General features: G+C 39.4%; 1 protein-coding gene and 1 long non-coding RNA gene across 3 annotated transcripts; both read left to right on the top strand.

Moving 5' to 3' along the window:
• Positions 1-49,382: 49,382 nt before the first annotated feature.
• Positions 49,383-64,032, top strand: LOC124780431. Its single transcript, XR_007015941.1, has 3 exons — positions 49,383-49,501; positions 49,576-49,682; positions 63,936-64,032. It is a non-coding gene; the product is annotated as an uncharacterized LOC124780431 (long non-coding RNA).
• Positions 64,033-65,287: 1,255 nt separating this feature from the next.
• LOC124716494 (serine protease nudel-like) lies at positions 65,288-135,946 on the top strand. Of its 2 annotated transcripts, none has more exons than XM_047243178.1 (10): positions 65,288-67,373; positions 68,355-68,558; positions 93,844-94,011; positions 94,210-94,345; positions 97,713-97,829; positions 104,228-104,338; positions 106,220-106,369; positions 133,499-133,785; positions 134,832-135,001; positions 135,097-135,946. In XM_047243178.1, exons 1-10 carry the CDS (start codon positions 65,360-65,362, stop codon positions 135,361-135,363), a joined length of 3,624 nt encoding a protein of 1,207 aa, XP_047099134.1. In that variant the 5' UTR covers positions 65,288-65,359; the 3' UTR covers positions 135,364-135,946. The 2 variants fall into 2 exon arrangements, with proteins under 2 accessions (XP_047099134.1, XP_047099135.1); XM_047243179.1 differs by having other exon boundaries at positions 65,289-67,373; positions 106,235-106,369.
• The last annotated feature ends 8,233 nt before the right edge of the window (positions 135,947-144,179 follow it).

The following is a 144,179-nucleotide window of genomic DNA, read 5'->3' as shown; positions in this document are numbered from 1 at the left end:
TCTGTTTTTCATATGCAACCAACTTCTAAGAATTTTGTACGCCATTCACAAATTTGGTTTGTCAGAGGCTTCTTGCTGAAACGACGGCGGAATGCACGTCACACTTGAACAATGGATTGACTTCACGCGTCTTCAAACGCACAAAATTATTTCTCTTGTGGTGTAGCTACCATGTTGCTACAAACAAAACTGTGTCAAAGCTTCGAACATTCCTCCATCCGGTGACTCGCGCAATGTGTTTGTGTATTTTATTGTTGGTCTATAATTTCAAAAAAGTCTGTTCTTTTATTTTGAATCTCGCTGTAAATGTATTTCGATCCGGTTACTGACTTTCATTTGTGACCAAAACTACTTCAGGTTTTTGGTCAGATCAAGTAGGCGAAATTTCTCTTTCGTATTCATTGAACACTTGACGTGTTGCTGTCCTTACACTCATTTTGCTTCGTCCAGTTTACGTTTGTCAACTTAGACTTCTAATTCCCTTAACTATGTGACGAATGGTAACATTGAGCACAGGTCTGCAGATTACGGCTATAAGAGAGTGTAAACGAGCTTTGTGGGCTGTTTATTTCACTCACTCTCGTCTGCGTTCAGGAAGTCCATCATCGTCTTATGTTTGTTTCTTTATAGGAGTGTCTTCCGCTTTCTCTTCTGCTTCATTCAACTTCCTGTGGTCTGTCGGTTCTACCTTTGGATCCAAGAACCGCGTCGGATATGTCGTCAGTATCAAGTAACGTCAGCCTCTGAATGGGCGTCGTTACCCGGCTGAAATGTTCCTTGCAGGCGGGTAGGTGGCAAGACCACCCATTTGCGATAAAAACTGAAAAGTATTTTGTTCTACATACCTTGTAATTTTCTAGAATTCCTTGAAATTTTCTAGGTTAGTTTTCGTACTACTATACTCCCCGAAGGTTACTTGAGAACTTGAGAAATTTGAAAATTGATATATGTAAAAACAAAAAGCCTTTACTACAATGTTTTTTTGTGTGTGTATATGGAGGCGGGGGGGGGGGGGGGAAGGGGGGGAGAGAGAGAGAGAGAGAGAGAGAGAGAGAGAGAGAGAGAGAGAGAGAGAGAGAGAGAGAGAGGAGGAGGAGGGAGGAAGAGGGATGTTCGAAACATCCACTCCCCATTTCATCCGCACCTGGTAAACTACGCTGTAAAATGCTCACGAAGTTTCTAAACTAATTGGGTGAGGGGAGTACAGCCATTCGTATTGCTCCCGTAGCGAGTTATGAGACACCAAAAGGAAAACACGCGAACGGCAATAGCGAACGAGAACACTCAATGGTGTAAACGCTAGGCGCACGTGAAGACACAGCATTCAGTCGTGTTTGTTTGCATTCAGTTTTTTTTTTGTCCGTGTTCTGCTGGTTGTTGGTTCTTCAGCGAACCATCGAAGGAGGTTTGCGTACTCTTCGCTTTGGAGCTAGCAGTACAAAACGCGTATCGTCTACTGTCTTTACTTTTTTAGTTGTTGATGTGAACTGCGTAAGCGATAAACTGCTCCGAAGACACTGTAATGCTGCTGATAAGATTATACAGGGTGATCTATATAAAACTGAACTACTTCAATGGGTCATAATTTACTTTAACTCTGAAAGCCCGTGGAGACGTGAAAGTCATTTTAATGATCTGTTAGCTCTGGGAAGAACAGAAGTACCACCGTTGTTGAAAAACTAATTGTTGTTTCTGCGCATGAGGTTCTTCGTCCGGTATAATGCTGCGCGTGCTTGGCTCTTGTTAGTTCGTAACCTGTGTGTGAGAGTGTGGTAGGAAAGGCGAATGGTCGACTTTTGTTTATTGGGAGACTTCTAGTAAAGTGTCGCTCCTTCTTGAGTACTGGAGGTTCGAGTCCTCCCTTGGGCGTGTGTGTGTGTGTGTGTGTGTGTGTGTGTTGTTCTTAGCGTAAGTCAGTTTAAGTTAGATTAAGTAGTGTGTAAGCATAGGGACCGATGACCTCATCAGTTTGGTCCCATAGAACTTACCACGAATTTCCAAATTTGAGTACTGCTCGAGTGTTCGTGCGAGGTCGGATTAGAGGACGACTTCCAAGCAATTCACAGGTGGGCTGTTATATTTGTTACCGGTAGGTTCGAACAACACGCAAATGTTGCGGAGATACTTCGGGAAATCAAATGCGAGTCCCTGGATAGAAGGTGACATTATTTTTTTTCCGGGAAGCACTATTGAGAAAATTTAGAGAACCGGCATTTTAAGCTGACTGCAGAATGATTGTTACCTGCTCGTGAGGACCACAAATATAAGGTACGATAAATTAGCGCCCATACGGAGGCATATAGATGGATGTTTTCCCTCGTTCTACAGGTGTTTGAGAGTGGAACGGGAGACAAAATTGCTAGTAGTGGTACGGGGTACGCTCCGCCACGTGCCGTAAGATGGATTGCGTAGGATCGATGTAGCTGTAGATGCAGATGTACTGTAGTTTCGGCCGCATAACAAAAAGAGGAAATTAGTGATTCTTTCGCAGTCTTTAGCTGGCAGCAACATGCACTACACACTTCGAGAGTGGGTTTTTAGAGTGAAAACATATTGGAAGACAGACTCAATGGCTACAACACAACGGGCATTTCGGAGAGAGTTCGTTGTGTGCGCAATGTTCCAACAAAGGCAACATTTTTTTTTTTTTTTCGATTGTAAGGAAGCTCGAGGTAACTGGTGTACTAAATAGTGACGATGGTAAACATTGACCATCATTGAGTACAGAGCTTATTGATAATGTTCAAAGCGGCTTGGAGAACTCTCCAAGGAAATCGTTGTCGACTGAGCCAGTAGACAAGCATTTTATATGCCACACATCAGAGAGCCGCGAAGAAATCGACATGGCGACCATACAGAGTGCACATGATGCAAGACTTCCAAAAAACAGATGAGAAAAGTATGCGTTACTCTCAATAGAGTCAGGGGTTTCTTACTCAACGTCCAGACATTCTCTCCATAGCTTAGTTTACAGATGAGATATGGTTCCATCTGCCAGATTATATCAGCACACAAAACAGCAGACGCATGATGAAAAGGTTGGAGTGTGGTACGTGGTGTCAGTTTCCAGGATTGTTGGCACCATTTTCTTTGAACGACCCTAGACACTGCAGCTTATACAGGCATCTTCCATACATTTGTGGAGCAGCTGAATGACGTCGAACTTGCAGCGGGTTATTTCCGACAAGATGGAGCAACGTGTATAGCGCTTCCATACAACTTGTAACCAGTTTCTTTGGTGACCGAATAATCTCAAGGAAAAAAAGTGGCCGTCCCGATCATCTGACCTAAGCATACTCGCTTTAGTCTTACTACATCTTCTGTTGGTGCCAGGTCAAGATTTAGACAGGAAACAGGAAGCTCTTACTGTAAGCGAGGTCAGGTCTCACTACATGCATCAGGTACATTAGTGCTCCAAGTTCTTGATGATAGGGAAGTTGCACTTCTCTTCATTCTTACTTCCTGCTTCCAATGTATCCTTCAAAATTGTTGTTGAGACAGGTTTGCACTCTTGAAACTTGAAACGCTCCAGAAACTTCTTTGCCTAGGCTTGCTGACTTATTTTGGTTGCACCAGGAAATGCGATGCTGGTTTAACGTTGTTCTTGAATTCAGCCTTCAAATCTTCAACCAACTTGCTGTCATCGTCACCTTAACTAACACATCGTCTACGTTGAGCGACTAACAGTTTCTTGTCACTTCCATTTCTCGTATGTAAGCAAAGATCTGCATTACTTAGCTTGAAACCAGCTGATAAAAGAAACGCTCCGAAACGTTTACTCCAACATCCCGGGGCTTGCTTCAGTCCATACAAACTTCGCTTTATTTGTAAACACTGTACCGTCATTGTACACTTCTGGCTGTTGCATATATGTTAGTTCTTCTATTTCCACATAGAGGAATGCAGTAGATACATCAAACTGTATGAGATGCATCTTCCCAGCTGCAGCAACACTTAGCATTCAACAAATTGTTCTCGGCTTAGCTACTAGACTAAAAGTTTCACAGTAGTTTAAACCATAGCGTTGATTAAGCCCTTTGATGACAAGTCTTGCTCCATATTTCTCACCTACCTTAGCGCCCACTGCTTCGATTACGTAGACTGTATGGTCTGCAGAGATTTTTTGTTTTTATTTGATTTAATTTTTATGTTGTTCACAAATTGCAACACCTTCTGAGCTCTTCACGTTGATTAAGGGCATATAAGCATAGTATTTCCCAAACGTACTTCCGACAAAAGAGCGATTCTTGTAGGTGGAGTCCAAAGTTTTTATTAATCATGCCTTTTACGTTCTTGTGGAGGTATTTCTCTAGCAAGTTTCATCCCCTAACAAATATTTCTTTATATATAGCTGAGAAGTGAAATACCAATTTTAATAAATTAATCTTTAAAAATTTTTATAATGTAATATTTTCTTAAAAGTCTACGTCCTCTATTGCACCCCCTTAGGGGTTGAATATGGAGAAACCGTGAAACACTTTTTTTTTCATCTATAACCTCCCCCCATGGACCTTGCCGTTGGTGGGGAGGCTTGCGTGCCTCAACTATACAGATAGCCGTACCGTAGGTGCAACCACAACGGAGGGGTATCTGTTGAGAGGCCAGACAAACGTGTGGTTCCTGAAGAGGGGCAGCAGTCTTTTCAGTAGTTGCCGGGGCAACAGTCTGGATGATTGATTGATCTGGCCTTGTAACATTAACCAAAACGGCCTTGCTGTGCTGGTACTGCGAACGGCTGAAAGCAAGGGGAAACTACAGCCGTAATTTTTCCCGAGGGCATGCAGCTTTACTGTATGGTTAAATGATGATGGCGTCCTCTTGGGTAAAATATTCCGGAGATAAAATAGTCCCCCATTTGGATCTCCGGGCGGGGACTACTCAAGAGGACGTCGTTATCAGGAGAAAGAAAACTGGCATTCTAGGGATCGGAGCGTGGAGTGTCAGATCCCTTAAATCGGGCAGGTAGGGTAGAAAATTTAAAAAGGGAAATGGATAGGTTAAAGTTAGATTTGGTGGGAATTAGTGAAGTTCGGTGGCAGGAGGAACAAGACTTCTGGTCAGGTGAATACAGGGTTATAAATACAAAATCAAATAGGGGTAATGCAGGAATAGGTTTACTAATGAATAAAAAAATAGCAGTGCGGGTAAGCTACTACAAACAGCATTGTGGACGCATTATTGTGGCCAAGATAGACACGAAGCCCACGCCTACTACAGTAATACAGGTTTATATGCCAACTAGCTCTGAAGATGATGAAGAAATTGAAGAAATGTACGATGAGATAAAAGAAATTATTCAGGTAGTGAAGGGAGACGAAAATTTAATAGTCATGGGTGACTGGAATTCGTCAGTAGGAAAAGGGAGAGAGGGAAACATAGTAGGTGAATATGGATTGGGGCTAAGAAATGAAAGAGGAAGCAGTCTGGTAGAGTTTTTCCACAGAGCATAACTTAATCATAGCTAACACTTGGTTCAAGAATCATAAAAGAAGGTTGTATACATGGAAGAATCCTGGAGATACTAGTAGGTATCAGACAGACTATATAATGGTAAGAGAGAGATTTAGCAACCAGGTTTTAAATTGTAAGACATTTCCATGGGCAGATGTGGACTCTGACCACAATCTATTGGTTATGAACTGTAGATTAAAACTGAAAAAATTGCAAAAAGGTGGGAATTTAAGGAGATGGGACGTGGATAAACTAACTAAACCAGAGGTTGTACAGAGTTTCAGGGACAGCATAAGGGAACAATTGACAGGAATGGGGGAAAGCAATACAGTAGAAGAAGAATGGGTAGCTCTGAGGGATGAAGTAGTGAAGGCAGCAGAGGATCAAGTAGGTAAAAACACGAGGGCTAATAGAAATCCTTGGGTAACAGAAGAAATACTGAATTTAATTGATGAAAGGAGAAAATATAAAAATGCAGTAAATGAAGCAGGCAAAAAGAAATACAAACGTCTCAAAAATGAGATCGACAGGAAGTGCAAAATGGCTAAGCAGGGATCGCTAGAGGACAAACGTAAGGATGTAGAGGCTTATCTCACTAGGGGTAAGATAGATACAGCCTACAGGAAAATTAAAGAGACCTTTGGAGAAAAAAGAGGCACTTGTATGAATATCAAGAGCTCAGATGGAAACCCAGTTCTAAGCAAAGAGGGGAAAGCAGGAAGGTGGAAGGAGTATATAGAGGGTCTATACAAGGGCGATGTACTTGAGTACAAATTATGGAAATGGAAGAGGATGTAGATGAAGATGAAATGGGAGATACGATACTGCGTGAAGAGTTTGACAGAGAACTGAAAGACCTGAGTCGAAACAAGGCCCCGGGAGTAGACAACATTCCATTAGAACTACTGACGGCCTTGGGAGAGCCAGTCCTAACAAAACTCTACCATCTGGTGATCAAGATGTACGAGACAGGCGAAATACCCTCAGACTTCAAGAAGAGTATAATAATTCCAATCCCAAAGAAAGCAGGTGTTGACAGATGTGAAAATTACCGAACAATCAGTTTAATAAGTCACAGCTGCAAAATACTAACGCGAATTATTACAGACGAATGGGAAAATTGGTAGAAGCCGACCTCGGGGAAGATCAGTTTGGATTCCGTACAAATTTGGAACACGTGACGCAATACTGACCTTACGACTTATCTTAGAAGAAAGATTAAGGAAAGGCAAACCTACGTTTCTAGCATTTGTAGACTTAGAGAAAGCTTTTGACAATGTTGACTGGAATACTCTCTTTCAAATTGTAAAGGTGGCAGGGTTAAAATACAGGGAGCGAAAGGCTATTTACAACTTGTACAGAAACCAGATGGCAGTTATAAAAGTTGAGGGACATGAAAGGGAAGCAGTGGTTGGGAAGGGAGTAAGACAGGGTTGTAGCCTCTCCCCGATGTTATTCAATCTCTATATTGAGCAAGCAGTAAAGGAAACAAAAGAAAAATTTGGAGTAGGTATTAAAATCCATGGAGAAGAAATAGAAACTTTGAGGTTCGCCGATGACATTGTAATTCTGGCAGAGACAGCAAAGGACTTGGAAGAGCAGTTGAAATGAATGGATGGTGTCTTGAAGAAAGGATATAAGATGAACATCAACAAAAGCAAAACGAGGATAATGGAATGTAGTCGAATTAAGTCGGGTGATGCTGAGGGAATTAGATCAGGAAATGAGACACTTAAAGTAGTAAAGGAGTTTTGCTATTTGGGGAGCAAAATAACTGATGATGGTCGAAGAAGAGAGGATATGAAATGTAGACTGGTAATAGCAAGGAAAGCGTTTCTGAAGAAGAGAAATTTATTAACATCGAGTATAGATTTAAGTGTCAGGAAGTCGTTTATGAAAATATTTGTATGGAGTGTAGCCATGTATGGAAGTGAAACGTGTATGATAAATAGTTTGGACATGAAGAGAATAGAAGCTTTCAAAATTTGGTGCTACAGAAGAATGCTGAAGATCAGATGGGTAGATCACATAACTAATGAGGAGGTATTGAATGGAATTGGGGAGAAGAGAGGTTTTTGGCACAACTTGACTAGAAGAAGGGATCGGTTGGTAGGACATGTCCTGAAGCATCAAGGGATCCCAAATTTAGCATTGGAGGGCAGCATGGAGGGTAAAAATCGTAGAGGGAGACCAAGAGATGAATACGCTAAGCAGATTCAGAAGGATGTAGGGTGCAGTAGGTACTGGGAGGTGAAGGAGCTTGCACAGGATAGATTAGCATGGAGAGCTGCATCAAACCAGTCTCAGGACTGAAGACCACAACAACAACAACAACAACCGAGAAGTCAAACACCAGCTTTCAATGATTCAGCTTTTAAAATGTTTTCACAACGAAATATTTTCATGAAACGTTTCATCCCTGTTTTACCCCCATAGAGACAGAATTTCCAAAAACAGTGAAACGCGCATTTTTTATTTCTAACTGAAAAGCCAAATTTAAATTTTCATAGATTTAGTTTTAAAAATTCTTTCATAACAAAATATTTTCATAAAACATTTCATCCCCTATTTCACCCTCGCGGGGTTTCAATTTCCAAAACCATTGAAATCTGTATTTCTTTATTTGTAACCAAGGAGCCAAATACCAATGTTCATAGACGTAGCTGTAAGAATACCGTAGTAGTTCTTTAATAAAGATATATTTTCAAAACAGGCTTTCACCCACTATTTCACTCTCATACCGTTAAATTTCCAAAAATGTTGAAACACGTATTTCTTTATTTATGACAGAGAAACCAAATACCAATTTTCGTAGGTCTAGCGAGAGACATTAAAAAAATCTTTATCCCCTATTTCACCCCCTTAGGATTTGAATTTCGAAAACTCCCGTTTTAAACGACACCTAAAATATAAGATCCACATCTTCTCCAAATTTCATGTCGCTGTCCTTAGCGGTTTGGCCTGGCGATGTTGAGGCAGGCAGACCGTACATTGCCTTTTATATACAGGGTGAAAAGTATTTAAACGGACAAACTCTAGGAGGTTTTAGGGGACATCAAAACAAATATTTTTCCCTAATGTCATTTTTTCCTATGAGGATTATTTAAACCGGTGGAGGCCGTATTACGCTCTTCAGTTGTAGGCAACTGTTGTCCACCAGTGGAGTAGTGCATTGTCTCTGTTTACTAATGGAGCGATACACCTGGAGTGAGTACACTGATATGGTTGGTGCGTTCTACGTAGCGCACTACAGCGGACGAGCTGCACAGCGGGGTTTATCAATAATAATATCCTAATCGTTGTATCCCGCATCATTCGACCTTTGCTGCTGTGTACCAACGTCTGTGTGAGACTGGGTCATTTAGCAGATTACCTGGACAGGGACGCCGTCGCATGGTAAGAACGTTGCAATTTGAGGAAGCTGTCTTGCAGCATGTCGAGTGGGATCCTTCAATCAGCACTCGTGCAATTGCACGTAACATGGGGACGAATCAGACGAATGTAAGAACAGTCCTTCGAGAGCATTTCACTTACCGCAAGTCCACGACCTGGAACCAGTTGATTATCCACCCAGAGCACAGTTTTCGCAGTAGTACCTAGCACAATGTGAAATGCATCCTACATTTCCATCCTCTGTTTTTTTTTACCGATGAAGCAACGTTCGGGTGTGATGGAGTCCTCAACATGCACAATTCGCATGTTTGGAATCAGGATAATCCACATGCCACAGTTACTAGCGCTCATCAAGTGTGTTCTTCGTTAATGTGTGGGTCGGTGTTGTTGAGGACTGTTTAATTGGGCCGTATCTGCTACCTAGGCCATTAAATGGCAGGCACTATTAAAATTTTCTCGCCAGAGCATTGCCAGAATTGCTGGAAGTCGCCCCGCTCCCTTCAAGACAACGCATGTGGTTCCAACACGACGGGGCACCGGCACATTTCAGTCGTCTTGTGCGTCGATTCCTGGACCGACGGTTCCCAAAAACGTGGATTGGCAGAGATGGTCCTGCACCGTGGCCTGCCCGATCCCCAGATATGTCCCCTCTGGACTTTTTTGTGTGGGGAGAGATGCGCAACTTTGTTTACGCTACCCCTGTTGTATCAGAAGAGGATCTGGTTGCCCGGATAGTAGCAGCAGAAGGAACAATTCAGGATACTCCTGGGGTTTTTGCCCGTTTCAGACAGAATGTGATCCGACGGTGTAACCTTTGTTTACATGTCAATGGAGGCATTTTTGAAAATCTACTGTAACTGAAATTGGGTTGTGTTAATGTATTGTCTCTCGGTCAAAAAAATATGGAAATGTGTTTGTTGGTTTAATTAATTTGCCGCCGGAGAACTCTTCCTCTACTGGTTTAAATACTCCTCATAGGAAAAAATGACATTAGGGAAAAATATTTGTTTTGATGTCCCCTGCAACCTCCCAGAGTTTGTCGGTTTAAACACTTTTCACCTTGTATAGAGACGGATATTCCCATCAGAATTAGTCTTTACAAGAGAAACCCACTTACATGGTACAGCTCTTGCTCCTGTTGGCGGACTGTCAATTCCCATGTCTGAGTCTCTTGCAGTGACTTCATTTAATTTTTCATAGCTTGCTTCCAGTGAACACATTGTATACTATTTACAAGTCCTTCGAATAATTTTGGTTCTTCATTTGTTTCATTAATCATCCCTTCAGTTAGCGTTACAAAGTCATTTAGCCATGTAGATTTCATTAATGTTGAACGATTTCCAGGCTGCCGTTGAGGGTAGCACATTCCTCTTTTCTGGTATCAGCACTGACCTCTTAAGTCTCTGATACTTAAGACTCTTCTTTCTTGGAGTTTTCCTCACCTCCTCCTTGAGCTGCATACTTTCCCTGATTACTTCGCTCAACATCCTGCAGTAGTAATCTGACATGTTCTTCACAACTTGCCGGCCTTCCATGGAAGATTACATCTCTACTTAGAATGACTTTATTTTCTTCTTTCACCCAAATTTTGCAATACTCATCTCAATCATACCCCACGAGATTACCATTGACAACTTCCTTATCCACTTCTGTCTTCCTTGTGTAAGTAGGCTGTTTAAGTTTTTATGCTGGTAACGCCACGTAGCGCTCTATATGAAAATCACTGGCTGTGCTGTGTGCAGTCTGTGGCTGGTTGGCATTGTTGGGTAGTTGGATGTGAACAGCGCGTAGCGTTGCGCAGTTGGAGGTGAGCCGCCAGCAGTGGTGGATGTGGGGAGAGAGATGGCAGAATTTTGAGAGCAGATGATCTGGACGTGTGTCCATCAGAGACAATAAATTTATAAGACTGGATGTCATGAAATGATATATATATTATGACTTTTGAACACTATTAAGATAAATGCATTGTTTGTTCTTTATCAAAATCTTTCATTTGCTAACTGTGCCTATCAGTAGTTAGTGCCTTCAGTAGTTAGAATCTTTTATTTAGCTGGCAGTATTGGCGCTCGCTGTATTGCAGTATTTCGAATAACGAAGATTTTTGTGAGGTAAGTGATTCATGAAAGGTATAGGTTATTGGTAGTCAGGGCCATTCTTTTGTAGAGATTATTGAAAGTCAGATTGCGTTGCGCTAAAAATATTGTGTGTCAGTTTATTGATGATCTGAATAAGTAAAGAGAGAAATATCTGTGCACGTTCAGTTCTGCTCAGCTGTTTGAAATTCAAATAACGTAAGGGGTTTATCAGCACAATCATTCATAAATTTTTGTAAGAGGACGTTTCACTTGAGCTAGGATGTGGGCATAACATGTAGAGCCTGTTGCATGTAAATGTTTTATTCTCAGATTCTTACCAAACTGCATCTTAAAATGACTGATTTTTTCCACAGATCATATTGCAGTTCGATTTAGAATGTACACTGGTACTCCAACCAGTTCTGCCCACATGGTTCCTGGGAAACTGCTTCGTTGAGTACACTAAGGTTCTTGCCATTTAACCTCAGTTACCATCGCACGCTTACATCTTTCATTTTGCTGTGGTGTGTAGGTTGCTGTCAGCCTCTGAGTAGCACCTTCTGCGTTGAGTATGTCCTGAATTTCCTTACTATCTACTTCTCCACCATTGTTACTTAGTAGCTCTTTGACTGTATGCCCCAGCATCTATGACTGTTGAAAAACATATTTCAAAGCATTCTTACCTTCACATTTTTGCCTCATGATATAGTAATACCGAGATTTTGTAGAGCTGTCTTTGAACACAATCATACGTGTCTCTTCTTCTGGAAATAATCGTTAGAATTTCAAAGAACATAAGATGACATCAGTTCACCTGGCCTGGTTGTCTTTTCTCTCTGACAAAAAAAAAAAAAAAAAAATTAGAAATGAGCGTACGGCGTTGTAAGCCGGGAGTCCCCCATTCAGGGAAGTTCGGCCGCCGAGAGCAAATACTTACTGCATTCGACGCCACGTTGGGCGACTTGCGCGTCGGAGATGGGGATGAAATGATGATGACAACACAACACCCAGCCCCCCCCCCCCCTGTCCCATGACACCCGTTCAAGTTCCGTGGTTCAAATGGCTCTGAGCACTATGCGACTTAACTTCTGAGGTCATCAGTCGCCTAGAACTTAGTTCTAATTAAACTTAACTAACCTAAGGACATCACACACATCCATGCCCGAGGCAGGATTCGAACCTGCGACCGTAGCGGTCACGCGGTTCCAGACTGAAAAGCGCCTAGAACCGCACGGCCACACCGGCCGGCTCAAGTTCCGTGTTCAGCCGTTGACTCAGTTTTTTATTGCAGAGGACAGCTAACCCTCTGACCGAACACGCTGAGCTACCGTGCCGGCATCAGCTAACGGGGGCTCTCTGACCAAATGGCAAGTGGTGTGCTTTACCGTAAATGGATTGCTCACAAAATGCATTTTCCAAGGGAACACTTATGCTTAATTTCCTTTCTAACATGCATTTGAAATGGTGTTTATCCTGATGTTCCCATCTCTCACAACACAGCTATAATAATGAAGTCTCGTCAATGGCAGTTACTACAGCAATTTCTTTGGGCAAAGCTGGTTGAATTTCTGCCTTGTACAAGGTTCCAGAGAGCACCCAGGTTCCACACAACACTACTTTGTCATCAGTTTTAAGCCAACACTCTGCTGTCGATGACTTGATTCACTCTTAAGATTCCAGTCCTGAGCAGCTAACATTGAATACATATTTCTAGATAGATGTGGAACATACCACACGTTCAGCATAGAACTGTTGATATTTTTAAAAATATCCGATATGTCGATATTTAAAAAAGATCGTTATCGGCTCTCGATATCCCCGAAAAAGGTATCGATATATTTACGAAAAAAATATCGACATTCCGGCTTATAATAATATCGGCTGCACGTTGTTAACATAGAGTCGGTATTAGAGCTGTATATTTAAGTATTGATTTATTATTAAATATTCTGTGCATCGACAAGCTAACTGCCTGCTTATCCTCCTCAGAGCAAGAATTGAAAGGAAAACGATGTACGTTCACACTTGGCGATAACCATTTTGCTAACAGTAGTAACTGCATGTAAGTGGCAGAATAAAATGTGTCCGATGGAGCCGTCGTTCGGTTTTGTAACACAGCGGATTTGTCTGAAACACTTCGCGCCGCCTTGCGTGTTTCTTTTTCTGCAAACGTCAGCGACCTAGCAGTTGTAGTGTCAACTGCGTGGTGAAGTTACAACATTACAGATTCTGCTGTAGCGACGAGCACCGCTTACGTCAGCGCATCCCTTACATGTCTGCGACCACGGTAAAAACCAATTTTGTTATTTACATAATGGTCATCTTTTTCAACAATTGTTTTTGAAGAATGCCGATGTGAAGAAATAGTACACTATTTCTCCACATCGGAAATCTTGTTATCCTATTCCCACTACTTCTTTGTGCCACCTGTACTTGCTTCACACAGTCAAAAAGAAAGTTTAGACGTGATGGAAATTCAAAAAGCGGTAAGACTCCTTCGCACAGTGAAAGTAAAACTATGTTTTACTACAATTTTAAAGGAAAATTTTCATATACCAGGTGATCAAAAAGTCAGTATAAATTTGAAAACTTAATAAACCACGGAATAATGTAGATTGAGAGGTAAAAATTGACACACATACTTGGACTGACGTGGGGTTTTATTAGAACGAAAAAAAACAAAGTTCACAAAATGTCCGACGTCAGTGACTGCGCATGACAAACGTGTATAAAAGGAGCTGTAATGAGAGAGAGAATCAGATGCGCCAGCAGTCGCAGCATGTTGACGTTACCTGAAAAGGCGCTTTTAGTGTGTTGTGTGTGTTAAATCTTATGGGACTTAACTGCTAAAGTCATCAGTCCCTAGGCTTACACACTACTTAACCTAAATTATCCTAAGGACACACACACACACACACACACACTCGCCCGAGGGAGGACTCGAACCTCCACCGGCGCTTTTAGTGAAGTTGTATTATCAGAATGGGGAATGTGCTAGTTCAGCGTTACGATCCTATCGCCATAGGAAGGGGATTCGAACGGGTAAAGGTCCGTTGACGAATGCAGCTGTGGCGAGAATGATTTCGAAGTTCGAAGCCACGGGTTGTTTAGTGGCCGACCGAGCACAAGGCGTAATACTGCTGAGACAGTTCAGGAAGAAATGGAGACTGTAGCGGGTTCGTCTGTGCGCGGGGAAGTCAGCGCCCGTGCAGTCGCACGTCGCACCGGCATTCCATACACTACTGCTTGGTTGGCACTTAGGCGTACCCACCGATGTTATCCGTACAAAATCCATCGGCATCATGAACTGTTACCTGGCGATTTAGTGAAGCGGAGGGCATTTGCGGTATGGACGTCTCAAAAGATGGCGGAAGATGACGATTGGTTGAGTAACGTGTTGTGGACCGACGAAACTCACTTCACGCTTCGAGGGTCTGTCAACGCCCACAACTGCAAAATGTGGACTACCGAAAATCCTAGAACTGTCGTGGAAACTCCATTGCACGACGAGAAAGTCACGGCATGGGTTGGATTTACCATATCTACCGTTATCGGGCCTTTTTTCTTCGAGGAAATGCGTGATTCTGGTTTTGTAACTGCTACCGTGACGGGTGAGAGGTACGCCGATATGTTACAGAATCGCATCATCCCCAGCCTGGCTGATAAACACCTGCTGGAACGTACGATGTTTATGCAGCATGGCGCTCCACCCCATATTGCTTGAAGCGTGAAAGATCTCTTGCGCGCGTCGTTTGGTGATGATCTTGTGCTCAGCCGCCACTTTCGTCATGTTTGGCCTCCCAGGTCCCCAAACCTCAGTCCGTGCGATTATTGGTTTTGGGGTTACCTGAAGGCGCAAGTGTACCGTGATCGACCGACATCTCTAGGGATGCTGAAAGACAACATCCGATGCCAATGTCTCACCGTAACTCCGGACATGCTTTACAGTGCTGTTCACAACATTATTCCTCGACTACAGCTATTGTTGAGGACCCGGTATTTACCGAAAACTGCGAAAAAAATATAAAACATCGCCACTCGACATTGCTATTTCAATATCGATGTATCGGGGAAGATTTATCGCCAATATATATCGATGCTTTTTGGAGAAAATATCGATATATTGGTACTTTAACCTCAGCCCTAATTGAACAGCATCACATTCAGCGTTGGGTTGATCTGGGGGAGGAGACCATCACATCCTGCCATTGAATCAGAGGTGAGAATTGCATGTTGCCTTTTCCCACAGCCATTAGAGTGTCTTCTCCTGCTGCCTTTGTGCCAAATAGACTATCAAATTTCAGAAAGTCTATTAAAAATTGTGAACAATTATTCACATGCCTTATAGCTCCGTTGTCCACCCACGAGGATTCTGAATCTACTGCCACTGAATAGGACTCTTTGTTAGTAGTTACACAACTTTCCTGGCTTCTGCTGTGATTTTTATCTGGTTTCCCATCGGAAATCCACTTTTTCCAATCCTTTACCCAGTGCCTTTTCGTTTACAATTATTGAAAGAGTTATTTTTTCGTGAATTATTTTTAATAACTATGTTTTTGCCATCTGGTTACCGTTTACTTACATTTACCATTAATGCTTCCTTTTGCGTTTTGTCACTGTTTGGATCTTCATGAAATTCCTTTCTAACATACATACCTGCACTACCAGTTCATCAAACGTTTTTTTTTTTTTAATTCATTGCCAACAACATCCAACTTGATTGAAAAGTTTCGATGCGCTTGGTAAAAAATGCAAGGCTTTGCAAACTAGCGTAAGATCTGGTAAAACGTGTTTGTTTTTAGCTTTCTGCCCATTGTTTAACTCGGCCCACAAACTTTGAAGTTTCGTTACGCGAGTCGAAACATCTTCACCTTGTTTCCAGCTAAAGGAGAAAAAAATCTGCGCAGATTTTGAACAACTGGACTTTCTATGATGTTTCAAACTGCTGCTGTAAGGCATCCCATGTATCACTAGCTGTTTCATTGTCCATCTTTTGATACATTTCATCACTAATATCACTAGCTATCATATACTTGTGTAACTGTGGACCTTTCTACACAGATCAAACTGTTCTTTGTAATTTTTGGCTTCTGTATCTGTTGCGCCGTCTTCCAGTGGTTTGGGCCTCACTAATCTCTTATCAGTAGCATCTAATGCACCTTCATGGTAATCCAGCAAATCTCTTATTTTCCTTTTCCTAATTGACCAATCCACTTCTCCAGTCAATGGGTTAATTTTCTTTGATTTGTCCATTTCTGCAGAACTTTATTTCAGAATACAGTGTGGGGCCTAAAGTTACTGACTGGATACAAATCTTTCTAACTGAAACTCAGCTCTCAATGTTTTTAATCTTAAAAACTCAGCTGGTGGGTGTAAAATCGCTCGTTCTGATGTTTACTTGCACTAAGAAAAAGGACAAGAGAGAGGGTTTACAACACGTTTTCACTCTTAAGCACATGTTGCCCTTTTATTACTAACTTTTCGTCGCTGTTTCAATCCATTAACTCAGTTAAGGCACTTAAACAAAACTGAGCCCATAACCATTTAAATGTTCTAGGTTGAAAGATTTAACTACTTTATTTCACACTGCACTACGAATCTCTTCTATAAACAGCTTGGTGTCTTTACATTTCTTGTTCCACTATCCCCACCACGTTGTGACAGCTCGAACCACGTGACCAACGAAACGTCCAAACTGGAATCCCAATGGAAAAGCGCTATGTTCCACCCGCGTGCATTTTTATGTCCACTTTCCTACTAAAGTTGTTTCTGCTGCTTTGAAGACGCATCACAAACATGTCATCCTTGGTAGGGTTCCTTATAATTCAATATAAACTAACGACACATCGATGGAAAAATTTATCTGGAGATCCTAATATGAACAAGAATTTATTCCTTCTTATCGAACGTTCAGTTTGGATGTTTACTTAAAATACCGTGCCTAAGGTCACATCTTCACGTTTGTGACTGATTCTGAGACCAGTGATGATATCTGTATTCATACTTGTTACAAATGTTTTATGTTTTTTTCCGACACGTCCCGATTCCCATGGGTGTTGTGAGGCAGCAACTTGGCCTGCAGCTTAAATTGCTGAGAGTGGACGAGCAGCAATGACATTTGGAGAGGAAAGTGCCTAAAAGCAGGCTCACAATTCGATTTTATTGAAAAATATAAAATAGTTATAACTGTCTCTTAATAGCATGTAATATTTTCTTTATAATGTTATGTACCACTTACATTTAAGTAACAGGAAATAAACGAAAAGATATTATGAAAAACACTTTAAAAATTTATTTTGCAAGTTCCAAAAATAGCTGCCAAAACCGGTTTTCATGTGCAAATAATCAAAATAACACTAAGAAAGGAGGGATCAACCCTCCATATTACCCACTTGGATGGTATTAAATCGGAGAAAACATAATCTGGTTTAGAAGTAGGTATAATATAAATATCGTCTTTGAAAGGGTGTGTAACACTTTCCCAATTGATAGTCATTCTTCACAAATCATTGCCAGTAAGCTTGAAGAAAGGAGCTTCCATGGCAAGAAAACACTAAACCAGCTCTTCTTGAAGATCTTTCTCCAAAAGTGTAGGTCTGCTGTTCGTCAGGTGTCATGTTGGACACTCTCATAAGAGTTCATTTGCCTTCTTCCAACGCACAGCCGCGCGGGATTTGCCGAGCGGTCTAGGGCACTGCAGTCATGGACTGTGCGGCTGGTCCTGGCGGAGGTTCGAATCCTCCCTCGGGCATGGGCGTGTGTATGTGTGTGTGTGTTTGTCCTTAGGATAATTTAGGTTAAGTAGGGTGTAAGCTTAGGGGCTGATGACCTTAGCAGTTAAGTCCCATAAGATTTCACACACATTTCACTTTCACTTTTCCAACGCACATGTTTTTGAAATACATCAATAACTTTACTCAGTTCAGACAGTCTCCACTTTCTTGGTTCAACCCTCCCTATTACCCTCTTGGAAGCAACAAGAGAATTCCAGGGCAATAAGAGTGCGCACTAATACGGGAAGATTTTAAATGTGAAAAAGTAAGGTACGCAGTAGGCCTGCCAGTTAGCCGTGCGGTCCAACGCACTGCTTTCCGGGCGGGAAGGCTTGCCGGTCCCCGACACGAATCCGCTCGGCGGTTTAGTGTTGAGGTCCGGTGTGCAGGCCAGTCTGTGAATGGCTTTTAAGGCGGTTTTCCACCTGCCTCGTCGAATGCGGACTGGTTCCCCTTATTCCACCTTAGTTACATTATGTTGGCGATTGCTGCGCAAACACTTTCTCCAAGTACGCGTACACCATAATTACTCTACCGCGCAAACATTGGGGTTACACTCGTGTGGTGTGAGACGTTCCCGCGGGGTCCACTACTGCCACTGAATAGGACTCTTTGTTAGTAGTTACACAACTTTCCTGGCTTCTGCTGTGATTTTTATCTGGTTTCCCATCGGAAATCCACTTTTTCCAATCCTTTACCCAGTGCCTTTTCGTTTACAATTATTGAAAGAGTTATTTTTTCGTGAATTATTTTTAATAACTATGTTTTTGCCATCTGGTTACCGTTTACTTACATTTACCATTAATGCTTCCTTTTGCGTTTTGTCACTGTTTGGATCTTTATGAAATTCCTTTCTAACATACATACCTGCACTACCAGTTCATCAAACGTTTTTTTTTTTTTAATTCATTGCCAACAACATCCAACTTGATTGAAAAGTTTCGATGCGCTTGGTAAAAAATGCAAGGCTTTGCAAACTAGCGTAAGATCTGGTAAAACGTGTTTGTTTTTAGCTTTCTGCCCATTGTTTAACTCGGCCCACAAACTTTGAAGTTTCGTTACGTGAGTCGAAACATCTTCACCTTGTTTCCAGCTAAAGGAGAAAAAAAATCTGCGCAGATTTTGAACAACTGGACTTTCTATGATGTTTCAAACTGCTGCTGTAAGGCATCCCATGTATCACTAGCTGTTTCATTGTCCATCTTTTGATACATTTCATCACTAATATCACTAGCTATCATATACTTGTGTAACTGTGGACCTTTCTACACAGATCAAACTGTTCTTTGTAATTTTTGGCTTCTGTATCTGTTGCGCCGTCTTCCAGTGGTTTGGGCCTCACTAATCTCTTATCAGTAGCATCTAATGCACCTTCATGGTAATCCAGCAAATCTCTTATTTTCCTTTTCCTAATTGACCAATCCACTTCTCCAGTCAATGGGTTAATTTTCTTTGATTTGTCCATTTCTGCAGAACTTTATTTCAGAATACAGTGTGGGGCCTAAAGTTACTGACTGGATACAAATCTTTCTAACTGAAACTCAGCTCTCAATGTTTTTAATCTTAAAAACTCAGCTGGTGGGTGTAAAATCGCTCGTTCTGATGTTTACTTGCACTAAGAAAAAGGACAAGAGAGAGGGTTTACAACACGTTTTCACTCTTAAGCACATGTTGCCCTTTTATTACTAACTTTTCGTCGCTGTTTCAATCCATTAACTCAGTTAAGGCACTTAAACAAAACTGAGCCCATAACCATTTAAATGTTCTAGGTTGAAAGATTTAACTACTTTATTTCACACTGCACTACGAATCTCTTCTATAAACAGCTTGGTGTCTTTACATTTCTTGTTCCACTATCCCCACCACGTTGTGACAGCTCGAACCACGTGACCAACGAAACGTCCAAACTGGAATCCCAATGGAAAAGCGCTATGTTCCACCCGCGTGCATTTTTATGTCCACTTTCCTACTAAAGTTGTTTCTGCTGCTTTGAAGACGCATCACAAACATGTCATCCTTGGTAGGGTTCCTTATAATTCAATATAAACTAACGACACATCGATGGAAAAATTTATCTGGAGATCCTAATATGAACAAGAATTTATTCCTTCTTATCGAACGTTCAGTTTGGATGTTTACTTAAAATACCGTGCCTAAGGTCACATCTTCACGTTTGTGACTGATTCTGAGACCAGTGATGATATCTGTATTCATACTTGTTACAAATGTTTTATGTTTTTTTCCGACACGTCCCGATTCCCATGGGTGTTGTGAGGCAGCAACTTGGCCTGCAGCTTAAATTGCTGAGAGTGGACGAGCAGCAATGACATTTGGAGAGGAAAGTGCCTAAAAGCAGGCTCACAATTCGATTTTATTGAAAAATATAAAATAGTTATAACTGTCTCTTAATAGCATGTAATATTTTCTTTATAATGTTATGTACCACTTACATTTAAGTAACAGGAAATAAACGAAAAGATATTATGAAAAACACTTTAAAAATTTATTTTGCAAGTTCCAAAAATAGCTGCCAAAACCGGTTTTCATGTGCAAATAATCAAAATAACACTAAGAAAGGAGGGATCAACCCTCCATATTACCCACTTGGATGGTATTAAATCGGAGAAAACATAATCTGGTTTAGAAGTAGGTATAATATAAATATCGTCTTTGAAAGGGTGTGTAACACTTTCCCAATTGATAGTCATTCTTCACAAATCATTGCCAGTAAGCTTGAAGAAAGGAGCTTCCATGGCAAGAAAACACTAAACCAGCTCTTCTTGAAGATCTTTCTCCAAAAGTGTAGGTCTGCTGTTCGTCAGGTGTCATGTTGGACACTCTCATAAGAGTTCATTTGCCTTCTTCCAACGCACAGCCGCGCGGGATTTGCCGAGCGGTCTAGGGCACTGCAGTCATGGACTGTGCGGCTGGTCCTGGCGGAGGTTCGAATCCTCCCTCGGGCATGGGCATGGGCGTGTGTGTGTGTGTGTGTGTGTGTGTGTGTGTGTGTGTGTGTGTGTGTGTGTGTTTGTCCTTAGGATAATTTAGGTTAAGTAGGGTGTAAGCTTAGGGACTGATGACCTTAGCAGTTAAGTCCCATAAGATTTCACACACATTTCACTTTCACTTTTCCAACGCACATGTTTTTGAAATACATCAATAACTTTACTCAGTTCAGACAGTCTCCACTTTCTTGGTTCAACCCTCCCTATTACCCTCTTGGAAGCAACAAGAGAATTCCAGGGCAATAAGAGTGCGCACTAATACGGGAAGATTTTAAATGTGAAAAAGTAAGGTACGCAGTAGGCCTGCCAGTTAGCCGTGCGGTCCAACGCATTGCTTTCCGGGCGGGAAGGCTTGCCGGTCCCCGACACGAATCCGCTCGGCGGTTTAGTGTTGAGGTCCGGTGTGCAGGCCAGTCTGTGAATGGCTTTTAAGGCGGTTTTCCACCTGCCTCGTCGAATGCGGACTGGTTCCCCTTACTCCACCTTAGTTACATTATGTTGGCGATTGCTGCGCAAACACTTTCTCCAAGTACGCGTACACCATAATTACTCTACCTCGCAAACATTGGGATTACACTCGTGTGGTGTGAGACGTTCCCGCGGGGTCCACTGGGGGCCGAACCGCACAATAACCGTAGGTTCGGTGTGGGGCGGCGGTGGGGTGAGTAGACTGCTGTAGCCTGTTGTGGGGTTGTGGACCACTGAGGGCTACGACGGGGACAAAGCCTCTCCGTTGTTTCTAGGTCCCCCAGTTCCATAAAATACAATACAAGGTACCCAGTTTAAGGAACTACATAAGGCCCAGTTTACCTGATAAAGCCTACATTTCATAACAGAACGATTTTTTAATGAAACATGTCAAGCAGAATATAAAAATGTCTGATACAACAAATGCATCAAAGTCCAATAGATATGCTGTGTGTGTATGCCATACCAAACATTACTACGAGAAATATCAATTTTCCATATATGCGTTTACACTCTACGTAAATACTGCGCTTCATATAATTTGTTTGGCGCCAATTTGATAGCATTCATGATAAAGGACTTCTTTTTACCACTGCGCTGACTTTCAACATTCGTGGTATGAACTATTCTAGAAGCTTCACATTTCACTTCATACACCATAGTTTATCTGATTTCACTATTTAAAACAGCAATAAGGAAAAAAAAACTAAAGATAGCTTTCACAAACAAGTACAAGCAACGTAAATAAATGTAATTTTCAGAGGAAACATTTTTCACATATCAGTAGGCCAATTTTCAAAGAAGCAGCAGTGCTGTACACGGTAAACATAAATCAGCTGTTTTTACTTGCAAGCGGGTAAAACAGAGATCTTTCAGATTGGTCTTCCAGTTATGATTTTTCATTGGTCGCTTGGTTAGAGGCGGCACGGCGTGGTGAGAATAGTGCAAAACCCTGCGTCGTTTTCGTTCTCGAGAAATCTCTCCAAAGACTGCAGCATAAGTGCTGCCAACCTCGCTTGATATTTAATTAAACACAGACATACATAACTGTAACATCTGGAGTGTGGGATGCATCTGCAATAGAAATTTATACAACATGACATCATGTAACATGTTACTTTTCCCGCCAGGGCACAATGACCCTGTAAGAGTGGTTCGGTGTGGTACAGCGGAGGGGTGAAGTGGACTGCGGTAGTTGTCGTGGGGTTGTGGACCACTGCGGCTGCGGCGGGGACGCAGGCTCTCCGTCGTTTGTAGGCCCCCGGTTAACATACAATACAATACAATACAATACAATCGTGTTAATTTACTTGACATGATGCATTGAATTGTATAACATGGGTACTAATGCTAACAAGTAAAAAAGCGCGAATATGTCAAGATGTTTTGATTTAAATGTGTCTAAGGCTACCAGATAATTCGAAATGCTAGTTCCCTTCTTTTACATCCCTAACACTGCCCGGGACATATTCGCCTTTTTTGTTCTATGAGATGAGAGTTTTTTTTATTCTGATCAATTTATGTTCAAATAAGAGAACAATTACTTTTGTAATTTAAATTTATTGAAGCTCTGTCTCTCTCTTCCCTTAGGCTTGCAACCATACCGATAGTTCTCATTCGGTAAACGCTGAGGTAATGTGAACACAAAGCATATACGATAAAAGTTTTTTTAATTGTTTGATGACTTAATCATCTCCTTTTAACTATATACTATCACTTGCTAGCATTGATTTTTTTCCCGAGGAATATTTGAAATTCGTTAATTATCTGTGAATTTTTCTTATTAATGTAGTTTCAGAATATGAAACTACCTTCCAGACACTGAGTATTGCGTTGGATTTGTCTTGAGGGTCACTTTTTATCTAGACATCCGATATCTTCCACACCCACGCCAATTAGTGTTTCGACATTTTGCTGTCATTAAAGTTGGAAAAGAAATTTCCTGAAAGATCTTCAGAATAACTGTCACAAGGAAGCAGTGTATCTCCCGCACTATTTAAGACGTATGTAGAAAAGCCACAGAATCTCTTGCGTAGAAAGTGCACGTGCAAGCTTCTGTCTTCTTTAAGCAACAATTTCGTGCAAGCTACATAGATAACCCCTCCTCAGTACATCATCTGAAACGTGATCGCGATAGTTGATCTTCAAAATTTGCCTCAAGCATCGTTGGTGTAATACATTAAGCTTGGTGCTGATTTTGCTGACATTTTCCATGTCTGACAAATGTGTATGGCCATTGATAGGATGACAGAGGAGTACCTACAGCCGAAGCTTTGTAGACATACATATAGAGTTTAATTGCCGTATGGATCAAATTTGTTGAAGATTTCCAGTTCTGCTGGTGATGTCTGCATCTGCACCCCTCTTATTACAGAAAAGCCTGCCGAGATACGGAAATCGGGTAACTTCTTGTAGTACCTTCTGTTGCTTTGTAATTTCAGTAGATACAATTCCTCTTTTTATAGTCACTGTTTTTGTTTTCTTCACTCTTCATTTTTAACCTTACAGAACTGCCCATTCCATTCAGCTTGTATTAGTGGGATTTCTGACAGAAGAATGACGTCATCAGCAAAACATATGCCAATCTTGGTGCTGTCCATAGCTTTTCTCATTATGATATCTACGAATAATATGACACTGACGGACATCAAATTAAAGCTTGTGTCTGGGTAGTATGAGTATCCTGTCGAGTGACTGAACATGACAGAAAGATCAAGGGCAAAGAAGCGTAGGGGGTATCGGAAAATTAAATCCTGTACTTTGGGCCTTAAAAATGAGTTTAAAGGTTAAAGTGCAATTATACAAATCCATCGAAGAACAGTAAGTTACGGGAATGAGTGTTGAAAACACAGAAAGAAATAAAAGAGAAACTTAAGAGTTTAGAAGTGGATCACTCTAGAACAACACGTAGAATTTCCCAACTTTAGAGCGTAATGATCGTGGAAATAACGGAAAGGACGGAGGTTCGTTACAGTACTATGGACAGAATAGAAGAAAGACGGCCTAGATCGTTCGGACATGTCAAAAGAATGGAAGAAGACAGACGGCCAAAAAGAGCACTTTCATGGCAACTTCCTAGAGAAGAAAGGATGTGACCACGAAAAGGATGGATAAGACTATCTATGAAGCATTGAAGAGAAGAGGAAAATAGAAGAGGACGAAGAAGAAAGGTAAGATCGATGTGTTTGGCGACAGAGATGCAGGATGCGGCGGCAGCAATATGATCCCGCGCACAAAAAGAAAAAGGCAAAAGAAGAAGTAGAAGAAGACAATGATGATGAAGACAGTGATGACGACAGAGGTTCCGCTTTAAGTAAACGTATTCTCTTAAAAATGCACGAGAAACTGAACTAGAAGATACTCTTGACAGTCAATAAAAATCAGATATTGTAATGACAATAACAGTGACGACAGACGATAACAGAATGAAGTCAACAATAAAGAGTGAACAATGCAATATCGATCGAATTCTTCCGCTCTGAGCTAATGCGCCAGGCATCAGGCTACAATGCTACGTCTGTTTAGTGTCATGGGTAGAGATAGGCTTAAGTTGAAAATGAAGTATCAACATGTGGATGTGAAGAGTGCTGCTTCACGACCGTGAGTTATTATATCAGTAACTTTTCAAAGGTTGTGAAATATAAACTTCCTTGTGTGCATGGGTGTGATTTGTACGAACGGAATTCGTAACGTAATTGCTTGTGTGATGTATAACTTCCACACAAATAAATAGCAGAATAACCGATAAGGACTAGACTCAAATGATTTTTAATTAAAGGGCATCATTTTCAGTTAAGTAGAATGCCGCTAAGTTTTGGCAACGTTCTCTCTTCTTTATGCACGCCTAAGAGAACTTATCTGCACAGATTTGCCCCTCCAACGATCCATCATCATGATTAGTTGTTGCATCTGGAACAACTTAATTCACAGCAATATACTAAAGAGTGTTACTTGACGAAAAGAAAACTTAGTCTATTCAGTAGATATTTAATGAATATTTATTTATTCCATGTGATCTGACGGTACACAGTGTGTTGCAGATGTCGGAAAATGTCATTTAACATTGTTAACATGTATTAATGTAAGCCTATATTAATGTAAGCCTATAGTATTCTAATGTATTATATTGCTCAATGTTTTCAATTTAGCACAAACAGCAAGATTACTGATCTAAGTATTCGTTTACAGAGTAAAAACAGTGACACAACAAATATGACTTCACGGCTTTGCTAAATTTTATGTTGTCTTCGATGGACTTAATACTAGTGGGAAGATTGTTGAACAGTCGGAGGCCCATGTGGAAAACTCCCTTTTTACACAGTTGAGTGTTTGTACGTATAACATGCAGGTTTGCGTTTTTCCTGGTGTTGTGTTCATGTATTTCATTATTTTTTACGACTCTAGGGTCAGTTGGCACTATACGTTTTCTGAAGAATTTTAGAGTCTCAAGAATGTAGAGGCAAGGCAGTGTAAGGATTTCTAACTTTCTGAAGATGGGTTTGCAGGAGTCTCTGGGTTTGCTCCCATTAATAATCCTCAATGCTCTCTTCTGGATTCTGAATGTGCTCAGAGCAGTTGGAGCATTTCCCCAGAATATTACACCATATTTTAGGTGGGCTTGTATGCACTGGTTAATGTTTTCAGGCTAGTACATGTTTTCTGTACACTCAATGCATAACAGCCAGTACAAATCCTGGCATTTACCTTTCCTGTATGTGTATTCCATTTCAGGTTATCTTGAACCCACAGACCTAGGAATTTGAAAACAGTGTCTGTATCTATTGACTGGTTATTTATAGTGACAGATGGCTGAGAGGAATTTGCATTTTGTGTTGTGTGGAAGTTCATGGAAGCTGTAGTTTTAGTGTTGATAGTTAATCTGTTGATTTTTGCCCAGTTGCTGAGTTGATCAGTAGCCACGTTCACAGCTTTTTGCACCGCCTCTGTATTCTCCCCTTTGAGGAGTACAGTTGTGTCATCAGCAAAAATTATTGTTTTGTGTGCATCAACATTCAGGCTCAAGTCATTAATATACAGGAGGAAAAGTAGGGGTCCCAATACTGAGCCCTGTGGAACACCTTGCTTTACAGTTTTATTAGATTAGATTAGATTAATACTAGTTCCATGGATCATGAATACGATATTTCGTAATGATGTGGAACGAGTCGAATTTTCTAATACATTACATAATTAGGTTAATTTAACAACATACTTAAGTTAATATAACAACTTTATTTTTTTGTGTTTTTGTTTTTCTTTATTTTTTGTTTTTATTTCTTATTTTTTAAATATTTTTCTTTTTTTTAATTTATATCTAAAAATTTCTCTATGGAGTAGAAGGAGTTGTCATTCAGAAATTTTTAATTTCTTCTTAAATACTTGTTGGTTACCTGTCAGACTTTTGATACTATTTGGTAAGTGACCAAAGACTTTAGTGCCAGTATAATTCACCCCTTTCTGTGCCGAAGTTAGATTTAATCCTGAATAGTGAAGATCATCCTTTCTCCTAGTGTTGTAGTTATGCACACTGCTATTACTTTTGAATTGGGTTTGGTTGTTAATAACAAATTTCATAAGAGAGTATATATACTGAGAAGCTACTGTGAATATCCCTAGATCCTTAAATAAATGTCTGCAGGATGATCTTTGGTGGACTCCAGCTATTATTCTGATTACACGCTTTTGTGCAATAAATACTTTATTCCTCAGTGATGAATTCCCCCAAAATATGATGCCATATGAAAGCAATGAGTGAAAATAGGCGTAGTAAGCTAATTTACTAAGATGTTTATCACCAAAATTTGCAATGACCCTTATTGCATAAGTAGCTGAACTCAAACGTTTCAGCAGATCATCAATGTGTTTCTTCCAATTTAATCTCTCATCAATGGACACACCTAAAAATTTGGAATATTCTACCTTAGCTATATGCTTCTGATTAAGGTCTATATTTATTAATGGTGTCATACCATTCCCTGTACAGAACTGTATGTACTGTGTCTTATCAAAATTCAGTGAGAGTCCGTTTACAAGGAACCACTTAGTAATTTTCTGAAAGACAGTATTGACAATTTCATCAGTTAATTCTTGTTTGTCAGGTGTGATTACTATACTTGTATCATCAGCAAAGAGAACTAACTTTGCCTCTTCATGAATATAGAATGGCAAGTCGTTAATATATAGTAAGAACAACAAAGGACCCAAGACTGACCCTTGTGGAACCCCATTCTTGATAGTTCCCCAGTTTGAGGAATGTGCTGATCTTTGCATGTTACGAGAACTACTTATTTCAACTTTCTGCACTCTTCCAGTTAGGTACAAATTAAACCATTTGTGCACTGTCCCACTCATGCCACAATACTTGAGCTTGTCTAGCAGAATTTCATGATTTACACAATCAAAAGCCTTTGAGAGATCACAAAAAATCCCAATGGGTGGTGTTCAGTTATTCAGATCATTCAAAATTTGACTGGCATTTTCTGTTGAAAAACCTTTCTGGAAACCAAACTGACATTTTGTTAGTACTTCATTTTTACAGATATGTGAAGCTACTCTTGAATACATTACTTTCTCAAAAATTTTGGATAAAGCTGTTAGAAGGGAGATTGGACGGTAATTGTTGACATCAGATCTATCCCCCTTTTTATGCAAAGGTATAACAATAGCATATTTCAGTCTATCAGGGAAAATGCACTGTTCCAGAGAGCTATTACACAGGTGGCTGAGAATCTTACTTATCTGTTGAGAACAAGCTTTTAGTATTTTGCTGGAAACGCCGTCAATTCCATGTGAGTTTTTGCTTTTAAGCAAGTTTATTATTTTCCTAATTTCAGAGGGAGAAGTGGGTGAGATTTCAATTGTATCAAATTGCATAGGTATGGCCTCTTCCATTAACAGCCTAGCATCTTCTAATGAACACCTGGATCCTACTATATCCACAACATTTAGAAAATGATTATTAAAAATATTTTCGACTTCTGACTTTTTGTTCGTAAAGTTTTCATTCAATTTGATGGTAATACAGTCTTCCTCTGCTCTTGGTTGACCTGTTTCTCTTTTAATAATATTCCAAATTGTTTTAATTTTATTATCAGAGTTGCTGATTTCAGACATGATACACATACTCCTGGATTTTTTAATAACTTTTCTTAATATAACACAGTACTTTTTATAATTTTTGATAGTTTCTGGGTCACTACTCTTTCTTGCTGTCAGATACATTTCCCTTTCCGGTTACAAGATATTTTTATACCCTTAGTAAGCCATGGTTTGTTACAAGGTTTCTTACGAGTATATTTAACTATTTTATTGGGGAAGCAGTTTTCAAATGCATTTACAAAAATGTCATGAAATAAATTATATTTTAAATTGGCATCAGGTTCACGGTACACCTCATCCCAGTCTAACTGCTGTAGGCTTTCCCTGAAATTTGCAATTGTTAAATCGTTGACTGAACGTACTATTTTGGAGGACTGTTTAGTATTGCTGAATGGAGCTATGTCATATATTGTAACTAGCTGTGCACCATCATCAGAAAGACCATTCTCAACAGGCTGAGCATTTATCTGGTTAAACTTATCTTGGTCTATAAAGAAGTTATCTATCAGTGAGCTGCTATCCTTTACCACCCAAGTAGGAAAATCAATAACGGGTGTCAAATTGAAAGAACCGAGTAATTCTTCAAGGTCATTTTTCCTATTACCCTCTTTCAGAGAATCTACATTGAAGTCCCCACAAATAATAATTTGCTTCCCCCTGTCTGACAGATAGCACAACAAGGAGTCCAAATTTTTCAGAAATAGATGAAAATTTCCTGATGGGGACCTATATGCAGTTACAATTATAAATGTGCCTTTATTTAATTTAAGCTCACATGCACATGCTTCTATATGTTTCTCTACACAAAACTTTTTTGTTTCTATACTTTTTGCACAATGATAACTTTTGACATATGTGGCAACTCCTCCTTTCTCCATATTTTCTCTCATTACATGTGCAGAGAGCTTATATCCACTTACATTTACCTTATCCATATCAGTAACAATGTGATGCTCAGACAGGCATAGTATATCTATTTCATTCTCAGCTTCTAAATCTTCTAAACAAACCAGAAGCTCATCTACTTTATTCTTTAAACTCCCAATATTTTGATGAAATATACTTACATTATTTTTAATTATACTTTTATGAGAACCTTTCCTTATTCTAACATTTGCAGTACTCTCCTGTCTGAGTTTCTCATTGTGCTTAGGCCTAGTTTCTATACCAGTGTTCACATGGTGTTCAGAGAGGCAGATTATGTGAACTGGGTTGGGTGACTTTAATTCATCAATGCAATTACCTAGGACTGAGATACAACTTGGTGGAGATAAAATTTCTGGCGATTGGTGAAAATTTATAATTGATAGCTGTGATTGGTGATCAAATGTGCTAGAATTGTGCTGTTTAATTTCTTTCCTAAACTGAAGATTTGTTTCAATCCTGACCTCTCGTAGAACTTGACATCTTTCTGTCTTACCTATCCTAAAAAAGGTGCTGCTCCAACACCTGCAACCACTGGTATTTTACCATTCATGGCAGTGCCTCCCCCCCTTAAATTTCCTGCTATTACCCCAGCCAGTTTCCCCTTCCCTTTCCTGTTGAGATGTAGGCCGTGCCTGGTATAGTCCCACCTACTGAGATAATCAACAGGAACCACACCAATATGAGCCCCCGCACCCGACCCAAGCAGCCGTTCCAACTCCAAATTAACTCTCCCAACAGAAGAGTTCAAATGAGGCCGGTCGTGGCGTCTCAGGACAGATACAAATTCAACATTGGTGTGTCTCGATGCCGACGCAATCTTTACCAGGTCACACTCTATACTGTACCCAGGATCTCTGTCGATGCTGTTCCCTGGCCCTCCCACAATAACCACGGTGTCTTCCCTGGTAAATCCTTTACAGAGTGAACCTAAATCCTCTGTCACCTGATCCAGACTAGCACTTGGTGTGAAAAAATTTGTGACCTGGTATTCTGGTCCTAATTCCTCCTGCAGAAGTTGGCCTACACCTCTGGCATGAGAACTGCCTAACAACAAAACTTTCTTCCTTTTCAATGACTTTCCTACATTCTGTTTCAATTTCCTATTGAAAGTTTGTTGTGTCCTGTCTACACCTACCTCTGCTTGAGGCTCATCAGTTTCTAACTGAAGCAACAGGTCAAACTTATTTTTGACATTCACCACAAAACTGTCAGACTTAGTTCTAGGCCTGTTCCTTCTGCTACCTGTTGCCACTTCCCACCTCTCTTTGCCCTTCTTCCTCCTTAACCTGTCCAGATCTTCCCTAGCCTGATCTAGCTCAGCCTGAAGGGCAGCAATTTTCCCCTCCTGTTCCACTATCTTCCTATCTCTGCTGCAAATCCTACATAACCACTGATGAGCCTGATCCACTTTCCCAACACCCACGCCACTGCAGTCCCCCCAGTGAAAAAAACTACTACATCCATCACACCAAACCCCGGAACTAACAATTCTACGGCAAGTCAGGCACTTCTCACTCATGGCAAAAATAATACTTCAGCTAGAATAAATCAATTAAATTACCGAAAATCAAAAAAGACGTTACAAGAATTAAGCCTATTCACAAATGTATATAAGCAAGTTTCTGATTTAAAATTCCGCTGTTTTTCTGAGATCTGTATTAAAACAATGAAGGTATACGCTATTTATTATATATTTCACTCGATGGAATGAAAAAAAGGACAATTAAACGAGATACTTTAACTTTGATTCTCCAAAAACGTTACGAGAATTAGGCCTATAAACAAATGTATATAGGCAAGTTTCTGATATAAAGTTACGCTGTTTTTCTGAAATTTGTATTAAAACAATGAAGTTATACGCTATTTACGGTAGTTTACTTATTTGTTACCGAGAAACTAGTTAAATTACCGTGAAACAAGCAACAAACACGTTTACAAAATTTAAGCCTAAGCGCGACTTCGCGAAGTTACTTGATAGTATTTCGGTTATTGAGTTGCTTTGTCTATTAGTATATTTCATGCCGACTCTCTGCATCTGATTGGTTAGGAATGTTGCAATCCAGTTGTTTGCAATTCCTCTGATACCGTAGTGTTCTAATTTTTCCAGTAATATTTTGTGGTCAACAGTGTCAAAAGCCTTTGACAGATCCAGAAATATGCCTGTTATGGGTTGTTTTCTATCTCAGTTCTATAAGCGTATTTATGCAATCATATACTGCAGTTTCTGTAGATTTGTTGCTTCTGAACCCATGTTGAGCTAAACTTAGTAAATCTTTTTTTTCAATGAAGTCCATCATTTTTTTGGACATTATTTTTTCAAAAACTTTAGAAAAGTAGGATGAGATTGAGATAGGCCTGTGGTTATTCATATCTTTATTATCACCTTTTTTGAAGAGAGGAGTTACTTTAGAAAGTTTCAGAGCTTCAGGGAAGATACCTGCCTGGAAAGAACAGTCACAGAGGTGAGATAATGGTTCAGCAATTGTGTGTTCACAATTTTTGATTACAGCTGCTGGGATACCATCAATTACAGCTGAATATGAATTTTTTAACTCTCTGAGGGCTTTTGCATCATCATTTTCAGAGACTTTGGTAATGAAAATTGACTCAGCACATGTGTGATATTTTTGGTTTGCTGGTTGGTAATTTGTGTTAGGATTATTTTGGACCAGTTTTTCAGCTATGCTTGTAAAGAAATTGTTGAATGAGTTCACCACTACTTCGGGATTAGATATAGATTCATTGTGGAGTTTGATTTCTGTGTTCGTATGTGAAGCTTTCATTTCCCCTTTTTATGATATTCCCTTTTTATGATATTCCCTTTTTATGATATTCCCTTTTTATGATATTCCCTTTTTATGATATTCCCTTTTTATGATATTCCCTTTTTATGATATTCCCTTTTTATGATATTCCCTTTTTATGATATTCCCTTTTTATGATATTCCCTTTTTATGATATTCCCTTTTTATGATATTCCCTTTTTATGATATTCCCTTTTTATGATATTCCCTTTTTATGATAGTCCCTTTTTATGATAGTCCCTTTTTATGATAGTCCCTTTTTATGATAGTCCCTTTTTATGATAGTCCCTTTTTATGATATTCCCTTTTTATGATATTCCCTTTTTATGATATTCCCTTTTTATGATATTCCCTTTTTATGATATTCCCTTTTTATGATAGTCCCTTTTTATGATAGTCCCTTTTTATGATAGTCCCTTTTTATGATAGTCCCTTTTTATGATAGTCCCTTTTTATGATAGTCCCTTTTTATGATAGTCCCTTTTTATGATAGTCCCTTTTTATGATAGTCCCTTTTTATGATAGTCCCTTTTTATGATAGTCCCTTTTTATGATAGTCCCTTTTTATGATAGTCCCTTTTTATGATAGTCCCTTTTTATGATAGTCCCTTTTTATGATAGTCCCTTTTTATGATAGTCCCTTTTTATGATAGTCCCTTTTTATGATAGTCCCTTTTTATGATAGTCCCTTTTTATGATAGTCCCTTTTTATGATAGTCCCTTTTTATGATATTCCATATTGCTTTTACTTTATTGCTGGATTTGTCAATGTACTCATCATTCTGCATCCTTTTTGCTTGTCTTATCATTCTTCTTAGGATACATGTGTAGTTTTTATAGTATTATGTTAGTTGGGGGGAGTCACTACTTTGTTTACATAACATGTGGAGTATTCTTTTATGTTTGCAAGAGATTTTTATAGCTGGTGTAATCCAACTCTTGTTTCTATTATTATTTATTCTTACTGGTTTTTGCGGAAAGGCCTCTTCAAAGTGGTGAATCATTTTGTCAAGAAATATGTTGAATTTCGTGTTGACATCTTTGACTGTGTACATCTCTGTCCACTTTTCTTTACTAAGGAGGGCATTTAGCTTGTTCAAGTTCTCTTGGGTGAAAAACCTTCGTAAAGTTTTAGGTGGGGCTGGGTTTGAGGTATTTTTGCTAACATCGACCTTTAGAATGACAGCTTGGTGGTCACTGAATCCTGCATTGTATACTTCTAGAGTTGGGTTAAGTTTATTTCTATTTGCAAAATTTTGATCTAGAGCTGTCTTGGATGTGGGTGTTATTCTAGTGGGCTCGTTTACAAGGCCATGCAGATTATAAGTTTTTGCAATGTTAATCAATGTTTCCCTATTTCTGTTGTGGGTGAGAAAGTCTATATTAAAGTCACCACATATAATCACATCCTGTTTCCACTGACATATTTTGGGTAGAAACAAGTCCATTTGTAACAGAAAATCATTAATACTACTGGAGGGGGGACGGTAGATTGTAGCTACAATTAGATTTAGATCTGTAAGCTTTATGGCTGCACATTCAAAGATCTTATCTGTTCCTATTTCCTTTAGGGTAGAAAGTGGGCTATATTCAATGTGTTGTTTGATGAAGATGGCAACCCCACCATGTCCATCATTTGATCTGTAGTAGTGTTCACACAATTTGAAGTTGGGTAGTGCGATTAGCTTAACCACATCAGTGCAGAGCCAGTGCTCTGCTAGGCATACTACTGAGATATCACTGAGTTCACTGGTCAGCAAAATGCTTAAGTCATCAGTTTTGTTGCTCAAGGATTGGACATTGTGATAATAGATTTTCAGGTCTGAGTGGGGTTTACTCAGGGGGCTCGAAGTCATATTTACTGTGTCACTGACCTTTAGTTTAAATTGTGCTGTATTCCAGGTATGTTGACTTCTGAGCAGTTGTGCTGGTTCTGTTGGTCATCCTTGGCAGCCATCTCATCTTCCAGGTGGGCCTGAAAAGTATCCACATGTACTTCACACTGTTGAGGCATCACATTGACGTTTTGGAGGGATGTCTCGATAATGTTCACCATCACATTATTGATCCTTTCAGGTTCCTGACCTTTTTGAGGGGTCAGGGGGTTTTTGTTTCGTCTCTGTGACTTCGTGACCCATTTGTCTAGTGTAGTTTGCACAGTATGGCCACTATTACTCTTTTTATTTCCCATCTTGTTTATCTTTATCCAATTGCTTATTAGCGTCTGTTTATGGTTTCTGACTTTTGGTTTCTTATTGTCACCCATAGTTGTCAGGAAGGCCAGTCTATTGCAGATAATCTCCTTGCCACATTTGTTTAGGTGTAAGCCATGTGTTGTGAAGTGGTTTCTGGCTAGTCTCTCTATTTCAAAGTTCACAGCAATTCTTTTTTTGTACGCGTGTTTAGCTAAATTCAGAGCCTGAATCAGGTGGAGGTTTGCAGTATTAATTTTACTATTTAAATTTTGAACATCATATCTCCTGGGTATAGGATGGGTAATGATATTCATTTTTGTGACTTAGAGCGACTATTGGTTCCAATGGTTCTACCACATGCTTCAACATTAGATCGAGAGGTTTGTCTATGTCGTTAGAACCCCCTATTACAATCAAAGTATCACGTGTACCGAAGCTTCTTGTCAAATATTCTGCATTTTTTATCACTTCCTTTAGTGGGGCGCCAGGTTTTACTATGCTTTTTACCTGGTATGAGGGCCCTAGTTTGTCTTGCAGTATTTGAGCACAGTCTCTTCCATGACTGTCACTTAATATTAGTACTTTCATTTTTTCCGAGATTTTCTTGCTATTTAACGGTCTGGAATTTCTTTCTTTTTTGTCCTGCACATATATTGGTGCTTGAGAGATTATGTTCGTCGGCGGATTGTTCACTTTGGGTTTTTTTGCGTAAGATATTGAGCAAAGTTAGACTGCAAATTGACCTTGCTAGCATCTTGCACCCGGCGGTTATCAGTAGTTACACTTTTAAAATCACTTTCTGGATCCATTTCACGTAGGCGTACCCCCACATTAGCTTTGTTTTCAGTTGCAGTTTGTTTACATTCAGATTTTACAGGGCTACGATCACACGTGGCGCTAGACAACACACGATTTCTGAGCATTGCATTCTGAGCACGATTTACGGCTTGACTATTTCTCGTAGTACGTTGTCCCGTCAAACGCCAGTTTTTGTTACCGATATTCACGTTCGGTGTGCGGATAACGAGTTCATTGTCCGTGGTTTTATTGGTTACTGCCACTTCAAGTTCATTACACTTCACTAATAGTTGATGATACTTCACCAGTAGGCTTTCAAGCTTCAGGTTGCATAACCCCTGAGATGTCCACACACAGCCCTGGGCATAGGGCTACCCTCTGGTGGCATGTGTTCCCTGGTTGTATACCATTGCTATTTTATCTATGTATTTATTTCCGTTCGTGTTCCATAGATCCTTGATGTGTCAGGTTATTACAGTAATAACCATATCTAAATGGTCACGAGGCTTACAAATAAAATATGTGAACAGATGCATGAGCATCAAGTGTTTAAACAACAACACAGATTATAGCAGTAATAATGATTTCCACAAACAAATTATAAGTCTTACATTCTAATACGTAAAAAGCATTCTGTCATCAACTGATATGCCAGTGCTACATAATCAGCTCTTGTAGGAATGCTTAAAATTAAATACATTGTACTAATTGTTGCACTCTGTCAAAAAATTCCTGCAAAGAATAGAAAGACCTAATCAAAAGATAAAGTTTCAGTTGTTTGTTGAATTTAGTCATATCTCCAGTTATTGATTTAATATGAAATGGAGGTTTATTGTATACTTTTATGCTTGAATAATGTACTCCTTTCTGTACTGTGCTGAAATTGTTTATATCGTTGTGGAGATCATGTTTACTCCTTGTATCATGATCATGATATTCACTGTTTGTTTTGTAAATTGTATGATTATTGTTCACGAAGCACAGTAGTGGAAAAAATGTACTGAAATCGCATGGTGAGGATTGCGAGCTGTTTAAATAAGTCTCTGCAAGAGCATCTAGGGTGCACCTTAGCCATAGTTCTGATGACTCTTTTCTGGTAAAGACTTTGTTTGCTCATGACTGATTACCACAAAATATGATGTCATAAGTGAATGGAAGTGTCCTAAGTATGCAGCTTTAATTGTTTCCAAATCACAAACAGATGAAATTATGCAAATGGCAAATGCTGCTGAATTCAGTCTTTTACATAGGTCGTTGATGTGAACTGACAAGTTAGATTGTTTTTAATGTATAATCCTAGGAATTTGGAAGACACAACTCTCAATATTTCTTTGTCATCAAATTTTATTTCAATATTTTCCTATTTTTTTATTTGCTGTTTGAAACTGAATGAATTGGGTCTTGTTCACGTTGAGTGACAGACCATTCGAAATGAACCACTCCAGAGCTTTTTTGAATAAAGTGGTCACAGTATTCTCTAGACTACAATTGGGTGTTTTGTCAATCATAATGCTTTTGTCATCAGCTAATAGGGTGAAGTGTGCTTTTTGTGTCATATGGCAAGGCAAATCATTGATAAAGATGGGGAAAAGTAAGGGACCCAGTGCCAAGTGCTGTGATACTCCACATTTCAGTTCAATACTACCTTCTACCTTCTGTCACCTTAGATATGACTTGAGCCACTCTTCACTTTACCATTTAATCCATAGTGCTGAGCCTTCGTAAGTAGAATTTTGTGATCTGTCCTGTCAAAAGCTTTAGACAGATCACATAAAATTCCAACTGGTGACATTTTATTGTTTATGGATTCAAGGGGTTGGTTGACAAATGAGAAAATCGCGTATTCAGTTGAAGCACCCTTTTGGAATTCAAACTGATTTTTGTTAAGGATTTTATTTTTATTAAGATGATCCATGATTCTCTTGAATATTAGTTTCTCTAGGATTTTAGAGAGACTTGTTAACAATGAAATTGACCGGTAGTTGGATACATCAGCTTTATCACCTTTTTTGAACAGTGGTTTCACAATTGCATATTTGAATCTGTTAGGGATAGTACCTTGATTTATGGAGTCATTAAATGTCTGACACATAACTTCAGGAATAAATTTGCAGCAGTGCTTCAATACTTTGGGAGTGGAATTTTTATTTTTCATTTGCCTTGTTACCTTCTGAATCTCTTCAGTTGTGTTATAGGGTACACACATCTGATTAATTTTGCTCTGCACTGCTTTTTGTAGAAGATTCATGGGCTTCAACTCTAGACCTTTTACAACCAATTTGACCTGCTACTGTCAATGGCAATGGTTGTTGAAGATATTGGCAACTATATCACCTTCATCTACCATGCTTCCATTATAACACACTTCAGTACTTCTGTATCTTATGCAATTTTTACTGTCTCCCTTTCTACCAGCTTCCAAATAGTTTTTATTTTATTATAATAAAAGAGCTACAGACTCGTTTCACTCAGAGGAAAGCTAAAGAGTGGTTTCAGTTGAAAGAATGAAAATGTGGTACAACTGACAGACTGGTTTCACTTGAGAAGAAAGACTGAATAATTCAGGCAATATGCAAAGTGCAACGCACAGCATGTCAACTGTTTGCATTTGGTTGATCCCACAGACTTGTCTTATTCATTAATTTGTTCCACTCAAAAGAAATGAATGAATAATTCAACCAACATGCAGCTGTTACTGTGTTCTTTTCCAGTAACAGACAGAGTCAGTTGTTTTATTTGGTTGTTTTCATCAGTGTCTTCCACTAAATCCAGTGTATCGGATCTAACTCCACACACGCAAGCAAGCAACTATGCCCCCTGCATGTCATCACGTTCTCCTCTCTGTCTGTCTGAAAAACCAAGTTGACAATGTGTTTCAACACATTCTTGAAGATAATTACAATTTTGGCATTATGAAAGACAGTGCATTTATTACAAGTCACATTCCTGTTTTACCAAGTTTTCTTATCCCTCTTCACTCCCTAATTATTAATTAACCTGAAACTTCAGACAAACAGCAGGCTGACTGCTCACTAGCAGCTATCATTCCTTGCCGTCAGTAGGTACATATGGTAACAAATCTCTCTCAGAAGCAGTGTTCCTCGGTCACCTTATAAGTAAATTGTAATTTCAATTCCAAGAAGTGGTTCGGCATAAGTCAGCACTGTTTTTATACCTTTAAATTTGTATGTATCTGCAAAAAATAGCTGTCTCATTTTTCATGTTAATGTTACATGACTGAGGAAGATCTTTACTGTTTTACTGTATTGAGATGTGCATCTGGATGTATTACATGAATTAAACCTAGGTTTCAGAGATCAATATACTGCTTTCAATATTTCAAATTAATTAGTAATTATGTCTTAGATGTTCTTCTATGATTAAGATTTGATGGCTTTTTACTTTACCTTTGGATGAGTTTTCAGTATGCTGTGAACACACAATAGTTAGTACCCTCATTAAATATGCATTCATTACTATCACAATTTTAAATAATAGTGTACAAAAAACTGTAAATCTTGACTGATACTTCTTTCTTTATGTTTCAGCCTTCAAGACAGATTTGGACACATGTAAGTATAAGAAAACATTATGTAGACTCACAGTAATTCCAAAACAAAACTCATCATTAAGGTAAAGCTGTGTAATATCATCAGTTTTATATTTAGTTAATGCTCTGAATGTCTTTTTTTTAACTCTTCAGTTTTGATTTGAAAGTGCCTGGATTACTGCTAAGATTTTTGAATTCGAGTGGTAGCTTATTGAAGATGGATGCAGCAGTATACTGCACACCTTTCTGCACAAAAGTTAAGGAAGTCTGATCCAAATGCAAGTTTGATTTCTGCTGAGTATTAACTGTGTGAAAGTTGCTTATTCTTGGGAATAAGCCAATATTGTTGACAAGAAATGGCAGGAAAGGATATATATATTGAGAGGTCAATCTCAAAATACCCAGGCTCATGAACATAAGTCAATAAGAGTTTGTGAACTTGTACCACTCATTACTTGAACCACCTGTTTCTGAGCCAAAAATATCCTTTTAGAATGGGAAGAATTACCCCAAAATATAATACCATATGACATAAGCTAATGAAAATAAGCAAAGTAGACTAATTTTCATGTCAAATGATCACTCACTTCAGATACCGTTTGAGTAGTAAAAATGGCAGCATTAAGTTTTGAACAAGATCCTGAATGTGGGCTTTCCATGACATTACTATTTATCTGAACACCTACAAATTTGAATCAGTTTCAATAATCATATGCCCATTCTGTGAAATAAATATAACAGGTTTTATTGAATTGTGTGTTAGAAACTGTAAAAACTTTGTCTTACTGTGGTTTAGCATTAGTTTATTTCCTACAAACCATGAACTTACGTCATGAACTGCACTATTTGAAACCAAGCCAATGTTGCACACAATGTCCTTTACTACCAAGCTAGTGTCATCAGCAAAGAGAAATATTTTAGAGGTACCTGTAATACTTCAGGGCATATCATTTATAAAAATAAGGAACAGGAGTGGTCCCAACACTGATCACTGATCCCTGATCCCTGGGGCACCCCCCCCCCCCCTCCTCCTCCCCCAGTTGACTGTACCCCACTCAGACCCCACATCACAGCCATTCTCAACATTGTGAATAATGACCTTCTGCTGTCTGTTGCTGAAGTAAGTGGTGAACCAATTGTTAGTTACACCCCGTATTCTGTAATGGTCCAGCTTCTGGAGCAATATTTTGTGATCAACACAATCAGATGCCTTAGTTAATTCGAAAATATACCTAGTGTTCAAAACCTTTTGTTTAACCCATTCAGGACCTCACAGAGAAAAGAGAATATAGCATTTTCAGTTTTGAATGACTTCTGAAGCCGAACCGTACATTTGATAGCAAATCGTATGGTATAAAATGAGCAATTATCCTTACATACACAGCCTTTTCAATAACTTTAGCAAACACTGATGGCATAGAAATAGGCCTAAAATTGTCTACATTATCCCTTTCTCCCTTTTTATAAAGCGGCTTTACTACTGAGTACTTTAATTATTCGGGAAACTGACCATTCCTAAAGGAAAAATTACATATATGGCTAAATACAAGGCTAACATGTGCAGCACAGTACTTTGATATTCTGCTAGGCACTCCATCATAACCATGAGACCCTTAGCCTTCAGTGGTTTAATTATTGACTCAATCTCCCCCTTGTCTGTATCACAGAGGAGTATTTCAGACATCAATCTTGGAAAGGCATTTGCCAAGAAAGTTGTATGATTCCCTGTAGAAACTAAATTTTTATTTAATTCACCATCAATGCTCAGAAAATGATGGTTAAATACTGTACATATATCTGATTTATCAGTAACGGAAATATTTTTACTATGAGCTGACTTAATATTGTCACCCTTGCACCCTTGTGCTTCTGACCAGTCACTTCCTTCACAACTGACCATATGGTTTTAATTTTATCCTGTGAATTAGCTATTCTATGCCACTTGGATGGGTAGGGGTCTTCTAACTGACCAACTTATTACAGACTTTGATTTGTGTCTCCTCAGTGATAGTTCCGTTACCAATTTCAGTGCCACTCATGGCACCTTTTCTGTTCTGTCTCCTCTCATGTCTTGACTACATTAGTCATCCCATGATGATCTTCATGACAGTGACCACTTTCTGGTGATTTTATTGTTTCCTTGCCACCACTAGGAAGACATACCCCCATGTTGAGCATTCCCCAGAGCCAACTGGCCTTTATGTACATTTGCTGTGCACTTAGACACCTCTCTTGGATTGCCTTGATGCAGTCGTGCAAGACATCTCTGACACTATTCTTCATGCTGGTGGCACTGCTTTCCCTCTATCTGCTGGTTTCCCTCATTGTCGACCGGTACTGTGGTGGTCCAAGGACATAACAGTCACTATCCACACCCTTCATAGACCAAATGTATCACTTTTAAGCGTCTCTGTGCTAGGTTCGCTTCCTTGTTAAGCAGAGTAAAATGGAATGCTGGGAGTGCTATGTTTACTCCCTGGAGTCTTATGCCTCTTCATAGCATGTTTGATCCAAGTTCCATAGCCTTCTGGGCCACCAGCAACAGTCAGCTGTCCAGGGTCTTATACTGCAGGGTGCTCTGCATACTGATCCACCAGTCCTTGCAGAACATCTTGCAACACACTTTGCAACAGCTTTGATGTCCTCTTGCTGTCCTGCTACCTTTATCGAGCAGAAATGATGAGCTGACAAAACCTCCCTCTGTTTCAACTCACACCAGGCTGAAGTCTATAATGAACCCTTCACTGAATGGGAATTCTTGCAGGCTTTTATATCTTCACATGACATAGCCCCAGACCCAGATTCCATCCACAGCCAGATGATTCAACAATTTGACATTACCCAGAGGCAACGTCTACTCAGGGTTTCAACTGTATTTGGCTCGTAGGTGTCTTACCCTCACAATGGCAAGACAGCATTATAGTTATCCCCATCCTTAGGCCTGGGAAGAACCCAATGTCTCTCAACAGCTACTACTATTAGCCTGACCAACAAACTTTGTAAACAGCTCAACAGGATGGTAAGCTTCTCATTATGTTGGGTATTTGAATCTCTGGGTCTTTTGTCCCTGTATCAGTGTGGCTTCTGGGAAGGATAATCTACAACTGACCATTTAATCAGATTAGAAACAGCAATCCAACAGGCTTTTACTACCTGTCAATGCCTTGTCAGAGTCTTTGACCTACATGAGGCTTATGACATGGCTTGGCACCATCACATTTTAGTTACCCTCCATGACTGGGGCTTTTGCACCCTCTTCAGATTTTCATCCACAAATTTTTATCCCACCAGTTCTTCTGAGTTTGAATTGTCACTTCACTCAGCACCCCTCGAATCCAGGAGAATGGTATCCCACAGGGTTCTGTATTGTGTGTCACACTTTTCCCCATCACCATCAATGGACTTGTAACTTCTGCTGGGCCTCTGGTTACCCTGGCATTGAGTCAATGATTTTTCCATCTCGTGCAGCTCACACACGGTAGCATCTGCTGAATGCCAGCTCCAAGGTGCCATCCAATGGGCCTCTGTGTGGGTCCTTTCCCATGGCTTCCTATTTTCTCCATCCAAAACACCGGTTATGCATGTTTGCTATTGACCCACAGTGCACTGCAATCCAGAACTGTATTTAGGCAACCAGCACCTAGAGGTTGTTGTGCAGTCGTGTTTCTTGGAGCTCCATGTTGATAAAAAGCTGACATGACTGGATCATATTTGCCACTGGAAGTCTAACTGCTTGTGGAAACATAATGCTCTCCGCCTCCTGGCACATACATAGTGGGGTGCTGTCCATGCTACTCTTCTCCATATTTACCACACTCTGGTTTTGTCCAGACTAGATTATGCTTTTCAGGTTTATGGCTCAGCAGCTCCTTCCACTCTGAAACTATGTGACCCTGTTCATCATCGTGGGGTGCATCTGGCTATCATTGTCTTTGACACTAGTCCTAGCTGAAATGGGGATTCCCCCTCTGCAGATACAATGGAGCCAACTCCTGGTTTCTTAAACATTTGCCATTTGGCGATTCCCTGACCATCCTGTCCTCTTTGCAAGTGAAGAGTGTCTCCCTCTTGATACTCGCCCTCAGATGTACTGCCAGTTGGAATGCATCTGACATTCTTCCCTCAGGATCTCCATCTCCACTGACTGGGAAGTATTTCTGCCGCACCCCCTTGGATGGTGCCTCAACCATAGATTAGGACCAACCTATTCCAGGCTCCTAATGTCTGTGTTGCCTCTATGATATTCCAACATCTTGTGCATTCCATCCTTGCAGAGTTTCAGGGCGCTACCATCTTCTACACTGATGGTTCTAAAATGATGGATAAGGCTGGATATGCTTTTACATCTCCTACTGGCATGGAACACCGTTTACTGTCAGGATCATGTAGTGTGTTCACAGCAGAGTCACTAACCATTAACAGGGCCCCATTTTGTCACCCAGACCTCGCTCCACAGTGTTTTAATATGTACTGACTCAATGAGCAGCTTGCAGTCTATTGACTGATGCTACTGTGATCACCCTTTGATATCTGCTATCCATGACTTTATCTCTGCCTTTGGCTGTGCTGCCTGCTCAGTTGTCTTTCTCTGGGTTCCAAGTCATGTGGGCATCCCAAGGAATGAACTGGCTGACCATTTGGCTAGGAAGGCAGATACTCACCCCTGTTGCCTTTCATGATTCCAGGTGCAGATATGCAGATACACATCAAATCTCTCTTTTGCCCAAAAGTGAAATGACCTCTGGTGTGCTACTGCTCTCAGTAATAAAGTCCCCACAATTAAGGATTCCACTGCAGTCTGGCACTCTTCCTTCTGCTCCTCTTGCAAGGAGTCCACTGTTTTATGCCAGCTATGTGTCAGTTAGACTTGGCTCACCCATTGTTTTCTCTTGTTTAACAAGCCATCCCTACAATGTGGTTGTGGAGCCAGACTAACGGTATCCCATGTAGTGGTCAAATTTTCCCTTCTTTTGGCCCTTCATATTAACTATAGCCTTCCAGATTCCTTGTCTTTAATATTAGCAGACAGTTCATGGATGGTTGAAATGGTCTCAGTTTCCTCCACGATAGTGGTTTTTATTTTCAGTTATAAGGTTTTCCTTTACTACCTGGGTCTAGGACCCATGACCACTCCCCCATGCGAAGACCACTCTTTCATCCCTTTGTTCTTTCAGTTTTTTTAGGTTTGGCCTACCCTTTTATGCCTTCTTCTTTGTGTTTTTTTTTGCTTTTCTCACTTAATAGTTTGATCCCTCTGACTGAATCCACCCACTTTTAACACACACCTGTATCTTACATCTGTAACTTTTGAATCGTGGGACTGATGACTTCATTGTTTAGTCCCATAACCTCCTCAATCAATCAGTCAATCATAGCCAGATCCAGGAAGAAGAAGAGGCAGAGATTGAGGAAGGGTTGTGAATATTTTTGTATAAAACACTGAAGGCAGACATCTCATTTAACATGTAAGTGGGTTTTGTTTCCATGTTTTACTTTTAGTTTCTTTAATCATTTATTAGATGTGTGTGTTAATTTAGCAATGTTTGAAAACTGCAGAAGTGTTTCAGAAGCACCCTTGATGTTCACTAAACTAGTTTCTAGTGTTTTGCACTTAACTTTCATTTATAATAGTTTTTATTCCTGGAAAATCTTCTTTATTTAGGTTGGAAAGTGTTTGCAATATATCCTAAATCAGGCTTCTGATTTTTAAAATTTTCCAAGGTTATGGAGGGGAGGGCAGGGGATGGACTCTCACCAAACCAGTAGTTACCAGAGTGTTGCTTAATTGTGTAGGAAAGATCTTGGAGCAAATGGTTAACAGTCATTTGGTCTGGATGTTGGAGACAAGGCAGCTCCTAGCCACTCTGTGTGGGTTCAGGAGGTATCAATCCACAGCAACTTCCCCTGCTAGAGATGACTATCCACCAGGCTTCCCTGTGTCAAAAGCATTGTGTAGGGACATTTTTTGGTCTCATTAAGACAAACGATACTACTTTGAGGCATAATATTCTCAGACAGCTCCACCAATGGGGGTCTAATGGCCATGTCTCCATATTCATTTGCTCATTCTTATCAAAACACTTATTTTTGGTACCAAAATGGTTGCATGCTGTCAGATAGCTTTGAGCAGGAAAATGGTGTTCCCCATGGACATGTTTGTTGTACCTGTTGTTGTTGCTGTAGTCATTAAAAGTATAACATCTATCATGGGGAGCCCTGTACATGCTCCTTATTTGTGGATAATGTGTGTTCTTCCTCCAATACAACAACAGCAATTCTTTGGCTACAACTTGCAGGGAGGATGTTAGAGGAGTGGGCTGTATAGATGATTTTTACATTTCCTGCAGACAAGAGTGCATGTATATATTCTAAATCATTCTTGTCATTTTTTTTAAATTAACTGACTTGCATTTAAGTAATACCGTACAACATTTTAATGACTCAGTGAGGTTTCTGAGCCTCATTTTTTATTTCAAACTGCCATGATTACCACACCTAAAGGACGTGAAGGCAAGGGCCAAGAAAGGACTGAATATCTTGAAGTGTCTTAACCACAGGTCCTTGGGAATGGACACAACATGTCTGCTGCTGTTTTAATAGGGCTTCTGCATGATCAGGGTCTCAATCTGCTATCCAGTAATGATATAGGAAAATTAATTTTCGTAGAACTACTGATGGCCTTGCGAGAGCCAGTCATGACAAAACTCTACCATCTGCTGAGCAAGATGTATGAGACAGGTGAAATACCCTCAGACTTAAAGAAGAATATAATTCAAATCCCAAAGAAAGCAGGTGTTGACAGATGTGAAAATTACCAAGCTATCAGTTTAATAAGTCACAGCTGCAAAATACTGACACGAATTCTTTACAGATGAATGGAAAAACTGGTAGAAGCCGACCTCGTGGAAGATCAGTTTGGATTCTGTAGAAATGTTGGAACACGTGAGGAAATACTGACCTTATGACTTATCTTAGAAGAAAGATTAAGGAAAGGCAAACCTACATTTCTAGCATTTGTAGACTTAGAGAAAGCTTTTGACAATGTTGACTGGAATACTCTCTTTCAAATTCTAAAGGTGGCAGGGGTAAAATACAGGAGCGAAACGCTATTTACAATTTGTACAGAAACCAGATGGCAGTTGTAAGAGTCAACGGGCATGAAAAGGAAGCAGTGGTTGGGAAGGGAGTGAGACAGGGTTGTAGCCTATCCCCAGTGTTATTCAATCTGTATATTGAGCAAGCAGTGAAGGAAACAAAAGAAAAATTCGGAGTAGGTATTAAAATCCATGGGGAAGAAATAAAACCTTTGAGGTTCGCCGATGATATTGTAATTCTGTCAGAGACAGCAAAGGACTTGGAAGAGCAGTTGAACGGAATGGACAGTGTCTTGAAAGGAGGATATAAGATGAACATCAACAAAAGCAAGACGAGGATAATGGAATGTAGTCGAATTAAGTCTGGTGATGCTGAGGGAATTAGATTAGGAAATGAGACACTTAAAGTAGTAAAGGAGTTTGCTATTTGGGGAGCAAAATAACTGATGATGGTCGAAGTAGAGTGGATATAAAATGTAGACTGGTAATAGCAAGGAAAGCGTTTCTGAAGAAGAGAAATTTATTAACATCGAGTATAGATTTAAATGTCAGGAAGTCGTTTATGAAAATATTTGTATGGAGTGTAGCCATGTATGGAAGTGAAACGTGGATGATAAATAGTTTGGACATGAAGAGAATAGAAGCTTTCAAAATTTGGTGCTACAGAAGAATGCTGAAGATCAGATGGGTAGATCACATAACTAATGAGGAGGTATTGAATAGAATTGGGGAGAAGAGGAGTTTGTGGCACAACTTGACAAGAAGAATGGACTGGTTGGTAGGACATGTTCTGAGGGATCAGGGGATCACAAATTTAGCATTGGAGGACAGCGTGGAGGGTAAAACTCGTAGAGGGAGACCAAGAGATGAAGACACTAAGCAGATTCAGAAGGATGTAGGTTACAGTGAGTACTGGGAGATGAAGAAGCTTGCACAGGATAGAGTAGTATGGAGAGCTGCATCAGACCAGTCTCAGGACTGAAGACCACAACAGCAACAACAACTTGTTGTTATTGGGTAGTGAATCTATACATAATACAGGTGATGTTGAGAAACTCAGTCAGTGAATTAATTTCAAAGCAACAGACAGGGTGTACCAGTGGCAGAACAACTTTATTGTGATAAGAGAGGGAAGTAGAGTGTTTCAAGAGAGGGGTTCCTTTTTCCATTGACAAAACACTGAAAAGTGTTACTAGAAATGTGGTGACTTTTAAATATTTCTGCTATGCAGCACATTTGCTTAAATATGCTATATTCCACCAAGCAGCCATACTTGTGCACAGCAACAATTTTTGTCATTATTTCACTGCAGGAGAAAGGCATACTCAATTTCAGTAATTCTGGAAAACAGATACATAATGCATTCTCATCAAAGCTAGTTCAGTCCAATGTGCAAAAGCAAAATACACAGGGAACCCACTACAATGGCTTCCTTGCTGTATTTTGGCACAATGTTTAAAAAGTTCAAGAAGAATAAGACATTAAGTGCATTTTTCGTCCACCTGCAAAGCAGATGAATCAGTTGTATTCCGTCTAACATGATCTTGACCTTAGAAAATGCAGTGCATATGAGATGCTTCGGGAACTCAAATAGGAATCTCTGGAGAGAAGATGACATTCTTTTTGTGGAACATTATTGAGAAAATTTAGAGCACTGGCATTTGAAACTGAGTGAAAAATGATTCTTCTACTGGCAATGAACATTTTGGGTAAGAATTGCAAAGATAAGAGAAATTAGGGCTCACATGAAGGCATACAGACAGTCCTTCTATTTGTGAGTGGGACAGGAAAGGAAACGACTAGCAGTGATACAACGTACCCTTTGCTTCACACCAAATGGTGGCTTCTGAATTACGTGTGTAGATTTAGGTCTACACCTAGATGTAGATTCGACAGCAGTGTGGGAATTCTTTTACTGGGTAGACATGTTCTGAACAATGATGTGTTGAAAACCAACATACAAACCTGGACCAAGCTGATAAATTGGCACTAGCAGAGCATTGTCTATATGTGGGTCACGATGTCTTATGAAAAGACTGAGCTTCTGCATTGTTCTAGGTTTGTGTTATTAAGACAGCCATACATATATGTTTGGTAGACAATCTCATCAATAGTGGTGCAGGATTTCAGTTAACCACTGCCAGAAACCCAGTGCTGGCTGCCATGAAATTAAAACAGAAGAAACAAGACCTTCAGAAACAGACCTGAGAGAGCACATTGCAGAGATTTAAATCAACTTTTAACCGCAGCAGTTCCCAGTAGTACAATCTTTTCCCATGGTTTTTGTGTAGGAGGTCTCTGTCTGCCTCTATTTCACCTCCAGCAGGAGGAGCTATGACTGCTATTTTCATGCACTGCTTTCCACACATATGATTCCTGTTTTTGTCCCTGATAAATTTGAATGCTACTATGTGAACATCATTAATCATGTCTTGCAACAGCAAGTTCCATAACCACATGAAGATGTTGAATAGCTGCTTCAGAGAAAAATTGTGGGATTTACACAGCATATTGGTCACCAAACACACCTAGCATATTTTCAACAGATCCACCAGCAGAGCCCTAAACATCGGAAACATTTACCATTCATTAATATGTTCTATGATCGTGAATGGTAGCCCTGTAATTGAGTTTATTGCGCAGAGGAATTTTGTTACTGTTGATCTCATGGAAACAGTCTTCCTTATCTATATAGTAATTTGATAGTTTGTTTCTGTGTTCAAGTATCTTTAAAAGAATTCTTTAGAGACTGATGTGAGAACCTATAGTTGCTATTTATTTGGAAAACATTTGACTGCAGGTGATGCAAGTCACGAATTGGGATTTTCACATAGGGTATGTAACTGTGCAGGATTATAAAACAATTACAAACCCAGATAAAATACAAAATAGTTATTCTAACTTAAATATATCACAATCCCAGCACTACAGTTTTGGATGTTTGTTATGGCTTAGTTTACATCCTATGCGATAATGTCTGTATAACACAATACATATTTTGTAAATGTTTTTATCTTCTTTCAGCTGATTTGATATTTGAAGGAAGTTTTCAAACAAACACAGAGAAGCAGTTTCTGCCATTTTTACGGGACAAATCAAGCACTGAATTTAAAGAAAAATCATTGCTGTATCAAACTATGGTGAGTGGAAACAACATTGCTAAAACTTTGACCCATATATTTGCTGTATGTTTATAAAAATTGAAAGAAAATGTAGCCTCTTTTTATTTTTTAAATGTGGTATAGATATCCACTTTAAAGCAAAGCTGCCACCAAAACAATCCCAATTAACAGAAAGCATTGGTATTAGCTCTGAGAAGTAATTTGTATAAAATATCTTAGTATTTAAATCCTCTAGAAGTGTTAATTGTGGCTTGAATGGTAAGATTTGTGGAAGGAAGAATGATGTTTTAGATAAACATTTAATGGTTATAAGAGAAAAATGATCTTGATATATCTGTGACAATATTTATGAAAATAAGAGAGATGTACTAATTATTGACAGAGATGGCTTCTCAAATTTTTGTATTCACTTCATGATGACCAGTCATTTATACTCACTAAGGGACAAGCTGACAGACAAAATACACAACTTCTCCTCTTTCCACCAAATCATGCAATCAGACTCAATATGTTTTCTGTTTGAAAGCAAGTTGAGAAACATTTTGGATCATTTATCACATTTTTTTTGCCTAAATATTGATTTCCAGGCTTAGTTTTGCTTTTAATTACAGCTTCAAAACATGTTCCAAGGAAGTGATTTGCAGTACGCATTCAGGAAATGTGTTGTTGAAAAATTTGACAACACTAGCAATGGAAATGGTGCAGTAGTATTATTTCAGCTGTTCCTTGACAGAGGAAGTATACAAAGGTAAAAACATCATTATTTTATGTACATTGTATTGTGATTAAAAATTCCAATGCTAATGGGAAACAATGTTCCAGAACAGCATCCAGCTTGGAAGAGACGGTGAAGTCCATAATCATAAATAATATAAAAAGGGGAGGCTTGGAGCAAATTAGTATTGATCCTGCGACTGTGTTTATTAAACGTAAGTGTCTGGTATTTCCAACATTTGCACTGCTAGATTTGGCATCTCAAACAGAACAGTAAAGTTTAATGATCTTCGAAATTTGTAAAGCTTTCAGTTCAATGCGACACTTACACATATTAAAAAGAATGTGTTCATGTGAGGTTTGAAAGAAAATTTATTTGCTGGGTCAATGAATTTTGAATGTTCAAAATGGAACATACAAGGTTTACAAATTGCTTCTGCTGTTTTTTCGCCAACATTTGAGACTTTAATCAGACAAATTGGTTATACATGTATCATTCAAAGTATTTTCCATTGTTGGCCGCTACTTTCTCCCATCTTTCAGGCAGTGTATGAATCCCGCGTCAAAAAAATTGTTCATCTTTTGAAGCGATCCACGAATCGATCCAATTTGTGACTTCTTCATGAGATTGGAAGTGTTGGTCAGCCAGGCCATCCGCCATTGATCTAAACAGGTCATAGTCAGAGGGGGCAATGTCTGGAGAATATGGAGGGTGGGGTAGGACTTCCTATTTTAATGTTTCCAAGTACGTTTTGACCTCTTTTGCAACGTGGGTTCGAGAGTTGTTGTCCTGCAAAATCACTTTATCGTGCCTCTTGCTGTATTGCGGCTATTTGTCTTTTAATGCTCTGCTCAAACACAATTAATGTGTTTGATAATGAGCACCTGTGATTGTTTCACTTGGTTTTAACAGCTCACAATACATGACACTGAGCTGGTCCTACCAAATGCAGAGCATGATCTTGGTGCTGTGAATATTCACTTTGGCTGTCAACATGGAAGCATGGCCGGGATATCCCCATGATTTTTTGCATTTAGGGTTTTGTAATAAACCAATTTGTTGTCCCTGGTTACAATGCAATGCAGAAATTCCTTCAGTTTTTGCCTCTGAAGCAACTGTTCACAAACACCGTTCAACATCTCTTGGTTTCAGCTCACATGGGACCCAAGTTCCTTCATTCTAAATCATGCCCATAGCCTCGAGACATTTTTAAATGGCTCGCTGTGTCACTCCTACTAAATGTGCCAATTTGTCTTTAGTTTGACATTAGTCTTCACTCAGCAATGTCTCCAATTCTGCATCTTCTAAAACATTCTCTCTTCCACCACTATGCTGGTCTACAATGTTAAAATCACCATTCTTGAAGTGAAGTGTTCAAACCACTCACAACACATTGTTCCACTAATAGCATCCTTACCGTACGTACTTGAGAGCATTTGATGAGACTCAGCTGCTGTTTTCTTCATACTGAAACAAAACAGTAGCACCTCCCTCAGACGATGAGAATTAGGCTCGTAAACTGACATTCTCAATCAAGAATAACTTTATGATGCAGACACAAATTGACTAATGTCTGAATGAGGTTATGTTGACCGAGGTTCAAGCTAACTGCCTGACATCTGCGATCTGTTTCTTTCGACCACTACTTACCGCTGTCGCCACCTATCGACGAACAGTGGAAGCAAAGTTGTACACCTTGTATAATTCAGCGTGGTGAACCCTCCACAGATGCAAAAATGATTTTTCGTGTGTGTTGGAGATGTATTATGGGGCCAGTATTGCACCGTTGTTGGAGTTAGTCACTTTAAACATGTACAATTAATTCTTCATGAAGATAAGTTTAAATTGGACACGTCGCAAAACATGAAAATTTTGCCATATTTGACCACACAATTCATCAACAACAACTAGAAAAATCATTAGTACAAGAATAAGTGTAAATGTTGTTTGTTGATGTGGCCTGTAGTTTGAAGACTGGTTTGATGCAACTCTCCCTGCTAGTCTGTTTTCTTTGCATCTGCATAACCACTGCAAGGAACATTCATCGTATCCCGCTTACTATATTCAAGTGTCAGTCAACTTCTACAATACTGGCCATTAAAATTGCTACACCACGAAGATGATGTGCTACAGATGCGAAATTTAACTGACGGGAAGAAGATGCTGTGATATGCAAATGATTAGCTTTTCAGAGCACTCACACGAGGATGGCACCGGTGGCGACACCTACAACGTGCTGGCATCAGGAAAGTTTCCAACTAATTTCTCATACACAAACAGCAGTTGAGCATCGTTGCCTGGTGGAACGTTGTTGTGATGCCTCGTGTAAGGAGGAGAAATTCGTACCATCATGTTTCCAACTTTGATAAAGGTCGGATTGTAGCCTATCACGATTGCGGTTTATGGTATCGCGACATTGCTGCTCGCATTGGTCGAGATCCAATGACTGTTAGCAGAATATGGAATTGGTGGGTTCAGGATGGTAATATGGAACGACGTGCTGGATCCCAATGGCCTCATATCACTAGCAGTCGAGATGACAGGCATCTTATCCGCATGGCTGTAACGTATCGCGCAGCCACGTCTCGATCCCTAAGTCAACAGATGGGGACCTTTGCAAGATGACAATCATCTGCACGAACAGTTAGATGTCATTTGCAGCAGCATGGACTATCAGCTCAGAGACCATGACTGGAGTTACCCTTGACGCTGCATCACAGACAGGAGCGCCTGCGATGGTGTGCTCAACGACAAACATGGGTGCACGAATGGCAAAATGTAATTTTTTTGGATGAATCCAGGTTCTGTTTACAGCATCATGATGGTCACATCCATGTTTGGTGACATCGCATTGAATGCACCTTTGAAGTATGTATTCGTAATCGCCATACTGGTGTACCACCCAGCGTCATGGTATGGGGTGCCATTGGTTACACATCTCGGTCACCTCTTGTTCACATTGACGGCACTTTGAACAGCGGATGTTACATTTCAGATGTGTTACAACCCGTGGCTCTACCCTTCATTCGATCCCTGCAAAACCCTACATTTCAGCAGGATAATGCACGACCACATGTTGCAGGTCCTGTATGGGCCTTTCTGGATTCATAAAATGTTAGACTGCTGCCCTGGCCAGCACATTCTCCAGATGTCTCACCAATGGAAAATGTCTGGTCAATGGTGGCCGAGCAACTGGCTCGTCACAATATGCCAGTCACTACGCTTGATGAACTGTGGTATCGTGTTGAAGCTACATGGGCAGTTGTACCTGTACACGCCATCCAAGCTCTGTTTGACTCAACGCCCAGGCGTATCAAGGCTGTTATTACGGCCAGAGGTGGTTGTTCTGGGTACTGATTTCTCATCATCTATGCACCCAAATTGCATGAAGATGTAATCACATGTCAGTTCTAGTATAATATATTTGTCCAATGAATACCCATTTATCATCTGCATTTCTTCTTGGTGTAGCAATTTTAATGGCCAGTAGTGTACAATTTTTACCCTCATATTTCCTTCCACTACCAAACTGACGATTCCTTCATGTCTCAGCATGTCATATCAACTTATCGCTTCTTGTAGTCGAGTTGGGCCATAAGTTTTCTTCCCCCCAGTTTGATTTAGTACATCCTTATTAATTACCCCCATTTATCTCTCTAACCTTCAGCATTCTTCTGTTGTACAACTTTTCAAAAGCTTCTCCTCTTCTCTTGCCTCAACTACGTATCATCCATGTTTCACTTCCATACATGGCTGCACTCACTATAAATACCTTCAGGAACAACAGCCTGACATTTAAATTCTACTTAAAAAATTCTCTTTTTCAAAAATGATGTTCTTCTTATTAGTACTCTGCATTATATATCATCTCTACTTCAGTCCTCATAAGTTATTTTTCTGTCAAAGTAGCAAAACCTATGTACTACTTTCAGTGTCTCATTTTATAATCTAATTTCTTCATCATTGCCTAATTTGATTCAACTATATTCCATTATCCCAGTTTTTACTTCTTTTATATTCATCTGAAAACGGTTTTTCAGGGTACTGTCCGATTTTCAGGTCCATTACACCTGGCAGAATTACATTGTCATCGACAAACCTGAAACTTTTGATTTCTTCTCCCTGAACTTCAATTACCTTCCCCAGTATCTGTTTAGTTAATTTTACTGCTAGCTCAGTTTAGAGATAAATAACACTGGAGATAAGCTACATTGCTGTCTCACTCACTCCCAGCTGCTGCTTCCCTTAGATGTCCTTCAGCCCTTATAACTGCAGTCTGCTTCCTGTGAAAGTTGTAAATAGCCTTTCAATTCCTGTACTTTATCCCTGATAGCTTCAGAATTTCAAGTTTATTCCGGTCAACATTGTAAAGAGTTTCCTCTACTTGTATGAATGCTATAAAAGCAAATTTTCCTTGTTTCAACCTATCATATGAGAGAAGTCATATGGTCAGTATTACCTTGCATGTTCCTACATTTCACTGAAATCCAAATTGATATACCACATGCTGGCTTCTACCAGTTTCCCATTATTCCGTAAATAATTCTCGTCAGTATTTTGCAACCATGACTTATTAAGCTTATGGTTCTGTAATATTCATAACTCTCAGCACTTACCTATATTGGTACTGGAATTATTTGATTGTGGTTGAAGTCTGAGGGTATTTTGCCCATCTGATAAATCTTGCACACCAGGTGCAATGATTTTATCATAGTTCTTCTCATAACGGTATCAGTAGTTATGAGGGAATGGCGTCTAGTCAGTGGCCTTGTTTCAACTAAGGTCTTTCAATAGTTTGTCAAATTCTTTTCACAGTATTGCATCCCCCATCTAATTTTCATTTACTTCATCGTATTTTTTTTTAATAATACTGTCTTTAAGTTCACTTCCCTTGTATAACTCTTCTGGATATTCCATTCAGCTTACCCTTCTTTCCTTAATACTGGATTGCCATCTGAGCACTTGATACTCGTACAGCTGGTTCTCCTAATGTCTCTTTAATTTACATATAAGCAGCATCTATCTTTCCTCTAATTGTCATACTTCTGCTGCCTTGCATTTGTGATTTAGCCATTCCTGCCTACCCATTTTTAACTTTGTCAATCTCATTTTTTAGATGTCTGCATTCTCTTTTGTCTGTTTCATCTGTTGCAGTTTTTTATTCTCCTTTTATCATCTAAATTCAAAATCTCATTTGTTATCCAAGGATTTCTACAAAGCATTGTCTTTTTGCCTGTTTGATCCTTTGCTACTGTTTCCAGTTCATCTCTCAAAACTATCGATTCATCATCAATTTCATTCAGTCTTTCTCTAAAGTGCCCTTTGATAGTCTCAAAAACCTCTGGTTCTTTCAATTTATCCAGATCCCATCTCCTTAATTTCTCACCCTTCTTTAATTTCTTCAGTTTCAATCTGCAGTTTATAAACAGTAAGCTGTGGTCAGTGTTCACATCTACCCCTAGAAATGTTTTGCAGTTGAAAATCTTTATTCAAAATCTCTTTCTTGCCATTACATAATCAATCTCTTTCATATACATACCTTTCTTTAACTATTCTTAAACCAAGTTTGGGCAATGATTAAATTAAGCTCTGTGCAAAATCTGCCAAGTGATTCTTCTTTCATTCCTTCTCCCTCAGTCCATGTTCTCCTACTATTTATCCTCCTCTTCTTTTTCTTGCTATATAATTCAAGCATCCTGTTTCAATCCTATGATGTGGAATAGATACAAAGACCTAGTTGAACGAAAAGTAAATTTCAGGTTTTGATACATCAATACGATACTATAAACTGCACTTTGTTCATGAAAGAGATTGCCATGACCTTCAGTGAGGATGCACAATCATGTTCAGTCTCTAGTGGGAATCTAATATTAACAAACATGGAGGACATGGATGGGGACTGTGGATAGATGGCATTAAGAGGGAATGTGAGTCAGCCTTGGAGCATGCTGAGATAGTTTGCACATTTGTGATAGAAATTGTGTCCAGATGGAACACGCTCAACACAACTGCTTAGTAAGCAGGAGATCCCAGATTCATGTCCCAGACTGACAAACACTTTCGCTCATCTTTGCTGATTCCACGTAAAATCCTGGCACAGTTAGTATAATTAATTTCTTCCTTTTTTCTTTCACTTCTCTCCCCTCTGCCTTCAATTACATAATAAGAAATGGTAAGTTTAGTTTCAGGTTATTTGTTTGCTGCTCTCTAAAATGGTGCACCAGCCACAGTACAGTACCTGTGTGTATGATGATCTCTGGCATAGTATGAGTTCATTGCTATTAGTAAGCGGCTGGAAATTGAACTGACTGCAGTCAAGCACTTGGCAGCTGCTGTGAGTGGGTATGTTGCGAGGGCTTGTACCAGAGATACCAAAGGTATCTCAAGTACTGTCTTCTCCTGTGGATACTGTCTCTTCTACAGGAAACACAGTCTTCATCACCACTTGTCCACTGTGAGGTGTGTGCCAGTGATAGGTCAAGGAGCCCTGTACAAGGAAACATGGACCAGAGACAAGTCAGGATGTTACACCTAACCTCCTAATCAATAAGTATGAGACAACCTCTTCACTGAAACTGAGCCAGTGTCACTCACTTCACCTGTTGGGAAACTGTGTACCTGATCAATGGGGGCAACTGCAAGTGGTTAGGGTTCTACTGATCACTGGTAATTCACATGTGTGGCAAATAATGGTCCACTTCGGGAAATAGAGGAAAAGGATGGGAAGTAAACCATGTGAACTCAATATGTTTGCTGGTGCCTCATTCGACACATTAGAGACTATTCCTTTACCCATTCAAGGAACAGGGTGCCACCTGCTGCAAATTGTGGAGCACAATGAGACAAATGATGCCTGTCAACTGGGCTCCAGTATCATACTTGGATCATTCCAGTGACCGGCAGAGAAGTTGCTCACAGAGTGCTAACAATTTTTACAATCTGCAGTGTTGTCTCCAGAACAGATAGTCACCCCCTCATTCTGATTAGAGTGAAAAACTTGAACCAGACACTGCAAGTTTCTGGGAGAAGCTAGGGTGCACCCTAGGTTTGAGCATAAGTTTACCTAAATGGATCAGTAGTACACTACGCATCAGAGGCTGCTACTCAGATAGCTGACTGTATGTGGGGTGCATACAAGACTTTTTTTTATAGTAGGGAATGCTCTACCCAGTCTAGATTACAGTGGCTGTAGGAGACATGGAAGTATCAATGTAAGATCCAAAGATCCAAAGAAATGGCACAGTGATTAATTGTCGAAGCATTCACAACAAGGTTTAGAGTTTGAAGTGTTCCTAAAAGGACCATGTACAGGAAGCTGGTTGAAACCTGGAATTGAATGCAGTGAAATTTTCAGGAAAAGTTTAAGTGTAGATTGAAAGGATGGGCTAATGGAAAATGGAGGTGGTATATTTGTTGCAGTATGCAGTAAAACTCAGATTCACTAAGATAGAAATTGGAGCTGCCTACAAGATTTTTTTAGCAAGACACCCTATGGGCATAAAATTGTAATTGGATCCTTCTATTGGCCACCAGATGGACCTCCTGATGCAATAGGAAACATTAGAGAAACCTCATTTTGCTAGTACCTAAGACCCCCAATTATACTGAGATCATCAGAGCAGATTTTTACCATTCAACAATCAGTTGGCAGAATTACATTTTTGTCAGTGACATTCTGCAAAACTATACTAAATGCCTTCTTTGAAACTTCAAGCTCAGGGCATGTTTAAAGACTGATTGACCATGGACTTGATGGGGACATACATAGAAAAATTCATGGTGGGAGGATCCCTGCATGATATACATTCACTGTAAAGAAACTTTTAAAGGGACTACTGCAGCTACTGTAGATGTAAAACAAAGGGTAGGGCTATAGGTCGAGAGATGCTGAATGAAACATGGCAATCAAGTTCAATGACTACCGTAGCAGAACATTACTGAAAGGTCTGTCACAAGACCAAAAGAGATTCTGGTCAGGTGTAAAAGCTGTTAGTGGCACCAAATTTAGTGTCCAGGCACTCAAGAATGAGACAGGGACTGAAATTGAGGGTAGCAAAGCAAAAGTAGAAATGCTGAAATCAGTTTTTAATGTTCATTTACAAAATAAAACCCAGCAATAATGCCACAGTTTGATTCTCATACTACTGCAGAGATGAGTCACATAGATGTGTGTGTCACTGTTGTTGAGAAACATGTGAAATCATTAAAATGAACAACACTTCTGGCCCTGATGATTCTAGACCATATTCACAGCTGAGTTAATCTTCTTTTAAGCATGATATATCAAAGATCCCACAAACAAACAAAAAAATGACAAAGTGGAGGGAAGGATTTCTGACTGGATATGGAGGGAAAAAGGTCCTACGAACATGCAGGATACACATAATTGTACTTTGGCTTCCACTGTGTTGGCAGGCCACTTGCCTGGAACTTAACCTCCAAATGTGGTGTATGCACAGACTGCATGTTGATCTGTCTGAAAGGACCCATGGTGACATCCAAAGAGGACTTGAAATGTTGTGTGATGTGATTGGTGTCTGTGAGGGTACTTGTTTTGGTGTATTCGTGCTGCCTCTCAACCATTTCCATCTGCTTGGCTGTACACGAACACTACCTCAACTTGTTCCTGACATGAATACCAGACCATTCTGCAGTTTACAGTATGCTGTGTCAATAACATAGCCTGCAATGCAAATGGAACACATGGCATGTGGTCAGAGGAACTGTCATTCGTCAGCGCCACCTACCATTGTAACAATGCATTTCCGGACACATGTTCATAGGACTTTTTTCCTCCATTTCCAATCAGGAAACCAACCCTGCAGTTCGTCAGTTTTATTATATGTACCTATCCTGTATGCTTATTGTTGAAAGCTTGATCAAGTAAAATTTGTAACTAGATTGAGGATTTCTTGATGGGACCCATCACTGTGGACATGAGGGCTAGATAAACCTGTGGCAATTCCTTACCCTATAAGAGGCAACTAAAAGGAGCCTTGTACTAGTCAAGCTTTTACACTGACTCATTAATTTCAGGCCATTTCACAATCTGTGGCTCACTCTTGTAGGCTTAATTACTTATAGTCCCCATTTAGGGTTTGACTTCCACTTTTCTAAACATAACAGAAGTATGGGCCATTTGGGTAAGGATGCCTTATGCGGTGCGTAATCTACGCATCGTGTGCTGTGATCCCCTGCATTACTATTAGAGTGCATTCATGTTCATACACAGAATCCAGCATGGTAGTCAATTTGCTGTGGGGCATTCTTTATATACCATTGTGGTTGTAGCCTCCTGACATGCGGGATCACTTTGCTGTAGTATGAGCTCTAGTCTTCCATGGATGCTAAGGAATAGGTGCCTCTCTAATCTGGGGCACCAGATTCCAGACAATGGCTGCTAATCCAGGTAGCCAGGACAAATGGAAATGGACAGTTTACCCAGTTCTTTGTATGCTCCAGAACTGACCCAATGGTTTCAACTACATAGCCACTTTTTGTTGTTGAATATACTGATTATAGATTCAGAGAAGTTGTTGCAATAGAGAAATTAAATAAAGGATCTCTCTTGGTCAAAACTTTGAATGCTAATCGATTAAAGGCACTCGCAGCCTGTGACATGCTCAGGGATATAATAGTTACCTCCTGTTCTCATAACAAACTCAGCTGGATTCAGAGTCACATTTTCCATCAGACCTAATGCTATAAACAGATAAACAACTGATAACTAACCTAGAGCAACTGGGCATTTATTTTGTTTGTGACATTCAGAGAGGACCTAAGGATAATAGGGTCAATACTGGGGCTTTCATCCAAGCCTTTGATAGAAATGCTTTATCTGACAAAGTTAGTTGTGGTTTATAACTGTGATGTCAAACCATATTGTCCTCCTCCTATGAGATGTTTTAGGTGCCAAACGTTTGAACATATGTCCACCATCTGTATTATTGAGGCTCCTTGTGGCACAAGTGGAAGAACAGTGCATCAGAACAGATCTTGTGAACAATCCCCTACATGTGGAAACTGCCCAAAATATGCCCGCCTCCTTCCCCTGCATCATTTTCTTACATGTTCAGTTTTCAGGAGGGAGAACAAAATTAAGGAATATAAAACACTTGACTGCTTATGATATAAGAATTCTAAGAAAATATTTGAATGGCTTCATCCAATTGATGTGACGTCAAACTTCAGACATTGTGTGCAAATCAACACCTAATGCAAAGATGAGCTCTCAAACAGCAACTTCTGGCCCTAGCCACATTCCAATGCCTGTTTTTCGGTTGTGGGAGGGGACAAGAGCTCATTCAACCACCAGCACTTATGGAAACCACCCCATTACAGCAGCCAGATGTGCTTCATCCTTCTGTGGCATCACCAGGGAAGAGGACATCTGCCAAGGTGACCCACTCCCAGGACAAAACGAACCAGCAGACTATCACCAATCAGTGGCTGTAAGGGCCACAGGCTGTAGGTCATTCAAATAAATTGGTGTCCCCTTTCTCAGAAGTCATATGAGAATATCATTGCAGAAATCAAAACCTCACAGAAACAAGAAGGAAAAATGGAAAGTTAAATTGAATTTTTGTGAACTGGTTGATATGCCCACACCTCCAAGGCACCTATGAATCACACATTCAGGTGTTGTGTGACTTAGCAGCAAACTAACTCATATTCCTGTTTTTCTTTCATTGCTTTCTCAAATCTGATATTCCTTCAATAGATCTGTGACAGCTACCATTGCCACCTGGCTGAACTCTGTCAATTCATGGCCACCTACTCTGCAGTCAGTATAGAATATCTGCTGACCTGGTTTTCAGATATCCAACTTCTTACCGTTAAAAATTACAAATTATGTTGTGAAAATCACTCTAACACTGAGAGAGGATCTGGAGGGGTCTGCACACTCGTGTGCCCTGACACTTTCATTAAGTAAGTGACTAAACCCTGCATTAGATGCTGTGGTTGTTTTTGTCCACCTGTTACTCAGGGAAATGGTATGTAATATTTATCTTCCTCCAGACAGAGCTGTACCATATCATGAGCTGGTGAAGCTAGTGGAACAGCTGCCTTCATCTTACCTTCTATTTGGGGGACTTCAATGCCCTCAATTCCCTGTGGGACAGTAAAAATACATCTGGCAGGGGCCAAGTAATATAGCAGTTAATTTCAGAAGTGAAAGTCTGCCTGCTTAATAGTGGAGCTACAACACATTTCAGTATGGACCTTTCCACTGCATTTGCAACAGTGCACAATAGTTCTTAGCATCTGTGACACTCCACTGAAGTATCCAATGCAGTAATGACTATTGTAATTTCCTTACCCCGAAAACACCTGGCAGAGCAGAACTACTTATCCTTCCATGTGCAAGGCCTCAAATCAGACAGAGCCCCATTTGGTGAATGGGAGTTCTGCTACACTTTAGCAGTGTGTTGAAGCTTCGTATCAGAATCTGATAAAATCCGCAATCAAATGCTTACTCAATTAAGTAACGTCAGCATAAAACAAATACTGAGGTTTTTCCATCACATGGGTGAGAAGGGAAAGTTCTCTTCTTGTGGTGGAAGAGTATTATTGTACCTATCTTGAAGCTGGGAAGAGATTCTCAGATTTTGACTAATTGTCAACTGCTCTACATAATGAACTGGCTGTGTAAATTATTTGAATGAACTGTGTTGTTGCTTGGCAACATTTATTGGAATTTCAAAGTGTCCTTCATGCACTTAGAGCAAAAGAAATAATCTGATACATCTGTAATCTGGAGTGTGCAATGCTTTCACACATCACCAACATGTGATCACTGCATTATTTGATCTACGGAAGGCATTATGATTCTACTTGGTGTTATCACACCCTGTCTACACTGCATGAATGGGATTTCCAGAATTTATTGAGAATACCCTATCCATCCAGCTCTGGGTCTGGATAGGTTCAACTCTCAGCAACCAATATATACAGGAAATTGGCATCCCTCAGGGATCACTTTTGAACGTAACAGTCTTTGCCATTGCAGTCAGTGGTACTGTGACTGCACTGAAACCCATAGACCCACCATCATTTGCCTGTAAAATGCTCTCCATCATAACACATCATAGTGCCATCTTCAGAGGACCATATAGAAAGTACATACCTAGATTTTGAATCACGGTTTCACCTATGAAAAATTAAGTCATGTTCTTTTGTCGACTCAGGACTGTGCATTGACACCCACTTTACCTCAGTAACCAGATACATTTTCATTGAAAATTCCAAATTTTTAGGCCTTTTATTTGAAAATATGTTAACATGATTACTAAATAAATGCCAGCTAAAGGCAAATTGCATGACAAAACTTACGTGACAAAACTTAATACTCTCAGATTTCTCTGCAGCAGCTCTTGGAGCACAAACCACACACTTCTTCTGCAACACTACAAAGTTTTGATTTTATTCTGCCTAGACTATGGATGTCTTGCCTATGAGTTGGCAGTATCATCAGTACTGAGCTTGTTAGGTGCTGTCCACCATAGTAGCATGCAGTTGGCAGCTGGAGCCTTCCTTTTGAGCCCCATAGACAGCCTCCTGGTGGAAGATGGTACTGCACCACTGAGGGTCAGACACCAGCAGCTGTTGGTGAACTATGCAGTCACAATTGCCCAAAAATGGGTAGACCAGCTGGGGTATAATTGGAGAATCTGTACTGGGATTTCCAGCTACCCCATCATGTCAGTGTACATAAGAGCTCCCCCTCAGCAATCCCCATGGTTTGTACCCAGTCCTATGATTCCAATGAACATCATCCATAGCCATAAAGAAAATGATAACACCATCATTCTCAGACATCTAGTCCATTCAATTCTCCATGACTATCCCAGTTTGACAAGCAGCTACATAGATCGATCAAAAGTCAGTGACAAGCTTGCTTACACTTCTGCCCACAAAGGGCAAGACAAGTACGTCAACCATGTGCCTGCAGCGTGTTCACTGCAGGGCTGGTTGCAATGCCACAGGCTCTGTACAATGCATTACGACTCTCACTTCTTGGTGTGTAATAACCTCATGAGCTGCATACAGGGCATATCTCAGTGCTACCCTAGAAATCTTTTTGTCACTAACACCAAATGCCTATTAGTTGAACTCCACAGCTCCAGAACCACTATAACATTCATCTGGACTTGGAGCCACATCAGCATTCTAGAAAGTGAACTCACTGACAAATTAGCTAATGAATCTACCACAGATGACAAACTTGAACTTGGAGTGCTGGGCAACAATTGCAATTGTGACATCAAGTTTTGAAAACACGGAATATAGCATGGCAGGCTACAGCATTCCTCAACAGGCTGATAGAAATGAAGGGGACCATGAAGGTGTGGCCTACTTCTCTCCAAGCCTCTCAGAAGAATGCCATCTTTATGTGCCAACTACCTATTGGTCACTCTAGACTTACCCATAAGTTCCTCAGTACAGCTTTGGCAGTCAACTTATGATCCATATTCTCACCGAAATGAGTCATCAACCTGTCTACTTTCCTAACCTCTTGACAACCGGATAGCCAATAACAAATTCATGTTTCCTGGTGAACAATAGATGTTATGAAAAAAATTAATGCACCTCAGCGTTTAGTGTAGGGGTGGATGTAGGGGGGCTACCTCTCACTATGGCAGGTGCCCAAGTAGTCTTGAACTACTTTGCCTCTCTGCACTATTGTGCTATTTTAAATTTTTATGTGCTTATTTTCTTTATCTGTTTAAGCTAATGACTTCTCTAGACAGCACAGTCATCATTTTCTCACCCCATTTATGACTATTCTTGGTGTATCATTGAGTGACCAGCTATAGCTGTTAAATCATCATCATCATCTTCTTCTTCTTCTTCTTCTTCTTCTTCATAGGATGGACACAGCATTTTATCTTGGATGGATAGTATTGACAGATGTAGAAGTAAATTCAGGTGTCCTCCAGGGAAGTGCATTGCAACCCCAGCTGTTTGTGTTACATATAACATGACGTTGCACACAGTTTTAATAGTAACCTCAGTCTTTCACATTTTCATTGTTACTAAAGTATTCAGATATTTCCTCTGCCATTATTTTAACTACTATTAATGGCTACTTCAAATACAATGAGTTATTAATTTATGTAGTCTATAAGCTGTTTCTTCATTTGTTACTGTTTTAATATTATGTAGTTGAAAAACGTAGCTGAAAAAGCAAAGGGCAAACAAATTAATGTACTTGGAGCTTAAAAGCTCTGAGTTGATTAAAGAGGCTCATAGCTATCCAATTAAGATTGTCTTGGATCAGTCAGTTTCTGATTCACCTCATTTTAATTTAAAAAATTAACATTCAGTACCATCTGATCAATTAAAAGTTTGGCCAGAAAATGGTAATAGTAATTTATGTTGCACCTCCAGTATTTTTATTCCTTAAGTTAATGTTTTGAGATGTAGTTATCTTTCATTCGTTTTTACTTGTATTTGCCCCCAACAGGTTTCTTTGATGGTGGGACTGGCAACATACCTAAGACACAAACAGGAGATGTTTTTACACCAAACTCTGATAACAGGACTTTAGAAGTGAAGAATGGTATACTAAGGAAAGCTGTGCAGAAGCCACAACCAACAACAGAACATTATGAAAATGTGACAATGCCACATGTGACTATCACCAAAGAAGGAGAGTTTATGGAAGCTTTAGAATATGAAGGTGTTATTCCTGTAATTGTAGGGACATTTACAGAAAAAAAGGATGACATTGTTGCACTACCTGGTGTACCTGAGACTTCAGATGATCAAACAAAAGTGACTCATTATCAGACAACACACTATGAAGTAAATAAGACTGAAAATAGTTCATTTGCTCATGATATAACTTCTATTGAAGCATTTAATGCAGATGATGTGTTTAAAAATATGACTGATGAAACAACTGTTTCACTACAAGGAGCTGAAAATAAAATTCCACCATTTCAGAAAGGGGAACCACTAGATAAATTAAACATAAAGGATGAAGGAGAGGAAGAAGAGAGTGTGCCAGCATTATCAAACAATAATGCAGAATTTTCACATATTATATACAACAAAAGTGGTACAGCAGTTCATAACTATGAAGGTGGCACATTATTTGAGAGTAATGAAAATATTAATCCATTTCTCATCAAAACTAATACTTACAATGATAGATATTTTGATTCCAGTATTAGAAAAATTTCTCAGAATGAAAAAGATGTATATTTTCAAGAATCAGATTTGGGAACCTACAACTTAAGCCATGAGCCACATGGAAAAAATAGAATTTTGTCAACAAGTATAGAACCATTTCCACAAACAATATCACCAGAATCACCAGTAATAATTAATGAGCAACCATGGCATCCAATACTCCCAAAATCTGAAGTATCAACTCACAGAAATGTTCACAGTATTCCTCAAGACGTTCTTGCTAGTGTTTCCAGCACTCCTACAAATGTGATGAAATATGCTTCTTCAGATGATGATTGGAAACCAGTTAACATGGATCATAGTGAGAACACTGCTAGTGTCACAGATAGTTACACAAGATCTGGGACGAATAAAAATAATGTTGAACATATGCTTAGAAATTCTGAAATTAAAGATGGTACTAATAATGGTGTAATTTCTCACAGTTCATCATCAGATTTTCCAGACATTGTGATCATTGATCATATTAAAAATACTTCCGAATTTGGCATATCAACAAAAAATACTTCTGACAATTTTTCTCTTCCCAAAATTTCTTTGCTTACTGACAGTTTGATAACTGATAGTTACAGTGATCACAAAATTATAGAAACTCATCGAGTAGATCCAGTGCCTGTACAGAAAGTTTACAAAAATACAGATACAGTACCAAGAATTCCATTATCAGACAAGTTTCAAAGTGTTCCAGTCTTCATGGCAGAACAATCAGAAAGTAACAAACACAGTTTGCCGAAATTGCCCAACACTGAGTCATCCATCATTGCTGATTTGCTTACCACAATTGATTCTGCAACAGTAGAGGCACTAGAGGACTCCTCAACACCTTGGCCTTCAGTTAGGAATAGTGTAACTAATAAGACAGAACAAATGGATGAAACTTCAGCATTCGTTAGACAGAAATCTCAGTCAATCAGTACAGGCACTGAGAGAGAAAATGTTGTCGAAACTGTCACTGCTAGCATCACAAAAAATGTGAACATGTCTTCAACATTACCCTTTCAACCCACCAACCAAACATTTACTCCTCCAAATGTCAGGCAAAGTACTGGAAAACAAGAGAAGAATAATACATTGTGGGACTCTGTCTTGTTGAAGTACAAAAGTGAAACTGTTCCAGAGCTAATAGAGCTGTTTCCTGATACTTTACTACGTCAAAAACAAGCAACAGCTGCACTCTCCCAAACAGTGAGACCTAGTCATTCCCACTCAATGGAATCACTATCCACCTTAGACATTTCTATAGGGTCAGTAAACCATAATATTAATGGAGGGCATAATACAATGAATACGACAAACTCAACTGCTTCACCTATGAATTCACTTCAAGAAAAATCTCAGATGAAGAGCCCATTATTTACTGAAGCAAGGAACTATGTGGCTGACCATGTACAAGAATATTTTAAGGATTCAAAAATTACTACTGAAGACGTAAAGAATATAACGGCATCTCTTTTGAAAAATATTACTACTACAGAAAATTCACACCTTTCTGAAAATGGCAGTGGGGTGACACAAGAACTGAAAATGAGTCAGGTGTTGAAAGAATTGAAAAACTTGCATTCAAGCCATGGCCAAGCTTCAGAAAAGAGTAATGTGGAGGAAGTAGTCACAGGAAGATGGAAAGCAAGGCCTACCATTCAAACACACACAAAATTTTCTTCTCAAGGATATGACTATACAAGAAAACAGCCAGAAAACATTGCTGCTAGTAATGAATCTGTTACAAAAAGTAACCATGAAATGCAGAGTCAGCTGAGTGAAACACCTGCACTAGAGAGAAGTGATGGCATAACTCCCATAATCCTTCCAGAAACTGAACTTGCATCAAGAAGTAAATTGAGCAAAACATTTACAAACAGAAGACAGCCTAAGATGCACAACTATGGCTTTCAAGTCCAAGAACAAGATGACAACGTGAAAATTATTCGACAAGATACACCTCAAAATTTAACAAATAATTTATTTTCTGCTTCCTCAACAACTCGTACAAGAAACAGAAACAATGAGACAGAAATATTTTCAGACATATCAAGCAGAACTACACTTACTGCATCACCTACTTCACTTTACAGCACTTCATCAACATTATTGCAAAAAGATTACAAAGTGAGTTCAGGAGTGAAGTCTGCTCCAGACCTCTCAGCTACAGGTACTTATGAAACAGATTTAAGACCAGACAGCAATGTTAGAAATACTGTCGTCAACATAAATTACACAATCAGCAAAGTTTCAACCAAATTTAGTAACTCTAATGGGAATAATGAGTATGTTGAAATAAGAAACAATTCAGCAACCAAATTCCCGAACAATTATATCACTTACCAGACAAGTGTTGAACATAATGGGGATTCAGAAAAGGAACCTTATAATTATTATGATCGAATAATTAATACAACTAATGAAGAACAAAGAATTGTAAATGAAATTAGTAAATTTGCTACAGTTCATATGACTGGATCAGACAAAAAGGGACATGTAAGCAAATCTACTACAGCAACTAAAGTAACAACCACAATACAACCCATCACACAAGACCCTCAGTCAGCACAAATTATTGCAAGCTCTAGTGACAGAGGCAACCAACCTCTTTTTTCTATGTTGACGAAGACATTTAACAAGGTGTCAACAGATGGGAGCTACCAGCAGAATTCAATGGCTGCTTCGACAATAGTCAATGTGAAAACTGAAGTTAACACTAGTGAGACAGGTAAGTAAATCTTCATTAGAAATTATTAAAATAATGACACTTAACAGCAGTTAGTACTCCCAGATGGAGATAACTAATTATTATATCAATAAACTGCTTCTTATACAAATAGATTTATGTTTAAATGCTATTATATGTCAACTGGAAAAGTGAACTAGAACTCTGGCAAGTGTGGCAGCACACTTGTGTTTATGTCTGAAAAAAGTAGGGTACACTCCAGTATTCTTTCAACTGGAGCATTGTAACACATGGTAAATCTATATGCTAATGCCATGCATAGCACAATAATAAAAGACTGACTGGCACTTTTATGGGGCGATACTTTCTGCACACTTCGAGAAGATTAATTCATAGAGTAATATGCATTAATGGACATTTTGTTTGGGGGAAAAACACTACACACTCTAATTCAGATACTGCATGTCATTATAAACATTTAATGTATTATGTACCTTTTGAAACTGTGTTGTGTTGTTTGCACAAGTGATGACTCATTTATTTTGGCAGCTTATAAAGCCATATTCCATAGATAGAATTATTTCCATGAGAGTTTTCTTGCTAACAATGAAGTCAATTTCTGTGCAGAAAAAGCTGGGATACTTTCACAAAGTTGATTTTTCTTTGTAATATTCATAACATCACAGAGATTAGTGCCTAATAACACATTTATCCAGATGCCACTCGGTACCCTTCCCTTTTTATGTAGTTTGCCATTTTCTGCAGTTACTTTCCATACTTACAATACGGGGTAACAATGTGCACTCCTTGAAATGGAACATAGCTACACCTAGTCAAATCACAAAGTTAGTCCCCACCATTGCCAGACATATAGTTTACTTTGCTGAGTTATAAAATATAGTGAGGTGCCCGTTAAATCATAATATATAAATAATTTTCTTTGGAATTTACTACACAGCTCGTTACTTGAAGCATATGAATTTCATTATGTCATTTTGGAACTCAACTGTAAATCTTCTACAGCTTGTCCCAGAAACTACAGCTTCCAATGTGGGGATGGAGAGTGTATCTCTCAAATGTCTCGCTGCAATCAGCTCGTTGACTGCAGTGATGGAGCTGATGAAAAGCAATGTACTTGTGCTGATTACTTAAAAACACAATTTTCCACTCGAAAATTGTGTGATGGAGTTGTTGACTGCTGGGATTTCACAGACGAGATCAATTGTGGTATGTGAGTAATCTCTGGTCTCTGCCTTTGTTTCTGTCTGTCTGTCTGTCTGTCTCTGTCTCTGTTTCCCTCAATTTTTTATTCTATTTTATGTTTAATTAAAGGTCTGGCAGCTGGGAACTTCAGAAGAGTAAGTCAATAACTGTAGTATTACAGTCAGAACTGAGCATGTGCTCACATCCTCACTTTATCTTTAGTGCTCCATATTATGGCTATTCACATCAAAACCACATCTCTCATGTGAATCTAAAAACTAGATTAATAAAATTGGTATGTCATAAATTTGAGGGTTAGTTGTTCTGGTTATAGCAAACAATTATAAACTAGGCACTGCAAGCTGTTTAGAGCAAGTCTGGTTAACTGTTACACAGCAGTTGAGTAAACCTTGTGGTTAGCACACAGGACTCACATTTGGAAGGATGACAGTTCACTCCTGAGTGCAGCCATCCTGATTTGGTTTTCTGTGATTTCCTTAAATTACATAAGGCAAATGCCAGGATGGTTCCTTTGAAAGGACAGTGCCACTTTCCTTCTCCATCCTTACTTAATCCAAGATTGTACTGTCTCTCTGATGGCCTCATTGTTGATGGGACACTAGTCTCCTCCTCAGTAATTAATAATATTCTCTGGTCTCAAGATTCATATTTTTGTTGTTAATAGCTGTTTATTTTTATAGAAAACCCTTGTGCCCTTTACACTCCTTTCTAATACATAATCCTTGCATCTCCTTTCTTTATCTGTTTTACTTCCAAAATTGCAAAATTCATTCTCATCTTCCTGTCCAAATTTAATGTTCAACATCCAGCATGTCCACTTTCTGACCATTACCTTACTTTTCTTTTGTTTATACACTCAATATAGTCATCAGCTGGCACTTGTTTCAGATCATGAAAGGCCTAATTCAATTTCTGTTCAGTTTTTGTGACCACTGCTATGTCATTAGTAAACCATATGTGCTAATTTTTTGTCCACGAGAAACCTTTCCCAGTTCATGATAGTCCTTATTTTCATTACTGCCCCTTCAGTGTACAAATTAAATGTGACAGTGAATAATCTTGTCTAACAGCTTCACTGTTTCGATCACCTCTAAAATTTTGCCAGTTGTAACTAGGCCTACTTCATTCTGCTAGGCATAAGAGTGAATAACTTATCCCTTTGTCACAATAATTAATTCCATGCTTCAGAAAGAGTGAAAACATTTTATTCCATCATGCATTGTCAAAAGCCACCTTATTTTTATTTTATTTTATATATTTACTTGTTGGTTTAATGTGACCCTGCCTGAAATCCACTTCTGTGCCACCTGCTTCCTCTCACAGCAGCATATACTCAAAGTCCTCAATTATTTATTGGAGATATTCCAATACCTGACTTTCCACCTTTCTCTACAGATTTTACCCTCTAAAACTCCTGCAGGTAGGTACCGTGGAAGTTATTCCTCAAAGTCTTAATGCATGTCCTGTTATCCTGCTTTTTTCAAAGCATAATAATTAAACGTTGTAGAAAATCCAGTGGAAAATTTCATTCCTTAGTTTGTACAATTTGTGCTTTGTTCATTGGGGCTGGTGAATTTGAGTTCTGCAGGTATTTAATCAATACTTTTTCCTTATGAGTTAGTGCAAAATTTCTTAAAATTTGGAGATAATGATTGTTCGGCCCCAGCATAATTTTGCATCGTATCCTCATTTTCAACTGGATAAATTTATTATAGACAACTATAAAGCCTCTAAAAGCACTATAGATATCTTTGTTATTTTTTTGCCTCCATTACCCACTTGCTTATTTCTGATCATTGTCTTCTTTGTTCTGTGCCTCCGAAAGTGTAGTTTATTAGTCTGTGTTCAGTGTTATGTTACCCTATGTCAATTTTGTATCTGTCTGATGATGTATTAATGTTCTTTGTTTTTCTCTAGCTTTTCTATATTCATTACTTGTCAGAATTATTAAGAAAAGTTATAAATGAAATCAAGAAACATACACATTGCCAGAAATCAGTAATTCTAACAACATGCAGGCTATATGGAATGTAAAAGAAATGAGAGACAGGACATTTGGTCAAAGAACAGGATAGCATCACTATTGAAGTAAATTAAAGGGCTATAAATGACGAGTCACAGGGTGTAAATGTCCTTAATAATCATTTCTTAAGAGATTGGAAAAATATGGAGACAAACAGTTCAAGAGAGAAATCACAGCAATATGTTAACCAACTTTCATAAAGTTCAGTTATATGAAAGCATTGCCAACTTCTCCCTCTGAAATTAAGAGACTTATATATTCTCTCAAAAATGAAAGCTTGTGTGGATTTGATGGTGCTTCCAATAAGATTTACTCCCACACAACAAGCCCATTCTTATTTTAAATGTGTAATGCCTGTCTTACTCAAGGCATTTTTCTAGAGAGACTGAAATATGTCATTGTTAACCCCTCTGTAAAAGAGGTGATAGGGGAGATGTCAATAACTACAAACCTGTTTCACTACTGAAATAATTTCTGAAAATTTTTGAGAAGGTGATGTTTCCTTAGAGTAGTATCTTTCCTGAGCAAGAATAGTATCCTCAGTAAATCACAGTTTGGATTTCAGAAGAGTTTCTCTACTGAGAATGCCAGTTGCATGTTCAATCACCAGATTATACAAACATCAAATAATGAAACAGCACTGGTTGGTAGTTTCTGTGACCTATCTAAGGTATCTGACTGTGTGAATCACAACATTATTCTAGTTAAACTAAGATTTTATGGGATTGATGGTATAGCCAACCAAGGGATAGCATCATATCTAACCAAAAAATGCAGAAAGTTGTACCAATGTAGTGTGCGAACATTATTCTGACTGGAGAGAAATCACATTTGGGGATCTCAAGACCCAATCTTAGGCCCACTATTGTTCCTCATGTATGTAAATGATCTTCCTCTAATATACAAGAAGCAGAATTAATTCTTTTTGTGGCAGTCACTAGTATTGTAATCAGTCCAAGCATGCTTCCAGCAACAGAAGAAGTGGTAAGAATGCTTTTCGAAGTATAATTGACTGGTTTTCTGTTCAAAAATGGTTCAAATGGCTCTGAGCACTATGCAACTTAACTTCTGAGGTCATCAGTCGCCTAGAACTTAGAACTAATTAAACCTAACTAACCCAAGGACATCACACACATCCATGCCCGAGGCAGGATTCGAACCTGCGACTGTAGCGGTCGCCCGGCTCTAGACTGTAGTGCCTAGAACTGCACGGCCACTCTGGCCAGCTGGTTTTCTGTGAATGGTCACACCTGCAATTTTAAAAAGATACAGTGTAATCAGTTCTGCACATCTGGTGGTACTACACCAATGAGAAGTGTAACATGTTGTGAGGAAATAATAAATAGGATGGAAACTTCAGAATTCTTAGGTGGTAATTTAAATTGCGATAAAGCACATTAGGAACTCCTAAAACAGCTTAGTCCAGCCACATTTGTACTTAGAATCGTTACAGGTCTTAGGGGGAGACAAAGCATTAAGTTGGCATATTTTGCATATTTTCATTTAACAATGTTGTATGGAGTAACATTCTGCAGTAATTCATGTTTAAGAAAGAAAGCCTTCATTGCAAAAATGTGCTGTAATTCTATTATGTGGTTCTCACCCACAATCACCTTGTAGACATATGTTTAAGGAGTTAGATATTTTGACTACTATTTCACAGAATATTTATTGCCTCATGAAGTTTGTTGAAAATAATCCACTGCAGTTAAAAACAAGCACTGATGTACCTAATTACAATACCAGAAGCGAAAAATTACTTTCATTACGCCACATGAAGGATGTCTTTAGCACAAAAAGGGATGTACAATGCCGAAACCAAAATTTTTGGCCAGTTAACCAGTGACATGAAATGCCTGACAACCAGCAAAGTGAAATTTGAAAATAAACTGAAAAAGCTTCTCCTTGACAATTCCGTTTATTCATCAGAAGAATTTAAATTAATGTAGTGTGTAAAAGGAAGTGGATACGAATTACTAACTCACATCTGTAAAACCACTTGTAAATGATCAGCATGAAGGGAAATTTATAAAATAATTTGTGATGACTCATTCCGTATCATTACAAATTATCATGGAAATACTGAAACTAACTAAGTAACTGACTGTAGCGAACTTCATTTCTGAGTGAACTATACTGTCGCTGTTTATTTTCAACAGTTTTATATTTTGTTAGTTTTTTATTAATTCTAGTAGCTTATTTGTTACCCACAGCTGCCTCTTTTTTGCCTTTTGAAATGTTTTTAATTTTTCTGCTGCATTTACTATAACTCTTTTAGGGCCATTCCATTGATCTTCAAAATCAATAACCTATGAAGCAATGATTATTTCTTTTGTCACATGTTTTTGCAAGGTAGTTAGACTTATTAGTGCTTTCAACTTTCTTAGGTTCCTGTTCCACCTGGTTCCTTGTCACATTTATGAATTTCAACTAGCACTGCATCTTTCTTTTACCAAACTATAGTTTAAGAGTTATATTCTTCGATTTGTTGCAATCTTCCCCTTATAATTCCATATCTAGGGGTTCTCAAAATGGTTTTCTTTCTTTTCTTTTTTTCTTTTTTTTCTTTTTTCTCCAAAAACTCACTCATTCCCAACACAGAATTCCATCAATCTTTTTACTCTCCCATTTCACTTGTCTAGACCAAAACTTCAAATCATTTTCTGTTCTCTATTCCAGTTTCCCATTATGATTAAAATGTGAAGTATAAACTGCTGCAGCCATTGTAAATTTTTTGTTGAAGGCATGACCAGGTTCATAATTTAAATTACATCATCAGGTGAAAGACGAAAGAGATCATGAATGATATTACACAAAGACCATATCACAGTGATAAAAAGTGTTCACAAGACTGAATACTTACATTATGACAGTGTTATGAAAATGATAGATTACTATTTGTCAGATAGTGGAGATGTAAAGTTGCAGGCAGGCACAACAAGAATAACACTAAATGAGTAAGCTTTTGGCTAAAAGACCTCCTCCTGAATTAGACAACATGCACACTCACATACTCACACAAGCACAACTTGCACATACAAATGGCCACTGTCTCTGACCACTGAGGCCGGACGGCAAGCAACCACGCTTTATGGGAGAAGCAGTTTGGGTGTTGGGAGAAAGGAGAAGGCTGGGGCAGGGAATGGGGGGGGGGGGGGGGGGAGGAGAGGCAGATAGCAAGGTAGAAGTGGGGGCGGTAAAGTGCTGTTTGTGGGAGCATACAGGGACGTGGTGGGACGGGGTAGGGCAGCTAGTTGCTCTCAGGAGGTTAGATGGAATGGGGGAGGTCAGGGGGAAAGGGAGCAGAAGAAGAGAGATGTAAAAAGACTGTGGGTGCATTGGTGTATTAGTAGGCTATGTAGTGCTGGAGGGGCAGTGGGGAAGGGAAAATGTGGGTGAAGGACAGTGACTAACGAAGGTTGAGACCAGGAGATTTACAGGAATGTAGGCTATATTGCAGGGAGAGTTCCCTAATGTGCAAGTTAGAAAGCTGGTATTGGTAGGCAGGATCCAGAAGGAGCAGGCTGTGAAACACTGAAATAAGAATGTTGTGTTGGGCAGTGTACTCAGCAACTGGGTGGCCAGGTGTTTCTTGGCCACAGTTTGTTGGTGAACATTCATGCGGACAGAGAGCTTGTTGGTTGTCATACCCATGTAGAATGCAGCAAAGTAGTTACAGCTTTGTGTAGATAACATGACCTTTTATAGGATAGGTGATGCTTGTCAGCAGGCTGGAATAGGTGGTGGTGGTGGTGGTGGTGGTGGTGGTGGTGGTGGTGGGAGCAGGAAGGTCTTGCATCTGGGTCTATTACAGGGATATGAGGCAAGGGGTTGGGAGCAGGGGTGGAGTAGGAATGGATGAGGATAATGTATAGACTCAGTCGGCACCATTGTGGTAGGGATGGGCAGAAAAGTGGGTAGGATATTCCTAATTTCAGGGCATGATGAGAGGCAGTTGAAACTCGGGTGAAAAATGTGCTCCTAGGTGGTGCTGAATCATGAGGGGAATGCTCCTTTGTGGTTGAATGGTGGGACTTGATGACTGATTGGAGGGATGAGGCATGGGAAATCTATTTTGGTACAATGTTGGGAGGGTAATTTCAGACTGCGGAGGCTACCATGAGACCCTTGGTATATTTGGAGGAGGACTGACAGCCATGTGTGGCTAGGCTGTGTGGAAGGGACATCTTGGTCTGGAGTGGGTGGCAGCTGTCAAAGTGGAGGTTTTGCTGATGGTTTGCAGGTTTGATACAGATGGAGGAACTGATGTAGCCATCTTGGGAGTGGAGGTCAACATTGAGGAAGGTGACTTGTTGGGTTGAGGACTGGGTAATGTGAATATGTTGAGGTGCAGAGAGGGAATGTGGATGGGGTATCCTCACCCTCATCCAGATCACAAAGAGGCCATCAGTGGACCTGAATTAGGTGCAGAATTTGGGATTCTGAGTGATTAGGAAGGATTCTGCTAGACGGCCCATGACTAGGTTGGCATAAGATGATGCCATGCTGGTGTCCATTACCATACCATGGATTTGTTTGTAGGTGATGCCTTCAGAGGAGAAGTAATTGTGGGTGAGGATGTAGTTGGTCTTGGTGACCAGGAAGGAGGTTATAAGTCTGAAATCCATTGGGCACAGGGAAAGGCAGTGTTTAACAGTGGCAAGGTCATAGGCATTAGGAATGTTAGTATAACATGAGATAGCGTTAATAGTGATGTGTAGGACACTGTGTGGTAAAGAAACAGGAATTGTGAAGAGTTAGTGGTCAAAATGGTTGGTGTCTTTTGTGTAGGGGGGTAGGTCGTAGGTGAGAGCAGAGATTCTGTCAATGGGAGCCAGTAACTGACCACAATGGGGCATACTGGGTGGCTCAGTTTACAGACTTTAGGAAGCTTGTAGAACATAGAAGTGCAGGAAGTGGTAGAGAGAGAGAGAGATTCTGGGATTGGCATAAGGATTTGAGGAGAGTCTGGAGACTTTGTTGGATTTGTGGAAGGGGTCACTGTGACAGGATTTGTAGATGATGAATCTGACAACTGGCAGAGTCCTTCTGCCAGGTGATCATTGCAGTTCAAAACAACAGTGGTGAAGCATTTGTCTGCAGTATGATTATAAGATCAGGGCCTATTTTTAGGTGGTGGAGTGCAGTTCTTTGCTACAGATGTAAGGATAGCTCGCATGTTGTGGGATTTGGGAATGAGGAGGTGAGGTATTGCAAGTATGTTTGGGTGTGATTTACATGGTTTTGCAGGACTAGGTTGTGAGGACTAAGGGCTTTTGCAATATGAAGAGATGGAGGTCACTGTGGAAGGAGGGTTTACAGCTGGAGATGGGTAATTTGATGGTAAGGCCATTTGGGGGGTTTCCTTGAGCAAGACAACAACACAGAAACAATATGTGGGATTGGGTTCTGGCTAGGGATAAGGAAACTTTTCTGTATTGATGCAGAGGAAAAAAGCAAGAATCCATTGTAGAGGATAAAAACACACAACAATATGTAAATAACTCAGAAAACATGCGAAGAAATTGTACAAAAAAATCACGAAAAGGACAACATGGATGATGCATGGGGAAAAACTGTGAAACCTGAGGGACTAGGACCAAAAGTGAAAAGCATGAACAAACTGAAATAGACATGAAAACACAATGAGATCAAAGATAAGATTAAATAAATAGACTATAATGTGGGGTGGCAGGTCAGTGGGGCTGATATGTGTGAAGAATGGGGGCAGCACATGTGACTGGGTTGGGTGAAGTCAATATGTGCATACTGAAGTGAAGTGGCAGGCTTTGGGAGGGGGAGGAGGGGGGGGGGGGGTGACATTGGTGGGAAGAGCTAAAAGTTCATGTTGCACAAGAAGGTACAGAAAATAACACATGAAGATATGCAAGTGTGGGGCAGGAAGAGTGATCAATTTGATGGTCTAGGAATAATGTTAGTGGAGGGAGTAATGTGAGACATGGGATACTGCACCAACAATTAGCATGGTCATATAGGTGTGAGTGGTGCACAGATGAGACAATTGATACAGTGTGGCTCATAAGATAAAGCATGTGGTGGGGTTTGGAAGGTGATGTGTAAAACACAGGAAAGAAGAGAAAGAAAAGGATGGACACTGAGTAAAGTAATGCATTAGAAAATAGTAACAAATGAAAGAATACTGAGTTACAGGGTAGAAGAAAAGCAGTTAGGCAAACTCAAACAATGGAAGGTCTGAGGTGGAAAACTACAAAATTATGAACAGGATAGTTTGCTAGAGCTGTTGACTCACAGACGGGCACAAGAGAAAGACTGCTAAATAAGTGAGCATTGAGCCAAAGACCTTTAACTAAAGTAGGCAACATATGGACACATTCATGCAAGCACAGCTTGTACATGCATCACGACTATCTATGGGTGTGATTCCAGACTGTGAGTAACTGCACCAGACCAGAGAAGCAATCTATATGATGGTGGTAAGCAGAAGACTGGGGTGGAGAAAAGAGGGATAGCAGGGTAGGAGAGGAGGCAGTAAAGTGCTGTTTATGGGAGCATACAGGAACATGGTGGGAAGAGTGTAAGGCAGATAGGTGCAGTTGAGAGGTTAGTTGGAAGGCAGAAGAGGGAGGAGGAGGGGAAAGGAGCAGAAAAAGAGATATGTAAAAAGACTGTGGGTGTATTGGAATAGAAGGCTGTGCAGTGCTGTAGTGGAAGCAGGGTGAAGTATATGTGGGTGAAGGGACATGACTATAAAGGTTGAGGCCATGGGGTTGATTAGAATGTAGGATATATTGCTGAGAGAGTTCCCACCTGTGCAGTTCAGAAAAGCTGATGTTGGAAGGAAGGATCCAGATTGTGCAGGCTGTGAATTAGTCATTGAAGTGGAGGATGTTCTGTTGGCCAGTGTGCTTGCCGGGGTGGTCTAGGTGTTTCTTGGCCACAGTCAATCCATGGCCTTTCATGCAGACAGAGCTTGGTGGCTGCCATGCCCACACAGAATGCATCAGAGTGATTGCAGCTTGGCTTGTAGATCACATGACTGCTTTTACAGTTTACCCTGCCTGTGGTGGGATAGATTATGCACGTGGCCAGGCTGGAGTATGTGGTGGTGAGAGTATGTATGGGACAAGTCTTGCATCTAGGTCTATTATAGGTATATGAGCAATGAGGCAAGGGATTGGGACCAAGGATGGAGTAGGGATGGATGAGGATATTGTGTAGTTTCAGATGGTGGTGGAGGGGGTGGGAAGGATAGTAAGCAGCACATTCCTCATTTCAGAGCATAATGAGAGGTAGTCAAGAACATGGTGAAGAATATGCTCCAATTGCTCCAGTCCTGGGTGATACTGAGTCATGAGGAGAATGCTCCTTTGTGGCCAGATGGTGGGACTGTGGGAGATGATGTGTGACTGGAGAGATAAGACATGAAAAATCTGTTTCTCCAAACGGTGGGAACAGTAATTTTGTCTGTGCAGACTTCAGTGAGACCCATAGTATATTTAGAGAGGGATTGCTTGTCACTAGAGATGCAGTGGCCATGTGTGGCTAGGCAGCATGGAGGGGACATCCTGGTATAGAATGAGTGGCTGTTGTTGAAGTAGCTAACAAGCCACCTTCCTCCATATTGATGTCCACCTCAAAGACGGCTACATCAGTAACTCTTCCATATCAAACCTGCCAACCACCAGCAATACCTCCACTTCAACAGCTGCCACCCATTCCAGACCAAGAAGTTTCTTCCATACAGCCTAGCCACCCATGGCTATCACATTTATGATGACAAGCAGTCCCTTTCCAAACATACCAAGGTTCTCACTGAAGCGTTCACAGAACAAAATTACCCTCCCAGTCTTGAACAGAAACAATTCTCGCATTCCTTATCTCTCCTGTCATCCCCCATTCTGACAGTCCCGTGTCTGGCCACAAAGGATTATTCCGCTTGTGACTCAGTACCACCAAAGACTGGAGTAACAGATGCACATTCTCCACCAGGGTTTCAACTGCCTGTTGTCAGGGCCTGAAATTAGAAATATCCTACCCACTATTCTTCCCACTCTCCTCACTGTGATATTCCATCATCATCTGAACCTACACAATATGCTCATCCATTCCCACTCCACCCATGCTCCAAACCTCTTGCCTCAAGGTTTATATCCCTGTAATAGACCTAGATGCAAGACATATCCTATACATATTACCACCACCACCACCACCACCACCACCACCACCACCACCACCACCACCTACTCCAGTCGTGTCATAAGCACCATCTGTCTTATCGAAGGGCTACCTGTGAAGACATTCATGTGATCTACTAGGTAAGCTGCAACCACTGTACTGCATTCTACAAGGGCATGACAGCCAACAGCCTGTCTGTTCACATGGATGGCCACTGACAAATTGTGACCGCCACACAGCTGGACCACCTAGTTGCTGAACATGCTGCCCAACACAGTGTTCTTCACTTTAGTGGCTGCTTCACAGCCTGCACCATCTGTATCCTCCTTATCAACACCAGCTTTTCTTAACTCTGCAGGCAGGAACTCTCCCTGCAATCCTGTGTTTCCACAACTCCCCTGGCGTCAGCCTTCGTTGGTCACTGTCTTTCACCCACAAATCCCCTTCTCTACCTCCACTCCAGCAATTCACAGCCTTCTATTCCAGCAACACACCCACAGTCTCTTTACTTCTCTCTTTTTCTGCTCCCTTCCCCCTGTCCCATCTAAACTCTAGATGGCATCTAGCTGCCCTACCCTGTCCCCACAACGTCCCTGTGTGCTCCCACAAACAGCACTTTATCGTCCCCCACTCCTACCTAGCTATCCCAACCTTCCCCGCCACAGCATCCACCTTACCCCCACTATCCAGATTGCATCTCCCATCATGTCCAGTTGTTCACAGTTTGGTCTCAGTGACCAGAGGCTGCGGTCATGTGAATGAATGTACAGTGTGTACACAAAGTCCAGGAACACTTTCAATTATTTGTTGTACAAGAAATAAACATTATACAGATGTCATACATATTGCATTTTGAAGAGAAACTCTGAAAGGTATTTTTACAAACATTTGATAATGCGAACCATGAGTGTCCCGACAGAAGTTAATACGGTAATCGAATTCTTGCCATACATGTCCCAGCATGGCATCATCGACTGTGGCAGTCGCTTCCTGTATTCTCTTCCAGAGCTTTGCTACATCACGTGGTAGAGGTCCTTAATGTGCTACCACAGAAAAAAAATCACACAGAAAGCTTGCTAGGCACCTGAACTCGCCATGTTTGTGACTGGTGCTGACTGTCGCCAAAGTACCAAACTACACTTTGGCAAAAAAAAAAAAAAAAAAACCACTTTCAGAGTTTCTCTTCAAAACGACATATGTATGATATCTTTACAATGTTTGGTTCTTGTGCAATAAATAATTGAAATTGTTCCTGGGCTTTATGTACACCCTGTATGTGAATATATGAATGAGTGGGTGTGGGTGTGTTTGTTTGTGTTTTTCTTGTCTACATTAGATGAAAGATTTTTGGCCAAAGGCTCACTTGTTTCGCAGTCTTTTTGTTGTGACTGTCTCCAACTCAACCTCTCCATTATATGCTCGGTAGTAATCTGTCCTTTTCATTATATTGTCATTATTCCATCCTGGATTTTCAACTACTTAAAACTTCCACTATCGTGGTTAAGCCACTTTTACAGTCCAATCTTGGCCCCTTCTTTTAAATTTGAGAAAATTTTGCATGGAATAAAATGGGGCAGTGGAACTGGAACCTGTGAACAAATAGGTCAAGTGGACAAGCTGCAGTGGTTTTATTCAACAAAAATTTGGCAGTGGATGCCCTTCCTATAAACTATTACATTATGACTAAGTTCTCATCCCCTGTGAAGTATTTTATAAGTTTTTTTAAACATTGTTGTTTATCTTTCATTGACATTTTCATTTTTGTTGTTGTTATGTTGTTATCTTCATTCCAAAGAGTGGTCTGGTGCAGCTCTCAGTGATAGTGTATCTCTAAATAACTACTGCAACCTACTTGAACATGCTTACTCTTTTCATCCTGAGACATAGCAAGATGGGATTACTCCATATGTTATGATCACAGCTCCTGATAATAATTATTTTTTCTGATATTTGTCCTACCTTGATAACTGTGTGGCATATACATAAATATCTTCCAGTGTATATAATTTTTATGAAAGTTGTGCTAATGAAAAGATACCGATACATGGAATCTAGTGGGAATGCTTGCAGAGAAATGCAGATTTAGGCTGTTACAATACAGTGCAGAGATACACCTTTAATGTCTGCACTAAACAATTGTCCACAGTGAACTGAAAATACCAGGATAATTTTCTTGCGGGAGCTCATCCACTGACCAAAGAGTCTTATTCTCTCACTACTGATGGGGAGTCTCCACAAAGCAACACCCCCTCTCCCCCCTATCCCAAGTGTATGGAATCTCGTGGGAGACCAGTTGTGCTGTGGATCACTGTTACACAAGGCGTGACTGAACCATGTCTTGTTCAAAAAGAGAGGTAAAATGAGATGCTGTCATGATCCCTGCCTCATTTCAATAAAAGTGATTATTGGCTAAAATAAGTGGGATGCAGTGGGGGAATCGTAGTATTGTTGATCTGTATTGATTTGTGGGAGTGGGGTGCTGGACTGCAGAGGTGACTGGGTAGTGCGTTAAGTAACGTCAGGCTCTGCTTGCATGCTAGGAGGTTATTGTTGTAATCTCAGAGCTGTGATGGTAACAAACCTGTTGTCTGGTAATCTCGATGTAATCACAACTGGTTCTCTGTCACTGTAAAGTTTGTAACTGGAAATAGGCCCCTTGTCTACTTGGTGTTCTTCTTGCTGTCCTTTGACCACAATAAATTTGTCCACCAGTTTCACTTGCATATCATCCTGCGGGAATTGCTGCATGTAGAGTCTGACTATGAACATGTTGTCATGTTCGAAGTATCTGGAGCTGGTACCTTGGGCTGACATTACTCCGGACAGCCTCTGCGTAGCTGTATTGGTGGTGTCATGGAAAATCCATGCAGGTTTCAGGTTTAATGTGGTTTAATGGCGCAATGGTAGGCTCTCCAGGTACCAAAATTTTCAAGATGTTAGCTCCTTGTGTGAGAACTTTGTGAGGACTAGGGTATGATGGCTGTAGTACAGGTTGAATGGTGGCATCCTGCAACACAGTGAAATCACAGTCAGCTAAGACTTTGTGTATAAAAATTTTCGACAAGCTGTGTGCCTGTGGTAGAGTCGTTCTGAGCCACATGATATGGTGTTTCACTGTACTGATGAGAGCAAGGAGCTCCTTAGTCTGTGGCATTGCACCAGTGAAATGAAGTTTGCTGGTAGAGTGAGCAGTTGATCATCTTTCCACGAACAATACGAGACGGGAATAGAAGGGAGAACCGATCGAGGTACTCAAAGTACCCTCCGCCACACATTGTCAGGTGGCTTGCGGAGTATGGATGTAGACATAGACGTAGATGTAGACGTAGAAAGAATCTTTGTTAACGAGGTGCAAAGACCACCTTTGTACGTGGAGCATCTGCCTAATAGCGCCGAAAGTAAATATTCTGTTAAGTGGCAGCTGTACCACACACAGACTGCCATAACCATCAGTGCCAGTGTACCACTAAATCATTACTTTGTGGATGATAAGCAGTGGTCCAGTAGCACTAGACACTGCAAATATTACAGAGTCCAGAGAATAGTGCAGGTTCACATTGGTGAGCCTGGTCAGTAGTGATAGAGTTTGGGTAGCTGAAACTTGAGATCTAGAAGTTGACAAACACTCTTGCTGTTGTCTTGACTACAATGTCTGGCAAGGGTGTGGCTTCAGCCCAGCAAATAACATGGTCAGTGGCAGAGAGAATGTATCAGAAGTCGTCTGACTCTGCGAGACAGCTGAGCAGATCAAGATTGATGTATTGGAAAATGCCTTTAGGTATATTGTATCAAACGAGTGGTGGCTGTGCATGTTACCCAACCTTGCAGCATAGGCAAGCTGTGGAAGCCTGAGTTCACAATCTGCAGTTATATCGTGCATTTGGCGTAACTAAATCATCAGTGGCTAGTTTAATCATGGAGCGTACTTTTGGATGTAACAGCTGTGCAAGCTGTCAAAAGTAAATTTATGCATATTGAGTAAGACCAGTGACTGGAAGAGGTGTTTGCAAAACATCATGTCAGACTTGTGAGGAGGAACGCAGAATGATGTGGTACCTAGTAGGGAGTTGCATGTTTGTGCATCACGTTGTTGTGCCTTGGCTAACTTGGCATAACTGCGTCAACCGAAAGTGTGTGTACTTGTGAGAGGCAATCAGCAATGATGTTGTCTGCCCCCTTTGAGATGCTGACATCAACTCTGAACTGTGCAATGTAATCCAGGTGTTGGGAACAGTACAGAGTGCAGTCTTTTGCTGGACTATGTATAGAATCTGCCAGTGATCGTTGGTCAGTACAAACAGTAAGTTATCTGAGCTTAATGTCATCCTTGAAATGCTGCACCTTTTAGTATATAGAGAGCTCAAGCTGGCCAATTACACTGGGAGTCAGTTAGATACTGGGAGAAAAAATGTAATGATTGATGTTCAGCTGCTACTGTCCAGTGAAACACTGCTCTGATCACTGTGTCATTTACATCAGAAGTGTTTGACTGTTGCAAGTGGATGAGATAATATTGTAGCATGTGGTTAACTGAGTTTAATTTTGTCAAATGCTTGTTGTGTTTGAGGGGTCTGAACATGCCATGCTTGCTACATGTATGTCTGCAGGCCAGTGATGCCACATGAGGTAAGTGAAATCAGTAAAATTAATCGTGCCAAGGACCATTCAAGATAAATCCTAGGTCATGGAGGCTAATGGATGAGTTGTGTGTGCAGGGTTGTGTGCGCTTCCTGTTAGTTAGGATTTCCCAAACTGACATTTGTTTATTATCATGCCAAAATATTAGTGTCTCAAAAATGAGTTGTGTGCACAGCCCAGTGATTAGGTCTTTGAATTCTTAAATGATCTGAGTTCAGACCGGCGTGAGCCAGGTCGGTTTCTATCCTATTAGTACGAAAAGACCAAAAGTTGTCAGTAAAATCTTGAATATTCAGTATTGGATGGTTATTAGGGACTGTGCGAGCATTGAGAGCTTGATAATCGCCATGTATTCTACATGTTCAGTCTTTTTTTAGAACAAGATGTATGGACAAAGCCCACAGACTGTCAGACTAATGAATGGTGCCAGTTTACAGTAGTCCATTAATATGTGGTTTGGATTATTTTAGTCTGTTGGGTGCCAGTGTGTGTGCTTTGTGAGGACATCTATGCCTAAGATTGGTTCGTGAACATCTGCAACTAAAAACTGCCATGAAAATTTTTTGTGGAGATCAAAGTGTATGGTGCATGTGACAGTTCTGTAATGGTTTATTGGAGAGTCATTTGCAGCCTGTAGTTCGTAGCTTGACAGCCTGGGTAGGAAGCTCCAATGGAAGGTTCTTCCTAAGGGTGGTGCTCACATCTGAGCCAGTGTTACACACTTTGTCATCAAAGTGATTGTGGAACCAATATAGTGGCCTGCCTGAAGCAGAATGTTATCCAGTATATTTGAGTTTTGTTTCTGTTGGAAAAATTGCAAAAAGTCTGTCAGCAAGATTTAATTTGCACTCCATCATTTCACTTTCTTGTACAATCATTGGAATTTGTATTTTCAGTGGTAATTTGGTGAGCCATAATGTCTATAGCATGTTGTCAGGCATGAGGTTCAAGTATAATCAACAATCGAAGGCACCTCCAGAGCTGGAATGGTATCCTACAGCCTAATTGTTCAGTAAATTACTTGTCATAATGGTTGCTCTGGTGTCTTGGTGAGCTAGTGAAGCGATGCTGTATTCACGGCATCAAATTTGCCTTCACATGGAGATGTTTGAGCAACATCCCTGATCATGCAGGCTTATTCTCCAGTGTTATATAATAGAGCAATGAATGTGAGACTGTCATGGAAGATGCTGTGGCTCTGTAGGAAGTATTCATTGATTTTAAACAATATTGCCGGCTGTTCCAGTTGGAAAGTTTGACTGTACATGTGCTCCACAAAAGATTTGTCATAGAGGTGGTGGTACTTGTGGTTTGAGGGTGACGACAGACAAGGTCCCTTATATCTTATGTAGAGCAGATGGTAAACCAAGAAGATTCTCACGCAGCCCAGCCGGCTGGACAATAAATGAGATTATGAGTGGATTCAGCTGGATTGTGCCTAAGATGTTAGGACAATAAAATCAAACAATTCACTGCATTGTAGTGTGGAAACAGGCTGAAGAATGTTGTCTTGTTGTTGGGAAGACAGATTAAACTGATTACCAAAGTCATGGAGGAGATAAAAAGTCGTTGCGCATTGTTCATACAAATGTGGGTCATTGTTGCAGCCAACAGGATGACACGGAAGAATGTCACTTACACATTTGACACATAATATAGGCTGATCCATGTGGTGAAAAAGTCATATGAAGCACCACGAGTCATTTTCCTGCAACTGCTGTTTGCACATGTAGCTACCTTGAAGCAGCTCTGTTGTCATATGAAGACAATTAGGCAAAATACCCTAATTACATTTTAGTAGCTGCTGCTGTTCATTGTGGAATCACTGCTTTGGAATTACCTTGGGGAAAGGGGGGGGATATTTACAGTTAATTGCTGAAAGCAAATTAGGCTATTATGATACAATTTATTATAGTACTGAGATACAACTTTATACATGAATGACGATTGTTCACATGTGATAACCCCACAGATATTTTATCTTCTTAATGAAAAATGTAAAAGTAAATTTCTGTGAGCTAATCGGTAGGTCTGATTGTATTGACAAAACACTATTCATAAAAAAGACTGGCATTCCAATTTTTCAGTAACATATTTCAATTTCTGTAAAACTGATTAATTTATTGTATAATTAACATTAAAGTTCTGAAGTAGCCACATTCTCCATCACAGGTTTTATTTCTGTGTTTTGTTATTTTCTGATCTTTGCCATTACATGTTTATTAACTCTGAATTTTTTTTCACAAAGTGACATAATCCTTTGTATTATTAAACAGTTAATTAAGATTGTTGCATAATTTATTCTAATTTCCAGTATCGCACTTTATACCCTAAGTACAGTATACCCAACACAGATGGATTAAATGGTTTCATAAACATTTCCAATTTCATAAACCACCACATATTTTAAAATTACTGTTAATACTTGCAGCCTACTACAGGTAGCAAAATCTGACCTAGCAGTTTTATGAATGATTACGTAGCTTCTGAAATAAAAATGTGTTTACATGCCTATTCAAGTTTGTGATATTTTGATTAAATTTTGTTGCAAATAATAGGAAAGTTGGACCACTATTTTCATTGGAATGATTGATTGTTGTGCACTGCAATCTCCATTAACGAGTGGGCAGAGTGAAATGCCTCTGACCAATTTTTCTAATTGATTGCTGCAAGACACTGTGTTTACTGAGGCATATGAAATGTGTTCTGTGTCATACTTGTCATTTTGTTTTGAAGGCTTCTATAACAACAATCAGTTCATTGATAGTGTTTCTAAAAACTGTGTGTCAACTACATTTTAATTTATCTGACAAAATTTGCCACTGGACTGTTGTTAATAAAGAAATTAGGAAAACTAACATCAAAATTAAGAAATTGTGTGCAGAATACCCAAAGTGCGATGTACTGGACGTAAGTAAACTACATCGAAACCTACACACCAAACACGGAATGCACCTTAATTATGACGGAAAAAGTATTATGTGCGATCACATCAGTGAAATAATTAAAAAAAGACTATTATGAAATAGATCAGTCTATCAGCTTCCTGTAAGACTTACAAGCAAAAATGAGGAAAGCAAATTCGACAAGAACGAAGAAAGCAGGAAAGAGGAGACATCAGAAGATCCACAAAGGATTGCAGCAGCTACACCTGTAAGAGTAAATTTAAGATCAAGGCGGAATATACCCAAGGAGGAGGATTTTTTCTATCCCCCTCTGAGGAAAGAAAAAACTTAGCATCATCAAACAAGTTAAAGATACACCATAAAACTGGCAAAGGACTCCATCAGCAAATTGTAGTAAATAAGGTAAAGTGTGAACCTCCTCACCAATGTGTAAAAAAATTAAACAAAAAAATTCTTGATCTAAAAGTATACATCCATAATGTACAAGGGCTCAAAACCAAACTTAATGAGTTAGAAATTTTGTTATCAAGTGCAAGTGAACTGTCAGATACACAAATATTATGTATTAATGAACATTTCATGAGGTCTTTTGAAATAGAAAGTGTTGTGATACCAAATTTCAAACTCGTGGGTCACTTCTCAAGAACATCTTACAGAGGTGGAGGCAGTTGCATATTTGTAAAAGACAACATTACTGCTACACCTCTTGATATTTGCAATTCGTATAGTATTGAAAAAGATAGAGAACTGTCAGATGTAGAGCTTACAGATCTAAATGTTTATATAATAGCACTTTACAGGTCACCCTCTGGTAACATAGGGACTTTCTACAAAAATCTAGCACCAGTAATAGAAAATCTAAGTAAAAGAAAATCATATAGTGTTCTAATATGTGGTGACTATAATATAGATTTTCTCTCAGAAAACTCTAGCCATCTAAGCATTAAAAATTTTATGAACAGCTACAACCTAGACCTAATGGTTAACACTCCAACCAGGATAACAAATCACAGTACCACTTGTCTGGATCAAGTAGCAAGCAATATAAATTGTACTGTATCCTCCGTCAAACTAGGATTTTCAGGCCACAATGCATTAATCATGCAGGTCTGGTTGCAAAATAACAGCCACAAACACAATAAAATCACTGTACAGAGGAGAAACTTCAATAAAACCCACATGCATACTTTCCTCTTTGATATACAAAATGAAAACTGGCAAAATGTATACGAGGCTCAAACAATAGACAGCAAATATGAAGCATTCTTGGATATTTTCTGTTATTATTTCAATTGCCACTTTCCCTTAAAAACAAAATGTATCACCAAAGATAGAAAACTCTCCAGCTGGATCACCCCAGGAATCATTAGATCATCACAAAGAAAAAGAGAACTTTTTTACATGAGCAAATCCAAACTAGGCAGTAGTGAAGCATTTAAGTCATACTTTACTCTATATAAAAAGATACTAAAGAACGTAGTAAATGCAGCCAAAAAGCTACAGAATGATAACTACCTCAAATTGTCATCAAATAAGAGCAAAAGCATGTGGCAATTTATTAATATGAATACTAATAGAGGAAAACAGCTACAAAGTGATATTAGCCTTAAAATAAATGGAAAATTAGTCTCTTGTGGGAAAGAAACAGCAGAGGAATTCAATAACTACTTTACAGAAACAGTAGAAAACCTGGCTAACCATTTTAAAAATAGCTGTCCCTTACAACTAGAACCAAACTTGTGCTCTGATACTCTATTTTTAAGGCCTACATCTGAAATTGAAATTGAAAAGGCACTTCATAGCAAAATTAAAAAAAAATCATCTGCTGGACAAGATCAAATCCCATGCTTCCTCCTTCATAATTGCAGTAACTTTATCAGTAAACCCCTAGCTCACATAATAAACTTCTCATTCCTGAATGGTACATTTCCTGGTATGCTCAAAATTGCAAAAATTATACCTGTCCACAAAAAAGGAAGCAAAGAGGATCCCAGTAATTATCGACCCATTGCACTACTTTCAACTTTTAGTAAAGTATTTGAATATATAATGGCCACCAGAATCATGTCCTTTCTAGACAAACAAAATATCCTGTCACCTGCTCAGTTCGGCTTCCAAAGTAAGAAAGCTACAACAGATGCAATACAAGAATTTCTAGATCATGCACTGGAGCTTGTGGACAAAAAACTCCCAGCCATAGGTATCTTCCTAGATCTAACAAAGGCATTCGACATGGTTAATCATAGTATACCTCTGCAAAAGATGCATTCCTATGGAATAAGAGGAAATGCCTATGACTGGTTTAAAAGCTATCTGGAAGATCGACAGCAGTATGTCGAATTAAATCAAACTAAGCTCTCAGGTACAGCTAGCACTGTACACTCCTCCATACGTACCATAAAGCAAGGCGTTCCCCAAGGCTCCGTCCTGGGCCCTTTGCTGTTCTTACTTTACATAAATGACCTTCCTCACAGCCTACCAAACACAAAAACCCTTTTATTTGCTGACGACACCTCTATACTCATATCTGCGCCCGAACAAATTCTCCAATCTAATATAGATAGAACCACAGATCAAATAAGTCGATGGCTTCAAAGTAACAGGCTGCTGATTAATGCAAAAAAGACAATTGGAATAACCTTTCACACTGCCCAAAACAGAAATCCATTACTACCAACTATATCACTGGAAAAAAATAATGTTAAACTTGAAAATGAAATAAAATTTTTGGGGGTCCCTATTACTGATACGCTCACATGGAAAAGGCACATTGACGTTACCAGCACAAAACTTAGTAGAGTATGCTTCATGATTAGATCAATAAGGAACGTCACTAACACAAGTACCCTAACCACAATGTACCATGCACTCTTTCACTCTGTACTTAACTACGGAATCATCTTCTGGGGCCAAAATTCTGAATCAATTAAGATATTCAAACTGCAAAAGAAGATAGTCAGAACAATTATGTTCAAAAAACAGAGACACTAGTAAACCATTATTTAAGAAACTAAATATTTTGCCCCTCCCATGCCAATATATACTAGAATTATTATTCTTTACCAAAAAAAGTATTAGCAAAAATATGGACTACCACGATTATGACACAAGATCAAAAACCTCTCTAAGAATACTTCCCCACTCAACAAAACTGTACAGTGATGGTGTCAAGTGCATGGGAATAAAATTATATAATCATCTTCCAACTTTTATACAAGAAATCCAAGAAATAAATAAATTCAAACAGGCAGTGAAATCTCTCTTAATAAAAGAATGCTTTTATACCATCCAGGAATATTTGGAATCAAAATTGTCTTAGTGCATGATAATGTATCAAAGCTGAATGTTGTTAAGTCAGTCTTGTCACATCATGTAACAATTCTCTGTAAAGCTGTAACTTTAAGTAACATAATTTGGTAGGTAATGTAAAATAATCTTTCTTCTATACTCTTGTTTACTATTTTAGACTCCTGTAAACTGTATATTTGTATTGACTTATCCCATATCAGTTGTACAAGCCATTGTACTGATTTGATCTACGGGACAAATAATAAATAAATAAATAAATAAATAAATGTGAGAGCTAACATGATACATGTTCTGCTTGTGTTTAAAAGTTAAGGGACTGGCCAACATCTTAACAAAATGACACAAAATTTAATAAACCTGTCAAACTGTGAACCCCAAATTCGGTGTGTTGTACATTACTAAACAAACACCATTCACTAGCCTTTAAGGTCTTCAGTTCCATGATAACATACTGGTGTACTACCAAAGAGACAAAGAAGAAGAGACAACAAAAATCACAGTTTGGTCCCTTAATAATTCACACACATTTGAACATTTTTTTGAACATTTTTTTGAACAACAAAAATCAGCTTGGTTATCTATCACCACACTTCCCTCCATTATTGGAATTACTAATTCTTGATGCTTCAGGATGTGTCCTACCAACCGGCGGCTTCTTTTAGTCAAGCTGTACCATAAATTTCGTTTTTCCCCATCTCTAGCATTCACATCTGTTAGCTCCTGAATTCTTAGGGATTGGATGTATTAAATTTTTCTTGAACTCTGATGGCATTTTGCTTGTTTCAGGTATCTTTCATGCCATTTGGAATGATTTTGTCATGGCTGGCTCTCCCAAGAATGTCAGTAATTTTGAGGGAATGTCTTCTACATCTGACTCTTTGTTTTGACTTAGGTCTTTCAGTGCTTTCTTCTGATCTCATCTTCATTTACTACCTTTTCCCTTTCTACAACATTACCTTAAAGTTCATTGCCCTTGCATAACCTTTCTGTATATTCATTCCACCTTCCACCTTTCAACTTTCCCTTCTTTGATTAATGTCGGCTTTCTGTTTCTCTTTTCTCCAAAGGTCCATTAAATTTTCCTAACAGTGACATTTTTCTCTCCCCTCGTCACGCATGCATGATAGCCTTTCCATTTTAAACTTTCAGTCAATCAAATTTTTTTGAAATATGTATCATTCTTGTGCTTCAGTTGGTGAATTATTAGTTCTTCTTCCTTCATCAGTTAAGTTCATTGTATCTCTTGTGTTATCCAGTGACCTCTACTAGGCCTTGTCTATCTCCCTATTTGCTCATGTGCTGTTCCACTGTTTCGTCTCTCAGACCTATCCATTCATCTTCTCTTGTATTCATTTCCTGAATTTCATTCAAATATTGCCTAATGCTCACTTTTAAACTCTCAACCAGCTCAGCTCCATCAATTTATCCATCTCCTGTCACTTTGATTATCTACTATTTTGTAATTTATTCAGTTCTTTTAATCTGTGCTTCACAATGACTGAATTAAGATCAGAGTCTATATCTGTCCATGGAAAAATCTGACAGTTTAAAACCTGGTTTAAAAATTTGTGTCTTATGTAATCAGTCTGAAACTTTCCAGTGTCTTCAGGTCATTTCCACATATACAGTCTTATTTTACTTGTGTATCACAATATTTGTTTGATATCCATTCAGATTCACAAAGTTCTTTATTTTTGCTGCTGATAATCTTTTACTCTGCTGACAATTTCTTATTCGTTACTATTTCCACTCCACTTCTACTATTATCTGGTCATTATCAATAATTCTCTGAGTCCCACTTCCAAAATCTCTGGCTCATGGCCACCACATCACAGTGATTCTTAAAAATCTTCCACATCCTTCCATTTTTAGCTTTATATTGTGTAGTTTCTCACAATGCCTCATCATTCTCTTTTTGTGCACTAGCTGCTTCAACACAGCCCCCACCCAGAGAGCTCAATGGGCTACTATTGTACATCTGGAATATTTTACTCATGAGGGAGCATCTTGTTGCTTTTGGTAGAGAACAGAATGTTTCAGCAAAAGATAATGTGTCAGGTACATGATGGTCTGTCTTGATGAACCAGTGTGAGAAGAAGGGAATGAAATGCAGTTTAATGAGGCATGGGTGTTTGGAGATATTGCCAGGTGGAAGAAGCCATGTTGTGAGCAGTTGAGGGCACGAGATGCTGTCATGGCTCGTAACAATGCTATGTAGTCACCTTGAATGTGAGACCTTTCTTGGTATTTTTAAGAGACTGATGAAAGCGATCAACACAACTACCCTCACCTGTGGGCTTTCGGTACAACTGTTGATCTGCGGCATTGTTCCAAGAACTGATTGGCATCTTCTGTGCTGCAGCAGAGTCAGTCTGGGGCTGCTTCTGCCTTGTGATAATTGTAGCAGCAAATTTTCTAGTTGTACTTTTGGTTGTGTACTAGTACCATTGATAAGTTGGCATGGCGCCTATAGAATGTACATCGTTTCTTTAAGTAAAACAGAGCTCTAAAATTTGCAAATGCAAACAAATTATCCAAGAAACGAATTATAAAATCAGATAGCACATGAAATATGGAGTATGAGGAGGTTGGTGACTGATTCACTCACTGCTGCGTGAACCCTCACCTATCTTAATGAAAGCATTTATTCTAACACAATATTTAGAACTGAGAGCTGCTTGGAACCCAAGGTAAACTGTAAGTAAATTTGAATGTCATATAAAACCCACAGACTCCACAGCAGATGGAGTAACAGACAGACATATTGGGAAGCACCAGATAAAAACTGGACCTGATAGTGTGCTTGTCGTGACAAGTGGGAGTGTAGGTGGACTTACTAATCAAATGTTTCTACTAGCCTTTAGATTTAGCCGAATCAGTTACAAACTCACTTCAGCGTAACTTCAGTAGCACTGAATGCTACTGATCACAGAATACGTATTTGAGATTTTAGCTGCCCTAATATCAAATGAGAAACAGTGTATACATTACCAGTGGCAAACACAGACCTGTGAAATAGTACTGAATGATTATCAGGCAACTATCTTGAACAATCAGTTGAATTGTCCACATATGAGAAAAATATTTTCAACATGATGGGTACAAACTACCCTGACTTTACTGCCAATGTAATAATTAGACACTATGGATTGATTATAGTGAAGATTGCCATAAAAGGCAAAAAAGTTTACCAAGAAGCCTGTGAGAGTAGTTTCAATTAGTAGAACACTTGGTATGTCATCCTCTAGAAAAATATGTACCAAATAGGGAAATAAAAGGTGAAAATTTGCAAAAGAGGGCAACACACAAGTAGTTTGTAAACTAAGTAATTTTTATATATCATTTACATTGCTGTATTTATGAAGGTAACCATTCAGTTGTGTTAATAAGAGAGATAAAATACAGATCCAAAATAGCTGATAGAAACTACATAACAATTTATCTGATGACAATGCTCATGTCTGACCATATTAGTTTGAATAGCAAAATATTACAAAAACGGATAAGAAACAAATGTGATTTTTACTCTCTACTGACCCTGTTTTGATTAAAATACTGCTATAACTTGTAGTGAATGCTATAACATGAAAATCTCATACTTGTGGCAAAAATAATCAACTAAGAGAAACTTTAAAGTCAGAAAAATGAGTGTTCTCAGGTGTAAATTCATGTTAGTAAAAGATATAAATAATTTAAGAGCATCAATGAACATCAACCCTACAGATACTTTTGGTTTCAATACAAAATATAGATTACAGGCTTGCAGAAACATGTATAGATTTGAAAGTGCTATCTACTTTTATATTTTCTCTGCACTGCTGTAACATAACATCCTCAATATTCAGTGTGTTTTGTATCTCATTACACAGTTATTTGTTAGACTGAACTCCTGTTTTTTACTGTTATATTGTACTACATATTCAGATAACATTCATTTATTACAATGTTGAGGTTATTGGCCCCTGCAAGTTGTTGTTTTGTTTGTGTTGTCTCTCATTATTTATGTGAATGTGGTATCAAATAAGATATACTATGGTGTTTTTGAACTTTTATAGTTGAGGAGTGTTTTTAGAATTTTATGAAGTGAGGTAAAATTTTGAAATTTATGTCTACTTTTGTCAAAGATAGAGTGTATAATTTTCAGTGCAATGATAAAAATCTACAGCTACCAGCCACTATAAAGTGTATCATTTACCAGCAGTAGACAGAATTTTTAATACATATATCTTAATAATTTGATATAAAATATTTTCAGAATGGTGTAGACTGGGGCAGTTTGTATGTCCTAACTCTCAGGTTTGTGTGGATCAGGAAAAGCTTTGTGATGGAGCAACAGACTGTCCATTTGGTGATGATGAGAAACGGTGTGTCACTGTCTCCAAATCAACTAGAGAAGCTGACAACTTCACATACCAATCTGAAGGTTACATTCTCATTGTTAATGTTATCTGTGTAGTAACTGTTAGCTTGTTGTTTAAAATATACATCACTAGATGTATTTAATACATACTGCATGTCTTTAGATAGTTACACACCAAACTTTTTGTTTTAACAGAAGAATCTTCTTTTAAAATAACATTTCAGCTCTAAGATATTGATCATGTATGTCTCTTACTTTTAGGTTTCCTTATGGTGAGGAAAAGAGGGCAGTGGGGTAAGCTTTGCTTGCATAATTTTGAAAAGATTCTCGCAAAATCTCAGTCGTCTTGGAAAATAACAGATCTGGGAAGAGCTGTGTGCAAAGCAATGACGTACAGGTTTGTCCATTATTTAGTTTACTGATTCAGCAATAGCACATCCTACAGAAGAAATTACTTTCCGCATGTAGTTCATTTAAAGCATTGGATGATGAACTGGTGTGTAAAACCAACTATGAATTAGGTGTTTCAGTGTGTGATTTTAACTCACTTGTAAAAAATATTTATTTCTGTAATATTTTCATGAAAAAGGACTACAAAATATAAATACCAATGAATGATTACTTCATGAAAACCGTGCAGTATTTTGCCGAGATTCCTGTTCATGAGTTATATAATAATAGCTGTTAACTTTATAGTTGCTTAGGTAGACTGCATTTGCTGATTATGAGTTATGAGACTACGTGATGTATGACAAAATATAAATTTTAGTACAAGAGAACTGGATGCTGCACTTAATTTCAGAGTGATACAGATACATTACATTATTTTTCAACACAGTTACAGAGTCTCTGTAGACAACAGTCAAACTGTAGCTCAGGATTTGTGTGGAATAGGGTTTTGACTGGTGGTTGTGTGAACTTGGGCTTACTTTAAATATAAATTTTATGAACAGCTGTATATCATAATGTGGAAGTGCATGCAGTTATAAAACTTGCCCTTGATCACAAAAATATCATCAAACTGATAATACAAGAAGCAAATAATATTCCTCTCAAATACCGATATAATGGAAATTTTTTCTTGAAGTGGACACCGTAACATTTTTTAAAAGAAGTCTTATCCTGAACATATCCAAATGTTTCTTAGACAATTATCTAATGCAGTCCAAATGGCTTCACAAGTGGGCGTCAACAAAAGGGAACTAGTATCATCATTTAATAACTTTACAAACAGGCGCACACAACCATACTGAATAACTGCAACAAGTAACTGCCACTGACAGATCTGCCCTATACTCCAATCAATCTCCAATTTGTAACAGCTTTGTCATGCTTCGGAACCACCACAACAGGCACAAGCCTATTCCACCTCTCTGAGCATGTACCACACCACTATAATTCATTGTGCCAACAACTATTAGCTGCATAGTAACAGATGTCTGACTGCAGAACATCTGCTGATAAAGACAATCCTAGCCATCATGCCAATGTCCAGCTCCTGGCAATGTGTTGCAGGATTGTCAGCTGCTTCCACAGCGATCCCAGGGCTGGCATCCAGATGATGATGATGGTGATGATGATGATGTTGGTTTCCCTCTATAGTACAGACTACCTTTTTCTCTCTCATGCTGTGCAGGAAAAATCAGAGTGGCATTATGACTGCCCTTGCATTGCCACTAGTGCCCTCTGCCTAACCTAACCTAACCTAACCTAACCTAGCCCCTGAGTCACAGTGGCATCACTGGCTGGGCTAGTCTGAGAACTTGGCAGTGAAATTCAGTTTCACACCACAGTGAAAGCCAGAGTTACTTCTATATCTGATGATGACTCTCCATCCAAGATAACATGCTGCATCCTCCCTACCAAACATTTCAGTCCTGTCACAAATTTCACTTGATACCTCATATGATCATACTTTTGGCAATAAGTGTAGTGTGGTACTGAGTCAAATACTGTTCAGAAATTATGAACTACTGCATCTACCTGTCTGCCTTGATCCAAAGCTTTCAGTATGTCATATGAGAAAAGTCTGAATGGGGTTTCACATGATTGGTGTTTTCAGAACCCATCCTGGTTGGCATGGAAGAAGTTTGAGATAAGATTCTACAACAAATCTGTGTCATGGATACTGGATGTTAGTTTTGTGGATCACTTCTACTGCTCTTCTTGTAGATGCGTGTGACCTGTGTTTTCTTCAAAACATGGGACATGGTTTTTTGTTCAGTGGGTCTGTTATAGGTTATAGTAAGCAGAGGGGCTAACTCAGCTGCAAATCCAGTATAGAATCTGATAGGCATTCCATTGGGCACTGGAGCTGTGTTCAATTTTGATGATTTCTCACTCCTCTGACCCTAATACTTGTTTCACTCACCTTTCCAGTGGTAGGAGTATTCAATTGGAGTAATTCTCCTAGGTTTCCTTTGTAAAGGAACATTTGAAAATGGAGTTCAGCATTTGCTTTGCTACCTTCTGTATCAGTTCCTGTCACATTCACTAGGGCTATACATTTGCTCTGGTGCCACTAACAGCCTTTACATATGACCAGAATTTCTTTCGGTCTTGTGAAAGATCACTTGATGAAATTCTGTTACAGTAGTCACTGAGAGCTTCATGCAGTCCTCTCTTGACAGCCAAATGTTTCATTAAGCATCTCTCTATCTGTTGTCCTATGATTCTATGATTTATTTTACATCTGTTATGCAGTAGTGTCTGTTTCTTGAGAAATTTTTTTACAATGACTAAATTTGAATGAATACTATGGGGAGTCCCTCTCATTATCAACAGTTCTACTGGGTGCATAACCTTACAGTGCATAGTCAACTATTCTTTTAATCTTGAGCCATAGTTCCTCAACATTCTCCTGCCTTGTTCTGAAAGTTTCAGGTTCGTCATTGGGTTGTGACACTACAGATTTTTTTATCTAGTTTACTGAGCATATATATCTTTCTGCTTGTTTCAGTTGTACTTTGATAATCAGGGTTGCCACAACTGCATCATGGTCACTGATACCAGTTTTGATGTGGACATCCTCAAAGAGGTCAGGTCTGTTTGTTACCATTAGATCCAATGTATTTGAATCATGAGTAGGGTTCTGAGCTATCTGACATAGGTAGTTTTCAGAGAAGGTATTGACTAATGTTTCACAGGATGTCTTATCATGCCCACCACTAACAAAAATGCTTTTTTCCCAACTGATTGTTGGATGATTTAAGTCTCTACCAATGATTACAGTCTGACTGGAGCACTTTACATACAAGCAAACTGTTGTTTTTTCTACAGTTTTCAGTTACATCAGGAGATGAGTCTGTTGGGTGATAGGAGGATCCAGTTACCATTTTTATTCCCACCCTGATACTGAGTCGTGGCCAAACAATCTCATTTGTAGCTTCAATTTCTATCTCAATGACTTTCTTGTCTACTGTGACAAATACATTCCCACCTTTCACCAATAGCCATCCACACACTTAAATTTCCTCAAAAATCTCAGTACTATCAATTTCTGGTTTAATTTGCAATTCAAGATTGGAGTAATATGTTTGAGATTTTGAATGTTGATTTATCTGTCTTAGTATGAAGCTATAATCATTAATTTATGCCATTCTTAATTATGTATGATACATTAAGATATATGTGAAGTGATATTTTGCACTATAGCTGCTATTCTGAAAGTTGTTACCTTTAATTAAATCTTGATGCATATACTTGTATTCTGATATTTCACATAACAAATTTCTAATGAGTGATTTTTCCTCATTTATTTTCAGTGATTTTGACACTGTTGAACACCAGACAGAAATAATTAAAAATGTTGATGAAGTGGATGATGATCACTATTTTGAGATCACGTTTGCACCTCCGAACAGCACTGAATACACACAGAAGTAAGAACCACAACTGTTTCATCTTTAAAAATGACCAGATAAAAACATAACTTAAACATGTGTCAATAGTGCCCTGCTCCTCTCCACTTTTATTTCCCTTGATAGAATGTTACTGTTATTTCCTTTCTATGATAATACAAGCAGAAATATTCTGGTAAACGTAAGTCCATGAATGATCTGTCTGTAAGATAACGGTGATGGAGGAGTTACGAGCTGCTGCTGACTTGAGTATGAAATATACTCCTACTTAGTATGACTGTATTTGAAATGTAAACTTTTCAGTTACGTCCTCAACTAAAATTGGGATCAAATGCCACCCATTGCCTACCTTTTCAAGAATACAATACTACTGCAGTGTGCTGCATGTTACAATACATTTGTATCTGTCGAAAGTGTTTTTCAATGCAGTAGTGCATTTGTCTCTGCTGTGAGTGCCAGTTCTTTCAGACACCCCCAGACAATCTCATAACTCTTGACAAAACTCTACAATTTACTATTCCAGTTCTGTAAGTGTATCAGTTGGGATGATGCCGAACAGACAGAAAAATCCAAGATGAGTGACATCAGGTGATTTAAGAGGCTAAGGTACAGTCTGCTCGACTTATGTATCCTGTACCATACTGATATGTAGATGTTGTTTAACATCAGCAGCAATCATGCATGTATCACATTGCCTAATCATGCACTATGGATGAAATTTGAGCACAATTAGATGGGACTTAATCAAAAAGTTTATAGTTCAAATACATTTTTACTAAGTAGGACATTACTTCTTACAGCTGCCAGTAGTGGTTTGTACTCGTCCAGTTGCATTCCTCACAAACAGCTCATTGTGGAATTATGTTTACTGAAATATTTTTATATCTGTTATAATTTTGAGTAAATAACTGAGCAAAATATTACCAGTGGAAATAAAATGAGGGGGGGGGGGGGGGGGGGGTGTTACTGTTCACAGATTTTTTAAGTCCAGGATGGTGACAGGAAGTGAGAGATGTTGGAGAGCAATCCTCCATCTCTGGAGTACAAAGAAGGTGGTAATGGGCCAGAGGATCTAAATGGTCCACGTGGTGTAGCAAGCAATCTGATTTATTTTTACAGTCATAAAAATCCGTCCTCTGGTACATCTAAAGCAGATCATATATGTTCAGTTAATTGAAACATTTCTACATAAAAGTATACAATCTTTTCTTAACTAAAAAATAAATTTATTACATTCCTTGTGTAAATTTCTGTAGCTAGCCTTTGGTTTGCAGCTACATTGGTAAATATTAGAGTTTTGCCTGCACCGAGTGGGAAAACAGCCTACACCAGCCACCTGTTCATCTCCCACCTATACTGTACCTATACATCCAATGAATCATTTAAAAATTTGTAATTATTGTTCATTGTCCAAGTTTTAGTGACTTGGCAAAAAACATAATCATCACAACTATTTGTAAATGATGACATCATATTGTTACTAATAACTAACATATTTATATTAAAACTAAATTACAATTGTGTGTAAACTTGTTAACAGGCACCATACAACACTTCACTGATAACACTGTGTTTTTATGCTATTTGTCAGCTTATCCTTTCCTCACCATCGATATTGCAGCCATTTGTTTTGCATACCACCTTGCCATTCACATATTCCCTGTCATTCATCATTTATGTATTCCCTGTCATTCACCTCTTCTCTTCTGTTAACATCTCTTGTACATAATTTCTGTCTATAATAGCAGTTCTGAACCTGTTTATTTCATTCCTAGATATATTGCTTGTGATTATATTCAGTTACTAGAATGTGTCATCATTCCTAATTAGGAACATCATTTCATCTTGAGGGGATTCATGTCTCTTAACTTCCACTTGGAGTGTGAATGTGAACACCACAGCCCTGTCATAAAATAAACCACACATCAGCTGGGGACAGTATAACTCATTTGTACTCTCTGAAGTTTTGAAGGAGCCTGTATCCTCAGTGTCCTATATTGTCGCTATCCCAGTCTTGCTGCCATTTGTCACATGTCCAGTCTTGAAGATCTAACTTATTAGTTATTCTGGAACCTCTAATTTCTTGTACTTTACCCATGTTATCTCACCATAACCTGTATGCTGTGGTAAGAAACTGTACTGCTATGTCATCAGGACATACTCCCATAGTTATGAGAAGGGTCTCTGCTTGTGTAGTACTGTATGCGCACATCACCCTAGTGTGGCTGCATTTCGTACCAGGTGGAGCCAGTGAGTCCAAGCGCATGTTGGGAAGACCACACGGCAATTAATGTTGCACTGTGATAAATTTTTGCAGATTCTGGGGTAAGTTGCCAGTGCTGGTGCTTGCAGTTTTCCATAATTTTAGGAGCATTTGGATGGACTTTGTGTACATGTGCTAAGAAGTTCTTCTGTCCTTGTGGAGAACTTCTAAAAACCTGCATACAGTGCTTCATGTAATTGGGCTTTTATACAATTGGGCTGTTCAAGGAGAGTTTGTCCTTAAGCAGCATATATGTACTTTAGCTTCAATAATAAAATCCACTGCAGTTGTAAAAATTATTTATTTCTAAAAAGGAAAGCACTACTCTGTTTCAGGACGTGTTTTCCTCTTCAGATACATCTGCAACAATTTTTAAAAGAAGAATAGTACCTATCCACATAGTTAAGATAATCAAAGCTAAACAGAACCAATAGAAATTCTGAGTAAAGGACACCTATTACATTGTGAGTCCACAGGGATACATAATAAAGGTTAATATAGATTAAAATTATTAAAATAGTGCATCCCTGGTACATGAAATGCAAATGTGTGTCCTCTTCAATCCTAGGTCTGCCAGAGAGCCTCTTGCAGAGGAGGACCATATGAAAGGATAAAGTTCATCAATTAGAACAGCAGAAAACATACTTAAATGGAATAAAATATATAAAGAATCAAACCAAATCCCCAGATACAAAACTTATAATGGTTCAGGGTGGGGAATGTGCCACACATGGATCCGTGTGAAGACAGATGGGTGGTCTTTTGAACAGTCAGACATCCAAAAAAGGGGGCCTGATAGATTGTGCATCTGCAGATACATGAGGGAAATAGTGTCTGCACCCGAGCAAAATTTGTGACTCACCAGTGCTTCATAGACACCCATCAAATCAGTACAACACACAACCCAAAACTGAAATGCAGGCAGGAGTGACCATGTACTTGTAGCATTAACAAATGGACTGCTCACACTATCTGATGGTCAAAATTTAGATTAATGTGCCAGGCAACAACAGGTCTAAGAAACCACCGTCATCCACTGTAATGAGAGCTAACTTCTCTCACATATCAGTGAGGCAGTAATTACAGATTACAACATCTGTACGTGAATACATTGCAAACCGACCAATAGGGTCAAACCAAAGTAAACTGACATAATTCATGCAATGTCACTTAAGAATGCATATAGCACACTTACAGAGCATAGTTTCAAATTGTAACTAATTTGTATATGCACAAATCTGTGGAACAACTAATATGAAAGGAATGAAACCTGTAAAACATTTATAGCCTACACCAGTAGTTATAGTGTGCTATTGACCATCTTAAGAATAGTCATACAGTAAAAAGTACAATGAAAGATTTTTAAGAAATATTGCTCACAACGTCACTAATCACATCACTAAAATCCAAAATGAAACCAAAATAGTAATCACTCATAACAATCAAAGCGTAAAATTCATAGTAACCTCCACTCTTCTAGTTGGGAACCTTTATTCTTTTTTGTAGATCCTCTGTGAGAGGCTTTGTGGCAGATTTAGGCTTAAAGAGGATTTTTTTCTTGCACGTTATGTACCAGAGATGCACTATTTTAACATATTTTAACCCATTCTGATCTTAGGTATGCATAAGTGTGCACTCATATTTTGATGTATCTATATTTTTTCTTAGAATTTCTGTTGGTTCTGTTTAGCTTTGATTACCTTACCCATGCGCATAGGTATTATTATTCTTTTAAAAATTGTTGCAGGTGGACCTGAAGATGGGACATCTATCCTGAAACTGGGTAGTGCCTTCCTTTTTAGAAATAAATAATTTTTACAACTGTAGTGGTTTTATTGTTGACAATGAATAACAGTTGTGGATTTTTCATGAAGAGAAATGTATAGTTAATTCGTTGTTCCTACACCACCTCTCAATTGCAGCCATCAGTGGCTTGATTGTCAGGTCTCAAAATGTTGGCCCACTTATTGAGCCTTGAGGGCAGCCCTTTATAATTGTTTTTGTTATGTTGTGCCACCCAGCAAGCCATTCAACAGTCTGACCAGTACTGTAAGCCATGGAACATTAATGTATGTATTTTGGAATACAAAAACATCCTAGGCGATTGGACATCACAGACCACCAAAGACTATCGAATGCACCTGCTATGTCCATCTTAATTGCAGCACAATATTTACTATAGTACAATATTTATTGTTTGTTGCGTCTCCAATTTGGAGAACCTGATTAATGGCATCGTCTACTAATTTATGTTTGTGAAAGCCAAACTGACATATGCTAAGACCCTGGAGCTCGCAGTGCTTTTGAAGATGTCTGGAGAGTAGCCGCTCCTGAACTTCTGCTAATGTATTAGCAAATAGATCTATAACTCTTCAGCTTTGTGGGATCTTGATTCAGGGCTTTATTTATGACAATGGCACCTGCAGATTTCCAAGCCTTCAGTTCCCTGTCCTGTCTTATTGCCTTATTCAATAGACATGTTAAGAATGACTCTATGATTGGAACTGCTTCCTGCATCATCTCTGAACAGATTCCATCTAGACCTGATGCCTTGTCATGCTTTGCCATGTGCTAGGATGGCTATCATTACTGCTCAGACATTCAGATTCCTTGAGCTGTGCTGTAAAACATGCTCAGAAACATGGGTAATAGATATAGGCAGACAGTTTTTCAGTGCTCATCCATTTGTACAGCCAGTTTATTGGTGGTCATTGATGTGTAAAAAGCCACACATTGAACACATGTTACTTGGAGAATAAGATGTTTGGTTCATATATTGCTTTTCCTGTGCCACTGCATGGCTTACCAGTGGTGACAATAGAGTAAGTAGTGGTGGGTGGGTGCATGGGACAGGTTTAACCACAGGAACAATTCCAGGTATCAAAACATTGGGGTAGGTATAATGACCATGGAACATCCTACAATTTGACAAAGATGTTATAGAAGTTAGCAGAGTAGTGGAAGGTGATAGTGGATGATGAAATGATGTCTAGGAGAGATGACTTCAAAAAGTCACATCCTTGATGGAATAATGTGTTGAGGCACTTGAAGCATTGTTGATTCTAGTTGGTAGTTGGCCCTTGTCAACTCTAAATCATTCTCTTGTGATAGTTTCATAATTTTCTTTCTCTTTTCACTCTTTATTCTTGCCCATTTTGCTCCATAGCCCCCCCCCCCCTCCCCCATGACCTCCACTCTCTTCTTCATTCTATTTATCTCATTCCTTTAGGTTTTTTTAGTTAGTGAATTATTTATTTCATGTTTATTCTCTTACCTCCTAATTTTCTCCTCTGTCTTTGTACCCCCTCTATTTATTTTTTCAGATTTTTTTCATAACCTCCAATTTCATTAATTCATTTATACATTTCTTATTTTCCTCCAACCCTTCCACCTATCTTCCATTCAGCAAGAATTCCTATTTTTACAATATGTGTCATATGCTGTGAAAGTACATTTCTTAAAGTTGTTTGGACTAGGGCACCCTTTCAAACTAATTAGTGTTGGCTACATCCAAAAACTCTTGGAAAAGTTCTTCAGTAATACTCTGTAGACAGAGATGGCTGCTATTGGTAATTCAAAACAACATTTGAAGACTGCTTTCTCACTTCCTAAACAAAATATAAATCACATGGGACCAGAACAGGGCAGTTAAAAACAAATGAAAAACAAATGCACACTGTTGCTGTTGCTGAGTGCCTCAACTGATTTTAATTTACAGTATTGTTTCCTTCTTGTCTGAATCTATTAAACAAATGGAAAAAAAAGAATCACCAATACAGATCTCCTTATTTACTTTGAAATGTAAAACTTTACAGTTACAAGCTGCATGTTTCAACTCTAGGACTGAAAGTCCTATAGAGTATTACTTAAACCATTTATTACAGTTAGATAATGTTTAATTTCACAATAATGTATTATTCTGAAGGCTGCTGTCAACGTTTTTTTATGGAATTGATCAGATATTTTCTTAAAACTTTCAAGGTTTACCTCTACATTTTGAATAAAAGATAATAAATCCTATATTCATAACATTGAGGGTGCAATTAACATATTACAGAATAAACAATATATTTTTGCAAAGTGCATATTTACTACATTGTTCTGCAATGCATCCATTGTAACAGGGCATAAAGCAGACATTTCCGTTTCTTTCCAGATCTGTATTGTCATTCCAGCCTTCTGAGTGCCCCCAGCAGGAATTGCTGCATGTAACATGCAAGGATTTGGAATGTGGAATACGTCCACAAGCTGTAAACCAGTGGGCTAGGTATCATAAAACAACTGTTTATATTATGACAACTAGTTTTACTACCATATGTACTGTGCAGACTAAGATCCATTATGTGCTAGGTGATAGTATAATTTTTTAATGTTATATGATAGAATTTCTGTGATTTTATTATCATCATCATCATTACATGAGGTGAGTTGTGTATCAGAGGAAATAATATGTTCCTTGATCCTTCTGAGAATGTGTACTGTTGAAATTGTGGGACGTAATTTTTTTGTGTTGCTCACAAGGGAAACTACACACTGCACTTCTTCAGATTTAGTGAGAAAATGGCCCAGTGGATAGCCCATCAAAAACTGAACTCAGAGAAAGCATGAAAACAAGAAAAAGGTGTACTGAACTGTGAAAAAAGAAGCAAAATAGAAACAGTGAATGGTCCAACCTCAAGATGTGCAACATTGAGCGACTTGCAAGAACTAAGGTGTCATGCTTGTTTGGTCACAATGTTAGACTGCAAAGGAGGAAATCCATGTTCAAACCTCTCTCATGGGCTCCCCTTTCTTTTCCCCATAAATTAATGAATTGTTCATCTGTCATTGATGTGTCTGTTCTCCTTCTGTAGTCTTGGCAATTGTCATACTACACATTGTTTATAGAATATAAGCCATGTGGTAAGACTATATTATGATTGCAAGTAAATGCAATGAATAGTGAGAGCAAGAGAGATGTCTAATAGATCTCTCACAGAAATGAAAACAGCAAATAAATAGGTATGAGCTACATTAAAATGAAGGTATTCAAAAGTCAAAACATCCAAAAATGAATGAAAGAGGCATAACATGTGGTACTTGAGTAGAACAAATAGGTGGTTCCTTCATTACACATCACCATTGCAAATGGACATTACATCGCAATACACACACAACTTTGAATACAGTGAAAACACATGTCAGTGACCAGATGGACAGTTCATAATTTTGTGAAAAAAAGTGGTGTATGAGGGAGATTTAAACCCAGATCTCCACCTTCGCAGTCCAATGCCATGACCACATGAACCTGAGGCCACGGTTACTCAATGCTGCACTGTATTGTCCATTGTTTGTATTTCATTTTCCAGTTGCTGTTCATCTTATGGAGATAGATGACACACTATTTCTACCTTATGATTTGTACCTCTTCATTCATGTACTATCCATATGATGCTTTTCCACTAAAGGGTGTTGGTAGAGAACTGCCAATACAGATAACTTGCTTCCATTTCTTATATCATGTAGTCTTCAGCACAGAAAGTAAATCCAGCCCTTTATCCTTTTCTGGTTCATGTTCACAACATGACGTACAATGATTAAAAATACAATAATTGCAGTAGAACTTTGAAAATTATTTAAAAGTGGGGCAGCTTAGCCCCCTGTGCTAGAAGTAAAACACTAACCAGGAATCAGAAATAATCAGTCTTGTAAAACAAACATTTTGTAGCATTTGGGTAAAGACAGCTGATATATAAAAGAAAAAACACACTCACTGGATTGTTGTTCAGATTCAATTAAGTTTTCTATGGTATTACATGGTTGTGAAGAAAAACAGTTCAAAACTTTAGAGTCAAGCTATTTCTGATAAGTGCCTATCAGTCAGATTGTGTAATGTTTTACACAGGCACTTGATTTAGTTCTGTTAACATTATAAACATTGAATATCTGTCTATTCCTTTGGGAAGTCTCCTTTGCCCAGTGACCCCCTGGATCTGTTTCTCCTAATGTTAAAAGACTGAAGGAAAAGATGGGTAGTCTGTTTCTTCTACATGTCAATATTTGAAGTTGTTTTTCACTTACTCCAAATTATCATTCTCACTCGGATCATAAGTACATGGTGTTGTTTTAGTTAAATATGATTAATAAAAATATTATATATCATGTACAGGTCTCGACATTCCAGGATTGTTGGAGGCGGCAATGCTGGACCTGGTTCTTGGCCATGGCAGGCAGCACTCTACAAGGAGGGAGAATTTCAATGTGGAGCCACACTTATATCAGAGTACTGGCTTATTTCAGCTGGACATTGCTTTTACCAGTAAGTAAAACCAAATATTTATTGCTGTGTGTGTTGCCTTATCTCTGTCATGTTTATATGAACAAAACACTCATGTGATGATAAAATGTACATCTCTGTAATACTCAAGTACAACCATAGGATAATGAATTCCTATAAGTTTCAAATCATTCAATTTATTTACACTTTATTAAAATAATTGAAAATTGATAAATGGTATGTTTTTGGGGTCCTGGTACATTAATTAAATTTTTGCTCACAAATGAAACTGTAAACTTGTTGGGCACATAAAAAAAATACTTTGTTTTTCAATTGTGCCAGTAAAAATTTGTAAATTAGTTGTTCAAACAGTGGAATGGATGACATCAATGGAAATGACCAAAGAGCACAGTAGTAATTTGAAATGAAAATATCTGTGGCAAAGGCAACTAACATTTCATTTATTATTATTACTATTTTTATTATTGTACATCAAACTGCCAAGTATATGAGCTGGTGCAAAATACGAAAAAAATAGGCATATGAAAAATCAGTATTTACATCTAACTTGTTACCATGAATTCATTGATACAGAATGCCCGTGATTAATTGACTGTTTAATTTTCCTTCTCTTACATATGTTACTACTAACCATACAGAAGAGCCGTTGAGTTGCAGACAGGTACAACAAAATGACTGTTAAACATTTGAACTCTCTCTCTCTCTCTCTCTCTCTCTCTCTCTCTCTCTCTCTCTCTCTCTCTCTCTCTCTCACACACACACACACACACACACACACACACACACACACACAAACCCATGATTCACACACACGAACAATGTATCATGCTGCTGAGGTCTCTGGTCAAACATGTAGCAGTCTTTTTGTTGTACCTATCTGCAACTAAATGTCTCATCTATGTGATGTGCGGATATATCCATTCCATCATATCGTTGTTGTTATATGTTTCAATAACAGGGTGAATATGCTTTGGAAGCTGAACACAAATAGTGACAAGGTTCTATAGCAGCTTCTCATTTGTCACACTCTAATATATTATTAGCCCAGCAGCAGCCACTCAACTGAGGAGATGATGCTAAGTTAGTGACAGAACTCAGCTGGTCTAAAGTCCCACTCCCAATAGGCTAAACTTCACCACTTTCTTGCCACATGCCCCAGCATAATCATGTAACCAAGAAGGAGCTTCTGACAAGAATACATTGCACTGAATACATAGACGTACTAAATATACGCAGTAATTAGAGAAAATTTAAATACTTCCTGCTGGGCAACTACAGAAACAGTCAGGAATGTGATGCACATTAATTACAGTGTTGACCAATTCTTGTCACGTTATTTACTACAAAGGAACATTCTCAGGTGTAAATAAATGATCTTAAATGGAACTTGATGGGTATGTAGAGGGTTCAAAATAATACAATATGTATATCTTTTCATTTTTGCCCAATTTCATTTTTAAGGGGTAAAACACACCTTGAAAGGTAATTTGGCATATTAGGTTTATAGGGAATCTCTTCAAAATCATCAAACGTTTTTAAAAAATGTATGTGATATAAGATGTGCTGTTGCCATTTTTTGGGCTGCACTCAGCCTCGTGATGCCAATTGAGGAGTTACTCCACCGAATAGTAGCGGCTTCGGTCAAGAATACCATCATAACGACCGGGAGTGTGGTGTGCTGACCCCACGCCCCTCCTATCCGTGTCCTCCACTGAGGACGACACGGCGGTCGGATGATCCCGGTAGGCCACTTGTGGCCTGAAGATGGGGGGGGAGAGAGAGAGAGAGAGAGAGAGAGAGAGAGAGAGAGAGAGAGAGAGAGAGAGTGTGTGTGTGTGTGTGTGTGTGTGTGTGTGTGTGTGATATAAGAAATCAGTAACATCCTTGAAACCTGTGTATCAACTTCTGTAACAATCAGAAATTTTGCATAATACTGCACCACCATTAATTAAATTTGCAAAATGGAAACTTTTGTTACAACATAAATTAAAGCAGCTTTCACGCCAGATCCGTCCTTGTATATTAAAACTGATTTTTGAAATGCCATTTTTTTTAAAAAATCAGTTGTTCACAATGAGCTGCCAGTCATGTCAGTGTATCTAATTAAAATATCTAAATGCTTATTATTATACCAATTTTTTACTTATTTTGGGTTCATGCTTCAAATTGTTGTTTTTGAGTTTTAAATTCTTGTTTCTTAGTCTTTTAATTTGCCATTTCACATATGTGTACAAAGGTGTGCTGAAAATTAATGCCTCCAAATTTTTTTATTCTGTTCTAGTATCAGTAGAGGTATTACTCAGTCAACTTGCCTACATTTCTGATGCAAGTGCCTATGTTGAAAGCTGTGTGTGGCGATGATTGTATCAAAATCAGTAATGCACGATGATGGGTTGCTTGTGCTTGTAATGGTGTAAATGGTAGTGCTAAACTCAACACGTGTGATGAAGCGCAGAGTGGTACCAAAATTTAAAGAACACCTTTGGGGACTTAACATTGATAGTAATGAAGCAGTGTAAGCAGAGGTGAGGGTGTGGCTCTAACAAGAAAGTTAAACATTCTACAATGATGATATTGACAAACTAGTCTGTTGCTGAGAGAAATGTGCTGATCCCCAGGATGACTAATTCAAGAAATACATGTGTAAGCATGAATAATAAATATGTAGAATGTTAATAGAGTTAGTTTTATGTCAAAAAGCTTTGAGTTTTCACACAAAGGTCAAAGGCATGACTTTGCAGCACTCTCTCATATTTTGTCAACTGAAAATAATAAGCAACTTGTTATTATGATACAAGATCATCACAATAATGACAATCTGTAAAGAAATGCTTAAAATGTAACATGTTTTTACACCATTCACATAAAATCATTGAGATTTCTTCACATAATACACATGATGGACAACACAAAATAAAACAAAATTCAGCAGGATTCTCAAATAATGGTTGGTGATCCTCTAAATATCCTTATTTCTACCCCATTTTTTAATAGTTTTAAAAGAAGCTAATGGAATGTTTGGACTGAGAATTCAAGAATCTCTTTTTGAGGTCCCAAATGTTCTTGTGACATCAAAAGATATTTGACAGAATTTTTCCTGTCTGGGAGAAAAATCTGTGTTGTTATTAAAGTGGTGGGGTAGTCAGTGTGAAAGAACTATTTTGAACTTTGTACCTGTGGGTAAGGAATTGTACATCTGGTGATCCCAAAAGGCTTGTGGGACAGGTACAGTCATTGGACATTTACAGCTTTTAATGTTGGAAGAACTTCGTGAGAAGATTTTCAGATCTAGCTCTGCTGAATGATTGACATCTGTCTCCGCTAGAGAAACAATATACTAGTTACTAGTACATAATCAGTTCTGTTTGCTGAGGTTTTCCACTGTGCTAAAGTATGCCTGGTACAGATAAGGATATTTAAACTATCACCCACCACAATTTCAGAATTCTGCTGAACTTTGTTTTATTATGCACAGTATGTGAAGAAATTTCATTCATTTTATGTGCACAGTGTAAAAAAGTGTTTCATTTAAGCATTTATTTACAGATTACCATTATTGTAATGATTTTGTATCATAATAATAAGATACTTATTATTTTAAATTAAGAAAATATGTATGTGTTTGATGCCTGTTCTTTTGGACATGTCTGAAAGAGCAGACACTATTTTTTGATCCAGCAGCCATTATTAATTAAGACACACAGGAATTACGGACAAGCAGGCATTGATTAAAATCAAAGGGGAAGTTGAAAATTTGTGCTGGACCTCTGCTTACTAGGTAGATGCTCTGACCTCTGAGCCATCCTGACACAGTGGTCATTTCAATTGCATGGACCGCCCTAGCATGCCTCCTGTCAGACCCAAATTGTCAACTTATCTAAAGACTACTAATGTAGTTCGCTTTGCCCATTATTCTCATGAGTAATGATGTTTTGCTTATTCCCATAAGAATTCAAGCCTGGTGTGCATCTGCACTGGAGAGATCATTGGCCATCTCATCTTAATTACATGTCTGTGTGGTGTCTGTTCTTTCAGACGTATCCGAGGTAATTATAATTAAAGTTAATCTTATAAACTGCTGTAGAAATAACACTGCTGATCAGAATGACATCAAATTGTAATAAATAGTTACGAAATGTAGCAAAACATGGTGCTGTAAGCATCATAATTTAATAGTGGTAGACTTAAAATGACAAATGAATCATATAACAATGCCTAACATGTACGTCTGATTTGAACAAACTGTACTAGTCAGTGTGCATGGGTGTAAAGGTGTGGTACTGTTAGTTACGTAAGCCCATCCACCATGGCAAGGTCATATCACATGGGATGGGAAAAATCGGTTTTTAAGTGTTGTGAGGCCAAAAACCACATAAAAAGCATCACTAACATCGGTTTTTAATTGTCCTGAGGACAAAAACTGCATAAAAGGCATCATTTGAAATCATTTTGGATTATTAATTTCCATGTGACTGGCACAAAACATATTCAATATGCTGTCCACCATTTTCTGCAACAAGTTGAAATTGAGAAACAGCATGTTCCACAACTGATCAAAGTATTTCTGTGGGTCATGTTCAGAATTTGTTGCACAAGCCAGGACTTCAGTGCAGCTAAGATTGCAGTCAGAACACTGAACGAACGTCTTTCAGATAGCCCCACAGCCAGAAGTCACACAGATTAAGATTAGGTGATTGGGATTGTCGGGCTGTAGGTAAATGGTGGATGATAATTATAGAATTTCCAAAATGCCACTTCAGCAAGTGCATAACTGGATTTGCAATGCATGTGCTCAACAATCTTGCATAAAAATGATCCCATCCACACTGTTGGAGAGCTGGAGTGGCATGGTTGTGCAAAAGACTCAGTGCTTACCAGTGATGGTACAGGTAACAGGACCGGAAGAATCTGTCTCTTGGAAAAAATATGACCCTATGATAAACAATGCCATAAACCCTCACCACACAATGACCTTTTCAGGATGAAGTGGTACCGGTTGATTTGCGTGTGGATTTTCCATTGCCCATGTTTGACAAATCTGTGTACTGACATATCCTGTCAGATGGAAGTGGGCTCCGTCTGTCCACAAAATCTTCCATGGCCAGTCATTGTGCACTTCCATGCGAGCAAGAAATTCTAAAGCAAAGGTCTCTCTTGCTGGTGGGTCAACGAGAAGCAACTCGTGCACATGAGTAAGTTTGAATGGATAGCAAAGAAGGACGTTTTGTAGGATTTTACACACTGTGCTCACGGGTATGTCCAATGTTCGGGCAATTCTCCGTGCACTACACATTTGCACACCACCACTCATCTCCTCCTGCACTGCTGTGGCCACTGCTTCCACTGATGTCAAATCAATTCATTTCCTCCCTCTACCTAGTTGCACAGCAAAAGAATACGTCTTTTCGAATTTCTCCACATCAATCATCGGACCAACGCCTTTTTTCAAACCCTTCATTGTCCAGAACTTCTGGAGAGTGATGTGTGCACAGTCAACATTCTTGTAATACAGCTTTACAAGCAGTGTGTGTTCCTGCATTGAGACAATCATGGCAAACATCACAGACACGAAGGAGGAAAAGCCATGTACCTGGCATGTTTATACCAACTTCAGTGGGTTGTGTGCATGACAAGTGTTTTCATTTACATATTCTGACACATACAGCACCATCTATTGATCAATCCTCACTCTATTTTTTTCTTCTGCCTTATGTTTCCCCCTTCTCTGATAATATTCTGCTGCAATTTGATGTCATTCTGACCACTGGTATTATTTCTACAGTGTTTTGAAAGTTACAACTTTAACTATAATCACCCTGTATATATTTATGTGAAACACATTTTTTATGTTTCAAGGTTTTGAAGATATTCCCTCAAGGGTAATATGCCAAGTTATCTTTTGAGGTGTGTTTTTTCACTTAAAAAGTGACACTGGGCAAAAATGAACAAAATATATATTGCACTATTTTTATCCCTTTACGGATCCACCAAGTTTCATCAAGATCATTTAGTTACATTTTGGAATGTTCCCTTACTATTATAATATATTTCATCATAGAAACATCAGACCTGACAAATAATGTGGAAATAATTCTGTCTGAGCTGTTATGTTGGTAGTGAAGTTAAGGATACAGCTGGTAAACTCTATTTTCTAAAACCAAATTTGTGCATTAAGAACTAAAATCATGTTGTTTATATGTGTGTCTTTACCACATCAAGACTAAGCAAGTAAGACAGAGTGCTTACTGAGTAATGTTAAAAGCGGTGTGGCACACAGCTTGGAACAAGGCATACATCTAGCTTGCAACTTCAGATGAAACGCACTCAGTCTAATGAATTGACATAGCTGAGTCATATGGCATGCCACACTATGGTAGATGAATGCGGCATGCTCTACTTTTAGCTGCATACCACATCTTTGTTATTTACAGGTTATGAACTTTCAGTTTACTAACATTTCTGCTTTGGTTGTGTGGTAGTCTGTGTACCCAGAAAAATCAGAAATGGTTCTGAGTTCAATATTCATTTTTGTTGGTCTAGGGGGAAAATATCCATGTATTTTTGATCACAGCAGTACTGGATACAGCAACAGGAAAGCTGAAATTAGCATGGGAAGTGATTTCTAGTGAAATATCATATAAAAGTGCAGTAACTGGAATTCATTTAATTTGTTTGTGGAAGAGAATGAAGATTCAGAACTAAATCGAATAATGTAAGGTAGTTTTCTATAAAACATCTCTGGAAATCTCTTCTCTGGTTTCTGGATCTGATGTAATATCAGCTAAATAGACATTTTGTTCTGAAAAGACAGTGCCCCACTGGGGCTAACGTAAGAAAGAAACTACAGAATGGATTACTCAGTTTGATAGTTTTGTAGGTTGCTGTTGGATTTCTGGGTTTTGATCTGTGTTCTCAATAGTGCAGTCTACACTGTGCTGCATAGATGATGGAATAAAGACCATCATGACTGTGTACTAAGTTGCAAAACAAACAAATAGCTTGTCTATCACATCGATTTTATTCATGTAACAGTTTATTGATGTATCCAATAGCCAGATCTTTGACACTAACATACCAAAAGAAAATTTTACCTTCTTTCCATGGAAAATCCACACTTAAATAGATTCCTTTCATTAGTTAATTATCTTTGAGAATAAAGCGTGATAACTCCTCCGTTAACGATACTTTAATCATTATTGGTGGCACAAATAACACTGATAAACTTCTGGAAGAATTCCAGAGGAACATGAAAGATACTTTTGGAATACATACTTAAACTCGTGCAAAAACAAATGTCATAATTCATCCAATATCACTTACACATGACGCACAAGGTCTAAATGGAAAAATCAAAGCTGCAAACTGCATTATGTTAGAAAAAATCAACACTGCCACAGACGTGTGTAGAAAGAGATTATCTGTGAATTTCAAAATTGAACGCCTGATAAGAAATGAGTATACAACTCATGGTTTACATCTAAACAAACAAGAAAAGATTCACATTTGTAATAGGCTTGCTTCTTTCATGTGCATGGTGAAAACCGAAAAACCAAGTACCAGTACGGGAAAAAAGCATACACAAATGGACAATCAGATAGAAAGTGCCAGTCTTGAAGTGAAAGTGCCACCCACGAAAAAACAGACAGTTAGGGACCATTTTATAACAAAAAATAAGCCCAATGAAAGTCATACCAAAAAAAGGATGGGAAAAAAGTGAAAATTGGGAACATTTTGACAAAAGAAAGGCAGGAACCCACAAACGATGAACCAGCAAGCCACACGGCAAACACCATGAATACCATCCCTGGAAAACATGAGTATTTTTTACCACTAAGTACACTAGCTCAAATAGTGAGCTAAGTGGTCAAGCAAGAAATGATTCCCTCCCTGTCCCTAATTTTAAATTACTGCATCAAAATGTTCAGTCGCTCCCAAATAAACTAAATGAAATAGAAATAATATTAAATGATCTAAATGATATTTCTGTACTATGCTTTACAGAACACTGGGTCAAACAAGATATGTTAGAGCAAACATACCTTCCTCAGTTCAAACTTGCAAGGATGGTTTGTAGGAAAATATCGAGTCATGGGGGTACTTTGTATATATGTTAAAGAAAAGATTGAATTCAATAGTGTAACTAAATACCATAAACTGTCCTGTGAAAAAGATATAGAACTCTCTATTACTCAACTAGCAAGGCAAAATACAGTTATTATTTGTGTATACAGGTCACAAGATGGAGACCAAAAAAGTGTTTTACAATCACATGGAGGAACTCTTGGAAGAAATTCACTCTCCCAAGAAAAATATAATTACATGTGGTGACTTTAATACTGATTTCTCAAAATCCAATAAATTCAGAGATGACATTATAAATTTACTACAATCGTTCGACATCAGTCCAACGGTAATTGAACCAACTCGAGAAAAACCTACCTCTGATCAATAATAGATGCAGATCTTGATAAATACGTGCAAATATGCCTATAACACACAAGTTGTAAACACGGTTTTTAGCGATCACTATGCTCAAATTCTTGCAATAAGCGTTTCAGGACACCAAATTCTGTAAGGAATTTCAGTGTAAAACATATGGAATATTTTTGTTCTCTCTTAGAGCATGAAAGTTGGAAAGATGTATATGACTGTAATAAGACCAGTGAGAAATATAAATTTATGGCTACGTTCAAACATTTTTTTTTAAAATGGCTTTTCCCAAAAAAACAACTGTTTTGAACTCTACTCAAAAAACAAACAAATGAATTACAAAATGGATAAGGACATCATTTCAAAATAGAAGGAGATTGTATGAGTACTCCAAGCATAATACCAGTCCTGACTTTATTGCATATTTCAAAAGATACAAAAGAATACCAACATGAGTTATTTCAAAAGCAAAAAAACTAGAAAATGACAAAATATTGTGTGATTCCAAGAATAAAACTAAAGCAACCTGGCAAACTATAAGGAAAGAAGTGGGTACCAGGCCAGATAATCACAATAATATAGAGCTGATTATGAATAAAAAATTAACTAACTGACCCCAAACATGTTGCTAGTGCTTTCAGCAATTATTTCTCAAACATACCACAGCAGTTAATGAATACACACCATCACAAACAGCAACTCATCACTCAGATGGAAAAATTCATTCAAACACATTATTCCTGTATCTAGCAACCCCTGAGGAACTGTCAAAAAAAAAGAATTACCTAATTAATATTCAGTGGGTGTTGATGAAATGCCGGATGCTATTATCACGGCTAGTGCAACATTTATTGTGGAACCACTAACAGACATAATAAATTCATCTTTTGAGAGTGGCGTATTTCCAAATAATCTAAAAACTGCAAAAGTAACATCTTTGCATAAGAAGGGTGCAAAAAGTGATATTGCTAATTATAGACCAGTTTGTTTTGTCAGGCTTCAGAAAAATTACGGAAAAAAATGTTCCTTAGAAGATTAATAGTTTTCCTAAATAAAGAGAGGCTGATAAGTGACTCCCAACATGGGTTCAGAGCTGAAAAGTCAACTCCGTCAGCAATTTTTGCCTTCTTAAATGAAGTATTAAAAGCAGTGGATGATAAACATAATATGGGATATTTCTAGATCTAAGTAACGCCTTCGATGTAGTTGATCATGGCATTCTCTTGTGTAAATTACACTACTGGCCATCAAAATTGCTACACCACAAAGATGACATGCTACAGACATGAAATTTAACTGACAGGAAGAAGATGCTGTGACATGCAAATGATTAGCTTTTCACAGCACTCACACAAGGTTGGTGCCGCTGGCGACACCTACAACGTGCTGGCACGGGGAAAATTTCCAGCCGATTCCTCATACACAAACAGCAGTTGCCTGGTGAAACATTGTTGTGATGCCTCATGTAAGGAGGAGAAAAGCGTACCATCACGTTTCCGACTTTGGTAAAAGTCGGATTGTAGCTTATCACGATTGCGGTTTATAGTATCGCGACATTTCTGCTCGCGTTGGTCGAGATCCAATGACTGTTAGTAGGATATGGAATCGGTGGGTTCAGGAGGCCTCGTATCACTAGCAGTTGAGATGACAGGCATCTTATCCGCATGGCTGTAACCAATCGTGCAGCCACGTCTTGATCCCTGAGTCAACAGATGGGGATGTTTGCAAGACGACAACCATCTGCACGAACTGTTCAACAACGTTTGCAGCAGCATGGACAATCAGCTCGGAGACCATGGCTGCAGTTACCTTTGACGCTGCATCACAGACAGGAGCACCTGCAATGGTGTACTCAATGATGAACCTGGGTGCACGAATGGTAAAACATCATTTTTTCGGATGAATCCAGGTTCTGTTTACAGCATCATGATGGTCGCATCTGTGTTTGGCGACATCGCAGTGAATGCACATTGGAATCACGTATTTGTTATCACCATACTGGTATATCACCTGGCGTGATGGTATGGGGTGCCATTGGTTACACGTCTCGGTCACCTCTTGTTCGCATTGACGGTACTTTGAACAGTGGACATTACATTTCAGATGTGTTACGACCTGTGGCTCTACCCTTCATTCAATCCCTGAAAAACCCTACATTTCAGCAGGATAATGCATGACCACATGTTGCAGGTCCTGTACGGACCTTTCTGGATACAGAAAATGTTCGACTGCTGCCCTGCCAGCACATTCTTCAGATCTCTCACCAATTGAAAACGTCTGCCCAATGGTGGCCGAGCAACTGGCTTATCACAATATGCCAGTCACTACTCTTGATGAACTGTGGTATCATATTGAAGCTGCATGTGTAGCTGTACCTGTACACGCCATCCAAGCTCTGTGTGACTCAATGCCCAGGTGTATTAAGGCTGTTGTTATGGCCAGAGGTCCTGGGTACTGATTTCTCAGGATCTATGCACCCAAATTGTGTGAAAATGTAATCACATCTCAGTTCTAGTATAAGGTATTAGTCCAATGAATACCCGTTTATCATCTGCATTTCTTCTTGGTGTAGCAATTTTAATGGCCAGTAGTGTAAGTAATTATGGAATTAGAGGCTAGTCTGAAAAGTAATCATCAGCAGATTATAGAAATAAATCACAATGATAGTGGAACATGAACAATTTCTAGCTCTTACAGTGACGAGCAGAAAAATCAAGTATGGAGTCCCACAAGGATCAGTTCTAGGACCTGTCCTATTTCTGCTGTATGTAAATGACTTGGCTAGTAAACTACACGATGGAACCACTGTACTGTTTGCAGATGACACTAATACTCTAATTAAATCATAGAATGAGGAAAATCTGCAGGAGGCTGCAGTATCAGTTACGCCTACCTTAACATACTGGTTTCAAGACCAATAGGCACATCATAAATTCTGAAAAAAACTGTAGCAGTTAACTTTCATACCACACAAAACCTTCATCCCACAAACCCTGTTTTCGCTATCGAAGGAAAAATGTGTTGAAGGTCAGTCATACAAAATTTTTAGGTGTACATGTTCAGGCAGATCTGAAGTGGGAAGTACACCTAAACAATTTAAATGAGAGACTGAATTCACTAGTGTATGCTGTTAGAATCCTCACTACACACACACACACACACACACACACACACACACACACACACACACACACACACACACACACGAAACTAGACAGAAGATGAACCTACACAGTAAATACAAACTTGTGCAAAAGAGGAGTGTGTCATTCTGGAGCTATGTTATATAACCATATACCTTCTTACCTAAAATGCATACCAACATTAAATGCATTTAAAATAAAGTTAAAACAGTTTTGCTTGACCACTGCTTCTATTCTTTGTCTGAGTGTATGGAACATCATAATAAGTGAACCTCATTTACCAAATTTCACTAATTGTCAATTCATAAAATAGTTTACATTGTGCTTGTCATGTCATCTCACTTAATAACTACTACTATCACATGTAGATGCAATGTAGTACAGCAACCTGCATTATTATGCATTTTTATTATGTCAACAATGTAGTCAAAATGACTGCTGTACTGTAAACTAACTAGATTTACCACTGTCCTATATCACATGTACAATGTATGTACAAAACTGATTCTTGGAGCAATAAATAAATAAACATTATGTCTTTCGTGAGAGGAAAAGCAGTCTTCTTCCAGCAGAGGTTAAGTTTCTGGAGACGGGATCACGTCCCCTGCCAGTGCTTTAATGAAACAACTTTTTCTTAATACTCTCCATCATTTTTACTGTCATACTACCTGCAGAAAAGCCCTTTTCCCCACTGCCCCCTACACTTTGCTAGCATCACAGAGTCAACAGGAAGGTGGGAGAATTACTTTCTCTAGTTCTTGCTCCAGCGACGGATAAAATGTATCGTTGATAAAGTTAATGAGACTGCCTTATTAATGTCCAGCTGTGCATGGTTGTATGACAATGTGCAGGATTGAAGCCCTCTACTGAGTCTGAGAAACTTAACTTGAATCTACTTTATAGGAATAAACATGGATTCTGAAAACAAGGATCACATGAAACCTAGCTCACTCAGTTCACCCATGAGACCCAGAAAGTAGCAGATGTAGGCAGCCAAGTAGATGTTGTGTTCCTTGATTCCAGAAGGTGTAAGATTCTGTTCTGCACTGGATCCTAATAAACAAAATAGAAGCATATGGATTATCAGACCAACTGGGTGATTGGGCTGAATAGTATCTAGCAAGCAGAACACAGCATGTCATTCGGAATGGAGAGCAGTCTTCAGACATAAAAGTAATTTTGGGTGTTTCCCAAGAGAAAGGACCACTACTTCTCACAATGTAACTAAATGATGTAGTAGGTTGTGCAAGGAGGTCATCAGGACTTTCATAAGGCTTTTCACAGATTATGCTGTTGTATACGGAGGAGATGCAGTGTTAGGAAACTGTAGAAAAATGCAGGAAGACCTGCAAAGGATTGATGCTTGGTACATGTAGTGGCAATTGTCCCTCAACAGGAACAAATGTAACATATTGTGACCACATTGACAGAAGACCCATTATTTTATGATCACACTATTGCAGAACAATCACTGGAAGCAGCTGCTTCCACATAATACCTAGGAGTATTTTTACAAAGTGATTTAAAGTGGAACAGTGAGATAAAATTTATTGCAGGGAAGGCAAATGCCAGACTGAGATTAATTGGAAGAATTCTCAGGAAATGTAGATGATAAACAAAGGAACTGTACAAAACACTCGTTCAGCCAATACTCGAATATTACTCATCAGTCTAGGATCCATATCAGATAAGATTGTTAGAGAAAATAGAAAAGATCCTAAGAAGGGCAGCATGTTTCATTCCAGATTCATTTAGTAAGTGGAAAAGTGTCACAGCGATGCTCAGCTACCTCCAGTGGCAGACACTGCAGGTGCTGCATTCTGAATTACTGTATTTTCTACTTCTAAAGTTCCAAGAACATATGTTCCTAGGAAAGTTAACTAGTATACTGGTACACCAATGTGTACCTCATGAAAAAACTATGAAGATAAAATCAGCCAGTTTTGAGCCCACACAGAGGCTTGCCAGCAATCCTTTTTCCCCATGAACCATTTGTGGCTGGAATAGCGAAAGGAAGAAGTCACACTGGCATACAAAGTACACTCCTCCACAAACCATAAGGTGGCTTGTGGAGTGTAGATATTGATGTAACTTTGAGGATCCATATCAGTTGCTCATGCAGTATTTTGGTCATCAAATGCATGTGGTGGTGGTGGTGGTATGGATATGATTTAACCAACACCACAAGTGCCCTGAGCAATTGCATGTGATGGGGATGGATGACCTGCAAGATCTCTCACAACTGTCAGTTTGAGGTGTTCCTAGTACACTACCTCATGCACAGACTCACTAATTAGGGACATCATTGTCCCATGAACAGCTGGCCCTGAGGTCCAAACTAGGGCATAACATTGTCGGACCATTCTGTAGCTGAAGTTGCTGGGATTGTGGAATCACATGAACTTATATCAGTGGCAAAGAATGGATATTCAACCATTGGCAGATGGCAGAGTTAGGCCTGCATGGAAAACAGCCTCCAGTGCACCATGGGGTGACCCAGGCAGCCTTGCCTTCCACTAAGCCAATGTGTGTTGACACTATTAACAATTTTAGTGCAGTGACATCACACCACTACTTGCCTTTGCCTGTGTCAAGCTCAGCAAGCTGAATCAGTTACAGCTTTGTAATCCCTGTTAATGGCATTTTTCTGATTTTTTGCCTCACTCTCCTTCCACAATAGTTTCCACTCAAAGAGCAAGTCGATGGTCCTGCTCCAAATATTATTTGGTCCATATTTAATGGGATTGTCTCAAACAGCCAAAAAGCATCAGCCCATCATATTCTGCTTGTGTTGATATTGGATGGGTGACTGGCAATGTAGATAAGTACAGGCTCTTGGACTGCCATAATATTGTAATGTCCACTATTTCCAGTGGTGCCTTATAGTAAGCAGTGTATTCCTTCGAGGGGACAGTTCCCTGTGTGTGCTCATTGTAAGAGTGAGGAGTGGTGATTTTATTTGTTAGTGCTAAATTTAATATTGTCACAAAATATTGTTGGATATAGATGACGCACCCACTGGATTGGGGTGTAATCCTTCCCCATTACTTACTTTTTTCCAGGACAGATGGCGAGACTTTTGCCACTACTGAATTGTTCTTTTTTATTGAAAATATTGAAGATAAGTTTGGTGAAGTTGACTCATTTTGTAAGATGTGATGTAGTTCCTTATTGATTAAAATGCCTTCTGCCAGTCAGTCAGCTTCCCTTTGTACTTGCAAGCACTTAGGAGCCATCCCAGTGTGCCTCACTCCTCACAAGTTTTCACATATGGCCAAGGGCAGTACCTTCCACAGGGATTATCTTCAATCTGTTGGCTTAGCCATTTCAGCTACCTGAACACACTTCCAGAACCAACTCAAAGGGTGAAATCCAGATTTGAGTCCTGGTCTGGCACAAATTTTCATGGGTGACCAACAAGTAATATCTTCATACTTAATGCAGCTAATGTCAGATCCCACAATTGTTAATAAATTTCATATGTTTAGTACAGCTTCAAGATTGTTACTAGTGTCTGTTTCTTCATAAATTGTTAAAAATAAGTATCATGGACTTTAACGGGCAAAATGACAATCATAATACTAACGTTGAATATGTTTTCCTGCTTGAAACACTGTGGCGGGAATCAAAGGAAGTTGTGAGCAATGGGGTCATACTTCTGACTAACAAAGACCTAGTAAAGGGTCTCCTACTAGTTTCAAGGGTACTGATTCTCTTTATTAGAATGACAGGGAGAGAAACCACACAATAAACTAAGGTTATGTGTTGGCAACAGGGGTTTAAAATGGCTGTTGTTTTGTCTCTTACATAAAATCAAATCAAGGTGTCTAAAGAAGTCGCCTGTATTGCCCTGAGATGCTGCATCATTTTTCTTGCTGCCTCAGTTCAGCAGGCTATTGGAATGATTGTGAGGAATCGTGGACTCTTGCAGACAGTGACCTTTATCACTGTAGATGTTGAAAACTAATCCATGGCTGGTCTTCACTTTTTCTACTGTTGCTTTTTCATATGCTGGTCTTCAAGTAACAGGGCCTCCAATTTCTTGTGATTCCCAGTTCTTTAGAGAGAGTGAGGCTTTCATTTCACCCATCATCACTCAGACTTTATGGTCACACTGGAAGTGTTTGCACCACTTAACCACTGTGTCAGATTATGTGGCATTGTTGCTGTACATTTTCACAAACTTGCCATGGATTATATATTGAATGCAAAAAATGAATTGCCACGCAATACACCATTTATCAATCAGTTGAGCCATTTTGTTTTGGCTTCTTAGCATCCTGCTATATTGCTGTGGTTAGGGTTATTCAGAACAGTTCCAAAACTGCAGATGCAATCATCCAAACAAACAAAACATAATAATATAATTTTGTAGGATTTGGATTATGAACACAATGTTCATGATGTGCAATGACTGTCACCGTTACCGATTCACATACACTATATTTATTTATACACATTTTACAGACACGTACAAATTAAACACTCGGCATCTCAGAACATACTACCTGGTCCAGAGATACTGTTTTTGCAGCAAGCCCATAGAGCTTGTCCCCATGGGACACCCCCGGCATGGAGTGCTGAAGCAGTGTTGCGGTGTGGTGTAGGTCATCTCTGGAGATGCTGTCTAGTTAGTACTCATCTAGATGTTTTGGGTGGCGCAGCAGTCTGCATGTTCATGATGTTGGTGCTGACTGAGTAGGTGGTACTGGAGGTGTCATCGTTGGGTCGTCTGCTGGTGGTTGTACGTGATCCTGTAGTGGCGGTGTAGGCTGATCCTGTGTCTGGGTCTGGGGCTGACACATGCAGGATGTCGTCCCTGGATAGTGTAGGTAACAGTGCAGCTATATTGACTGATTGTGGTATCAGTGTGGAGTAGTAAAACGATTGCAACACCATGCTGTTGCCAACCTGATAGTTTTCATACGTGACAGATACCACGATCGTAGTGTCATGTAGAGACACTGTGATACCTTCTGGATGGTAGTGCTTGACATTGACTGTGACTGAAAAAGGGGTTGTCTTGTGGCATGATGTCAAAGGGGTGGTATTGTTCCCTGGCATCTTTGCCAAAGTCCATGCTGGCTTCAGTCTATTGATGGACACAGTAGTGGGTTTGTCGGCTAGCGTGATTTCAAATGTGTTGGGTCCCCATCTTATTACTTCATATGGTCCACTGTACACTGGATGCAATGCTGACTTCATGGCATTATGTGAATGCAAGTCTGTAGGTTTTTATGCACAAATACAGTGGGTGTTGTGTGGTGCAACAGTGGTGGGACTCTGATGCTGCATATCCATTCTCTGACCCGTCGTAAGAGGTCTAGGAGGTCCTCATTGCTTTTGTCCATTGTCTGGGTGACAAATTGTGCAGGGAGGCTAATCACTTTGCTGTAGAGAACCTCCGCTAGTGAGATATTGAGGTCCTCATTGTGGGTCGTTCCGATACCCAGCTGCACCCAGGGTAGAGCCTCTGACCATTTGTTATTGTGGCACACCAGTGCTGTTTTCAGCGTATGGTGCCACTGTTCCACTAGGCCATTTGACTGTGGATGGTAGGCTGTGGTATGGAATTGGTGGCAGCTGCAGAGGTGGCACAGTTCCGTAAACCAGTTCGATTTGAATTGTTTACCCTGATCGGTTGTTAGTGACTCAGAGCAGCCAAATCTTGCTGTCCATAGGTCGACGAATGATCTCACCACTGCCTCCGTTGATATGTCCCTGAGTGGTGCAGCCTCCATGCACTGGACGTTCAGTTGATGACTGATAGGATATAATGAAATCAGTTAGATTGAGGTAGTGGCCCCACTAAATCTATATGTGCAGGGCAAAAACAGCCCTTCAGGACAGGGAAGCTCCCTAACGGTGGCTAGTTGTGTTGTCCTGTCTTCACTCTGTGGCAATAAATGCATACTCGTGTCCATGTGACTTAATCCCTCTTCATATTCAGTCACACATAATGCTCCAAAAGTAGTTTCGTAAGGGGGCAGACTCCGGGGTGAGCTAAGTTATGCAGAAAGTTAAATATTGTTCAGTGACAGTTGGCAGGGATGAAAGGTCTTTGCCTCCCCAATGACATGTCGCACCAAACTAGTTTGTTGGTTCCGGGCACTGGGTCTTGTCATAGTTGTAATCCAGTGTTGCCACCTGACAATAATCGTTCCAGGTCCACATCTGCTGCCTGGGCATCTGCAAGGTTATTGAAATCCAGTTGAGTGGTCATGGCTGCTATGCGGAACAGGTAGTCTGTAACCATATCATCCACTCTGCACATGTGGCGAATGCCTGTTGTGAACTGTGAGATGTGGTCCAAGTGCCTAAACCTATATGGTGTGACATTGGGGGTGGATTCTTTACTGCATCAGCTAATGGTCGATGGTCTATATAGACAGGTAGTGGTCTCCCTTTAATACCATCGTGCAAGTAGTGCACCGCTTCATACATGGCCGGTAGTTCATGGTCAAAGGTCGACCACTTCCTTTGAGAGTCTGTCAGTTTCCTCAAGAAAAAATGGAGAGGTTGTGTCATCTCTGGTACTTTCTGCTGTAATACAGTGCCTATCGCTCAGTTGCTCATGTCTGATGTAATGGTAAGATGAGCATCCGGTGAAGGTAGTGTGAGAGAGATGGTGCTAGTTGATCTTTAATGTTGTCGAATGCAGTTTGCATCTCGGCTGTCCATGTTAGCTTTGTCTTCCCCAATTTATTTTTCCCCCGTGGAGCTTCTGCAATGGGAAGTAGAGTTTCAGCTGCATGGGGTAAGTGTTGTCAGTAGAAATTGACCACACCAAGAAATTTATGTAGTTCTTGGTAATTTGTGGGAAGGGACTGTTAGTAATCCACACAGTTTTGTCCTGTGTTGACTGTATGCCTGTTGTGTTGACTAAGTGGCCAACAAACATGATCCAAGGCTGTTGCAGTCTATATTTGTCAGCATTAATGTCCACCCTGTGTTGTGATAGCTTGTCTTGTACTCCACGAAGGTGTCGCTCGTATTTCTCTGTGGATTTTGAGAATATTATTACGTTGTCCAAATAACTGTAACAGTGTGGCACACTGAAAAACAAACCAACAATGAATCTTTGCCATGTCTGTGCAGCATTTTCCAATGCAAACTGCATGAATAAGAATACATATAAACCAAATGGATGATAATGGCCGTTTTGTGAGTGTCCTTCATGGCCGTAGGTATTTGGGAGTATGCTCTTTCACAGTCCAGTACCCGTAGTTGCCACAGAGGCGCCATGTACCATCATTCTTTGGCCGTATTGTGATAGGTGATGCCCGTGTACTGGCCAAAGGTCTGATTATACTATCCTAGAGGAATTCTTCAATGTCTGCCTTGGCCACCTTGAGTTTATGGGGGGGCTAGGCAGTGGGGGTAGTGGTGTACGGGCAGTCCTAGAGTTGTATTAATTCTGTGGATGGTGCCATCCATAACTATGCTAACTGTTTTGTTTGGCAGGGGTGGTCCAGGTGGTGGAATCCTGTTGTCTGATCTCTCCACAGGGGTGGTAGCCTTGTCGGTGGGTAACCTGCTTGCAAGAGCAGAAACAGTCACTATTCGACCTGCTTGAGAGAGTGTAGACACTGCCTCTGTTAAACCCACTCATAAGAGTTGCATAACCAACTATAATAAGCACTGTACTAACTTGTGTCTCCATGCTAGTGGTTGTACAGTTAACCTGTGGCTCTCGGGTGCGCCGGGCCATCTTTAGTTGCTGCCAGATTCGTTGTTGCTGGCTGTCCAGTTCGTGATAGCAGATGCGTAGCTGCACGTTTTCTGTACATGTTTTGTTGTTCTCTTTACAGAAGTTCACATAGGCTGTGATCTTTTCATGGTGTTCTTCACACACTGTTGCACATTGTAATGCAAGATCCACTGGGGTCTCCATATCTATCGGTGGAGGGAGAGGTCTGTGGTGGACAGCAGACTGTCACTGCAGATGCCCCCTACAGGATGTAGTCCATCACCTTGTAACAACAGAGCTCTGCTGAGATCCTGGATGAGGTGGTAATGATGGAGGAAATCCACTCCAAGCACCGGTTCCACTGTTTTGGCCACAAAGGAAGGGCATGGATGCAGTTGTCTAGGCGTAGCATCTACATCTACATCTACATCTACATTTATACTCCGCAAGCCACCCAACGGTGTGTGGCGGAGGGCACTTTACGTGCCACTGTCATTACCTCCCTTTCCTGTTCCAGTCGCGTATGGTTCACGGGAAGAACGACTGTCTGAAAGCCTCTGTGCACGCTCTAATCTCTCTAATTTTACATTCGTGATCTCCTCGGGAGGTATAAGTAGGGGGAAGCAATATATTCGATACCTCATCCAGAAAGGCATCCTCTCGAAACCTGGCGAGCAAGCTACACCGTGATGCAGAGCGCCTCTCTTGCAGAGTCTGCCACTTGAGTTTGTTAGACATCTCCGTAACGCTATCACGGTTACCAAATAACCCTGTGATGAAACGCGCCGCTCTTCTTTGGATCTTCTCTATCTTCTCTGTCAACCCAATCTGGTACGGATCCCACACTGATGAGCAATACTCAAGTATAGGTCGAACGAGTGTTTTGTAAGCCACCTCCTTTGTTGATGGACTACATTTTCTAAGGACTCTCCCAATGAATCTCAACCTGGTACCCGCCTTACCAACAATTAATTTTAATTGTCCCCATTACCAGTATTATTTAATCATTTGCCACTCAGAGCTGTATGGTTGAGGGCTTGTAACCTCCTGTGGTGAGATGTGTGGGTAGCGTGCTGATTTCCTTGCCTGTATCGACCAGCAGGTACAGGTGTAGCTGGCGGTCATAAACAAACAGTCGCTCGCCGTCTGCCCATGTGTTATGTGTTTTGGTATCTCCAATAGAAAGGTGACTTGTTGTAGGGAGGTGGGCTGGTGCACCTAAGGCAGTCCACCAGTGTAGTGTGGGTAGCTGCATGGCTGTTGGCAGTGGTGTGCGTCGGCGCCGAAACATGCGTGAAACCAGTAGAAGCCACTTGTTGTTTTGTTTTGGCTGAGCTGTGTTGTTGTGGCCTAGGCATCAGATGTCTCCCTTGTTTATTTATTTCCTGCAGGAGCTGGGTCTGTGCACAGTGGTTGTTGTGGTGTAGCAGTGGTCGCGGCCTGCAAGGAACCTAGGATCCAGTTGCGAGGGGGAGGAGGAGGTTGCCTGGGGTCTGCACGCAGTGTTTTGCGTTGTCTGCCGCTGCTGCCTTTCTTGTCTGTTGTGCACCATATCCATTGCTGTCGTGGCAGTCGTAGATAGGTGTCCTGTCACTGATTAGTGTCTGGTGACTTGCAAGCACCAGCATCCTATCAGACAGTTACAGGCACATTTCCAGTGGTGTGTTCGCATGTACTAGAAATGTTGTCTGTATTTGCTCTGGGAGCTTGAATAACCGTAACGACCATAGGGTGCAGTCTCGTAGTAAGGTTGTTATTAATTTTCAGGTGCAGTTTGTGCTATAAGACCAATGGTGTGTCATTGCCCAGCATCGTCTCATTTTTGGCAATGTGCAGTTCTTGCTCCCGCATGTGTGATAATCATTGTAATATTAGTGACTTCACCATCTCATACTTGTGCGTAGTCAGAGTATTTAGCAGTAGATTGCTGACAAGATCCGCTTGTTCACTGAGATAGCTGAGAAATATTAACAGCTGCCTCTGGTCATCCTCGATCCCTGCTGTCCTCATCATACATTTGCAAGAAGCAAATGACACTTGTGGTTAGTCTGTGTACATGGGAAGCAGGTGGAGTTTGACAGATGCTAGGTGGTTGCTGTGGTGGTCATTTTTTGTTGGTCCCACTGAGTTGTCACGGTGCAATAGTTGCATGACATTGCTCAACTGTGGTGGCCTAATGAGGTATGGTAAGTGTTTGTTGTACCTGTCGGCATGGTATGGTGTGATATTCCAGTTGGATCTGCGATCCGGTGTGTGGCATGACTGGCCGGGCGGTGACATCATGCGAGTGTCGCAGCATGGCTGATATTTCTATGCTGTCACCAATGTGACATAGAGAGGCATCAGTAAACTATGGAGAAATATATGAGGGCCGTTCAGAAAGTAACCTCCGGTTGATTTAAAAAAATACACCAAGTTAAATAAAAATATTTTAATATATACATCTTACAACTACATCTTTGCACTATTTTTCTACATAGTCTCCATAGCGATTCAGGCACTTATCGTATCTCTTCAGAAGCTTTGAAATTCCTTCTGCATAAAAATCACCCGCTTGTGCCTGGAGCCAGCCTGTGACCGCATCTTTGAGCTCTTCGTCATCATCAAACCGCTGTGAGCCGAGCCATTTCTTCAAATGCATGAAGAGGTGATAATCACTTGGCGCCAGGTCTGGGCTGTAAGGTGGATGGTTGATAACGTCCCACTTGAAGGACTCAAGAAGGGCCGTTGTTCTGCGAGCAGAGTGAGGACGGGCGTTATCGTGCAAATAAACGATACCGGAAGTCAGCATACCACGGCGTTTGTTCTGTATAGCCCGTCGTAACTTTTTTATTGTTTCACAGTACACGTCTTGATTAATGGTCGTACCACGTTCCATGAATTCAACCAACAACACCCCTTTGGCATCCCAAAACACCGTTGCCATCAGTTTTCTGGCAGAAAAATCTTGCGAGGCTTTTCTTGGTTTGGTAGGCGAATTTGAATGTGCCCACATCTTTGATTGTTCTTTTGTCTCAGGGTTCACGTACTTAATCCAGGTTTCGTCACCGGTCACGATTCTGTTTAACAATGGTTCTCCTTCGTCCTCATAACATGACAGAAAGTCTAATGCAGAGGCCATTCTTTGAGTTTTGTGGTGGTCGGTAAGAATTTTGGGCACCCATCATGCACAGAACTTACGGTAACCCAATCTTGCTGTCACTATCTCGTACAAGAGAGTCTTAGAAATCTGTGGAAAACCAGTAGACAACTCCGACATTGAGAAACATCGATTTTCACGAACTTTTGCATCAACTGTCTGAACAAGTTCGTCAGTCACCAATGATGGTCTACCACTCCTCTCTTCATCATGAACGTTTTCTCGTCCACTTTTAAATAAACGTACCCATTCACGGACAACTCCTTCACTCATAACTCTTGGTCCATACACGGCACAAAGCTCACAATGAATAGCTGCTGCAGAACATCCTTTGGCTGTAAAAAACCTTATGACAGCACGCACTTCACATTTGGCGGGGTTTTCTATTGCAGCACACATTTCAAACTGCCATAAAAACTAAACTAGCGCAAGTACGACGTTCACTCGACCACGGCTTGATGCCGACTGACCTGTTGAGTGCGTGAACGCACAGATGGCGTCGCTACTCCCCCCACAACCCGCACTGTGACCAATCGGAGGTTACTTTCTAAACCGCCCTCGTATTTCTGTTGGATATCACAGTTTTCTGGTGGTGTTTGTCCATGTGTCCACTGTGCCAACTGTTCTGTTAGTCGCATCACGGTTGCTGTGGTGGTGTCAGTGTAATGAAATGTAGCACACGGTATGAGTGGTGTAGCAAGTAAGTCCATGTTAACAACATCGCACCCCTTGGTCGTAATGCGCATCGCAGTAGGTGGGGTGAAGTCATTCTTGGTTAGAGGCCATCGCAATATTGGAGGTCCATGTGGTGTGCCCATAGGATTGGTGGCATGTCGTGTAATCATCATAGACTGGATAAATTTGTGGTAGGTCGTCATCCCACATGCTTTGGGGTTCACTGTAGGTGTGGCAGTGATGTTTGGCTCAAACTTGACAACCTTCATTGTCAGTGCAGGTGTTGTAACAGTCAGGTTGTAATTCTGATATCCATCTTGTGGTCTTAGTGCTGTTGATGCATCTTTTGTGACATTGTGGTAGCTGTTGATGTGTGGTTATGGTAAAATGGTCATGTCGTGCATCCATACCAGCAGGCATCAGTGTATCCCAATGCAAGCTGGGGAATGGGGTGTGATGCGGCCAGCAGGACCATGACGTCGCGCCCGAGGTGTACCATGGTATGTGGAGCAGCTGCCATGACATCACCTTCATGATGTGAGAACAAAAGCGGTTTGCAGAAATGTGACATTCTGTTCAAAACCACTGTTAACTGGCATTATCTATCCCTGAGACCACCAAATACACTGACCTGCATGTTTGTTTATTGTCACTGATCATTCAACATTTGTTATGTCACTGTGGTTGGTGTCTGTAATTAGCTTGCCAATGCCTGACATCTCAATAACTGTAGAGTCACTCTGTTGATAGGGAGACTTGCAAGTAGCATTAGTACTAGCTAAATGTTTGTAAATTGGAATATTGTACTTGAAAATGGTGGGGGCGGCAGGGTAGCGCCATTGTTTATTACCACTGATCGCCATCGTCCCTTCGTTATGTAGTTTGACGAGGTCAGTGTCCACATAAGCACTTGTAGCACTATTTTCAGTGTTTGTTAAAGGCACTGTGGTTGATAGAAGTTCAATATTGTAGTTCTTATGTCTGCGCTGATGTGACAATGGTTGTATTGTTGTGTGGGTATTAAACACAGAAGTATTGCAATTTCCATCTTATAGTGGTGAAAAGTCTTTAGATAAACACTCGTAACACTTGCTGTCATTGACTGTATTTGGCTGACCGTCAGTGTGTGTAGGGTTCACGTCAATAAGGTGCTGGATTCTCGTGAGGTGGAGCAATGTGTCACACGAGAATGTTGTGGCATGGTTGTCAAAAAGCTCAAGGTCACTAATGTAGGATTTGGGTAATGAACACAGTGTTCATGATGTGTAATAACTCTCAATTTTACCGATTCACATGCACGATATTTATTGATACACATTATATGGACAGGTGCAACTTAAGCACTTGGCCTCTCAGAACACGCTGCCCCAGGTCCAGACATACTGTTTTTACAGTGATATTCTTGTGGATGGAAGTCCATAGAGCTTGTGTCCCCACAACTGTTTTTTAGATAATAATTATACTACCCCCTCATAATTTTAAATTTTTCATCAGAAGAGCAATGCAAGGTGGGGCAGGTGTGGTATGAAGGAAGGAAAGAGGAGGGAGTATTAGAATACTTCTGCTTGAATGTTTAAATTATCACATTCTATTTATTTGTAAGTGTTGTGTTCTTTTTAATGCTAAGTCAGAATGAATGTGTGTTCATTTTTTTCAGCAATAAAGCAGTATTGACATACCTCATAGTATCATGGTGTTTCTGAGCATTATGCACGATTGTCAAGCTGGTCCAAACCTGGCTGGTGCTTGCTTTGTCCCAAAACTATCACTGTTACATTTTGTTGCTAAGGTGTCAAAACTACAATAATTTAAAATGACAGAAAACTTAGTTTATTGAAAGTTCCATATTCTGAGTTTCTACATACATTTTGCCACCTTCTAGATTTCAGTACTCTATTATTCATCTTTGCTTACCTATGTAGCAGGCATGGTGCCTGAGCACTTTCAGGATAGAATGTGGAAGGACTGGATGAGTGGGAGGTTGAACATAATTCACAATGGACTACCAGTTTGAACAACATTTATTAATAATAAAAGCCAACTTTAAAACAAATGCAGACAAAAGGCAACATAGTAATTTTCTTTAAGATTACAGGAAAAGACAATTAAACTTCAAACTGAGTAGTGAATATTTAAATACCAAAATGCAAATTTCTTGTTTAAGTTTGATCAGTTAAATTTTAAACCGAACAGAGATTAGGTTTAAATCAACCATGAAATATGAAATTGGAAAACTGGAGCACAATTAAAATTTATATACAATCGGCCAGGCTTCAGCAGAACAAGAAGTACTTTAAACACCCTGAATTAAACAATGAACACCAAAACACACTAAGAAAGCAAAACAGCTTTCTCAAAATCAGGTACTAAAGCTTCCAATCAACTATGGAGCTGAAAAGTGTAAGCAAGACTGGCCCTGAAGTCACTGACGACCAGCACGCCTCACAATAGTCTGGCAAGGATGTCCAAATTAGCTGCTTCTAAAACACACAAAGTGCAAATTTTAAGCTAAGCCAAGCAATTTATTTTTCTCTTGACATTTCAGAAAGAAAAGCCAGTATTTATACTAAATACAATGTCCACACTTCAATCAACACTCCCACTCTTGAGCAAGAATTCAACAACCATGAGAGTACCCAAAACATATGACAGAAAGTGTAGTTGCTGGTCCATGAGCAACAGAAAGCTCCCCCTGTATGAGGCAAACAAAAGGTTATTTATAAGCAGTAAACAACTCCTGCATGAGTGCTAAGAAGGAAACAATTAAATTTCAGTGCTATGTGTGAAGTCATCCAATAACAAACACTAAATATGTAATTCAGCACAATGTTAATGTACATATACATCACTGGGAAAACAGTAAATGAATAACCAATAAACCCATCAGGGGGATTTTCCCCAACAGAGACTGAGCTTAGCCAAATGTGGTAAGTTCCAGTCACAATAGTAATAGCTTGCCATCAAAAAGGCTCACTTCCCAAACCCCATACACTAGCAAGCTATCACTTAAACACAGCGGTGGAGACGCACAAAGAGAATTGTGCGAAATGAAAACCACACTAGGAAGTATGTCACACGAGGACTAAATTCTTGTGTAACATCCCATAAGCTGCTCACCTAGTCTTTTAAATGAAGGCTAGTGGGAAGGCTGCTTCCGGCTGCAAGTTTTGGCTATCATCGAATGGTTCAAATGGCTCTGAGCACTATGGGACTTAACATCTGAGGTCATCAGTCCCCTAGCACTTAGAACTACTTAAACCGAACTAACCTAAGGACATCACACACATCCATGCCCAAGGCAGGATTCAAACCTGCAACTGTAGCGGTCACGCGGTTCCAGAATGAAACGCCTAGAACCGTTCGGCCACAATGACCAGCGACTATCATCCCTGTAGCTGGAAGGCAACAGCAAAATGTGCCATTGGCCTGCAATGATCCACCTGCTGCCACCTGTTGTCTACTGACTCCATATAGTCGCATTGTTCTGGTCATGTAACTCATTATTTTCCAACTTCTGCCAAGAAAAGCCCCATGTTTCTGGTGGTCCAGCTCAGTGACAAATTCAGGACTCCCTGGAGAAGCCTAAATGACTCAGGCCACATATCAGAGGCCGGACACACCTGACCACTTGCTTACCACACTACTTCCTTCCTGCTCACTGGCTCAGCTCCAAGAGAGCTAGAGTGCAGATGCTGCTACCAGAGACTCTGTACTATACCTGCGACCCCTCTGGCCGAAAATCAGTCCACTCGCAAGCCAGAGGCAACCTATTGATTCATGGCAATCTACATAGTAATGTTCACCTGTACATGGCAGTGAACATGAGAACTGTATCACCAGAATATTGGTAGTGCAGTGGCACAGCTAGACACTTCCAAAATTGTGTTCATGGAAGTAATTATCCTGTCACAAACAGTACTGTGATTCCATGCCTTGTATAATGTTTTCTTTTCTGTGCTGCATTTCATTAATACATTCGTCATATTAAGGGAAAAAAATAAACTTATTGTCACATGTGGATATAGGTGTTTTGTATGCTTATTGTATAATAATATTGTTTTCTTGTCATGCAGTGCACTTGACGACTTCTGGGTTGCTCGACTTGGTGCTTTGAGAAGAGGAACAAGTTTTCCATCACCATATGAGCAGCAAATGCCAATAACCGATATAATATTGCATCCAAATTACATTGACAATGGCTTTATCAATGACATAACACTGCTGCGTATGCAGGGTCCTGTAGCATTCAGTGATTATGTGCGACCTATATGCTTGCCAAAGCCCGACTCAGTTCTCAAAGATGGCCGACTATGCACAGTCATAGGGTGGGGGCAATTGTTTGAAGATGGCCGAATATTCCGTAAGTATATCACAAACAAAATAAATGAAAAATATGTCTTCTCCTTCTTTTTATTTTTCTTCTTCTTCTACGTGAATAAATTCAGCTTCTGCTTTTGTGATCTCTGTTGAATGAAACTTTGCCCTCCACCTTCCCCCTCCCTCCCCCTCTCCCTACTCCCTCTGTGTGTTTGGGGCAGGAGGGGAGGGGGAGGGGGGGACCACCATCAGTAGTGGTGGGTGAACACAAATCAGGAACTGTATATTCATTCATTCTAGCACAGATAGCTCAAACACAGCACAGCATACTGAAATGAAAAGTCAATAATGGTAATGGCGGTACTGCTCCACCCATTGACAGAGACACAGCAAACTTTGGGTCAAAAGTTTGTGATGTGTAGTGTTTCAGAACTACTGAACTCAAGAATAAGTTTGAAACAGAATCTGTACAGCTGTTTATGTATACATGCCATACTTGAATTGGCTCAGTTTTGTATATGTTGCGTACTTTACTTATGACCTGAAATCTCTGTGTACTTATCAATAAATATCTTCGTTATCATTTGGTAATGAGTGGTAATAATAAATCAATATTTTTGTGTATTCAGATGATTAGAACTGTTTTATTTTCATAGATATTGTTTAATTTTTGAATACAAAGTGTGTTTTATGTCGAGCTGATGCAGACAAAAGAGATAAGGTTGCTAACCCTTGTTTCCCTTAGCCATCACACTTTGTTTTACAACCCTTTTTGTACACAGGCTCCCAGAAAGACTACAGTGCTCAAAGGATAGTGTAATTATTGGAATTAGTATCAGAGTTGCTTAGACAGAGTGCAAAGGAATTTATCAGGGTTTTAACTTCTTGATCTAGTCAATAATGAGTGCATAGGAAAAATAGGTAGATACAAGATCAAGCTAGACTTCCTAGTCCTTACAGATAATGATGGAATACTTCAAATTACGGCAAGATTAAAAATGTGCTTCTCACATTTTTTGCACATTTTTAAGTACACAGTTATATCTATGACTAGTCACATCCCAGAAAATTATTATTTTTTTGTTGCAGCTGATACACTGCAGGAGGTACAGCTTCCTATAATAACAACAGCAGAGTGCAGGAAAAGAACAGTGCTTCTCCCACTTTACAGAGTTACAGAAAACATGTTTTGTGCTGGATTTGATAGAGGTGGAAGAGATGCCTGCCTTGGTGATTCAGGTGGTCCTCTGATGTGTCAGGTACTGATTTCAAAAATTAAAATCAGTTGTCCATTAATAAATGGTAATTAATGTAAGGAATTATATTTCTATACTGTCATTGTCTATCTATTTAGGAACCAGATGGTCGCTGGACATTGTATGGAGTAACAAGTAATGGCTATGGCTGTGCAAGAGCAAATCGTCCTGGAGTTTATACAAAGGTATCAAATTACATGCCATGGATAACACAATCCATGAACCAAAATGAACGAACTCCGAAGAAACCTGAACCTTTCTGCAGGGGACATAGGTGCCCCCTTGGGGAATGTTTGCCAAAAAGCAGAGTCTGTAATGGTTTCATGGAATGCAGTGATGGAAGTGATGAAAAAGGATGTTGGTGATCTGCTATAGTACTGTCTTCAGCATGAATCCCACAGAGTTTGCCAGATGTGATGCATAAGCAGTAGATTGAAGTAATGTGCTGACACCAGTGGTAGTTTCCGCCCACCAGAATTTTAATTCTGAAGATGGCCTAATCTGGTTGAAATGATAGGTACAATTAAAATGTGATCTAGGCTGTGTTTTGTTCATAAAAAAATATAACTATTTATTTTTGTGACAAATGGCTGTATTTTAATCAGCTGTACAGCTCTGTTCAACAGAGCAGTTTCCTAGTGAGATTATTTTTGTAAGATTATTGTTCTGTGCATAAACTGTAAATAATACTGTTAATACTATTGCATGACTCAGAAATCAACAGTGAACATTCTGAGAGCAAAAAACTTATTTTCTGTGAAAATGTTCTTTAAGATAATAGGACAGTCTAAACAGTTAAACTGTTGATACTGTACAAAAAGACAAATGCATATAATGTGATTTTATTGTATTATAAATTTTTGTAGCTTGCTTGTGTGAATCCTGTATATTCATTGTGGAGATTGTCCAGAACATTCAATAATATGGCGCAATTTGTTTCCTGTCATTTATCAGATAGTGTATCAATAAATAAGTGCTCTGTGGAACTGTGTATTTACTCAGGCGAATAAAATTACATATTTTACACTCTAAGTTTGGAGAAATGTTGTGTCCAAGTACATTTTCAATATATTAAATATGTTTCAACTTTCATAGCCATTAACAGTCATCCCAAAAAGAATATAATTTGTGATACTGGGCCAGTGAAGGTACAGAAACTGTGTCTGTGATAATCAGAATGTTCATATTAGGAAGATGCATTTTTGTGACAATAGTCTAATTGCAACAAATTAACTTTTCAGTTATCAGATTTACCAGTGGGCGTGTAGTGTTTGTAGTCAGAACTGATTAAAAAGAGCTGTAATAACTACTTAGCTATAACGTTTTACTTTTATTTATTTGATAGAAGCATGTAAGTCTTTAACCAAATAGTCAGTTTCAGAATTCTGTAAATTTCAATGAATCTTGAGTTAAAACAGGATTGCAAGAAGTATACTAGGAGAGTCACGTTAGTTTGAATTAAAAATATATCTTGGAGTCTTTACTGTTTCAAATTTTGTGACATACTTAATTATTCCCTTGACTGATACGGGGTGTCCTAAATTACCAGAATAAGAAATTTCTGCATCTTGTTTGTTATTGCCCCCAAAAACATTTTACAAGGAAGACAAAGAACATTTCACATTCAATGATTGCAGCAGTCTATCAAAATCATTATTTAATTTTACTTTACCCAGGCTTACTGTGTTGCTTATCTTGGAAAGATACAGAGGGGAAGGGTACACTATAGTTTTTTTTTCTGAGACATAAGAAACCATAATTATATTAAATTATTTGGACAAACAAGAGGTTTCAACCAACCTTTAAAATGATTCTCCTAAATATTCAGCAGTATTATCTCCAAAACATTGATGATTTGTTTTAAACTAAATAAAGACAATATTTGTTTTGCTAGATGAGTCTTGTCAGATGTTTTTTGCCTTAGTTTAAACATGATGAACAAGTTAAGATGATGGAAGAATGTGTGTGTAGTTTTTATCTTGTCCTGAAAATGGTGCTTAGTGTTACAAGCAGAACAGTAGCTTCACCAGCAGTTCAGCAAGAACACTTGTAGAACAATATCAACAAAGACAACCACTGATGCTACCCTAATAAATAGTTGTGAAACATGTATGGAAAATACAAATATTACCCTATTATTCTGTTGCATGCAGATGGTTCTCATCTAAGAATACTTAATGTAGAGTTCAAATACTGTTTTGTTTACTCCTTGGTGGTCTCGTGGTTCCAGGCGCGCAGTCCGGAACCGCGCGACTGCTACGGTCGCAGGTTCGAATCCTCAGAACCTTAGGCCCCCTGCAAAACCTTTCACCTGACTCCATCAACCTCCTGACCCCACCGACACCCCGCACCCCTACCTTCTACCTCCTTCCTAAAATTCACAAACCCAATCATCCTGGCCGCCCCATTGTAGCTGGTTACCAAGCCCCCACAGAACGTATCTCTGCCTACGTAGATCAACACCTTCAACCCATTACATGCAGTCTCCCATCCTTCATCAAAGACACCAACCACTTTTCGAATGCCTGGAATCCTTACCCAATCTGTTACCCCCGAAAACCATCCTTGTAACCATTGATGCCACTTCCTTATACACAAATATTCCACACGTCCAGGGCCTCGCTGTGATGGAGCATTTCCTTTCACGCCGATCACCTGCCACCCTACCTAAAACCTCTTTCCTCATTACCTTAGCCAGCTTCATCCTGACCCACAACTTCTTCACTTTTGAACGCCAGACATACCAACAATTAAAGGGAACAGCCATGGTTACCAGGATGGTCCCCTCGTACGCCAATCTATTCATGGGTCGCCTAGAGGAAGCCTTCTTGGTTACCCAGGCCTGCCAACCCAAAGTTTGATACAGATTTATTGATGACATCTTCATGATCTGGGCTCACAGTGAAGAAGAACTCCAGAATTTCCTCTCCAACCTCAACTCCTTTGGTTCCATCAGATTCACCTGGTCCTACTCCAAATCCCACGCCACTTTCCTTGACGTTGACCTCCACCTGTCCAATGGCCAGCTTCACACGTCCGTCCACATCAAACCCACCAACAAGCAACAGTACCTCCATTATGACAGCTGCCACCCATTCCACATCAAACGGTCCCTTCCCTACAGCCTAGGTCTTCGTGGCAAACGAATCTGCTCCAGTCCAGAATCCCTGAACCATTACACCAACAACCTGACAACAGCTTTCGCATCCCGTAACTACCCTCCCGACCTGGTACAGAAGCAAATAACCAGAGCCACTTCCTCATCCCCTCAAACCCAGAACCTCCCACAGAAGAACCACAAAAGTGCCCCACTTGTGATAGGATACTTTCCATTACTGGACCAGACTCTGAATGTGGCTCTCCAGCAGGGATACGACTTCCTCAAATCCTGCCCTGAAATGAGATCCATCCTTCATGAAATCCTCCCCACTCCACCAAGAGTGTCTTTCCGCCGTCCACCTAACCTTCGTAACCTGTTAGTTCATCCCTATGAAATCCCCAAACCACCTTCCCTACCCTTTGGCTCCTATCCTTGTAACTGCCCTTGGTGTAAAACCTGTCCCATGCACCCTCCCACCACCACCTACTCCAGTCCTGTAACCCAGAAGGTGTACACGATCAAAGGCAGAGCCACGTGTGAAAGCACCCACGTGATTTACCAACTGACCTGCCTACACTGTGATGTATTCTATGTGGGAATGACCAGCAACAAACTGTCCATTCGCATGAATGGACACAGGCAGACAGTGTTTGTTGGTAATGAGGATCACCCTGTGGCTAAACATGCCTTGGTGCACCTCCAGCACATCTTGGCACAGTGTTACACCGTGCGGGTTATCTGGATACTTCCCACCAACACCAACCTATCCGAACTCCGGAGATGGGAACTTGCTCTTCAATATATCCTCTCTTCCCGTTACCCACCAGGCCTCAATCTCCATTAATTTCAAGTTGCCGCCACGCATACCTCACCTGTCTTTCAACAACATCTTTGCCTCTGCACTTCCGCCTCGACTGACATCTCTGCCCAAACTCTTTGTCTTTAAATATGCCTGCTTGTGTCTGTATATGTGTGGATGGATATGTGTGTTTGTACGCGAGTGTATACCCATCCTGTTTTCCCCCTAAGGTAAGTCTTTCCGCTCCCGGGATTGGAATGACTCCTTACCCTCTCCCTTAAAACCCACATCCTTTCGTCTTTCCCTCTCCTTCCCTCTTTCCTGATGAGGCAACAGTTTGTTGCGAAAGCTTGACTTTTGTGTATATGTTTGTGTTTGTTTGTGTGTCTATTGACCTGCCAGTGCTTTCGTTTGGTAAATCACATCATCTTTGTTTTTAGATATATTTTTCCCACTTGGAATGTTTCCCTCTATTATATTAATATTTTGTAGTTAAATATTTTTACTGTGTTGTATCCTCTCATTCTGTACACTTTGTACATTCAACTTCACTTAATTCACCTTTATTTTATTGTATTTCAGGCCAACCAAACTCTGCTTTTAAAATTGTGTGTATATAATGCAAAAATGTACATTTAATACACAATAATGTGCCAATTCTCTTTTTATTGAGTCAAAAAGTGCTTTGTATGCAATGTTGTGTCTGATATGGAAGGTAGACTATTTAAAATGGCTACATAGCCAAAACCATGTAGTAGAGAACAATATAAGACAATGGTTCAATCCTAACGACCACCAATGCGGCAGATCAGTATTTTTCAATATCTACTTGTGCGTAACCACTTGGGATTAAAATATAACATTCTTATAACACACACATCTGGTTCTTTATTCATACAAAGTTTTAAGTGCTATTGAGTGGGATCTCAGGTCAGTTCCATATTTCTATTTAACCTCATTCCTCACAAGCAGCTTCTAATCATATTCATACCTACAGAGTATCATCTGAGTTTTTTAACTGGATTTGTGATTTATTATTAGAAAAATAACACTTTGTAGTAATTGGTGGGAAACCATTTAATGAAAAAGCAAATTATGTCTAGCGTTCTCCAAGGAAGTGTTACAGACACTCTGCTATTCTTAATCTAGACATGCAAATTAGATGACAGTCTCAGCAGTCCTCTTAGACCGTTTGCAGCTGATGCTGTCATCTACCATGTAGTAACATCAAACTAAATTGCAAAATAATTTAGGCAAACAGTCTGACAAGATATCTTTCCTAAAAAATTATCCAAAGATCAATAAAAAAACAAGCCATGGATAACTAAGGAAATTAAAAGCTGACATAAGAGGAAGAGGAAAATTTGTATAAAGGCCAGAGTAAATCAAGACCTGATATTACTTGCATACTACAACAAATAATACAGTAAAAATACTGTATGTATGCAAGTCTGGACAGAAATAAAAATGCATATAATAAGATTAAAATGCTGTGGGCTATTGTCAGATGGGAGGCAGGGCAGCCAGTCAGCGCTGCAAGACATTGTAACAATTAAACTAAATGATGATGGTGTGGCTGATAATTCACAAATTGCAAGTGATTTTAACAATCACATTCTACATGCAGCAGCAGAAATAGAATTAAATATTTCAGCTGGAGAAACAAGAGAATGCAAATATGTGATTAAAATAGTGCTACGCCAAAAATTGAAATGCCACAAGAACAGGAGTCTATTAATAGCATAGACTGCTCCAAACTTTTGGGTGTGCATATTGATGAAAATGTGAACTGGAAGAAGTGTATGACTGAGCTTCTGAAACAGTTAAGTTTGTCTACTTCTGCCCTTGTACAATTGCTAATCTTGGGGACAAATGAATGAGCCCCTAGAAATATTCTGCATATTTCCACTCAATAATGTCTTATGGAATAATTTTTCTGTTGCAACTTATCACCTAGAAAGAAAGTACTGCATGCACAAAAGTGCACAGTAAGAATAATACGTGGTATTTACCCATGGATGTCATGCATCTTCAATGAGCTATGCGTTTTAATTGTGCCATGACAATAAACATATTTGCTAATGAATTTTCATCACAAATAATCCATCACAACTGGAAAGAACAGTTATTTGTGGGAAAATGACCTTTATTACCAACACTGAAGATTTCAGTGGCTCAGAAAGGTTTTCAATCCTGTATACAATCCTGTTTTGTTCCACAGCATTTTGATAAAAGAATCATTCAGATGATCTACGGAAATGTAACTATGTTATCTGAACAGTGTGAAAGTGGTGGTTGATGACCCTTAAGTATATAAAGTGTGAGGATCTTCGAAATGAACAACAAAATAATAAAGTTTCGTTTTATTTTATTTACATGATGAATTACACAAATATAATGGATGTTGTTTCAACTGAATACATACGTGGGGATGAAAGTTTCAACCAAGTTAAACTGGTACAAAAACACAGAAAATCTTGTGGAGAAGGAGACCTGAAGACAGTATTTTATTGGCAGAACACTTGGTTGCAACAAATCTATTAAAGAAACTTGCTACACTATGCTTGTCCATTATCTTCTGAAGTATTTCTGCCTAGAATGGAATGCTTGCAAGATAGGGTTGATGATGTGTGTCAAAAGGCAACTTTTTATATGGCAAGAGGCTTGTACCTTGAACCAATCTAATATCTCTGGTCTTTAATCTCTGACTTCATTCTTTTTCACGCCAAAGGTTGCCTACATGGGTATGAGTATAGACAGCAGTTGTTACAGGAGCAAAGAGTAACAGTTTGTTTCCTACAGTAATTGTCATTTTGTCACCTAAAAATAAGTTTTTCTGTTTTTATGTCAATGTTGTTATAGCTATATATGTAGCAATAAATGGAAACTTAAATGGTTAGTATTTATGATAGACATATCATAATAACCATGTTGTGATATTACTGCCCTGTTATGCTAACTATTTATTGAAGTGGGAGGGAAACTGTATTTTGTGCCAGTTGGTTGTATTGTATCTTGATCACGGCCCCAGGTACAATGCATTCTTAGGTAGACAACAGAATGTGTTACAACTACTGCAGTATTAATTTTGACAGATGCCAAGGAGCAATGTGGGTAACACAAGACTGCCACCATCTCTGGAAGCTCTGAAAGTCTGGACTATCAGTTGCAGGTTAGACTATCAGTGAAAAAATCAGCAAAAGATTTTATGTTTCAAGAGCCACTCTACAGAGATATTTACAAAATCCTAAATATGTGTACTACAGAAATTGTGCAGTCCAACCGGTATTCAGTCCTGCATAAGAAAATGACTTGGTTGGTTACCTTATAAATTCCTCCAAAATGCACTATGGAATGTCTTGAATTGAGTTACAAACATTGGCATTCCAATTTGGTACATCATAGAATAAAAGGATGCCTCCATCTTGGGGACAAAAACAGAAAGCCTGAAGCAATGAGCCTAGGAATGATGCTGCGGCATTCTTCAACAATTTACAACCAGTAATGGACAAAGTAACATTAACACCAGAAAGAATATTTAATGTTGGTGAGAGGGGCGACTCTGTTGCGCATGTGCCAGGAAAAATATTAGCAGCTAAAAGATGCAAGCAGGTTGGATCTATGACATTGGCAGAGTGTGGCAGTAATGTTACAATGATTTCATGCATTAATGCATTAGTCAACAATTTGCCACCGATGTTCATATTTCCAAAGGTTAACTTTAAGAAACATATGTTGAAGGGTGCACCACCTGGATCTATAGGTTGTGCACATCCAAGTGGCTGGTCCAGTGGCAGTATTTTTCAGAAATACTTGCAACACTTTATTTCCCATGTGAAGCCAAATGAAAACAAGAAAGTGCTGCTGGACAACCACAAAAGTCATATCACTGTGGACAGTATCACACTAGCAATGAACAATGGTATAATGTCACTTACATTGCCACCACATAGTAGCCATAAGCTGCTGCCTCTGGATAAAACTGTCCTTATCCTATGCAAAACTTTCTACAACACTGCATGTGCAGAATGGCTGCAGTCACATTCTGGAAAGCCTATAACCATTTAAAATGTTGCCAAAATTGCAGATCAAGCTTATCCATCAACATTCACACTGGTGAGTATTCAATCTGGATTTTGAGCAACTGGGATATGCCTGTAAATGGGAACATATTCCAGTATGATGAATTCCTCACAATGTTCCTGATGGATAGACCACATCCTACTTCGAACACTGAGGCTGGGTCTAAGAATGATGGATTGGCAACAAGGACAAAGTAGTATTTCTACTCAGTCATCGACGAAACTACAGTCAATCCCCTATACAGTCACTACGGCCATTACAGAAAGCTCTTCCATGAAGCACAAGGCATACATAAGGGAAATGAAAATGTGGTGCATAAAGAGTGTTGACTGACATATGTGAAAAGTAGGCAATAGAGAAACAGTCTACTGCATGAGGAGAAAAAAGAAGCGATCATTGTCTAGCAAAAGGAAACCATTTAAGTCAAATGCAGGAGGAAGGAAAACTAATAAGAAAATTACAGTTGGCTTTACATCAGATAGTGACTCTCCTGAGATTAGTGTAATGATAGTGATAGTGACAGTGATATGGGTTTGAATGACTTCTCATTGCAAAGGTAGTCAGACAAAAATGAAGCAGATGATATTTCCTTTGATGTAAGCACAGGAATACAGGAAGCTCTATATTCTGACAATTGGTTTTGGTGAAATTTTAAAGAAAAAAAGGATTGTCTCTGTAAAATATAGAGACCCAATCATGAAATTTCTAAGAAAAAGAACAGTAAGAGGAAAATATGCATTGCCTTTAATAGATGATATTGGTGAATTTTTGCAAGACCATGTTGTCGGAATACTTGCAGAACCAGCATTAGGAAGGCTTGGAAACTAAGATACTTTCTCCACTTTCATGGCTACAGCATAATGACATGCAATTGTGCAGAATAACATTTCACTATCGAAGTTGATCGAAGAAAAAGAAAACATCAGTGTTTCTGATGAACCAGATGCCAGACCTCAGCAGAAATATAGCAGGGCAGAGCAGCTAGTCAGGATCACATCATCTTTGTTACATGATAAAAGAAATGCTATTGCTAATGCAACAATATGTACCAAAAGCTATTGTGAAGCAGTTGTATACTACAACAAACTCATTAAAAAACACGGTAGCAAGATCCATGCAGTCATAAGAAATGATGTCGGGTAAAAATTAGCTACTACTACACTCCGTAAATACACCAGAATTTTAGCTCGAAAGGGAGT

Source organism: Schistocerca piceifrons, chromosome 1 (assembly GCF_021461385.2).
Source record: "Schistocerca piceifrons isolate TAMUIC-IGC-003096 chromosome 1, iqSchPice1.1, whole genome shotgun sequence".
Classification (NCBI taxonomy): Eukaryota; Metazoa; Arthropoda; class Insecta; order Orthoptera; family Acrididae; genus Schistocerca; species Schistocerca piceifrons.
Note: the sequence above shows the minus strand (reverse complement) of the source record. Positions and strands in the feature narration are given on the sequence as shown.

What these genes read in the sequence shown, in the direction of transcription:
- LOC124716494 (XM_047243178.1), top strand. Translation starts at nt 65,360, where the DNA reads ATGGCAGAACAATCAGAAAGTAACAAACACAGTTTGCCGAAATTGCCC. An exon ending in CTTCACATACCAATCTGAAG is followed by an intron (nt 94,012 to 94,209) that starts GTTACATTCTCA and finishes TCTTACTTTTAG; the next exon opens with GTTTCCTTATGGTGAGGAAA. An exon ending in TGAAGATGGCCGAATATTCC is followed by an intron (nt 133,786 to 134,831) that starts GTAAGTATATCA and finishes TTTTTGTTGCAG; the next exon opens with CTGATACACTGCAGGAGGTA.